This window comes from Xenopus laevis, chromosome 6S (assembly GCF_017654675.1).
Source record: "Xenopus laevis strain J_2021 chromosome 6S, Xenopus_laevis_v10.1, whole genome shotgun sequence".
In the NCBI taxonomy this organism is placed as follows: domain Eukaryota; kingdom Metazoa; phylum Chordata; class Amphibia; order Anura; family Pipidae; genus Xenopus; species Xenopus laevis.
The window spans coordinates 126,248,376-126,376,894 of record NC_054382.1 but is presented as its reverse complement, the minus strand read 5'-3'; the positions used below and the strand labels follow the sequence as shown (position 1 = coordinate 126,376,894).

Below are 128,519 nucleotides of genomic sequence, written 5' to 3'. Positions count from 1 at the left end.
AAATTAAGGATGGAAAAGGAATTTTTTTTTTTACTTCCGTGTTTTATGACAAAAAGTCATGCGATTTCCCTCCCAGTCCTTAATTTGCATATGCAAATTATGATTTGGATTCGGTTCAGCCGGACAGAAGGCTTAGCCCTGATCTGAATCCTGGCCAAATCCCGAACCGAATCTTGGATTCGTTGCATCCCTACTTTAAAGGGTCTCTACGATGCAAACAATTGGACACCATTGTTGCGCTTACTGTCACCATTGATCAAAGGGGTTGTTCACCTTTAAATTAAGTTTTCAAATGATGTAGAGAGTGATATTCTGAGACAATTTGCAATTGGCTTTCATTCTTTATTATAAGTAGTTTTTGAGTTATTTAGCTTTTTATTCAGCAGCAAATTTTGCAATATGGTTGCTAAGGGCCCAATGACCCTAGCAATCAAGCACTGATGTGAATAAGAGACTGGCACATGAATAGGACAGACCTGCATAGAGAGGTGAGTAATAAAATGTAGCAATAACAATACATTTTGTAGCCTTATAGAGTATTTGTTTTTTTTTAGATGGGGTCAGTTTCAAAGCTGGAACGAGCCAGATAAAAAAGGCAAACTAAATTTATTTTGAATAAGAGACTGGTATAGGAGAGGGCCTAAATAGGAAGACAAATATTAAAAAGTAATAACAATACATTTGTAGTCTTACAGACAATTTATTTGTAGATGGGGTCTGGAAAGCTGGAAAGAGTTATAAAAAGAAGTCAAATAATTAAAATACTATAAAGAAAAAATGCAAAAATGAAGACAAATTGGAAAGCTGCTTAGAATTTGCCTTTCTATTACATACTAAAAGTTGAGTTAAAGGTGAACCATCCCTGTAAAGATACTTGTACGTGAAAACGCCCCCTGCTCTTGGGGAAAGCCAAGTCATTTTGGATGAATCACACAGAAGTGCACCTACTGACACAAGGGAACCCTAGATCAACAGCCCCTCCGGCAGTAAAATTTGGTTCCAAGCAAGCAAAGAGAAGGTAGTTAGAGAATGCCAATTTTGACCACTAGGGGTGCTACTAATGTCGCTCTGTGGAAGTAGAGGAAACAGATTTCTCCTTTCCCAGGATGCCTGCCCAAATAGCAGAGGTGACCATGTTCTCTTTCATATAAAAGGGCTGTTTGGTGCCCAAAAAAGTGGAAGCAAACAGCCGCTGCCATGGTCTCAGACTCTGAGCGGGGATAATTGTTTGGTCAACATAAGCCTCATTTGTGCCATATGATTGAAAGCGCAAGTCCATGTTGAAATACGATTAATCCTTCTCTTTCACAAGCTTTTTATATCTATGGGCGACATTCATAAGGTCCATGTTCACAGTATCCGTCATATTTATATACTGCCCCAATACACTGACAGTGGATGCCAATGGGAGTGGGGAAACCAACTATAATTTCTGATTATTTAGGGCTAAAATAACATATAACAGGGATTTTACTTATTCAGCTGTTTTCATTGTTTAATCGCATTTTAGATAGTATGAAAAATAAATGGTCAATGAACTGGACAGCGATCTACGGAAAATGTTATGATTTTATCATTAGCAGTAATTATTTATACATTTTTTCTACTGAAAAGTTTAGGGACAGAGACTATTTTCTGCTCTGTGTGGTTCTTAAAGGAACAGTAACACCAGAAAATCAAAGTGTATTAATATATATGAAAATATAATGTACTTTTGTGCTGCACTAGTAATACTGATGTGTTTGCTTCAGAAACACTACTATAGTTTATGTGTATCCTGTGCTTGAATGGCTGCCCCCATGGCTACACAGCATCTTGTTTATATAAATTATAGTAGTAAATATCTGTTATCTACTGTCATTCACTCCTCATATCCAGTCACTTATTAAATCATGTCACTTCCACCTAAGGAACATATTCAAAAAACGATCATTTATCACCCAAGATGCTGCCAAAATTCTTATTCACTCTTTCATCATATCACGTCTAGACTACTGTAACTCACTTTTAATTGGCCTTTCCCTCCAGAGACTCTCCAGTCCATAATGAACACTGCTGCGAGGCTCATACACCTCAGCAACCGCTCCTCCTCTGCCTCGCCATTCTGTCAATCCCTGCACTGGCAACTTCCGTTACCTTTCAGAATCAAATTCAAATTAATGACCCTGACTTTCAAAGCACTTCATAACTCTGCCCCACCCTACATCTCTGAACTCATCTCTATATACTCACCCAACCGCTTACTACGCTCCTCTACTGACCTGCTCCTCAACTCTTCTCTCATTACCTCCTCACATGCTCGCATTCAAGACTTTGCAAGGGCTGCACCCCTCCTCTGGAAATCTCTCCCATGGTCTCTCCCACCCTTTCTGCTTTCAAGAAATCTCTTAAAACGCACTTCTTTCGAGAAGCCTACCCTCACTCTGCTTAACTACCAAACGCAACACCACATACAGTACCACATCACTCACCCACTTAATTCGATCTTGCCCACTCCCACACCTTGTGTATTACTCCCTTCCCTTTAGAGTTTATGCCTATGCTAGGGCCTTCCTCACCTTTTTGTACCGGTATTGATTGTGATGTTTGTTACTCCATGTGTTCTATGTACATAATTCATGTGATTAGTTGTATAATCACATTTACTTTACAGTGCTACGCAATATGTTGGCGCTATATAAATAAATGTCAATAATAATAATACTGTGTATCCTGTGCTTGAATGGCTGCCCCCATGGCTACACAGCAGCTTGTTTATATAAACTATAGTAGTACTTATCTGTTATCTACTGTGTATCCTGTGCTTGAATGGCTGCCCCCATGGCTACACAGCAGCTTGTTTATATAAACTATAGTAGTACTTATCTGTTATCTACTGTGTATGCTGTGCTTGAATGGCTGCCCCCATGGCTACACAGCATCTTGTTTATATAAACTATAGTAGTAAATATCTGTTATCTACTGTCATTCACTCCTCATATCCAGTCACTTATTAAATCATGTCACTTCCACCTAAGGAACATATTCAAAAAACGATCATTTATCACCCAAGATGCTGCCAAAATTCTTATTCACTCTTTCATCATATCACGTCTAGACTACTGTAACTCACTTTTAATTGGCCTTTCCCTCCAGAGACTCTCCAGTCCATAATGAACACTGCTGCGAGGCTCATACACCTCAGCAACCGCTCCTCCTCTGCCTCGCCATTCTGTCAATCCCTGCACTGGCAACTTCCGTTACCTTTCAGAATCAAATTCAAACTAATGACCCTGACTTTCAAAGCACTTCATAACTCTGCCCCACCCTACATCTCTGAACTCATCTCTATATACTCACCCAACCGCTTACTACGCTCCTCTACTGACCTGCTCCTCAACTCTTCTCTCATTACCTCCTCACATGCTCGCATTCAAGACTTTGCAAGGGCTGCACCCCTCCTCTGGAAATCTCTCCCATGGTCTCTCCCACCCTTTCTGCTTTCAAGAAATCTCTTAAAACACACTTCTTTCGAGAAGCCTACCCTCACTCTGCTTAACTACCAAACGCAACACCACATACAGTACCACATCACTCACCCACTTAATTCGATCTTGCCCACTCCCACACCTTGTGTATTACTCCCTTCCCTTTAGAGTTTATGCCTATGCTAGGGCCTTCCTCACCTTTTTGTACCGGTATTGATTGTGATGTTTGTTACTCCATGTGTTCTATGTACATAATTCATGTGATTAGTTGTATAATCACATTTACTTTACAGTGCTACGCAATATGTTGGCGCTATATAAATAAATGTCAATAATAATAATACTGTGTATCCTGTGCTTGAATGGCTGCCCCCATGGCTACACAGCAGCTTGTTTATATAAACTATAGTAGTACTTATCTGTTATCTACTGTGTATCCTGTGCTTGAATGGCTGCCCCCATGGCTACACAGCAGCTTGTTTATATAAACTATAGTAGTACTTATCTGTTATCTACTGTGTATCCTGTGCTTGAATGGCTGCCCCCATGGCTACACAGCAGCTTGTTCATATAAACTATAGTAGTACTTATCTGTTATCTACTGTGTATCCTGTACTTGAAGGCTGCCCCCATGGCTACACAGCAGCTTCTTTATATAAACTATAGTAGTACTTATGTGTTATCTACTGTGTATCCTGTGCTTGAATGGCTGCCCCCATGGCTACACAGCAGCTTGTTTATATAAACTATAGTAGTACTTATCTGTTATCTACTGTGTATCCTGTGCTTGAATGGCTGCCCCCATGGCTACACAGCAGCTTGTTTATATAAACTATAGTTGAGAAACAGTGGGTTCAACCAGGGCCAGTTTTAGTGTATGGCATTTTGGGCATTTTTCCTGGTCCCCAGCTTTACAGGAGCCTCCTATCGGGCAGAATAAGGAACAAATGGGGATTTTAGTATATCAGGGATATATTTCTCATGACCCTCCAGCTGTTGTTGAACTGAAATCCACTTCAGCTATCAGCATGAAGGAATTGAGCAGATCTCATTAAGTTAAAATCAAGGATGTCAAGCCTGTATCACTCAAGTTGTCCCCTGACAGTCTTCAAGAGGGCCACGGCTTGGATACGCTAACAAAAATGAAAATATATGAATATGAACATAATATGTACACTTTAATTTTTGCCCTTTTCTGTCTGTAGAGGCCCTTCTCAGGCTGGGAGCCAGGACAAATGCCCTTTATACCAACCATGCAGGCAGACACAGAGCAGGGGAGCTCAATGCTGATAGCAGCCAATCACTTAGCCTTATGCCAACACAACAACCAATAACAAATCATTTTGACATTCGCTTGATACCTGTACAATTTCCCACAAGCTTAATAAAGCCATTGTTTTTATAATGAGGCTTATAATAAGAAAGCCTGCTGGCCCCAAGGATTCACTTTCTCAGCCAGGTTTTCATGTAAAGAGAGATTCAGCCAAAACTAAAGCAATAAAAGTTGTTTTTAGTACTGTGCCCTGAATATTCCAAAGGGGCTTCAATTGGGCGCTCTATTCCGATGGGAGACACAAAACAATGATCTATTCATTCAGTAAAATACTCCCATTTTTCCTGCACTAATTGTTCTTCCTAGGAAGGCTTAGTAATTGCAATAGGTTGAAATCAAAAGTTGGGTAATGCTCTCTGAACTGCCAGTTAAGTAATGGCCCCCTGTCCTCTGACAATACCAGGACTGTTACTTTCTGGCCTGTGTTACTCAATTATTTTATAGAAAAGGAAAGCACTTTAAAGTGCATTTAAAATTATTTCTCGCAGCGCAGGGCCCTCTTAAGATGAGGTGGGTGCCACAGCTAAAAAAAATATATGTTTGATGGTAAAATATCATAAAGGAGAAATTAAAATAAGAAAATAAGGAAACAGAGAATTCTGTCCCAGTGGCTGCACAGTTCCTATCTGATCCCCATTGTAAGCAGCAGTCCTGCCCTGCTTTATGGCAGCTGAGATTCTAGCTCTCTGTATAACAGAACATTCTGTCCCAGTGGCTGCACAGATCCTATCTGATCCCCATTGTAAGCAACAGTCCTGTCCTGCTTTATGGCAGCTCAGATTCTAGCTATCTGTATAACAGAGCATTCTGTCCCAGTGGCTGCACAGATCCTATCTGATCCCCATTGTAAGCAGCAGTCCTGTCCTGCTTTATGGCAGCTGAGATTCTAGCTATCTGAATAACAGAACATTCTGTCGAAGTGGCTGCACAGATCCTATCTGATCCCCATTGGAAGCAGCAGTCCTGCCCTGATTTATGGCAGCTGAGAGTCTAGCTATTTGTATAACAGAGCATTCTGTCCCAGTGGCTGCACAGATCCTATCTGATCCCCATTGGAAGCAGCAGTCCTGTCCTGCTTTATGGCAGCTGAGAGTCTAGCTATCTGTATAACAGAGCATTCTATCACAGCAGCAAAACTCCTATCTTTGGATCTAACTTGATGCTTAGCCTGACAGCAGCCACATAGAATCAGATGGTGCCAAGGAGGGAAAGTAATATTTTGGTATCATTAGAATTCAATATTTTGATTTCTCTTCCGAATTCCTATTTCAAGAATATGTGTTACTGGCTAAATCTAAAGGCAATACTAGGAGAAGCTTCCAGGAATGTACTGAATACTAAACCCACACAACAGTTGTCAAGATGTAAATAACTGGCAATCAAGCAAGCAGAATAAGATACTAATAATACAAGTCTTCACAATTGTTTCTATCCAGACTGTGCTGATGAGACTGTGTCAGAAAATTCCAGGGTTCCCTGAATAAGTTTGTCTAAAGGAAGGATAAGTAAACCTTTAAAATAAGTGAGTGTAAAATTGATGAGGGGGCTATTCTAAGCACTTTTGCTTAGTACTTTCATTATTTATTTTGTGTTTACTCCATGTGTTGTTAATATGAATAAATTTAGTTGCAACAGCGCCACCTGCTGGTCAGTTTCCCACCAGTCTGACCACCAAGTAGTCAAGGAAGTTGTCAGCAGGCCTGGATTTGTGGAAAGGCCACCTAGGCCCGGGCCTAGGGCGGCAGGATTTTAGGGGGGCGGCATGCTGCCCAACCACACCCACATTAGTTCAAAAACACTGGGGATGTGCAGAAGATACAGTAATTTTGTAAATTTCCTGTGCCCAGTCCACATTGCTCAGGTCCCGTTCATGAAAATTTGCATAAATAAAGGGGGGAGACGGGTGACGAATGGCAGTGGGCCTAGGGGCACCCGCTATGTAAATCCGGCCCTGGTTGTCAGGAGAAAGAAAGAGGCTGCTCTGATGTTCTTCTGCTTAGGAAAGGTTTGGGAAAGGTTTTTAATTGTTATAGAATGGCCAATTCTAAGCAACTTTTCAATTGGTCTTCATTATTATTGTTTTTTTTATACATCCTGATTCTTTCTAGCTTTCAAAAGGGGGTCACCGACCCCCCGTCTTAAAACAATGTTCTTTAAAGCTAAAAATTTATTGCTGTTGCTGCTTTTTATTACTCGTCTTTCTGTTCCGACCCTCCCCTATTCATATTCCATATTCTCATTCAAATCAGTGCGCGGTTGCTAGGGTAATACGGACCCTGGCAACCAGATGGCTGATGCTGCAAACTGGAGAGCTGCTGAATAAAAAGCTAAATAACTCAAAAACTACAAATAATAAAAAAGGAAAACCAATTGCAAATTGTCTCAGAATATCTCTCTCTACATCATCCTAACAGTTAATTTAAAGGTGAACAACCCCTTTAAAACCTCCCCGTCTAGGAAATGCAATTATTGAGTGTAGATGGGGCTCACTTATGGCTACTGTACATTATGGCTGGGGCTTGTGTCTGGGGGCGTATTTTGTGGGGATCTGAGCGCGCGCTGTTGCTGCTGCAGAGTCGGACAGAATAAAGCCGCATTCAGTAGCCGGGCACAAGCGAGACATTGATAAAGAGCGACGATTCCCCAGAGCTCCAGTAGGGGGCGCGCTGTATGTACATTGTGTATAATGCGGACGGAAGGGGCAGAGCCGGGGTATTACACAGTGACAGAGCACAGGATTGCGGTGCGGACAGCAGTTCAGTTCTTTCTCTCCGGGATCTCACCCGTTGATCTCCTTCGGCAATCTCCGGATCCTCACAATGACCTTCAATGAGCAGCCATGGATTTTCCTTCCTTGCGGACGGAGGGGCAATTAAAGCTGCAATTAAAGCCGCGATCCTTTGCCTGAGTCAGGTGATCAGCTGGGCTAGGGGGGTCGCTGCCTCTGCACAAGCTTCTCATTGGGGGTCGCCGCCCGTCGTTCACCTACACAGGGGGATCCCCTCGTCTTGTGTTTATTAAAGGGACTTCTCCCATTCGGATCCTATAGGTTCTGCTGCTTGTGGATTGTGTCCCTATTCATTGTGGATTTTGTCCCAATTTATTGTGGATATTTTTCCAATTTATTGTGGATTTTATCCCAATTTATTGTGGATTGTGACCCTATTCATTGTGGATTTTATCCCAATTGATTGTGGATTTTATTCCAATTGATTGTGGGTTTTATCCCAATTGATTGTGGATTTTGTCCCAATTTATTGGGGATTGAGACCCTATTCATTGTGGATTTTATCCCAATTGATTGTGGATTGATCTGAAACATGGAGACTGTTATAGAGAAGGAATGCAGTGCTCTGGGGGGGCTCTTCCAGACCATCATCAGTGACATGAAGGTAAGACACATCTCTATTTCTATTATACTGATGCTCAGGGACATTTAAATAGCTCGCATTAAAGGGACAGTGTAGCAATTTAACCTTCACCCCCCTCCAATGATCTGGACTCTCATTATTATATTTAATTTTTTGCAAAAATAAGAATATTATAGTGTGTGGCTGAAAATAAAGATGGATTTTATATACACCCCCCCCCCATTGCCATAATGAGATCCAGTCGCTGCAAAGCAAACCCTTTTATCTGTGAAGCTGCCATGTGAATAATAAACTCCCCAGTGTATGGCTATAGGAATGCCGGGGCTCTGCTGCAGTATGGTAGCGCATGCAGTGACAGATAATGACCCAGACAAGCTGCTAATAATAACCTGCCTTATTCTAGGTGCTGGGAGAAGGTGAATGTCTGATGCATTGTGTCTGTGTTACATATATACAGCTGAGCAGGGTGGGCTTGGTGTGGGGGGGACTGCGGGGGCAGCTTACAAGGTGTCTATACAAGAGATGATTGGCTGTTTCTGTCTCTGTACAAAACTACAGTGCCTGTCTGTTGTTTAGCTTGTATGCTGTTTTGTAGATCAACAATAACTGATTTAAAGGACAAGTGTGTATATATATATATATATATATATATATATATATATATATATATATATATATATATATATAATAGCGAGAAGATTGCGGCACTCACAGCGTTTATAATGCAAAAAACAAAAATATTTTATTAACCTCAACGTTTCACAGGGATCTTCGTCAGGAACATCGAACAAACAGTCCGTTCGCTTCTCCTGACGAAAGATCCCTATGGGGGATCGAAACGTTTGTTTTTTGCATTATAAACCCTGTGAGTGCCGCAATCTTCTTGCTATTGTATAGACCTTGTGCTGGCACCAGGTAGTACCTTTGTTAACGGAGTGAAGTTTTATACTCCTGATGTGAGGGTTCTAAACGTTTTTTTTTTTAAAAGTGTAAAAAGATCCAGTGAGTGCAGTAATTTCCTGCAGGTGTTAGCATGGTTAACGGTGTGCACCATCAAGTCTTGAATATATATATATATATATAGTGAATTAAGTACCCCCTCTTGTAAATTATAAGGATATTATAAGTTACCAAGGAGTTATGTATAAAAACACGAGGACGAAGGTCATGGAACTCCAAGGTAACTTCTAATATCCTCATATTTTGCAACTGGGGGTATTTTAAGTATGGGATCCGTTATCTGTAAACCCATTATCCAGAAAGATATAACTTACAGAAAGCCCGTCTCCCATAGACTCCATTTTATCCAGAAAATCCAGATTATTCAAAAATTATTACTTTTTTCTCTGTAATAATAAAACAGTAGCATGTACTTGATCCCAACTAATATACATTGAATCCTTATTGGAAGCGGAATCAGCCTATTGGGTTTATTTAATGTTTAATGATTTTCTAGTAGAATTTAGGTACAGAGATCTAAATTGCAGAAGGATCTGTTATCCAGAAAGCCCCAGGTCCCGAGCATTCTGGATAATAGGTCCAATACCTGTAAGTTGTACATTGCAGCACCTACAAATATTCTGTTTCTTTCTCTAGTTCTGCCGACAGCCATGAAGTGCATTTGGTCACTGATGGTGATAGGTGGCTTTTGGGCCAATAATTCTCATTTGAGCTTTTTCAGGCACTGGTGACAGTCGGTTACCATCAAAGTCAGTGGCTAGCACTACAAGAGGTGGCAAGCATTTTTCTGCCAGCTGATCAGATATAAAGTGTGCCATTAAGGTGGCCATAGACAAAACACTTACGATTAGATTTTTCCAGGAAAGATCGTTCGTTTCTATACACACGAGTAGAGCTGAATCATCAGATCACCAATTAAAGATCTGCTGGTAGATCCCAATCTACTAGCCCTATTTCACCTTAAATGGCTACCCCCCTATGGATTCACAGCAATTTATCTATACATACTGTAGTAGAGCTACGGAAGCAAATACATAGTTCTACCAGTTTAGTGTAACAGTACATTATATTTCAGTGCCTGAACGTTTTAATTTTTTTGGTGTTATTAGCCCTTTAAGTACAGTATGTTGGGGTAAGTGCAAGCTTTGCACACTGTGTGTCCCATTTTTCCAGGTGGATTTTCTCCAGGTTGTTTGGATGACACTTGTGTGTCAGATAATTCAAAATTGCCTTGAGATTAGGGGATTTGAGCTGTTCTGGCACATTCACCCTTTTGTTCTTGAGACACTCCATTGTTGTTGCCTGTTGTGTTTGGGATGCCTTTACATTTATAGTTTTGTTGGTGTAGCAGCTTTAAGCAGCAGATGTCACCCTCTAGCATTTCCTTTGCCTACACTCTATAGGGCAGTTTTTCAGTTGGAATTATTTTTATAAATACAAGAACAGAAAAGGGGTTCCAGATGTGCGGCCCTCCGGCTGTTGAACTAAATTCCCCTTGAGAGGACTGCAGTGTGAGAACGGATGGAGGAATATTGTCTGTACCGTGTTTGTGTTGTGTAAAAAATATATTGTTTTGCTCCTGTCCATCCCTAGCTATTGTTAAGATGAGAGTTAACCCGAGGAGTGCTTGTTTATAGGAAGCTTCATTCAGCCCAGGGGTGACAGTAGTCTGTAGTTGTCAATCAAATATTGTTCCTAAAGCCTGTACATAAGGACGTGTAGTAGAAAAAGCAGCTTGTCCTGTCCTGTCTGTAACTGGTTTGTCTGACATCCCCCCCCAAAATTCTATTATCCTCCTTCATGTGCCTGAAGCACTGGGTAAATAAACAATGACACACACATACACACTCTTGTTTTCTTTGTGTGTTTGTTTTCTTAACAGGGCTGTTGAAACTACCTACTACACAGTAGGTAGAATGATACCATCAATTATACTGTGGCTAGTAAGGCAAGATGGGTGTCAAGAGAAAATTGTTGAAACTGCGGAATAGTGTTTAGTAAAGCAAGATGGTGTCAAGGGAAGCAGGTAAAGTAGGGAGAGATGGTACTTATAGTAACAGTGGGATAATAGTCTCTGGAAAGGGAGTGTAACTGTGGGATAGCAGGTAAAGTAGGGAGAGATGGTGCCTATAGTAACAGTGGATAATAGTCTCTGGGAAGGGAGTGTGACTGTGGGATAGCAGGTATAGTAGGGTGAGATGGTGCCTATAGTAACAGTGGGGATAATAGTCTCTGGGAAGGGAGTGTGACTGTGGGATAGCAGGTATAGTAGGGAGAGATGGTGCCTATAGTAACAGTGGGGATAATAGTCTCTGGCAAGGGAGTGTGATTGTGGGATAGCAGATATAGTAGGGAGAGATGGTGCCTATAGTAACAGTGGATAATAGTCTCTGGGAAGGGAGTATGACTGTGGGATAGCAGGTATAGTAGGGAGAGATGGTGCCTATAGTAACAGTGGATAATAGTCTCTGGGAAGGAAGTGTGACTGTGGGATAGCAGGTATAGTAGGGAGAGATGGTGCCTATAGTAACAGTGGATAATAGTCTCTGGGAAGGGAGTGTGACTGTGGGATAGCAGGTATAGTAGGGAGAGATGGTGTCTATAGTAACAGTGGGATAATAGTCTCTGGGAAGGGAGTGTGACTGTGGGATAGCAGGTATAGTAGGGAGAGATGGTGTCTATAGCAACAGTGGGATAATAGTCTCTGGGAAGGGAGTGTGACTGTGGGATAGCAGGTATAATAGGGAGAGATGGTGCCTATAGTAAAAACTGTTGCGTTTATTCATATTTGAAAGTGGAATTGTCTTAAAAGTTGTAACTATTAAAAATTTTGGTTTTAACATTTTTTTTTACCATTTGAAGGGCATGCCATATTTGTTTTAGGGTGGGCTCATGTCTAGGACGTTCGAGGATCTCTTTTGTCTTTATTTTGCTTCCTTGGACATGTGTAATAATAAGTGGCCACTTCAATCGTTTGCACCAACATCTCTAATAAAGACATATAAATGACCTCTATGTACCTGATCTATTCAAATTGTCCTAAGTGTAAGTTTATAAACAAAGTTTCGCTAGGCAGAAACGAACGTTAGCTATAAAATGTTTGCGCTGACGAATTTACGCTAGCAAAACTTCGCAGTATACTGAGACACAACTTTGCATTTTAGTTAATTTAGTGGTAGCAAATTTGCCCCTGACGAAGTGGCGCGAAGCATGGCAAATAGTGATGTGCGGGTCGACCCGATACCTGTGGGTTTGGGTCGACCTCGTACTGCTCCTTGCGGGTGGCGGTCGGGTGCGGGTTGAGCTCTTCTCCTGCTCTCCCCGCCCTTCAAATGCCGGCATCCGACTTCCGGGTTCTGATTTTATAGTCTCGCGTCTGCTCGCCCTGTCCCTTTTGTGACGTCATTGTGACGTCATCGGCGGGGCGGCTCGGGTCTATAAAAGGACCCCAGCAGCGCAGTTGCGGACGGCAGCAGGGCAGTTTAGGGTCGGGTGTGGGTCAGGGAAACCCTGACCCGCACATCACTAATGGCAAAGCCTTCACAGACGAAAATTCGCCCTCTAGTGAATTTGCCCCATAGTCTCTGGGAACTGACTAGAAGTGATGATGACTTTTCCTTTTCCTCACTTAAAAACAGTTTTTATAACTGCCATGCTATTAGAGGTAATTTTAGTATGTAGTGAAGAGGAGGCTTTCTTTGTTAATTTTGGACTGGATTACATTTTTGTGAATTCAAGTGCAGTTGTGAGGAAAGTTTTGTAAATGTTACCTTGCACCCACTGCAAGTTGCATACAGTGCAAATCAGTGTTCTGTTCTTGTAAACAAGCATGCAAATTGTTTCAAATGTATTTTCTCCTGCATTTGTGTTTGAATGGCCCAAATCAATTGACAGTTGCAGGGCTCTGAACCATTATTGCTTAGTGGCTGGGGTTTACAGCAAAGTATCCGACAGCCCTTTCAGTGTCAGCAACCTGTCTGCTTTAATGGTTTTGCAATGTAGTCCCCCTTTGCAGTTCAGTATCTAATCTGTTCCAAGTTTGGAATACTATTTTGTTCATACGCCCAGTTTTTGAAGTAGGGAGAGCTCTGTTCTCTGGGTGGCACATTTATTGGCTTCAGGCCTGCTCCGATATCCCTAAGCACCCATATACATAACATACGTGATGTTTGCACGCAATGCATTTTATCACTTGACTGGCTGCTTGGAATGTGCATGTTCTTGCAACTTGACCTCTCATCAGCCCCTCCACCTTGGAATCATGTGGGTGATGTTGTAACCGGCACGTGTGTATCTATAACATAGTAAGTTAGGTTGGAAAAAGAAACATATCCATCAAGTTCAACCTTTTAACGCTATTTTAACAGCTAGTTGATCCAGAGAAAGGGAAAAAAACCCATCTGAAGCCTCTCCAATTTGCCTCAGAGGGGAAACAATTCCTTCCTGACTTCAAAATGGCAATGGGACCAGTCCCTGGATCAATTGTACTATGAACTATCTTCCATAACCCTGTATTCCCTCACTTGCTAAACACCATCCAACCCCTTCTTATACCTATCTAATGTATCAGCCTGTACCACTGATTCAGGGAGACAATTCCACATCTTCACAGCTCTCACTGTAACAAACCCCTTCCCAATATTTAGCTGGAACCTCTTTTCTTCTAATTGGAATGGATGACCTAGTGTCAGTTGGAAAGACCTACTGGTAAATAAAGCATTAGAGAGATTATTATATGATCCCCTTATATATTTATACATAGTTATCATATCTCCCCTTAAGCGACTCTTCTCCAGCGTAAAGAACCCCAATTTGGCCAGTCTTTCCTCATTGCTAAGATTTTCCATACCTTTTACCAGCCCAAATTCCCCTAGCAACCATACATTGAATTGAATATGAGACTGAAATATGAATAGGAGAGGGCCTGAATAGAAAGATGAGTAATAAAAAGTAGCAATAACAATAAATGTGTAGCCTTACAGAACATTTGTTTTTAAGACGGGGTCTGTGACCCCCATTTGAAGGCTGGAAAGAGCCAGAAGAAAGAGGCAAATAATTTAAAAACTCTAAAAGAGAAGAAATGAAGATCATGAAAAGTTGCTTAGAATTAGCCATTCTATAAAATACAAAACTTTATCTTAAAGGTGAACCACCCCTTTAAAAGAGAATTACACCCTAAAAATGAATATGATTTATATGTTATGGGCTTGTCTCCTGGGCTGGTCCACGTTCTGCCTCCAATCTCAAACTAAATTAGGATTATAAACCATCCTCTGAGTTTGGTGCATGAAAAAGGGAGAGAAATAAGTGTTGGTAAAGTGTTCAGTTTCCCAGTGCTTAAATATAGTTATATAGTCCAGATGAAGGACTACAATTCTCTGTTTTACCCAACCTGAAAAGATGTCAGAACGGTCTGGTACGGGTTATCATCATCATGAAAAGTTGAAAAAACATATTGTCATATTTCTGGGGTTTTCCAGGTGCTAGACATTGTTATATTGTGGTTTTACATTCTGTATTTTTAGTCTGGAATGGTCCTTCCAGGCATCCATAATCCTTCCCTGCAGCCTGAAACCTGTTCTGAGCAGCCATTTTAGCTCTCTGACTCTGAGGTACTAATTTACTCTTTAAAAATTGATGATGGTCATTATCAACGTCAAGCCACTTGGCCGTTACATGTTTTTACTGTAATCCTTCATCCAATTACCATCCTTTCCAGAAGAAATTATTTGTGCAGTAACCCCATTCGTTCCTACAGCAGGATAGTGGCATGGCAGCATTACCATGGAAACCTATAAGGCCCTCTCCTCCTTGAGAGTGAATGTCAAACAGTATAAAGCATGTTCTCTTCCATGTGTTTGTTAATCAGGGTAGGGGTCAGTTACATTATTTCATATATATATTAAAAGGGTAGTTCACCTTCAAGTACACTTTTAACATTTTAATGTTATAGTATGGCCAGTTCTAAACAACGTTTCCTCAGGTTTTTAAATTATTTGCCTTCTTCCTCTGACTCTTTCCAGCTTTCAAATGGGGGTCACTGACCCCATCTAAAAACAAATGCTCTGTAAGGCTACACTTTTATTGCTATTGCTGCTTTTTATTCCTCAGCTTCCTATTCAGGCCTCTCCTATTCTCTTATTCATATCAATGCATGGTTGCTAGGGGAATTTGGACCCTAACATGGGTTGACAGATGGCTGACATTGCAAACTGGAGAGCTGCTGAATAAAATGCTAAATAACACAAAAAAACAGAAATAATAAAACATGAAAATCAATTGCAAATATCCCTCTCTACATCATACTAAAAGTTAATTAATTTAATGGTTAACAACCTTTTAGAAAGAAAAGTGTAAGTCAAAGGCCTTAAATACCAGTCTGCTGGTGGGAGGGTGAGAAGGAAAGGCATTTTTACTTGGGGTGCCAAAACTTAGGCACCCCCAAGTCATTGTATCTACTTACCTTACACCCCGGGCCCGTGCTCCTATCATCAGAAAACTGCAACGACCCGGGGTTCCTCCAGCGAGCACCACAGAGAAAACCTCTTCCTGCTTCTTCCTTCTTCAAATTTCCCAGGGCAGACGCATGCGCAGTAGAACAAATAGTCAACTTTTTCATTAAAGTTTGGCTTTTCACTCTATTGTTCATGTGCCTAACCAGTGTCGGACTGGCCCACAGGGATACCAGGAAAATTATCGTGGGCCCAGGTGTCAGTGGGCCCTCCTGCTTCTAACCCTTTAGTCTATTTCAAGGTCATTCCCTATTTCTTTATGGGAAAAATACTAATATACTGCATAATAATGGAAGAATATAGTTAGTAGATATAAAAGCCTAGGAGAAAAAAGAGGTTGAGTAAGGAGAGGAGGAATAATAGTTTGTAAAGTGGGCCCATGGTCTTCGGTTTTCTGGTGGGCCCCTGGCATCCCAGTCCGACACTGTGCCTAACACCCCCAAGTATAACATGCCTTTCCTTCTTTTTTGTTTGTTTTTTTTTATTCGTTATTTTTGCTACTGGCTAACACGGTACCACCGTTTTTGATTTGTGCTTAACCATAATGTACTGTATACAAATGAGACTTAAATGGCACATAAAGGCAAAAAAATAAAATCCCATTTTTACTTTCTTTAATGAAAAAGAAACCTATCTCCAATATACTTTAATTAAAAAATGTGTACAGTTTTTATAAGAAACCTGACTGTATGCAGTGAAATTCTCCCTTCATTTACTGCTGTGGATAGGAATTGTCAGATGGTCCCTAACTGCTGAGCAGGGAAACAATCATACTTATGTACAGCAGGGGGAGCCCCCACCTTACTTCCCAGCCATGCAGAACTCAAGCCGCTTTTTTTATGATGATCCCTAAGCAGCCCAGACCACACTGAGCATGTGCACAGTCTTAGTCTTACAAAGATGTTTAATAAAGTTACAAGATGGTGACCCCTTGTAGCCAACTTTGAAAGCATTAATTATTTGTTTGATAAGGCTTGTGGTGCGGTAAGTTCATGTTTATATTTAGTATACAAAATAAAGCAGTTCTAGCCTTATTCTATTTTACACTTTACATGCCCTTTAAAACTGAAGAAACTGGCACAACTAGACGGCGACATTTTCTTTTTAACAAAGTGCAAAAAATAAAACCTGATTATTGCCCATGGATACCTTTCACTGATCTAACAGTATATATGCTGTGCCTTTTCAGCTTTCATTTGCATTTTGCCTGACGAAGGGGCCTTGTGCTCCGAAAGCTTGCAATGTATTTTTATTGTTAGCCAATATAGGTATCACTTCTACAATACTTTTACTTTGTTTACTTTGTTTGTTTTTTTATTTGTTATTTTTGCTACTGGCTTGTTGTTTTGTGCTTCTTCTTTAAGGAAATTCTTTGTGTCCCTGACCTGTCATTTATCCTCTCGGTACCTCCTTTAGGCTTGGACATAGCATTGGCTTGTCCTTGGTTGCCAGCATTAGAAGGGCCCCTTGTTTAGAAGGCCCCCTTGGTGAAACAGAAAGGTCATATTACATTGTATAACAGTAGATATTTTCATTATATGCTTCAGGGATCTCTAACCTGGGTTCATCAGGGTTTATATAATGCATATTCATAATATGGGCCTGAAAAAAAAAAGAAATGGAAATACCTATATAATGAGTAACTTTAAATAATACATTGTAAGCTAGGGACACAGAGGTCTCTTTAATAATCCTTTAATGTGTGTTTTAACCAGCGAGGGTAATCACAGACCACTGGACATGCACAGCACGTTGTGCCAACACAAATCTGCACGGCTGATACCAGGATAATTATCTTTGGGTCATGTCAGGCCTTTCAATGCAACTGCTGTGTTTTCTTTCAGATTAATTATAGCCGCATTAATTATGGCTCCACAAAGGGAAGGCATAGGGCTGGTTAATCCTTACTTCTTTACAAACACTGTTGTCTGGGTGGCAGGGAAAATTACCCAGTTTGCCAGGAGATTTGATTGTGGCATCTTTTTCCTATTTATTGAGATCTCGGCTGATATTGATATTGCCTAGTTAAATTTACTTGGGAAGGTTTTGGTTTATTTGAACACTTCAGACTGCACAGAATCAACATTCTGCAGACATTGCTGAGATTTTTTTCAGGTCCTGAACAAAATCCTTGATTTGGTGTTGCACCAAATCAAGGATTTTGTTCAGGACTTGTAGTACAGGTATGTGATCCGTTATCCAGAAAGCTCCGAATTACGGAAAGACTTTATTTTATCCAGATAATCCAAATTTTTAAAACAGTACCTTGTACTTGATCCCAACTACGGTAATATATAATTAATCCTCACTGGAAACAAACCCAGCCTATTGGGTTTATTTAATGTTTAAAGATTTTGTAGTAGAATTTAGGTATGGAGATCCAAATTACAGAAAGATGCATTATCCGGAAAACCCCAGGTCCCGAGCATTCCGGCTAACAAGTCCCATACCTGTAGTAGATTATCCTCTAAACTATCTCATCTAAACATGACATATTGTGGCAAATTCACTAACCTGCGGAGTTGCGCTAGCGCAGGCTTCGCCACACTTCGTCAGGCAAAGTTTCGCAAGGGCGCCACTAATTCAATAAAATCCGAAGTTGCGCTAGTTGCGCTAATGTTAATTCGTCAAGGAAAGCGCAGTTACGCTAGCGATGCCTAATTTGCATACGGCACCAAGTTAAAGTACAATGGACGTATATGTAGCAGCAAATACATGACACCACACAAGCCTGCGAAAGCTTCATAAAATAAAATAGAGGTGTTATATTGCCCTACAAATGGCCACTGTATAGTTTAGGTGCCATATGTTACGAAATGTAGGGGGGAAGGAGGGTACCCCCAAAAAAATGTACAATCTTTTTCAGCCTATCACCCTTAAAAAAGGAAAAGACGCGAGCGTTTTTTGGGACTTGGAAACATTTTTAACTTTTTTTGAAGCAATCCCTATCTACTCTATTGCACTTCGCCTGGTCTGAGGTGGCGAAGGCAAGTCTGGCGCAAGAGGTAATGTTCAGTAAAATGCGCAAATTAGTGAATTAACGTATTTACGTCCCTTCATCATAGTGCAAATGTATGGCGTAAGGGTGCGAAGTAGCGCTAGAGTAGGTCCACTTCGCTATCGAATTTACGCCAGCACACGTTAGTAAATCGGCGAAGTAACGAAATGACGTCACGCGGGCAAATTTGCGCTAGCGTTAGGCGCTTCGCACTTTAGTGAATTTGCCCCATAGTTTTTACATGTAAACTCTTTTTTGATATCACTTTAGTATAGTAACTGTTGAGGCAGAGTTTTAGTTGTACTCTGATGATCACAACAACTGGCTGTCAGTATGTTTTGGTCTGCTACTATCGCTAATCCTCCAAATGTACGGGTATGGGATCCGTTATCCGCAAACCTGTTATCCAGAAAGCTCTGAATTATGCCCATAGACTCCATTTTATCCAAATAATCTGCATTTTTAATTAATAAATTAATTAACCAGTACCTTGTACTTGATCCCAACTAAGATAAAACTAATCCTTATTGGAAGCAAAACCAGCCTATTGGGTTTATAATGTTTACATGATTTTCTAATAGACTTAATGATGATCCAAATTACAGAAAGATCCGTTAACCCGGAAAATCCCAGGTCCCAAGCATTCTGGATAACAGGTCCCATACCTGTAAAAGGAAAAAAATAAAGAAGGATATTCTTGATCCCCATAAACTTCAATTTTCTTAAATGTACCAGATATTTATTATAGAATTCAATAAAAGAATGCCTTTGGGTAATAGTCTTTTTAAGAATTCTCCTGCAAATGTTCTCTGTTTAGATCCAGTGCTGAGCAATATTTAACTCCAGTAGTTCATTGTCCCATGACGGCAGTGTTTGCAGAGCTGTATGGCAGCAGAGATATGCAAAGCTACAGAGACCTGATGCAAAGTGAGCAAATGTTTAGGGACTGCGAGTCAGCATGATGGCACGCCAACTCAGCCAAAGGATGTCATTTAAAAAAGGAATATTTATGTATATTAACGGATTATTTAAAGGGCAATTACACATAGAATAGCTTCACTGCTACACTTGTTATTATAATTATTTATTATATCACAGTCAGGGCTGACTTTACTGGGCTGGGCCCAAAACAAAACATACCTTGCAGGGCTTTATTCTTTTATCATTCTTCTATCTTGTCATACTGTCACTATCTGTCCTTTGATAGTCAGTCGGGAAATATCAAGTGCTTTAGTAGCCATTATACTTTCCTCCATTCTACCTACTGTACCTGCACCTGCTACTGTGTGGCCCTTCAATGTGTAGGGCCCTAAATAGCCCTAAATATTACAAACAATAAATCCATTTTTTTAATATTCAAATTCAATTCTGTGACCCTCTAGCTGTTGCTACACTTGAGCTGGCAGCAAAATCCACTTGGATCTTAATAGTTTAGAAAGATAATTTTAAAGCACTTCTATCCAATATGTCCAAGATTGACAGACCAATCTGCTCTGTGGTCTGATAACAGATAAGTACTACTATAGTTTATGTAAACAAGCTGCTATGTAGCCACGGTGGGGCAGCCATTCAAGCACAGGATACACAGTAGATAAAAGATAAGTTCTGAAGAATCCCATTGTATACTACAGAGTTTCTGTTATCTGCTGTGTATTCTGTGCCTTTTCTCCTTTTTTAGCTTTGAATCACTGCCCCCATGGCTACCCTTGTTTATATAAACTATAGTAGTACTTATCTGTTATCTACTGTGTATCCTGTGCTTGAATGGCTGCCCTCATGGCTACACAGCAGCTTGTTTATATAAACTATAGTAGTACTTATCTGTTATCTACTGTGTATCCTGTGCTTGAATGGCTGCCCCCATGGCTACACAGCAGCTTGTTTATATAAACTATAGTAGTCTTTCTAAAGCAAACACACCAGTTTTACCAGTGCAGGGCAACTGTACATTACAGGCCTGTCACGCATAGATCCAGTACCCAATATATTTTTTACAAGCATATAAATTGCAGCAGCACATGAACTACCTGGGACATTTACAACTGAAAATCACATGTAACAAATATAATATTAAATGCACACTTTTCTTTTTTATGTATTTATGGGATTATTGTTATATATTATTATATAAATTATATGTTTTTTTCCTAGCTTCTGTAATGGGTTGACTAGTTTTTGAAGTGGGCCAAAAACAGGTGGAGAGGTGGTATATTTTTTAGGTATGTCCATCATTTTTAGTTACACCTACTGTAAAACCACCTACTGTAAAGTCATTTGCATTTTTTAGCAAATAAAAATAGCATCTTGCATTACCTCTGCTATGAGTACTCTTGAAAGCCACATAGTTGTCAATCATAACACATTGGTATTTTGTGACATAGTGATCCCAACTAGTGATGGGCGAATAAATTCACCATTCCGTGTTTCGATGTAAGCGAATAAATTCGTGAAACTCCCACGAAAATTAGCCAGGAAAAAAAAAGCATCAAAAAATTTTGGACCCACTTGTGTCAAAACCGTAGCGCGTCAACACTATTTGGACACCCATTGACTTTAACGCCAGCGTAAAAATTGCAGCGAATTGACACGGGCGGCAAAATTTGAGAAATTCGCCCATCACTAATCCAAACATTTAGTGACCCATGGGCCCCAGCATTGCATGACACCAGCGTACATTTACATGTCAGATCTCCTGCTGCCAGTTCTATTTTGTGCATCCTCTCATTTGACAAAACTGAGTTTGTGATCACAAATGACATTTTTGTGCTCACCTTTGTCTTATAGCAAAAAGGGTACACATAATAGGATGCCGGCATTGCAGTCTTAGAGATCAATGATGGATTTTCCACTCATCCAATCTGGTGGAATGCTACTGATCATGAAAAAGGAAGTGGTGAGACAGCATCAATTCTGGTTGTTATAGTATTATTATGTTATTCCTCTTTTTAGCTGATAAGAATAGAAGCTACCCTGCTGTAGTTTTTTTTCAGAAGAATATCCAGAAATAAAAATAAGAATTTTTACCCATATTTCTCACCCAATTGTCCCATTAATATGGGCTCACCTATGGATGAATTAATCCATAGTTATTCATTTTATCTGTCTGCAGATTGATTGGCTCACTGTGCCTGATATTATTGCAGTCAGTAATGATGAATCTAGTCAAGACATCAGCATTCTCATAACTGCAACTGGGTACAGTATTGGTGACAATGTAGCTCTATAACTTGTCCACATACCACCACCACCTTGTACATGGTACAGGCATGGGACCTGTTATCTAAAATGCTCGGGACCTGACGTTTTTCGGATAACGGATCTTTCCCTAATTTGTATCTTCATACCTTAAATCAGGGGTGCCCAAACTTTTTGCAACAAGGGCCAGATTTGGTGATGTGAAAATGTGTGGGGGCCGACCATTCAGCACGACATTCTTTGAACCATTAACATTAAATTACAGGAATCGAGTAATCGTAGCAGTAATATTTGGGCACATTAGTAAAATGATCTGTTGCCTGTGTGCTGAAGGTGTCGGCAATAGACACGTACTGGCACGTAGTGACGCCATACTTCTTTAGTTCACTGTACTGGCACGTCAGGACATCTATTTGCACCTTCAGCTCTAAAGATGTATGCGAAAACAGTGCGTCTCTACGTGCCAGATCATTTCATTAATGTGCCCAAATATTACTGCAATGGGATTCCTGATTGCACTGTGCTGGGGGGCCTCATTATTACTAATTTCATGATGGAGGCTGAGGGCCGATGTAAATTTGAAAACGGGCCGCACTTTGGACATTCCTGCTTTAAGATTCAGAAAATCATGTACACATTAAATAAACCCAATAGGCTGGTTTTACTTCCAATGAGGATTAATTATATCTTATTTGGGATCAAGTACAAGCTACTGTTTTATTATTACACAGAAAAAGGAAATCATTTTTAAAAATTTGGATAAAATGGAGTCTATGGGAGATGGCCTTTACGTAATTCAGATACTGATACTGGATAACTGGTTTCTGTATAATGGATCTCATATCTGTACACGCTACTAGTTGACCAGTGAAAGGTGCAAATACCCATGTGAAGTATAATTTGCCTCAGAGGAAGAATTAAATTCCTTTCCTGACTCAGTTGGAAGAGTCCCTGGATTAACTTTGTACTAAGAATTTATTTCAGTAACTTGGTTTTTCTAACTTTCTAAAAAGGCATCCAACCCTTTCTTGAAACTGTCTAATTTAACCCTCTTCCCCCTTCTGTGCCCTCCGTCCTTTGCTGGCCTTTGTATATTTGACTAGCATTTCTTGCTAGATCTTAGTTTACTATCCACAAGTATCCCCAGGTCTTTCTCCATCAAGGATTAGTCATTAAGAATATACAAGCCACTTGCACCCTTAAAGGGATTCTGTTATGATTTTTATGATGTCGTTTTTATTTCTAAATTACACCGTTTACACTGCAAATAATTCACTTTACAATATAAAATGTCATTCCTGAACCAACAAGTGTATTTAGTTGTAATATTGGTGTGTAGGTGCATCTCAGGTCATTTTGCCTGGTCATGTGATTTCAGAAAGAGCCAGCACTTTAGGATGGAACTGCTTTCTGACAGGCTGTTATTTCTCCTACTCAATGTAACTGAATGTGTCTCAGTGGGACCTGGATTTTATTATTGAGTGCTGATCTTAGATCTACCAGGCAGCTGTTATCTTGTGTTAGGGAGCTGCTATCTGGTTACCTTCCCATTGTTCTGTTGTTAGGCTGCTGGGGAGGGTGATATCACTCCAACTTGCAGTACAGCAGTAAAAAGTGACTGAAGTTTATCAGAGCACAAGTCACATGACTGGAAAACTGACAAGATTTCAAAATTTCAAAATTAAATATAAAAAAATCTGTTTGCTCTTTTGATAAATGGATTTCAGTGCAGAATTCTGATGGAGCAGCACTATTAACTGATGTTTTTTTTGTTTTGTTTTTTTAAAAAAACATGTTTTCCCCATGACAGTATCCCTTTAAATTTTTAAAGGTGTATAGTATTATAAATGTACATGTACTTCATTTTTCTAAATTTCTTTATTACAGGGAAGTTATCCAGTCTGGGAAGACTTTGTAAACAAAGCAGGAAAGCTTCAGTCGCAGCTCCGGTGAGTATTTGCTTTTAACATACCGGTACATTCTTACCTTTGTATATAGCATCTGTCTGTACCAGACAAGCTTCTTTCAACTGAACTGCTTGAACAAACAGGCTTCATTGTGTCTTAAGGAGCAAAGGTATGTGAATGACAGGTATATGTATAGATCACTCTATAGTCAATAAGGCAAATATATTGACTGCAACAAGAATTCCAAGTACAGGTATGGGACCTGTTATCCAGAATGCTTGGGACCTGGGGTTTTCCAGATAACGGATCATTCTGTAATTTGGATCTTCATACCTTAAGTCTACTAGAAAACATTAAATAAACCCAATAGGCTGGTTTTGCTTCCGCACTTTTATTGTGTGGCTCTGCTTCCTAATGCAGCTAACAGTCGAAGGACTGGAATGTTTCCAGACTGTAAACACTTTCTTATTTGTACAGTAGACTAAAGGGTGGTCAGTAATATGCTTCTATGTATATATAGTGTGAATAAACTTTAGGAAGTTAACTGCTATTGTACTAGTTGTAACCTAACATATTAAATGTTCATTTTATACTGGCCCTATCATTGACATAGAATTCAGCCTAAGCTGCAGAAGTACTCCTGAACAGAATTCCTCTTTAAAGATAAAATAATTTCTCTGATACCCATAGTTAAAACAGAATGACAGATTTGTATATTTTCCCTGACTAAAATGTAAAATGGGGTTTATCTCGAAAGGAACAGTTCAATGTGAAAATAAAAACTGGGCAAATAGGCTGTGCAAAACAAAAATGTTTTCTAATATAGTTAGTTAGCCAAAAATGTAATGTATAAAGGCTGGAGTGACTGGATGTGTAACATAATAGCCAGAACACTACTTCCTGCTTTTCAGCTCTCTAACTCTGAGTTAGTCAGTGACTATAAGGGGGGCCACATGGGACATAACTGTTCAGTGAGTTTGCAATTGATCCTCAGCATTCAGCTCAGATTCAAAAGCAACAGTTATGATCCATATGCTACCCCCCAAGTCTCTCATCCGTGGAAACCAAGAGAGCTGAAAAGCAGGAAGTAGTGTTCTGGCTATTACACATCCAGTCACTCCAGCCTTTATACATTACATTTTTGGCTTTTTTATTTTACACAACCTATCTATTTACCCAGTTTTTATTTTTATACTGGACTGTTCCTTTAAGAGGAACTAAATGCTGAAACACTGTATGTTGTATTTGATACATATACAAACAATAAACAAAGTGGTCTCTAACTACAGAGTTAATTATTCATTTACAATGCTGCTTCCTATAAGGGGATGGTAATAATTGCATTTGTCTTTTTGTCTTTTACTTAATTTTTCTTAATTTTGAATGCACAAATTGTGCTGTATTGATTTCGGTAAGCGACTTGTGTGAGACTCTAGTACAGTGATCCCCAACCAGTGGCTTGTGAGAAACACGTTGCTATCTACTTGTTGTTGCTCCCAGTGGCATCACAGTGTTCATTTGCAAAATTTCTGGCTTGAAAAGCAAGTTTTGGAAGTTTACTCTGCATTGATGAGAAACTTTGGTCTCCCCTTTTTAAAATTCAGAAAGATAGAAGATAGAATTTACATAGAAAAATGTATGTGTAATTCGGATGAAAATTCTTCTTTCTCTGCTCATTGAAGTTCCAAGATTGACTGAGGATGTGATAATTTTTGTTTTTATTTGGGTAAATATTTTGTTATGTTTTGTTGATAGAGAGGAAGATCTTATCCTATTCTATTTTATTTTATATTATTTTGTTTTTCTTTGATGAATTTTGTTATTATTGTCCTATTTGATGTTTTGTTAACAATTTATTATTTCCTTTCTTATTTTGCTCTTTGTTCTTTTTGTTCAAAAAATGTCAATAAAAACACTGTCAATAAAAACAATTGAAAGCAGTTCTATATTCATTCCCCTGTGCTGGAGGGACAGGGTTATCCAGGGGGTGCAATGTGTTTAAATTTTATTTTGTCTTTATTTTTCAACTGTCAACCTCAATACTTTCAGGTAAATAGCATGAAACTATCTGTGTGTATACAACATGTGTTCCACTGTTGTACTACATAAAGTGTGGTTGCACTTTTTTTATAATGGCTTTCGTTTCATTTAGCATCTTCTGCTTCTCCTAATTACAATTCCAGAGGCTAAATTATATTTTCTATGTTCCTTGATATAATAAATAATACTGTTGCTTGAGTAGGGGTTTGCTTCGTCCTGGAATTGCATGGAAACTTTAATGTTGTAAAACAGCTGCTCTTTTGCATTAGCCATCACTTGTGTGGAAGGGTTACTCTATCACAGAGCCCAAGTGCAGTTAATCAGTAACCATATTATTTGAACTGAATTGTAATTAGGAGCTTGGCATGTACACTTGAGAGCAGCGCCGGTCTCTTCTTTCTAATAGGCTGCTGTTATTGGCTCCTTGGATATCTGGGAATGAGAACACCTGTGTCTTGGTTATACCTTGAATTTAAAGGGGTAGTGCACTATATCGAAAATGAGCTGTTTGAGTCATTAGTGTGCTTATATTGGGGGAAGGGTGTTTTTTTTTTGGTTTTTTTAGTTTAAAATTTTGGTGGCATTTTGAGGAGCAAACTTGGTGAGGCACATTTTATTGGTATTCAAGCTTTTTGAAAACCAAAATTATACTCTATTTCTCTGAACTCATAAATGGTGTGAAAGTTATTAAAAGATCCAGGTATAAAAAGTACAAATTAAACTAAAACAAGTGTTTTTGGACAATCGCTCGCAAAAAAAATGTCCTAAAACTAAACCTTCTTTCTTCTAATTGGAATGGGCTACTTGTAAGTGTCTACTTTAGGGCTCTTACTCATGAGCGTTTTTACCTGCGCTCCCCTGCGTTCCGTTTTTCGGCGTTCAGCCGCAGGGGAGCGCAGGAATAGACGCATTTCATTTTTTCAAATGGGCCTGTGTGAGTACAGCCCCATTTGAAATAATCAAATGCGTCTATTCCTGCGCTCCCCTGCGGCTGAACGCCGAAAAACGGAACGCAGGGGAGCGCAGGTAAAAACGCTCGTGAGTAAGAGCCCTAAATCCCACTGCAGGCATGAGCAGGGCCACACATTGAAAGCCAATTTCTAATCCCCACAGAACAAAGAAGAACCTGGGAACTTAGAATAGGTCTGCAGTCTGCAGGTTTAATCTTATTTCCGTGTAAATTTAGGAAGTGCTGGTGTGCCTATCGTTTATGTAGGGCTTGAATAAATATGAACGATCTTTGCTGTGCCTGTGGCTTTAAAAAATACTGACCACCTTCTCTACAAGGCAGATGCATGCAAACGGTTAATAACACAGCACCAGTTGCAAAATGCCTTCGAACACTATTATTTACTCCCTATGAAAACTAACACAAGGTTAACTTCCCCTTTAAAAAAACATTGCTTTATTTTTTGTTTTTTTTAGCCTGTCTTTCTTTGTTCAAAATGATTGACTGAACAATGCCCTGTGATTATATAAGTGAGACGTGACCTGTGGGCACTGTTTTTGCCTCTGGGCACCACAAAGCGCTGGCCTTTGGCAACCTTCTCAGCGTGCCAGCGAAAGTGATAAAAATATATTGCTTCTTCCCGAATCTGGGACACGGAGGGGGTCGAGCGGAGATGGAGAACTGACGTCTGGGATACGCAGCCCTCTCTGCACAGCAATTCGTCGGCCCCTCGTTCCACAGCGAAGGAGAGCTCTTCTACAAAAGAGGACAAAATCTGTTGCCATGGGAACATAAGTGCTGGGTTGCACAAGCCGATTTGGGTTAAGGAAGAGAGCAGATAAAAAAAAAATCAACTTAGACATTAACAAGAAATTCCCTCTGCTCAGGCTGCTGCTAAATGCCTATATATACTTAAATACCAGGGCAGGGATCATAACCGAGCTTTGAACCTGTGGGATTTTTATCAATGAAGTATCAGTGGCTGTGTATTGCGCTAGAAACAGGGCTGTAACTGAACCTCTATGTGCCACGAAATAACACCGTGTTATTAAAGGGGTTGTTCGCCGTTAAATTAACTTTGCGTTAACTTTTAGAGTGATATTCTGAGACAATTTGCAATTGGTTTTTCATTTTGTATTATTTGTGGTTTTTGAGTTATTTAACTTTTTATCCAGCAGCTCTCCGGTTTGCAATTACAGCAATCTGGTTGCTAGGATCCAAATGACTCTAGCAACCGTGCAATGATTTGAACAAGAGGCAGGAATATGAATAGGAGAGGGACTGAATTGAACGATGAGGAATGAAAAGTAGCAATAACAGTAAATCTGTAGCATTACAGAGGTTTTGTTCTTTAGATGGGGTCACTGACCCCCCCTTTGAAAACTGGAAATAGTCCGAAGAAGATGGGAAATAATACAAGAACTATGGATGCACCGAATCCACTATTTTGGATTCGGCCGAACCCCCGAATCCTTCACGAAAGATTCAGCCGAATACCGAATCCTAATTTGCATAAGCAAATTAGGGGTGTGAAGGGGAAAACATTTTTTACTTCCCTGTTTTGTGACAAAAAGTCACGCAATTTCCCTCCCTGAGCCTAATTTGCATATGCAAATTAGGATTCGGATTTAGTTTGGCCTGGCAGAAGGATTCGGCCGAATCTGAATCCTGCTGAAAAAGGCCGAATCCTGGATTCGATGCATCCCTAACAAGAACTATGAAAAATGAATAATGAAGACCAATTGAAAAGTAGTTTAGAATTGGCCAGTATACAACATATTAAAACATTATAACATAATAAAAATGTTTTGAAAAAGAAAAATAATCCAGGAAATTTCCAGTGACTAAGGCATTGCCATTTTCTGTTTGCAATATAGATTTGAGTGTTCTGTTGTTGTGATGTGCGGGTCGGGAATAACGTGACCCGACCCTAACCTGCCCTCCACCCACACCAGCGCACGACTTTAAAGACCCAGCACCGCCATGCTGATGATGTCACAAAAGGGGCGGGGCAATCAGACGCGTGTCTATAAAAAAGGAAGCCGGCAGTGCAAGGTGGTGTATGGGGAGAGCATGAAGAAGAGCGCTACCAGGACCTGCTCGGCATCCACAAAAGGGGGTGCGAGGTCAACCCGAGGGTCCCGCGGGTATCAGGCCGGCCCGCTTATCACTATTTTGTTGAAATGCACTGTTGTTTTAATAAAGAACTACTGCCCATTGTGTTCTAATATTTAAGTGTTGCAGAGCATAGTCTATTATACTATATTTAACTGGAAGCTGAATAAGTGTAATATGTGTTCTGATCATAACCATTGGAGAAATTTGATTCTCCTGGTAGCAGTAGCGTGAGGTTCTGTAACGAGATAAATTTCCATTAGATGCTATTTGGGGTTAAATTTGACAAAGTAAGGCAGCTAGGTTTTCATCAGGCCTTAACATGCAGTGTCATGCCTCATTTCACCATTGCACCTCATGCCCACCTTTAATGTATTAGAGCTGTCTGCTGAAGTCTATTAGAGGTAGTATAGATGTGCCATTCCCAACAATGAATTGCTAGTTTTTGTGGCTGGCTCGTATAATACGCCTGATGTTAGTTTTGATTCACCAGGGCTAATCATGAGCCTATGATTAAGTGCCCTTAGGGTACGAAATGCATAGGGCCTATGGAGATGTCATTTTTAGCTTCAAATAATAAATACAGTTTACTAGTATTTTTTGTAGTCTGTGGATTCCTTTGAGTGCCGGATAGTCCTGTTTTTCTTTTTGCATATACAGGGCTAACACAGAAGCTCATCTGAACTACCTCTGGACCAAGCTGTAATATTTAAGTGTTTGCTGGTAGAGAAGCTAATAAAGATAAGAGGAGAAGTGGGCTTTTGGATTCTGAGCTACTGTATAATATGCTGCATCAAAGTTCTGCATCTAGGACATACAGCAAGGGAATTGTGTATCTAGGATGTGATGAATTTTGGTTCTGCTGCAGCTGGGTTCTCTCTATACAAATGGAGCGCTGAGTATCGTGATTGATTTTTTGGGAGATCCCTGTTAAATGTTCGAAGTTCATTTGATTCAGATTTTTAAACATAAGGTGAACTCTTTTATGATACTTATTGCAAAGGGATCGAACAAACGTTGGCCTATTTAATCGAACTGAATTATACCTCCTAATAAATAGAACTCTCTCTCTTGTTTTTCTCCTATTGTAATTGTTTGTAGTTTGGAAAATTGAAAAATAAAAAAAATAGAACTCTCTGGGATATACTGAAAAATCATTTGGGATAACCAACAATCCATAAGAAGACTGTGCAGCATTTGGGTTCTTTATGTGCTGTAAGTAATATAGGATTTAATGCACCTACAGTAGGTTCTGCATCTACATTAGGTTCCATAGTGAGGATATGCTGGTTTGGGGTTCCTGTTTATGGTGAGCCTGGGTTCTGTATATTGAATAGATTGCATCTAGGATCTGTAATCAGCGCTGTTAGGCTTTACGTCTACTATATGTTCATTACATAGAACTTGTTGTAACAAGCTTCTACATTTTGGAACTCAGAACTGCATTTTGGTTCAGAAAATAGGTTATTTCTCTTGTATTTGCTGCATCTAGAATGATTTATCTTACTTTAGGTCTTATCATCGAGAATATGTTGCTACAAGGTTCTCCATCTTGTACCTCTAGGATAAGAGGGATCTTTAACATATTTGATGTTCTGTTACAGGACCACAGTGGTTGCGGCTGCAGCATTCTTGGATGCATTTCAGAAGGTAGCTGACATGGCCACCAATACTCGTGGTAAGCCTCTTTGTAACCTTAATGTACATAATGTCTGTTTCAGTGGTTGCATGCATTCTGTAAATATGAGAACATTCAAATCTGGGGTTAAAGGACAAGGAAAGGTTAAAACTAAGTAAGCTTTATCAGAAAGGTCTATATAAATACACTAGTAAACCCTCAAAGTAATGCTGCTCAGAGTCCTCTGTCAAAAGAAACACATTTCTTTCCTTCTGTATTAGACTTCCTGTTTTTAGCTTAAACCTCCAGGGCTTGGGCTTGAGCATGCTCAGTTTGCTCCTCTCCCCCTCCCTCCTCCCCTCCCTGCTATAATCTGAGCCCAGAGCTATGAGTGAGCAGGGAGAGACTCAGGGAGGAAGTGATGTCACAGAAAGTTAATACGGCAGCTGCTATCCTATACAAACAGAGAGAATTTCTAGGCTGTTTACTTAGATATGGTAAAGCATTCTGCAGAATAAATATAGTGTTATAGCTTGCACTATTATGGCTAATCTATTGGCAATAAACTGCCTTGGTAGCTTTCCTTCTCATTTAAACATCCCATCGTCCTTATACATGTTTAAACTGATATGCAACATGAGACAATAAAGACATGAGCTAGGTGTGTATGTACTGATTTCCTAGTTATGTATCCAGGTAATATTTAATAAGTGCATGTTTTATGGGATTAACTTGTTTATGGATCATCTAAAGATTTTAAACTTGTGACTCTTAAGCTCTTAATGGTCAATTGTCTATATCTCTGTGATGAGAAGATGGAAATTGTAGTTTAGCAGCAGTTGATGGAGCTACAGATCATGGTGTGTAGCTTTGCATATCTGTTCTTGTAGACTAAAGTGAAGACTAAAGTGAGCATGTGGGCAGCCTGTTGCCCTGTGTATGGGTCCAAAGTAATTGCCTTCCAAAATGAATTCATTAAGATATTGATGGGGCCCACCAAAAAATCCTTTGAAAGCAATCTCTGGTCAACATACACTATTTATTGAGTGAACCTTGAATGCTTCTCAACACAATTCTCTTTTAATCTATTGAGAGAAGATAATAGAACAGGAGCATATGAGAGTGAGAGAGATAGATTTGATGAAATGTGACCAAGTGTTAAATAAAACAAATGATCTTCCTTTTTGCATTGAATGTGCAATAAAACATTCAGAATAGGTTCAGCCAGGTTTATAAGCCCTCTGTAGCCTTTCTAATAATTGGCATTTATATATCACTGTATATTTTATCTTTACATACTATATAGTGATGTGCGGGTTGGGAAAACCTGACCCAAAAACGACCTCCCTCCACCCGCGCCCACCCGCGCACGACTTCCGGGTTCTTTTTATAGTCCCATCGATGACGTCACAAAAGAGGCGGGCAAGACGAGCAGGCGTGTGTCTACAAAAGTGGAAGCCGGAAGTCGGCAGTGTAAGGTAGTGGGCGGGGAGAAGAGCTCAACCCGGACCCGCCCGCCACCCGCAAATGGGGGTGCAAAATCTGCCTGAACCCGACTGACCCGCGAGTCCCTTGGGTATCGGGTCGGCCCGCACATCACTAATGCTATACTCTTCTTCTATTATTAAGCCTCTTTGTTCCCATAAAGAAAAAGGAAATGGCCATGAAATAGGCCAAATGGGTAGAAGCAAGAGGGTCCACTGACACCTGGGACCACCGGGAGTTTTCCTGGTATCCCGGTGGGCTAGTCCAACACTGCAAATTAGATGTTACATACTGTAAAGTAACCCTTTGATTGTCTATGCTTAGCAACATAACATTCTCCTAATGTGGTTTTACTGAAAGTCCCAGCATGCCTGGATGGATGAAGGTTACTGTAAAGTGTGGAAGACTGAGATCTTGTTTTTTTCCTCCTATTTTCTGTGTGCAGCTCCCATATCCACCCTCTGAAGCATTGTCATCTCTCATTAGGTTGTTTAATCCTCCTTGTTTTATCCCTTAGTCATCTTCTCTCTTCATGGCCTCATTTAACATGAAGTTGAATATTCTAAGCAATGTCTGACCAAGTCATTGCTCTATGCTTTATATTTCTTTGCTCACTTAATGCGCCAAGACAATATGAAGGGTTACTCATGTCTGTTTTAAATAGGCCAACTCAGTATTAAAGCCCCCTGTAGACTTTCATTATGCTTACCTAACCAAGGATGCACATATACCATTTATCTTGAGCTGCTGTATTTTTAATGTACTTTACGCCAAGAGAAGAAGAAAAGGAGGTGGGTTACATCAGTGGAACCCAGAACGAAGTCTTGAAGAACAAGGGGCACAAAATTAAGATGCAAATGTTTCAATAGAATGAAATCCTAGGGCTGCTCTACGACTTCCCATGACACATAGATACAGGCCTTGGGTCTAGTTGCGGTTTACTGAATTACATTAAACACAAAATAAAATTTCCCCATGGTTTTTCAGCTCAACCGGATCAGGTTTTCATGTTGCATAGTCGATGCTGTAGGTGCATTTTAGTGGTATCCTGTGCCAGTTCTATTTGCTGCCTCCTGTAACGTTATATTGTAAGGGAAACTAAGCCACGCTAGGTTTTCATTCCAGCTATGTCTTGCAATATGCACATCCAGGAAACCAATATTTTACTTACACCGGAATAGCGAGTCTTCTAAGATTAATAGCTGGGTGTGTCGCATCATGCTGGGCTTCAGCAGTTACCTAGAGGCTGCCGGCTGTTCCCAGGGCCTGCATTCTGGTTACACATGGAATGAAGGATATGCTTAAACCAGCAACACGAGTAGGGCATCCCGAGACAGTGGTAATGAGTCAATATGGGCACATTTCAGAGCTTGCACATACATGTAGGGTTATCTTAGGCTTATAGCGAGATGTTATGTACTCAAGTGCTTGTAATTGACACCATATGTATCATTGTCCCCACCTCTTTTCATATGGTGCATTGTCTGCCTGTTCCCACCTTTGCTTGTGACTCTCGATGTATCCGTGTTATCTGGAATACATTTGTTGACCTCGCACTGGTTGAATAGAAAGGGTAAACTGTTCCACATTATTTAACAACCAGAACAAGACAGAACAGAGAGATCTCTATTTAAAACAATAAATCAGTCTAACATGACATTGAAACCACTTTCCGTTTGCAAGAAAAATTTCCTAGCAGCCCGATAGAGGTATAAAATTACATGCCAGGGGTGCAAATATAAAGACAAGAGTATAATTTAGTATTCTGCTCCCTTTAAGGGCAGAGACACGCGTTGCTATTTCGGGAGATTAGTCGCCCAGCGACAAATAGTTTCTTCTTTGGGCGACTAATCTCCCTGAACTGCCTTCATGCCAACTAGAATGTAAATCGCCAGCGGGATGGCACTGGGAACGCTTCGTTTTCTGAAGTTGCCTCACGAGGAAAATTCCGGCGACTTCGGAAAGCCAAATCGATCCGAGTGCCATCCCGCTGGTGATTTACATTTTAGGAAGGCAGTTCGGGGGGATTAATCGCCCGAAGAAGAAGCGATTTGTTGCTGGGCGACTAATCTCCCGAAATAGCAACGTGTGTCTCTGCCTTAACATTCTAGGCCTTATTTAACTAATCGAGCAAGTCTCAAAGTTCCGATTTTTGCATCTTGCCAAATGTGTTGTGACCTCAGGTACAGATCTTTGCATTCTAGGATTAAAGCACAAAAGTAGCAGCATTGCAAGAGTGTCCCCTTGAAGGCCCCAGCTTCACCATTCAGAACATAATTTAGTTCATAAGGTGCTGAAATGCCCTGTGCAAGCAATGCTTAAAATACAGGGTTGTGCACCTTGTTTTGCACCTTGTGCCAGATTTTAACTCCACACAAGAAGGAGAATGTCTAGACACATAAGCTTACTACATTAAGGGTTGTGATTTTGTGTCCCATAATTCTCTTTAAATATGCCCTTCTGAATGTTGATCTTTAAGAATATTTTACCTTTAATTCCAGAAATCAGTATGGGTTACTTCTATTGGTCGAATTCCTGTACTGGGTATGTTTAGGCATATCCTTTAATTTGAGGAGCTGTGGCCACTTGTGGATTATTTGAATTCTAAAATGTCAACCTACAGTTTAAAATCTCAGCGATTAGGCAGGCTTGTACCGCAAGTGATGGAGTAGTGGGCTGTTGTGACTGATTGAATTCCTTGTGTATATGAACTTGGTGTAATTTAGGCAATAACGAGTGGGCTGGACAGCTGGAATTCCTTCAGTTGTGTGTGTAAGAATGCAATGCCAGTGACGAGCAGTGGGCAAGTGAAGGCTTTAGAATTCTTAAAGTCTGTATAAACATACTGCAGTTAGGAGCAGATGGGAACATTATGCAGTTATGGGATTAACTACAGTTAAGGGACTGACTGACAGCTAAGAACATACTGCAGTTAGATGGGCAGTATACCCCCTTGTTCAATATGAGTTTAATTAATAAATCTTCTGCTGAACATGCTTTACCTAGATCAACCTCATTTTCTTCTTAAAGGAGAACTAAAGCTTAACTAAAGAAGTAGCTAGAAATGTTGTTCATAATGTTTTGTGCTTCTGTACCAGCCCAAGGCAACCAAAGCGCTTTAGCAGTAAAGATCTGTTTCTCCAAAGATGCCCCAGTAGATCCCCATCTTCTTTTCTGCTGATTCACTGCACATGCTCTGTGCTGCTGTCACTTACTGAGCTTAGGGACCCACTCACAATATACAGTACACATAGAATAGAAATGTCACAATATAAGGCTGATTAGTAATTAATACACATAATTACTACATGGCAGCACAGAAACCAGTGCAATTAGCATCAGAATTTAATAATCAGCAAACCTGTAGCATCAGCTTATATTACAGCCAGGGAAGCTCATTTTCTGCTGGATAATTAGTGACAAGCCCTAAGCTTAGCTTCTCAACAGCCAATCAGAGCCCACTGAGCATGTGAGTGTCACAGACACTTTCCAAGATGGTGACCCCCTGTGACAAGTTTGAAGTCCTGGATCATTGCTGCTATTGACAAGCTGAAACTTTAGCCTCGTGCAATAAGTTCACTATATAAAACATGGCATTTTAGCCATATTTTATTTTTAGGGTTCAGTTCTACTTTAAATGTCACCAAAAAATATATAGTTAGAAACGTGGGGCCAAGTTTTTTATGGTAAGAGTTCTTTTCTATTCAAGCCTATGACTGTACTTTTGCTACGCCAATTGACACTGGTGTTTAGGAACTTTTTCTACGGTTTTCTTCTGCTCTTGTTAATGACTCTAATTTGCTTCTTCTATTTTCGGCTGCTCATTTGTCGCCATGGACATTAAAATTAAAAGCCATTCGATGTGTTCCAGGAGGGTGTTCCTGTTTTTCCAGTGTTCTGAAGGTCATTTTGGAGTTCGCGTCAAACCTAAATTAGTGCCGCTTTGTTGCAACTCACCAAGGGGGGTTTTTCACTTAGCAGGATAAAATAATTACCATGGCAACCCCCCCAAAAAAAGGTTGCAATCCATAGAAATGGCTGTAAGGCTATAGCATGTGAGAGAGTGAGCTCCGGCTTCTCCATGATGGTAAGGTTTTATGACAGGCCTGACATTGAGTTGTACGGAGCCATCGATGGAGATTAGTAGAGCAAAAGCCAATTTATATGGAGAGGCAGAACAGTCACATGTGATATTGAGGGGGAGAATATAGGTCAGCGTGACTGTGACCTGAAATTGCCTAGCGCTCGTAAATCTGGCGGGCAGTTAACCAGATTATGTTGCATTCAGGCCTATAAAGCAATGGAGAGTTTATTTATTATTAGGATCATTATTATTATGGTCCCTGATGCACCTACTGTATTAACCCTGTTTTCATCCATTCTGACAAACTCTTAATTTTGAGGCCCATTTTTCAAAGTCTGAATTTGTATCAATACTTTCTGAAAACAACATTTTTATTAGTACACTTTCCCTAAAATGTTGTTTGCAGGGAAAAAACGAATCGTACCCATTTTTCGGATTTTCCACCCAAAAACCAAGAAATCATTCGGATTATTGCACGAAACCCAGCGCAGATCAAAATATCTTTGGGACTTCTCCCATTGACTTATATGCAACCTCGGCAGGTCTGAGATGCCAAAATTTTCGAGTGCTGACATTTTCCATCCTTGGGGTATAATAAATCCAGAAAAAAAACGTGTTTTTTTTTCCCATTAAAAATTTCGGATTTTATAGTAAAAAAACAAGATTTTTTCCTGGTTTTGGAATTCGGAGTTTAGTAAATAACCCCCTACATGTCACAGTACCTTGTGTCTCGTGTCCCAGCTGGTCTCCAACAAATGTGGGTAAGGCGACAAAAGGTGCAGCGTTTGCTCAGTCTAGTAACCTATAGTAACCAATCAGATTTTTGCTTTTAAACAGTTGATTATTAATTTCTGTTTGCAGCTATAGTTGACTAGACCTGTAGCTAACTGGGGCTAGACTTGTTGGTAAATTTGTAATTTCAAATATTTTTTTTTCGTGGCCCACCAGGGCAGGGGTAAGCCAATCAGGGTGACCACCCAAGTCATCCTTTCTAGCTTACCCCTATCTGCCAGACCCAAACCCTGTCTGCCACTCCTTTACATTATCATCCTGCCCCCTTTCTGTCCTTTATATTTACTTCAATCCTGCATTACGTTTGACCCTGATTTTTTCTTTTTTAAAAAGGAAATCTACCAAAGCAGATTATTGCCAATAGATAAGCCACAAAAGAGCAAGCTATAACACTATATTTATTCTGCAGAATGCTTTTACCACACCTGAGTAACAGCTCTAGAAGCTCTCTCTGTTTGTTTAGGATAGCAGCTGCCATATTAGCTTGGTGTGACCACTTCCTGCCTGAGTCTCTCCCTGCTCACTCATAGCTCTGGGCTCAGATAACAGCAGACATGGGACTAGGGAGAGGAGCAAACTGAGCATGCTCAAGCCCTAGCCCTGGAGGTTAAGCTGAAAACAGGAAGTCTGATACAGAAGCCCATGAGTACACAATAGAAGGAAAGAAATGTGATGTTTCTTTTGACAGAGGACTCAGAGCAGCATTACTTTAAGGGTTTACTGGTGTATTACTGTATTACTTGTGTATTTATATAGACCTCTCTGATAGAGCTTACTTCATTTTAGTCGTTCCTTCTCCTTTAAGGTGGCAACCCTGCCTGCAGCAAACGTTGCTCCTTTTATTTCATTTATCCTCAAGATGCCTAGTAAAATAAAAGCCATTCTATGCTTTCAAGTGCCTTTAACCAGTCATTGGAGATAACAAACATGGTGATGTTTCTTTTAATTAAAAAAAATATACACATTATTTGACTGCATTTTCATTTCACATCAGATAAACATAATGGGAGTCATTTATCAACACTGGGCAAATCTGCCCATGGACAGTTACCCATGGCAACCAATCAAATTGCTGCATTCATTGTTCTGCTTGCAGCTGGCTTCAAAAAGCTAACCACTGATTGGTTGCTATAGGTAACTGCCCATGGGCAAATTTGCCCAGTGTTGATAAATGAGCCCCACTGTATTTCTGTATATAGCTGTGAGTGTGTAGCAAGCAAACATTTCACTCAGTACAATGTTGTGTCTGCCTTATAAAAGCTTTCTTTTGCATCTTTCCATTGGTTTATTTCCCTATGCTTGTTATATGCTATGCATAGCTTTCCCTTTAATAGTATTCTGAGAAAAATAACCCTCAGGCCCCCTTATTGTTGCCCTCTCCACCTCCACTATCTTCTGTCTGCTAGTAGCCTTACCTGCAGCAAAATAGGTTTTTGGGGTACAATAAATGTTAGACAGGCAGACTTCTGATACTTCAGCTACAGATCTTTTGGGTTTTAGTGAGTTGCACATGCGTTTATATAAAGTGCTATTGCTGCCATATTGCCCTACTATGTCTACCATCATCCTGCTCCTTTTTTTAGTCGTTTTTGGGTTCCCTAATGACAGATTTGTTACCCTAGTTCCAGCTGTTTATCTATATACACTCACATATACCAACATTCTGAAAATAGAAAGAGGCACAAAAACGGTGTGGTGGTAACATTTTATGGCCACACCCCCTAATTACCATGTCCATTTCACAAAATGTGGCAGGTTATGGAAAGTTTGAACACATTTCTGTGTTTCTTATGTGTTATTACAGTTTTTGCTAATGAAGGTGAATCGCCCTTTAAGCTGCAAGTCAGTTTCCCCAAGAGACCTGCTTATCTTAAATTGTTACAATTGTTTCTTTCCTTATCAACGTTTTAGAAACGTATCTTTTTCTGGCTGTTCAGTGCAGGAGGTCAAAGAGAAAGTCGGGACATTTCAGTAACAAATCAGGGACTGCGGGTTGAGCTGTCACAATGGGATTGTCCCGTGAAAAATGGGACAGTTGGGAGTTATGCACACATAGACCTTGGAAGAGTTCCATGAAAGTTGTCTGCTGTTTGCAGTGACTTTGGGTCTGCTTTGCATTGAAATGTATTTACAAATTGGGGAAAACAGGAGGTTTTCTTTCTCTGAATAGCCTCTGCAAAGCTGTGCATGATGGATGCCACTCGGATAAGCTCAGCCGGCACTTTCACTAATGGAGAGGCCACAGCTGTTGCATTGTGTTGGGAGATAACTTGTCTCTCTGCTAAATGGTTTGGAGTTGACTTTGCTGAAAGCTTCAATCATTCTCAACTTCAAATGTGTCCACTTCAGCAGTCTGCAGTCTTATTGTTGTACAGTGTATCACAATAGCCCGGCCCCCATAGGTGCCCTCAGAATATCAGCATATAACACTCTGTCATCCTGAAAAACTACACCATAAAAATGATGACAGAATCCCTTTAAGGGCTTTAGCACACGGGCAGATTTAGTCGCCTGGTGACTAATCGCCTCTTCTTTGGGGGAACAATCTCCCCCAAATGCCTTCCGCCTGCTAAAATAAAAAATCGCCTGCGGCAATGCACTCGCGGAGTTCGATTTCCGAAGTTGCCTCACAAGGAAACTTCGGGGGACTTGGGAGATCGAAGCGCTGTGAGTGCATTGCCGCAGGCGATTTTACATTTTAGCAGGTGGAAGGCAGTATGGGGAGATTGTTGCCCCGAAGAAGAGGCGATTAGTCGCCTGGTGACTAAATCTCCCCGAATCTGCCTGTGTGCTAAAGCCCTAATTCAATGGGCAGTTTAAGCTGCAGGTGAATTCTGAAGCTCCAGGCCTAGGATTCTCACCATGATGTAACATGACTGGTCTGCAAACACAGCTGCACCCATCTCTTTCTACCCCCATTACATTTGGCTTATCCACAAGGCTACGTTAATTGCTTGTTCTGCTTTTACAAACATGCTTTTTTGGCTTTGGCACAGGTAAAGGGCAACAAATAAACATTCTATTTAGCACTGGCATACATTTAGGGCTTTTTTTCATACCCTTTATAAATAAACAAAACAGCAGGCCCCTTTCTATTGACAAGTTGCCTCAAATTCCTGGTTTTGGGACGTTAATAATGAATTTTGGGTTTCCACTGCCAGTAACAGAAACAAGCAATGGACCAGAATGTTCCAAATTGTGTATACAATTTACTCAAAGGATCTAAAAGCAAGCAAGACTCTTAATGCCCCGGCACACTTGAGATACAAAGAGCTGGAGCTGCACTTCTGTGGCTTTTCCTGAAAGATTATACCTTCTTTTCAAAGGTCTCAGCGTACCATCTCCAAAGTGCTGCTCTTTGTTGTTGCCTTTCCTCTGACCAACAGCGTAAACATGAAACCTTAATACAGAGGTTTTAGGTTGCAGGAAAATGAAACCCGGATGGGTCGGGTCAGCTTACCTGTGATTCACTGAGTTTCAGACATAAAGGCCACAGTTATATGGGCTGTAGGATTGGGGGTAGGTGTCAGGAAATAGAGTGTCAGCTCTCCAGCTGTCCTGCTGAACCTTGGATAAAGGGATGAAAGAATTCCAGTTGTTTCCCCTTTAAAAAAAATTTGCACCAGTTGTCTTACATAATATGTCTCCCAAAAAGTAAATACAAGAAATTCACTGGCAAACAAGGCAATTTCAGCAGGGTGCCCCCTCGAGTATTTTATCAGAAAACAAAATATGCAAGGGAGCAAACTTCTGAAATTGCCTTGTGTCCGTGAATTTCTTGTACAGGTATGGGACCTGGAGTTTTCCGGATAGCGGATATTTCCATAGTTTGGATCTTCATACATTAAGAGGCACATTTACCAAAGGTCAAATTCGAATTCCTGTGAGTTTTTAAAAACTACCCTAAACTCCCATAAATTCTAAATTTATTTTAAAAAAAAAAATGAATTTTTATCAACTCGGATGAATGGAATCGACCTGAAAACTCGATACGAATTCGATTCAGATTTTAAAAATTCAGTTGTTTGATCGAATGTCAGGAAGGCTGCAAACAACTCAAAATTGATCCCTGGACTTCTCCCATTGATTTAAACAGCAATTCGGCAGGTTTTAGGTGGCGAATTAGAGTTCCTAAAGGGCCAAAGTATGATAAATCTCTAAAATCAAATTACATTTTTAAAAAAACTTGAATCGAATTTGAATAACTCCTTAGTGAATTTACAGTTTTGACCATTAAAAAATTGAGAATTCGAAATCGAATGTTCAATTTGACCCTTGATAAATCTGCCCCTAAATCTACTATAAAATCATGTAAGCATGAAATAAACCCAATAGGCTGGTTTTGCTGCCAATAAGGATTAATTATATCTTAGTTTGGAACAAGTACAAGCTACTGTTTTATTATTACACAGAAAAAGGAAATAATTTTTATAAATGCGTCTTTTTTTTTATAAAATTGGGAATGTTAGGAAAGATAATGGTGTGCAAGCGCCTCTCTAAAGGTGGCCATAAACAGGCCAATAAAAGCTGCCGACAGAACGAGTCGGCAGCTTATTGGCCCGTCTATGGGGCCCCCCCGACGGGCTTCCCCGATCGAGTTCTGGCCGACTTCGGATGGGACTAAAAATCCCGTTGGATCTGACCACCCGTAAAGCCCGATATTGCCCACCTCAAGATGGGCATATCGAGGAGAGATCCGCTCGTTTAGCGAATGAGCGGATCTCTCAGTGTATGGCCACCTTTAGTTCCCAAAAAAAGTCCATATTTTAAATCTTTTACTTTGCCTTGTTAAGCTTTTTTAGCTCTGCCTCTCTTCTAAGGATTCAAAGGCCTACAGTTATGTAAACAATGGGTTGCAGATAGATCTCAGACTGCTGTGGTCAGAATGTTTTGTTATAATGATAGCTACAAACTCAACTATAAGGCACGCCTGAACTGCTGCTTTCTGAGAGAAAGGACATTTATGGACATTTCTAAAAAGTATCAATATAGGATCTCATCCGTCATCTTCTTTGAAAAACTGTATAGATTTCTTATTGCCTTGACATCTCCTGACATCATAGAATTCAAGCTAGTTGTTAGATGGAAGGGGCCAGTATTGGGGACCACTATCAGCTTGACTCTCTGTTCTCTTCTCTCTGGCAGCAAGAAACACTAAAGGAAGGCAAAAATGAGCCACTGATGCTCCCTAACCTGCACATCTGAAATACACACAACATAGAGATCCATCCTCATGGTTTCTTTGATGCAACCCGGGAGATGGGAAAGTATAGGGGACTTTAGTTCCCATTTAATGACCATTGTGTACTATATGGAGTTCCATAACATTATGGTATGATTGAAACAGAAGTCTTGAGGAGAAACGTAGCAAATGATATATAGAAGATTATTCTTATAAGCCCAGAATCCTTATTTTTTCTGACCAGGCAAAATAAAAAAAATAACTTTAAAGGAGAACTAAAGCCTAACTAAAGAAGTAGCTAGAAATGTTGTACATTATGTTTTGTGCTTCTGTACCAGCCCAAGGCAACCACAGCCCTTTAGCAGTAAAGATCTGTGTCTCCAAAGATGCCCCAGTAGCTCCCCATCTTCTTTTCTGCTGATTCACTGCACATGCTCTGTGCTGCTGTCACTTACTGAGCTTAGGGACCCACTCACAATATACAGTACACATAGAATAGAAATGTCACAATATAAGGCTGATTAGTAATTAATACAGATAATTACTACATGGCAGCACAGAAACCAGTGCAATTAGCATCAGAATTTAATAATCAGCAAACCTGTAACATCAGTTTATATTACAGGGGAAGCTCATTTTCTGCTGGATAATTAGTGACGAGCCCTAAGCTTAGCTTCTCAACAGCCAATCAGAGCCCACTGAGCATGTGAGTGTCACAGACACTTTCCAAGATGGTGACCCCCTGTGACAAGTTTGAAGTCCTGGATCATTGCTGCTATTGACAAGCTGAAACTTTAGCCTCGTGCAATAAGTTCACTATATAAAATTTGGCATTTTTAGCCACATTAATTGTTAGGGTTTAGTTCTCCTTTAACTGGGCCTGAGTTAAGTAATTGCCCCCTTTGCAAGAACTGTGCAGATGCTGAGAACTGTACAGATGTTTTGTTCCCAAAGAAAATGTCTGAGTTGTTAGCTCATTGCATTCCCAAACAAATGACCAAGTAGGACAATAACCCCACTTCTCTGAAAGGGAGGCCCAGGGCCATCTCACTGGGGAAATTCAATGGCTTCTGCTGCAAGTTTGCATTTCATTGACATCAGTAAACTTTGGCTGTATTTGTCTGATTGAAGAATGGGTCAGTTGGTCTATTGCCCTAGAGGATTTTGGTATTTGCGGGATGGATTGCTGTATACTCTGTATATCCTCTGCTGGGCTGCCTTTAGACATGCAATGCAGATTTGTTTGTTCCCTCTGAATTGTCATGTTTGCATATACAGGTATAGGTTCCATCATCCGGAAACCCGATATCCAGAAAGCTCTGAATTACGGAATGGCTGTCTCCCATAGACTCCATTTTATCCAAATAATCCAAATTTTTAAAAATGATTTCCTTTTTCTCTTTAATAATAAAATAGTAGCTTGTACTTGATCCCAACTAAGATATAATTAATCCTTATTGGAAGCAAAACCAGCCTATTGGGTTTATTTAATGTTTAAATGACTTTCTAGTAGACTTGAGGCATGAAGACCCAAATTACGGAAAGATCCATTATCCGGAAAACCCCAGGTCCCGAGCATTCTGGATAACAGGTCCCATACTTGTACTATAGCAATAAAGGGGAACTGCAAGAAAGATGTTATTCTAATATCTTTCCTGTATACATTTGTTACACATTTCCACTGGTTTTAAGATAATTTGTCAATGGAAATACATCTGAAATCTGGCTGTCTTTAATCTCTGCACTCCTGGGTCTGACTCCTAAAACAATGTTGCTGAAACCAGCTCATTCACAGACCTGGGGGAGAACAGAGTCCATTGTCTTAGAACTGCAGCACAGAAGGGGATAAACAATTTTGGGGTGCCCCCCTGCTAACTTTGTTTAGGTCCGTGTGGGTTTTTTCAGTGAGAGTCGCATGACAGGTGTTTTAACACTATTCTCATAGGGAGCACCAGTGCCGACAGTTGCAGGGACGGCCAGGACTGGTGCAGCCATCCCAATTTTAGGCCAAAATGGCCTGGACAACAGCTTTAAAGGAACAGTAACACCAAAAACATCAAATTGTTTTAATGGAATGATGATATAAAATATACTGTTGACCTGCTGTGTAGCCATGGGGGCAGCCATTCAAGCACAGGATACACAGTAGATAACAGATAAGTACTACTATAGTTTATATAAACAAGCTGCTGTGTAGCCATGGGGGCAGCCATTCAAGCACAGGATACACAGTAGATAACAGATAAGTACTACTATAGTTTATATAAACAAGCTGCTGTGTAGCCATGGGGGCAGCCATTCAAGCACAGGATACACAGTAGATAACAGATAAGTACTACTATAGTTTATATAAACAAGCTGCTGTGTAGCCATGGGGGCAGCCATTCAAGCACAGGATACACAGTAGATAACAGATAAGTTCTAAAGAATCCTGTTGTACCCTACAGAGTTTGTGTGTCCTGTGCCTTTTCTCCTTTTTTAGCCTTGAATGGCTAAAACTTGAGTTTTTAGGTGTTACTGTTCCTTTAGACTAGGGCCATGTGATTTTGAGCTGTGTAAAAATACAACATTTTGCAACGAAATCTGCCCTGTCTACATAAAGATTTTGGGAGCAGCCAGGCAGCAGATTCTCCACCTGAGGAGAATCTGTATCAACTCGCCCTATGGTTGCCAACTTTTGGCCCGGTTGAATATGGGCATTGGGTGGGGCCATGATGCAATGGTGGTGAGCCTGTGATGCTGCAGTGGGCAAATCATTACATCAGGGGTGGGGCTATGATGTGGCAATCGGTGGTTGGCAGATCACCGCGTCAATCATAGGGATTGGCAGGAATAATAGGGAATCCTAATTTGGAAAACCATGCAGACAGTTTTGACCCAGGCAGCTCTTCAAATAAATGGCTGTCTGGGTCAAAACCGGACATGTGGCAACCCTATCTGGCCCTAGAATAAGTTGTAATGGTATAGATTTCTGATGGAGACCCTGGGAAGTAATATAAGCCTATTTTGGTTGTTTTAATGGCGCAGTTTGTGGTATAGGTAAGACTATCTTGTGTTTTGTCTGCCGCTTTTGTTTCATCCGACAAGAAAAAACGCATCTGACTGGCTGTCATTGCACCTGCTAGCTCTGAATGAAAATATCTTATTTAATGCACATGGAGACTTTGCACAAGGTCCGTCTGTCACTGCTCCATGCTGAGTTGCTCCATGTGTGTTTAACACTTGCCATTAGATGTAAAGAAAATCCAGCTATTCACACTCCTCTGTAGATTCCTGTAGGTGAATAACTGAAAACTGTGTGTAGGATAATTGTGCCTATTAAATACAAATGATTCCCAATGCCAGTCTCGTAGATTCCAAGTCACAGGAGCAGCAGCCTTTGTGTGAAGTCTGATGGGAGAGGAACAGATTGCAGAGGAATTCATGTGCAACTGCCACACAGACCAGACTGGCACTCGCTTCTGTCTCTCCCCACTTCCATACTGATACCCGCCTCTTCTGTTGCTATGGTAACAGCTTTGGGGGCAACAATGCTGTTATTTGCACATGTGCAGAGCTGAGAGCACTGGCTGCGTTCCATATGGGGAAAGGAAGGGGATTCTGGTCTGACTGCTTTTATCACATAATATGCTCCAGACATTGCTATCATAGTACAGTGATCCTGCAGAAAGGGAAGCTGCCCCTTTAATTCTGTTTTTTGCACTGCAAGATAACAAGGTTTAATAAGCACAAGAAAAACAACAGTAAATTCACCATTCCTATATATATTTAAAAGGTTAATTCACCATAAAATGAACTCTTAGCATGATATAGACAGTGGCATTCCGAGATAATTGCAGTTGGTCTTCATTTCCTATTGGATTTTAATTGTTTTTCTTGTGCACCTGTCAGGCTTGGAATTGCAACTTCAGTGTGGTTGCTAGGGCTTTATCACCCTAGCAACCAGGCAGCCATTGGGAAGTCAGAATGGGAGATGCATTGTAGGGGGCCTAAATACAAATAAAAGTAAAGCCCTGCAGTCTGTCTGGTTTTTGGGTGTTTGGGTCAGTGACCCAGACAACTAAATAGAAGCATTCGAAGTTGCAGGTAAGAAAGTGGCAGGATGGTAATGCTGATAATAGACAGTGTGGTTGCTAGGGCTTTATTACCCTAGCAACCGGGCAGCCATTGGGAAGTCTGAAGGAGAGATGCATTGTAGGGGGCCTGAATACCAATAAAAGTAAGGCCATGCAGTCTATCTGTCGGGGGGTCAGTGAATCCGACAACTAAATAGAAGCATTCTAAGTTGCAGGTAAGAAAGCGGCAGGATGGTAATGCTGATAAGATAAAAAGTGAATTGTTTTGTACATTATTAAAAATTAATAAGAAGAAAAATACTCTTAAAAACAGATCAATTAAAACATCAGTTAATTTTTTTGGGAAGATTTCGTGCCAGAAGGGTAGGCAGTGCAATTGGGACAAGGATTATGTGCCTGAGACCCACCACACGCTTGGGAATATTAGTTCAGCTACCTCCCATGAACTCACCTGCTTTTCAGTTTATTTCAGCAGCTGAGGCTTTTCCTAGAACAAATATTTTTGGGGCTTCTGCAAGGCATTCGGTATAAAGGTGAGCAGGGCAACCTCTACTCTCTTCTGTGCACTTTTGTTTATCCCGGATCATAAAATCGTCCCTTTGTGGCCACGGCTTTCAATTGTTCTACAGACGTGGCCACAAAGAGGTTTAATGGAAAATGCATTGAGGGATGTATAACGTATGAACAGGATTCACTGCCTTTCTGTTCCTGGGGCCCAAGAATAAAGAGATCAGGGGCCCCTGGCAAATTTGGGGAAAGGGAGTTTTATGAATGAGGGGTGCCTTAACTTCCACCCTTTGGCTGATGTTGAATTTTAAATGCTGGGAGCTGCAAAAACACTTCTCTCCAACTTCCTAAACATTTTGCATGGACCAGGTTAACATTAGGGGGCAGATTTATCAAGGGTCGAACTGGAAATTAGAATTTCCATTTTTTTTTTAATGGTCCAAACTGTCAAATTCGACTAGGGAGTTATTAAAATTCAATTTGCGTTTTTAAAAAAAAATTCAAATTAAATTTTTGAGATTTATCGTACTCTGGCCCTTTAAGAACTCGAATTTGACTATTCGCCACCTAAAACCTGCTGAATTGCTGTTTAAGTCAATGGAAGACGTCCAGGGATCAATTTTTAGTTGTTTGCAGCCTTCCTGACATTTGATTTTTCTTCAGAGAAAAAACTCGAATCGAGTTTTTGAAAATCTAATTTGGTTCGAGTTTCCAGGTCGATTACATTCATCCGAGTTTTAAAATTAGATTTTTTTTCAAAACTACTATAGTTTATATAAACAAACTGTGTAGCAATGGTGGAAATTGAAAAAAAGGCTATATGGCACAGGTTAAATAGTGGATAACATATAACACCATAATGTTCTATAGAGCTTATCTGCTATCTACACAGCAGCAGCTTGTTTATATAAACTATAGTAGTACTTATCTGTTATCTACTGTGTATCCTGTGCTTGAATGACTGCCCCCATGGCTACACAGCAGCTAGTTTATATAAACTATAGTAGTACTTATCTGTTATTTACTGTGTATCCTGTGCTTGAATGGCTGCCCCCATGGCTACACAGCAGCTTGTTTATATAAACTATAGTAGTACTTATCTCTTATCTACTGTGTATCCTGTGCTTGACTGGCTGTCCTCATGGCTACACAGCAGCTTGTTTATATAAACTATAGTAGTACTTATCTGTTATCTACTGTGTATCCTGTGCTTGAATTGCTGCCCCCATGGCTACACAGCAGCTTGTTTATATAAACTATAGTAGTACTTATCTGTTATCTACTGTGTATCCTGTGCTTGAATGGCTGCTCCCATGGCTACACAGCAGCTTGTTTATATAAACTATAGTAGTACTTATCTGTTATCTACTGTGTATCCTGTGCTTGAATGGCTGTCCTCATGGCTACACAGCCGCTTGTTTATATAAACTATAGTAGTACTTATCTGTTATCTACTGTGTATCCTGTGCTTGAATGGCTGCCCCCATGGCTACACAGCAGCTTATTTATATAAACTATAGTAGTACTTATCTGCTGTGTATCCTTGTGTTTCTTAAGCAAACACACCAGTTTTACCAGTGAAGGGCAACACTATATTACATTTGTATTACTTTAAAACACTTATTTTTTGATGTTACTGTTCTTTTAATTCAAGGACTGTCATCTCTGTCAGCACACAGCAAAGATCTTGGTGTCCTAAGCCCCCTTGGTTGTTCCAGTGAACTTGTATAAGGATAATTTACCTTGTTGTGCGACCGTTGTTTATACCGTAGCTGCATATAGTACCCTATAAGGATGGTCCTTTGTGTATACATTGTACAGTGTGTTTATGTTGAGTTGGCAGGTAGATTCCTTATGATGCCCAGAGAAGGCAAGTGTGTATAGAGAGCTAACTGTTTATACTGGGCACATTAAGCATTTTGCACCTCCACGTGCACAAAAGAGAATGCCGAGTTCAGGTTTATCATATTCATATAGTGCAGCTCATTGTGTGCTGGTAACATAAACCTACAATATAGATCTTTTTTCTCTTAGTCTGCTTATGGCACATTTACGTCAGCACATGGGGAATTTACAAGTGGATTCACATGTATAAACCTGCCAATGAAAAATGGCACAAATGGAACCCAGTCCAGGCCAGTAGAAGAAGAATAAAGCTTAATGTGAACCCCCCCGCTCAGAAATTGTACAGGTATGGGTTCTGTTACTCGGAAACCCGTTATCCAGATAGCTCTGAATTACGGAATGGCCATCTCCCATAGACTCCATTTTTACATTTTAAATAATTTCCTTTTTCTCTGTAATAATAAAACAGTAATTTGTACTTGATCCCAACTAAGTTATAATTAATCCTTATTGGAAGCAAAACCAGCCTATTGGGGTTATTTAAAAGGGTTGTTCACCTTTGAGAAAACTTTTAGTATAATGTAGAGATATTCTGAGACAATTTGCAATTGGTTTTCATTTTTTATTATTTAAGGTTTTTGGGTTATTTAGCTTTTTATTCAGCAGCTCTTCAATTTGCATCTTACGCAATCTGGTAACTAGGGTCCAAATTACCCTAGCAACCATGCATTTATTGGAATAAGAGACTGAAATATGAACAGGAAAGGGCCTGAATAGAAGGATCAGTAATAAAAAGTGACATGTAGCCTTACAGAGCTTTTGTTTTTTAGAAGGGAGTCCTCAACGCCCATTTGAAAGCTGCAAAGAGTCAGAAGAAAAATACATATAACTATAAAACTATAAAAAATAAATAATGAAAACCAATTGAAAAGTTGCTTAGAATAAATAAAAAAAATAATAAAAGTTACCTTAAAGGTGAACCAACTCTTTAATGTTACGTGATTTTCTAGTGGACTTAAAGGGATTGTTCACCTTTTAAATAAATGTTTAGTATGACATAGAGAGGGATATTCTGAGACAATTTGCAATTGGTTTTCATTTTTTAGTATTTGTGGTTTTTGAGTTATTTCATTTTTTATTCAGCAGCTCTCCAGTTTGCAGTTTCAGCAGTCTGGTTGCTAGGGTCCAAATTACCATAGAAACCATGCATTGATATGAATAAGAGACTGGAATAGGAAAGGCCTGAATAGAAAGATGAGTAATAAAAAGTAGCAATAACAACACATTTGTAGCCTTACATGGCATGTGTTTTTTAGATGGGGTCAGTGACCCCCATTTGAAAGCTGGAAATAAGACAATTCAAAAAAACGTAAAAAATAAATAATGAATTCCTTACATATTCAAAGTTAACTTAAAGGTAGGGATGCACTGAATCCAGAATTCGGATCGGGATTCTGGCACCATTCAGCCTTTTTCAGCAGGATTCGGATTCTGCCGAATTCTTCTGCCCGGCCGAACCGAATTATGATCCTGGGTAGGGAAATCAAGTGACTTTTTGAAACAAAAAGATCCATTATCCGGAAAACCCCAGGTCCCAAGGATAACAGGTCCCATACCTGTACATAATGCATTTGTTATATGCAGAAGAATACTGTTAGTCTCCATACATTCTAAAGCCTGGGAAATTGACAAAATGTCTAGCCCCATGTCAGATTTAAAAATTGAAAATAAAAAAATCTGTTTGCTCTTTTGAGAAATTGATTTCAGTGCAAAATTCTGCTGGAGCAGCACTATTAACTGATTCATTTTGAAAAGAAATCCATGACAGTATCCCTTTAATGTTGAATGTTGGTGTCTCTGGTGTTTGAGTCTGGCAGCTCAGTAATTCAGGTGCAGACTAGTGATGTGCGGGTCAGGCTTTTCCCGCACCTGCCCGCCACCTGCCCTCCCACCGCCTGCGCCCACCCGAGCCCGACTTCCTGGTCTCTTTTATAGACCCGCAATGACATCACAAAAGGGGCGGGGAGAGCAGTAAGAAGAGTTCAACCCGCACCCTCCTGCGACTCGGAAATTAGCGTGTTAGGACGGCCCCAACCCGCGGATCCCACGGGTATGTGGTTGGCCCGCACATCACTAGTGCAGACTATGCAATGTTACAATTTTGCAACATTTAGTTGATCCATTTCTCAGCAGCATCTCTGGATTATTAGCGACTATTGTATCAATTCTAACAGCTGCCTGTAATGAAACCCAGAGATTCTGCTCAGCAGGGACAAAGATAAGAAATGTATCAACTAAATGTATCCATTTAAAACAGTTTACAGGGTCAGCGACCCCCCCCCCGCCAGAGCTTCTTTAGAACTTGAAAAATTACACTTCACACTTCAATATTAGAAAAACGGTGACACATAGAAAATAGAAAGTAATTGGAAAAAGTCGTTATTTTTGGTGATCTATCTGAAAACAGCAAGTTGTTTGAAGGTGAACAACCACTGGTGACATGTCTCCATTCTGTGAGAGCAGATTTGTGGTGTAGCTGAAATTTCTGCTCAGGGTCTTTTGCCATTTGAATGCCGATGCCCAGTTCTGTTAGCCACCCACCATATAATTATTCTGCATATACAACTATTCAAAATGAAGGCAGAACGCTGAAATTTAAATGAAAAGCTTCGATTCGTGCAGACGTTGGTTTCTGTCTTTTCCAGCTGTGCCCGGAATTATTCTTTTGAAAGCACAGAATGAAAGTTAAGAAAGAAATCCGCTCCACTTGAAAACGGTTCTATGCCGAGCGGGAAATTTCCTGCTGAATCCTTGAGCGTGCCCTTATTGTGTCTGCTCTAACTGGCCTAACATGACAAAAACAGACTGACAAGTGGATTGTTGCCGGAGCAAAAAAAAAAAGTGCGTCAATAGCAAGGCCAGCAGGAATGCTCACTTGTGTTCTGGGCTGTGTATTGAGCAGGAGAACAGTTCCACTGCAGAATTACAGCTGTAGATTTGCCCAAAGATGTTACTTTTTTTTCAAATAAAACAGTCAATCCTGAAATTTCCTATGGTACAGGTATGAGACCTGTTATACAGAATGCTCAGGACCTGGGCCTTTCTTCTAATGGATCTTTCATTAATTTCGCACTTCATACCTTAAAGGGATACTGTCATGGGAAAACATGTTTTTTTTGAAAACACATCAGTTAATAGTGCTGCTCCAGCAGAATTCTGCACTGAAATCCATTTCTCAAAAGAGTAAACTCATTTTTTTATATATAATTTTGAAATCTGACAAGGGGCTAGACATATTGTCACTATACCCAGCAGAGTGACTTGTGCTCTGATAAATTCAATCACTCTTTACTGCTGTACTGCAAGTTGGAGTGATATCACCCCCTCCCTTCCCCCCCCAGCAGCCCAACACCAGAACAATGGGAAGGTAACCAGATAACAGCTCCCTAACACAAGATAACAGCTGCCTGGTAGATCAAAGAACAGCACTCAATAGTAAAATCCAGATCCCACTGTGACACATTCAGTTACATTGAGACGGAAAAACAGCAGCCTGCCAGAAAGCACATGACCAGGGGCAGCTGGGAAAATGACAAAATGTCTAGCCCCATGTCAGATTTCAAAATTGAATATAAAAAAATCTGTTTGCTCTTTTGAGAAATCGATTTCAGTGCAGAATTCTGCTGGAGTAGCACTATTAATTGATGCATTTTGAAAAAAACATGTTTTCCGATGACAGGATCCCTTTAATTTAATAAATGTGCTGGTTTTCATGGCGGTTAATGAGTTTTAATTGATTGTACGTTTCATAGATTTGTAGGAGAGTATTAAGGCATTTGAATACTTGCATTTCTTTTCAATGTCACTTCTCATGGCCTGTCCCTTCGAGATAACAGTGTTCAAATGGGGCTTAATTAAGTACAAGCTCAATATGCTGAGAACCCATTCATCGTCTGGCTGTGACAGCTGGTCATTTTGTCATGGGGCACAGTGCTGCCACTCTGGTTTGTGTTCTGTTCATTATGGACTGTTTATTTAAAGGGGAACTATCGGGAAAATTAAAATTTAATATAAGCTTCCTTATACTGAAGTAAGAAACTTTCTAAATACAATCAATTAAAATTCCCTGCATTGTTTCTGAAATAATCAAGTTTATATTCACTATTCCTGTCTGTTTCTCTTCATTCTGTCTTCATGCAGCAGTTGGGTGTCACATATTCACTGACAATATATCTTATAGGGGGGGCTCCTTTCCTAGCAGATGTATTAGAGCTCACTCAAATAACTGATACCAGTAAAAACAAAATCTAACAAAATAAATGCCTTTTGCACAAATCCTGCATGTAGAGAGACATGATGTCTGGTGATTTTAATTAGGGATGCACCGAATCCACTATTTTGGATTTGGCCAAACCCACGGCGAAGGATTTGGCCGAATAGCGAACCGAATCCGAACCCTAATTTGCATATGTAAATTAGGGGTGGGAAGGGGAAAACATTTTTGACATCCTTGTTTTGTGTCAAAAAGTCACGCAATCTCCCTCCCCTAATTTGCATATGTAAATTAGGGTTTGGATTGGGTTCGGCCTGGGAAGAAGGATTCGGTTGAATCCGAATCCTGCTGAAAAAGGCCGAATCCTGGATTCGGTGCAACCCTAATTTTAATAGTCATCTCTAGTCAAAAGGAGCCCCCCTATAAGATATATTAGAAGATCATTCAACTGACTTCTAACTGCTGCATGAAGACAGAATGAGTAGAAACAGATGCTGAGAGAGGAATAGTGAAGATAAACTTGATTATTGTAACTAATTCAGCTCCGTTCACAAAACTGGGCAGACAATACCAGTTGCTTGTGTGAAACTTGACAGAATGCTGCCACAGAGATAGCCAAATTTAATTTGAGTAGCCTGCGGGCTAATTTCAGAAAGATCTGGTAGCCATAAATCTCCTTCGCATGAGGGAAAGGTAGAGTAGGGGGGTGGAGATGTGAACCAATCAGAAAAAAGTCTGTGGTGTAAATGGGCAAAAGGCTGGCACAATGTGATAGAAGGTAGTACATTTTCTCCAGTTCTGGTATAAGATGGAAGCATTGCTAAACTATTGGTTTTGTGGCCATAGACACCCCGATAATATCACGCAAAACTAGTTCTCGTAATATATTCGGTGCGTGCATGATGGGAGACAAGCCAACCGATATCGGCAGAAGACTCGTCCATCGGCTGACTGGAAAATTTTGATTGGGCACCTTTGAAGGCACCTGAACATCGCTCATACAGTATACAATAAGAATACTTTTCATTTTTTGGAATTACCATTCACTTGGGGAGTGAGATTGTAACATGTCTAGGTTATCAAGAAACCTCAGTAAATACGTTTCATGTTCCACATTCTCAAACTCATTACAGAGCAAGAATGTTTGGTAATATTTGTTACCAAACAAGTTTTCCGCAGACAAGGAAGTATTTGAGCAGCCCAGTGAATGCCTTGTGAATGGCCCCCTTTGTATTCTGGCCTGGAGAAAGAGGGTGTTTATGGGGAAGGCTTTCTAACTGACACATCACCTCTCAGTAAAATAATCCATTCACTGAGCAAGTGACATATCATAGAGTGCAGCTAGACAGCATGACCAAGACCTGGCCAGGGCCACAAAAAGCTTCTTATTAAGATTTGCACATTACCGAAAAATTTGCTTGCAAAATATATAATCAGCTTTGACTTTAGTTGTGGTGGTACACTGGCATAAACAGACTCTCTTAATTATATTATATAAGATAGGACTGTATAACCTTTGGCCTTTTAGAGTTGAAAAAAGGAGCATTCTGGAAGGATTCATACAGCATGGGCCAATATGCTGCTGACTTTTATCAGCTGTGTCATACCTCCCAACTGTCCCGTTTTTCGCGAGACAGTCCCGATTTTGACAGTTCAACCTGCAATTGTTACTGAAATGTCCTGACTTTCTCTTTGATCCCCTGCACTGAACAGCCCAAAAAAGATACAAAGTTTCTAAAACTTAATTGGCTTTTGCCAGAGATGCCAGAATACATAGTTACATAGTTAGTTAAATTGGGTTGAAAAAAGACAAAGTCCATCAAGTTCAACCCCTCCAAATGAAAACCCAGCATCCATACACACACCCCTCCCTACTTTTAATTAAATTCTATATACCCATATCTATACTAACTATAGAGCTTAGCATCACAATAGCCATGGCAGGTAGTGATGTGCAGGCCGACCCGATACCCACGGCTTCGGGCCAACCTTGCACGCTTCTTTCCGGGTCGGGGACAGGAGCACTTCTTACTGCTCTCCTCGCTCTTCCAAATGCCGGCTTCCGACTTCTTGGTTGAGTTTATATATGTGACCTCATTGGCGGGGAGGCGCAGGCCTATAAAGGAGACCCGGAAGTCAGGCTCGGGTGGGTGGCAGCCGGGTGCGGGTCGGGAAAAACCCCACCCGCACATCACTAATGGCAGGTGCACTTGGATACTTTTGTAGCAATTTAAGATAAGCAAAGAAACAATTGTAACAGTTTAAGATAAGCCGGTCTCTTGGAGACAATTGTGACTTGCAGCTTAAAGGGCAATTCACCTTCATTAGCAAAACTGCATTTACACATAAAAATTACAGAAATGTGTTCAAAATTTTACAACCTGCCAAATTTTGTAAAATGAACATGGTAATTAGGGGGTGTGGCAACAACAAATGGGTGTAGTCAAACATTTTCTCCACGCAACAAATCTTTTTGTCCCTCTTTCTATTTCTAAAATGTTGGGCGGTATGGTGTATGGCTAACATTACTATCACCATTTAGCTCTACTGTAGTTGCTATTCTCCTCTGTTCTTACGAATAACTAAAACTTTGTTGGGTCACACTGTTTGCCCCCACCCAACAGGGAAGCCATTTTATTTACACATACAAAACAGATTCTTTGCTAAGTAAATCCAGGCCCTGGCTCCGGCCTTGGATCGCGGCCATGTTTACTGTCGTACAGTAGCTTTTCTGAGAAAGACAAAGTGTGCATGGGTTCTATATTTAGCAGCGTGACTGCCTTCATCTGATAGAGACAGACAACTTTTACGTGCGGTTACATCAAATATCTGCTGTCGTTTTGCAGTGACGCAGCTGTTCTGCATGGGAGGATGGATCACTGATTTACTTGCACTTGGCAGGACCCACCTGTTTGTTTTAGGGATCCGCCAGCTGCTTGTCTTGCCATTAACGCTTGCCCTCGCCTGTTGCTCTCTAGGACCGAAATATAGATAAGGGGCTTTCACTTATCAGTCTTTTGTCATGATAGTACTTGTTAATATACGGATTAACTGATCCCCTACTGTAAGTTCTAAGCACATTAGCCGTCCCTGAGAAGTTCTGTGGCCATATAAAAGTGCAAGGTTACAGTATCACTCATGTAGGGATAATGTACAAGGGATACTGTACCCCCTACTGTAAATGATAAGGATATAGAAGTCACTGAGGGGTTGTTCTGTGACCATATAAAGGCACAAGGCTGCAGGCTGAGTTATACAGGGAACTCCGAGTATCACTCATGTATTATAAGGGATAATGTACCCCCTACTGTAAATGATAAGGATATTAGAAGTCACTGAGGGGTTCTGTGACCATATAAAGGCACAAGGCTGCAGGCTGAGTTATACAGGGAACTCCGAGTATCACTCATGTATTATAAGGGATAATGTACCCCCTACTGTAAATGATAAGGATATTAGAAGTCACTGAGGGGTTCTGTGACCATATAAATGCACAAGGCTGCAGGCTGAGTTATACAGGGAACTCTGAGTATCACTCATGTATTATAAGGGATAATGTACCCCCTACTGTAAATGATAAGGATATTAGAAGTCACTGAGGGGTTGTTCTGTGACCATATAAAGGCACAAGGCTGCAGGCTGAGTTATACAGGGAACTCTTGAGTATCACTCATGTATTATAAGGCATAATGCCATATCTGGGCCTTGTGGAGGGTCAGTCTATGACCAATATTGCACATAAGTCACACAGAGCATTTGTAGTCCAAAAAAAGCTGGACAGCTGCCCATCCCTGGTGTATACACTGTGTATATATATATATATATATATATATATATATATATATATATATATATATATATATATATATATATATATATATATATATATATATATATATATATATATATATATATATATATATATATTGTTCCATAATAGCTCCCTTGTACACTTATCTGTATTTTACTTTTGCAATGAGCCTCGTTCAAGCTCAGAGCCCAGTCCAAGTGCCTTTCTTCCCCAGCCTAAACAAATAGATGCAATGTGTGTTGTGCATTTTAAGGGCCATGATAACACCCAGGGTAGAGTCAACAGTGGAGCAGTTTACGGGCAAATGAGAAGTGATTCTGGGATATGAGGAAGCACCAGTGCTGTTTGCAGTACAAATAAGCGCCGTCAAGTAGTGCACACAACTGACAAAGTAGTCTAGAAATGTTGTACGTTATGTTTTGTGCTTCTGTACCAGCCCAAGGCAACCACAGCCCTTTAGCAGTAAAGATCTGTGTCTCCAAAGATGCCCCAGTAGCTCCCCATCTTCTTTTCTGCTGATTCACTGCACATGCTCTGTGCTGCTGTCACTTACTAAGCTTAGGGACCACTCACAATATACAGTACACATAGAATAGAAATGTCACAATATAAGGCTGATTAGTAATTAATACATATAATTACTACATGGCAGCACAGAAACCAGTGTAATTAGCATCAGAATTTCATACCTCCCAACTGTCCCTTTTTCAGAGGGACAGTCCCTCTTTTGACAGCTCAACCTGAGGTCCCTCATTTGTACTGGAAAGTCCCTCTTTTCTCTGCACTGAAGAGCCTGAAAAAGAAACAAAGTTTCTAACTTAATTGGCTTTTGGCAGAGAGGCCAGTACAGCTAACAGGTGCAACTAAGATACTTTGTAACAATTTTGAGATAAGAAAATAAGTAATTTTAACAGTTTAGATAAGGAGAAATATTTTCAAACTTTTATAACCTGCCAAACTTTGTAAAATGAACATGGTAATTACGGGGTGTGGCCACAAAAATGGGTGTAGTCAAAAAGATTTGCCGCGCTACATGATAAAAAAAAAAGTGTCCCTCTTTTTACTTCCAAAATGTTGGGAGGTATGGAATTTAATAATCAGCAAACCTGTAGCATCAGCTTATATTACAGCCAGGGAAGCTCATTTTCTGCTGGATAATTAGTGACGAGCCCTAAGCTTAGCTTCTCAACAGCCAATCAGAGCCCACTGAGCATGTGAGTGTCACAGACACTTTCCAAGATGGTGACCCCCTGTGACAAGTTTGAAGTCCTGGATCATTGCTGCTATTGACAAGCTCAAACTTTAGCCTCGTGCAATAAGTTCACTATATCAAATATTGCATTTTTAGCTATGGTCAATATTAGGATCAGTTCTCCTTTTTAAACGCTGCTGGCATCTGGTGGAGGATAGTAAAACAAGCACATGATACAGGACTGTACTTAGGGATAACCACCCTGTCCCATGTACTAACCATCTATACTTCCCACAGACCCCAGTCATTTGCAGCTACAATTCATAAGATCTTTGATGCCTGTGGGTGTTTAGGGTTATTATATCTGCTTCCCATTGGGATCCAGTTATAAATGTGCCAGAGCTGAATTTACATTTTCATTTAATCTGAGCCTAATCTAATTGAACAACAACGAGCTTTTTCCTTTCAGCACCAGCTGTGTGGCCCTTAGTAACTCATCCCAGCCTTGGAGGAAATGAAACGGAACCTGCTGTCACACATAAGGATTCATTTTTAAAGACGTTCATTTAAAGGAACAGTAACACAAAAAATGAGTTTTTAAGAGTTATTAATAAATAATGTACTGTTGTCCTGCGCTGGTAAAAGGTCTGTGCTTGCTTTAGTTTATATAAAAAAAGCTGCTGGGCAGCCATTCAAAGCTGAAAAAGGAGAAAAGGCACAGGATACATAACAGATAAGCTCTGTAGTATACAATGGGGCTATTCAGAATTTATATGCTATCTACTATGTGTCCTGTGCTTGAATAGCTGCCCCCATGGCTGCTCAGCAGCTTGTTTATATAAACTATAGTAGTACTTATCTGTTATCTACTGTGTATCCTGTGCTTGAATGGCTGCCCCCATGGCTACACAGCAGCTTGTTTATATAAACTATAGTAGTACTTATCTGTTATCTACTGTGTATCCTGTGCTTGAATAGCTGCCCCCCATGGCTACACAGCAGCTTGTTTATATAAACTATAGTAGTACTTATCTGTTATCTACTGTGTATCCTGTGCTTGAATAGCTGCCCCCCATGGCTACACAGCAGCTTGTTTATATAAACTATAATAGTACTTATCTGTTATCTACTGTGTATCCTGTGCTTGAATAGCTGCCCCCCATGGCTACACAGCAGCTTGTTTATATAAACTATAGTAGTACTTATCTGTTATCTACTGTGTATCCTGTGCTTGAATGGCTGCCCCCATGGCTACACAGCAGCTTGTTTATATAAACTATAGTAGTACTTATCTGTTATCTACTGTGTATCCTGTGCTTGAATGGCTGCCCCCATGGCTACACAGCAGCTTGTTTATATAAACTATAGTAGTACTTATCTGATATCTACTGTGTATCCTGTGCTTGAATGGCTGCCCCCATGGCTACACAGCAGCTTGTTTATATAAACTATAGTAGTACTTATGTTATCTACTGTGTATCCTGTGCTTGAATGACTGCCCCCATGGCTACACAGCAGCTCGTTTATATAAACTATAGTAGTACTTATCTGTTATCTACTGTTTATCCTGTGCTTGAATGGCTGCCCCCTTGGCTACACAGCAGCTTGTTTATATAAACTATAGTAGCACTTATCTGTTATCTACTGTGTATCCTGTGCTTGAATGGCTGCCCCCATGGCTACACAGCAGCTTGTTTATATAAACTATAGTAGTACTTATCTGTTCTCTACTGTGTATCCTGTGCTTGAATGGCTGCCCCCATGGATACACAGCAGATTGTTTACATAAACTATAGTATCGTTTCTGCAGCAAACATCCCAGTTGTACTAGTTCAGGGCAACACTACATTATTTATTCATTAATTAAAAACTCTTGTTTTGTTTTACTGTTCCTTTAAAGGGAAACTTCCCCCTTAAGCAAGGGCTACTGATTTGATATGGTACAGCCTGACCAAGGATGATGACAATTGAAGTATATTCCTATGCACAAGGCTTGTAAACTGCAATAACATCCCCATGTTAATTGGCAGAATGATGACAGAAGGGCAAGAAGGTTGACAGAGGCCTTTTATATTAGTGTTGCCCAAACTGTGGCCCTTCGTCTGTTATCAAAATAATAAATTTGTAAACTTCTAGCTGGGAACTGTAGTTCAGCAACAGTTAAAGTGCCATTGGATGGTTAGACATACTCTATATAAAGTCGGTATCAGATTTAATCTGATTTATGAGCGTTCAAGCTGTCAGACATTCTCATTTATACATCATGTCAGCCACAATAGAAAGATTCAGGAAGATGGATAATATGGCAGGCAGCCCCTATTGTGTAACCACCCACCCCCCTACAAATATGGACTTACCCATCATTCGCTCAGGGAGAGTCCAACCACAGTTCTTTACATGTGATCACTTAATGAGAGAAATTCAATTAGTTTAAAGGCACCATACTCAAGTTAAATTAAATTCCTGCCCAATAAGAATTAAAACATTGATTATGTGAATAGGCTGGAATGATTGTGAGTTGGCAGTTTGTCCCATGACAGCTGGTGGCGGTGTTTGTTGGGTGATCTTTCAAGGTCAGGCACAACTGCCTTCATCTTTGTGAATTAGATGGCACAACTGTGGCAGTTGCTACACTCATTAGGCCAGTTCTATGTAGCCTTTTCTGGGCATGCAAGCTGAAATTAACAAAATATAAGTAATAGTATTTGCAAAAGGGAAGGCAAATGTAGCATGCTACTCCCAGCCATTGTTAATCTATAGTCTGTCCCGGCTATTTGAGCTCTAGGCAGTACAGGTATGGGACCTGTTATCCAGAATGCTTGAGACCTGGGCTTTTCCAGATATCTGATTTTTACGTAATTTGGATCTTCATACCTTAAGTCTACTAGAGAATCATGTAAACCCAATAGGCTGGTTTTGCTTCCAATAAGGATTAATTATATCTTAGTTGGGATCAAGTACAAGCTACTGTTTTATTATTACAGAAAAAAGTGAAATCGTTTTTAAAAACGGGGATTATTTGGATAAAATGGAGTCTATGGGAGATAACCGTTCCGTAATTCAGAGCTTTCAGTTCTGTCTTTAATTGGGGGTAGGGGCAAGGGCAAAACCAGTGTTGTGAGTCCTGTTGAGCCCTATTGGTTGTATAAAATAGACCAGACCACGGGGCACAATTTGGGCAACACTATACATAGTGCAGCCGCCTTGCTATTCCCACACAAATATATCTGCTCAGCCATACTCCCTTATGTACGGCACATATAGAGGCACATTTATCAAAGGTCGAATTTCGGATTCATGTGAGTTTTTAAAAACTCCCACCAACTTAAAATTCGACTAATCACAATTTATTAAAAAAAAAAATCTAATTTCCTAAACTCGTGTGAATAGGATCGTCCCGAAAACTCGAATCAAATTCGATTTGAGTAGATTGAAGTAGATTATAAAATTTTTTTCTCCGAAAAAAACTTGAATGTCTGGAAGACTGCAAACAACTGCAAATTGATCCCAGAACGTCCCCCATTGACTAAAACAGCAATTCAGCAGGTTTTAGGTGGCGAATAGTCGAATTTGAGTTTCAATTGGTCCCTTAATAAATCTGCCCCCTGATGTATGTTCTGAATGGCAGGATGAGTGATGGCATGGCCTTGCTACAAGGCTAAATAATTATTGTAGTCATTTTCTTATGCCTCACTCTTAAGGGGACACATTCAAGGCGGTAACATTTGCCTGGGGGCATGACAGTTGCACCTACTGTCATATTGACACAAATTGCAGGTTGGATTGATGTGACAATTACACAATTGGGCCAAGCCCTTCTTCATCTCTCTGTATCACTTTGGAAAGAGGACACATTGTGTCAGTGTGTGTGTGTGTACACTCTAGCCTCAATGGGAAATGAAAGAAAGTTATTTCCTCTAATTATCATGCACTGTATGTGTATTTAGCTCCAGCGCCCATATGTCTGAGCTGTTTTTCTGCTGAATCTTTTAGGAACGCCTTCTGTTTCCTTATATCTGTATCAGCTAACACAGATGAGACTCAGCATTGTGTCCATTTATATATACACACACACACACACACACACACACACACACACACACACACACACACACACACACACACACACACACACACACACACACACACACACACACACACACACACACACACACACACACACACACACACACACACACACACACACACACACACACACACACACACACACACACACACACACACACACACACACTAAAAAAGGTAGCCCCAGCACTCAATATATAACCCCTGCAAGAATATATTTTTTCAGGGGGTATATATGTATTTGTGTATATATATATATATATATATATATATATATACACACAAATATCAAAGAATGCAGCTCATCCCCATGTAACAATTAAAAACAGTTGGGTGCATGGGTGTGTGGCTTTCTATCATATATTGAACTAAACAAAATAAATTAACCCAGCACTCCTATTATATAGCCTTTTGGAAAAAACAGATTGAAAGGAAAATGTCTGTATTTAGCAAAAAGAGACCCTTTTAGTTACATGGTTTGTACAAAGTATGCATAAGCTGATGCGCCCCACCAAGGCAGTGTCCATGCATCAGTCCTAACTAAGTGAAAAGAGTATTTTCTTTTGGAGGATATAAATATATAAGCAACAAAAAGGTCCGCACTCATAGATCTTGGACGTTGGACACACATGCTAATAAAGGTGATTTAATTCACTAAAAACTTTTGGAGTGCGGTATATGTGTGTGTGTGTGTGTGTGTGTGTGTATACACACACGTATGGGATCCGTTATCCAGAAACCCATTATCCAGAAAGCTCAGAATTACAGAAAGAAGGCTGTATCCCATAGACTCAATTTTATCCAAAGAATCCACATTTTTAAAAATGATTTCCTTTTTCGATATAACAATAAAACAGTAACTTTTACTTGATATAAAATAAGATATAATTAATCCTTATTGGAGGCAAAACCAGCCTATTGGGCTTATATCATTTTTACATGATTTTCTATTCGAGTAACGGTATGAAGATCCAAATTATAGAAAGATCCAATATCTGGAAAACCCCAGGTCCCGAGCATTCTGGATAACAGGTCCCATACTTGTATAGGTTATTTTGTCTGATATTGATGAAAGGAAATTGAAATCCTCAAAACAAGTTAATGTGAAATTGATCAGAACGTTTATCTGTGAACTATTGCAGTTCGCAATTCTTTTTTTTTTTTTTTTTGTAGTTAAAATATTAGCAGTTTTTACACTGCTTATATAGTGAATTTGAAACAACAGTGTCATCTGCTGTTCATTTTTTCTGGCTGGTCAGAGGCAACAGAAGACAACAACTGAGAAAGTCTTGTGAATTTGTTCTGAAGTTATTGAGCAGGGAAGAGTCAACTGATATTTCGCTGGGCCGCTCTAAGCAAAGCAACATGACAAGCCCTGTGCGAGTCGAAGGCATATTTTTTATTCCCCTTCATTCGTGTTCAAATATAAGGGTTCAGTTCGGATAAGTGACATCACAAATGTGAGATAAGAATCCTGACGGCAGTGATGTCACGATTTCAAGATTTGAGCAGCAATATCATGAAGCAATAGTGAGAGAGTAGGCTGTCATGAAAAAGAAATGACAAACTTTCAGGCATTGATTCATATAATGCAATATATAATAAAGACAATATAGAGTGTGTAAGCCATAGTACAATGTCAGTTCCAGATGAATGGCTTCTAGGGTGGTTGGAACATGGGCCATTTAATGGGACAAATCAAGAAAGTTAATAAGTTGTAGGCAGATGAGAAAATGATCTCCGATAAATTGCTGTTATCCACACTGAATGCCTAATTCCCCAGGAGGGTTCAAACCAATCAGCATTTTGCATATATTATCAACTGCTATTTGTTTCAGTCTGTGGGTGGTCCATTCCTTTGTTTCATCCAGTGTGTGTTTAATATGGTAGTGCTACCATAATACAGATGGACCGTCTGAGCCTGATTTGCATTTTAGAAACACTGTCCCTTTAAAATGAATAGTTAAAGGAGAACTATCGCAAAAATAAAAAAATTTAATACATTCTGAAATAAGAAACTCTCTAAATACAATCCATTAAATATTCTGCATTGTTTCTGAAATAATCAAGTTTATCTTCACTTTCCTCTCTCAGCATTTGGGTGTCAGATATTTAATGACAGTTACATCCAATATATCTTATAGGGGGGCTCCTTTTGCCTAGAAGATGTATTAGAGCTCACTCTATTAAAATCACCAGACGTCATGTCTCTCTACATGCAGAATTTGTGCAAAAGGCAGTTATTTTGTTACATTTTGTTTGTACTGGAATCAGTTATTTGAGTGAGCTCTAATTCATCTGTTAGAAAAGAAGCCCCCCCCTATAAGATATATTGGATCTAACTGTCAGTGAATATCTGACACCCAACTGCTGCATGAAGAGAGAATGAAGAGAAACAGATGCTGAGAGAGAAATAGTGAATATAAACTTGATTATTTCAGAAACTATGTCGAATTTTTAATTGATTATATTTAGAAAGTTTCTTATTTCATTAACTTTATATAAAATTTTCTTTTTCGCAATAGATCCCCTTTAATTGGCACTTGTTTTGGATTAGAACAGCTTGGAACAAATGTGTTTATCCGTGATTGCACATCATAGGTATTAACATTTACAGAGTAACGGGGTCCTTAAGGATGTGTTGTCATGGTTACAAAGGGGTGTACGGTTAATGAGAGGCATCACATAAAGATGGCTTAATCACCTGCTTAAATCATTTTTGTTTTTGTTCTGTGTGTTTATTTTTAATTACACTGAGCAGGTATGAGTATAGAAATCTACTGTATGTAGATCTGTAAAACAAGTCTGTTCCGATTCATGAGAGTTTCCATGCAATTATGCAAAGGCCAAGTAAACCCACTCTCATAGCTGCTTAGCAACCAGGGGTCAATGAAGCAAGATACGTCACCAGCATATTCAGGATGGCCATTTTTGCTCAAATCTTATGGACACAGATTTGCTGAAATAAATCCGTGTTCCTACTTATGGATACAGTGTCGGGATACAGTATGTATGGAAAGCACATGTGACTATAGGTCCGACGCAAGCAAACAGAACCTCTTTAGAAACTCTGAAGTCTGATCCTCGTTGGCTCCCCAATTTCCATATAATCTGCCCGCGTGATGGAGCCAGTCCTGTATGGTAACTCCTTGCTTTTCCTCTTTTGATCCGATCGTCGGATTAGTAGAATCCCTGCCAGCTGTGATCGCCCGTGACCTGAAATGGATTTTGAACCCTGTTTAGTTGAATGTTTAATCGGCCAGCGATTCAGAGCTACATAAAGGGCCAGTCCCTGGAAATAAAATTCAATAGGGCCTGTGGCTGTCCCATCAACTGAGCAGAGTAGCAGCCAATCAGAAATGAGCAGGTTTTTGAGTATTATGGGCAGATTTATCAAAGGTCGAATATTGAATTTATGTGAATTTTTTTTACTCTAATAAATTCGAATATACTTACGTCTAGAATGGGAGGTTCTTTAAAGGAGAAGGAAAGGCTAAAATTAAGTAAGCTTTATCAGAAAGGTCTATATAAATACACCAGTAACCCCTCAAAGTAATGCTGCTCTGAGACCTCTGTCAAAAGAAACACCACATTTCTTTCCTTCTATTGTGTACTCATGGGCTTCTGTATCAGACTTCCTGTTTTCAGCATAAACCTCCAGGGCTAGGGCTTGAGCATGCTCAGTTTGCTCCTCTCTCCCTCCCTTTTTCCCAGTCTCCTCCAGCAAGACAGGTCTGTTTATCTGTTGGTTTATGTTACATTGTTTCAAAAGCCAGAACCATCAGGGCAGAGACTAGAAATGGACACACTGCTTTCATTAACAAAACAAATACAATAACGTTAAAAAATTAATAATGTGCAATAAATGTATATTGCAAAGTTGCTTAGAATTGTGTTTTCTTTAATTATGCAAAAAAAATTTTTTTGGGTTGACATCTCCTTTAATAAATCTGCCCCCTAAAAATATTTATTATATTTATTATAATAAATAATAAACCTTTCAATTTCTATCTAGAATTCACCAAAGTTAGGCAGTTTTGGCCCTATAAACATATACATCATGCATGATTCCCACTTACCCTAGAACAGCCTTTAAAGGACTGACCAGACTTAAAGTACAGTGCCATCTGCTGCTAGAAGGTTGTATTGCAGTTGATGAGTTTATTTTTGGTTTGTGGTAGAGTCCTGCAGCGGGTCAGGTACCCATGGCTTAAAAAAGGGGGCACCCTGGGGAATCGCGGGTTGGGTTGTGGGTATCCTCTAAATTTCTTATCTTATATAATATTGTCTACATTTTACTCCTTTTAAAGTTTTACAAAACTTGTTTCTGTCCTGCCCAATTTTGACGATGTCACTTCCCGTTTGCAGCACCATCACTTCCTGTTTGATGGTGGTCGGCGGTTTGCGGGTCGGGTTGTGGAGAAGGCATTTGCGGTTCCAGGTCAGGTTGAGGATAAAGTGGGGGTAAATATGCGATTCGGGTCGCGGGCTGCGGGTTCAGGTCTGGTCCGGGTCTTAGAAATTGGTTCTGCAAGCTGCGGGTTCAAGTCTTGGAAATTGGTTCCGCGCAGGACTCTAGTTTGCGGCTTTGACTCCTGCTGTCCCAAATTTATTAGGACACTGGTCTGCTCTCTATCAAGTACAAATCTGCAAAATGGGTGCAAAATTGAGTGCATGCTGACATTATTAGGAAAGTCTCCTTTGCAACTTGAGGCAAGTTCAGGTATGCCCCTTGCAGCTTGCTCTAATGCATTATGCACAACTACAAGCATTGGCACAAGAGAACTGTGGAATCACTGGCTGGTGGGAACTGATGTTAATCCCAGTGTTCCCAGAAACAACGTCAGCAAACATAAATGCAGGCAAAAAAACACATGCTGTAACTTGCACAGCTAAGAAGGATGCTAATTTGCATTCCTTTTGGTGCATCATGTGCAAGTTGCATTGGCCGCAATATAGTGTGCATGCACATTTATATGGGAATCCTTGGAATAAACAGTGTATTGTAGGTAAGAAACATGGCAATTTACATCCACATTTTGGGCATCATATATAAAACCCTTAAAGGGGTGGTTCACCTTTAAGGTAATTTTTAGTATGTTATAGAATGGCTAATTCTAAACAACTTTTTTCAATTGTTTTTCTTTATGTATTATAGTTTTTTAGTGATTCTTCTTCTGACTCTTTCCATCATTCAAATGGGGGTCACTGGCCCCATCTAAAACAAATGCTCTGTAAGGCTACACATTTATTGTTATTGCTACTTTTTATTACTCATCTTTCTGTTCAGTCCCTCTCCTATTCATATTCCAGTCTCTTATTCAAATTAGTGCAAGGTTACTGGGGTAATTCGGACCCTAGCAACCAGATTGCTGAAATTGCAAACTAGAGAGCTGCTGAATAAAAAGCTAAATAACTCAAAAACCACAAATAATAATTTGTCTCAGAATACCACTCTCTCTGCATCCTACTAAAAGTTAACTCGGAGGTGAACAACCCCTATAATGGTGCCTGTGAGTAATGGGTGGTTGGTGTGTGGGTACAGGGTGCTTGGAGCCATCATGCTACGCTAAGCCTGGGAAATGCTGTGTTTGTAGAGAAAAATGTTATTTTGTGTAATCCCACCAGAAGCGACTCAGCAATCTGTCACACACTTCTGCAATTTTGTCTCTTAGTAAATCCTTATCCCCTGCCGCAGCGATGCAATCATGACTAACTGCAGGAGAATCTCCAAATCCGGAGCCACGTCCATCAATTGCCACCCTATATGATTGTTCTCATGGGTGTTCTGCTGTCTCTAGTGAAAGGGAATTAACCCTACCAATTATAGCTTTAGCAAACAATATGCACTTAGTATGGCCTTTCCCCTGATTAAACAGTTATTCCAATGGCTGAGTGATGCTTTGTTCAATGGCTACCCCCAAATCTTGCACCAGTTTCCTTTTACTCATTGCATTGGGCCCCTAGTTTGGGCAACTCCGCTTTATAAGGATATTGTGAACACCTGCTCTGATTCATTGTATAGCAGAGCCAGCAGTGAATATGGGTAGGACTCCACGGGCTATTTGCGGCTATCGCAAAAACGCAGGCGTCACGTCGAATGCGACAGAAATAAGGTAAATAATCGCATTGTCAGTGTTGCAGCGTTGATCCGACGCAACACTACTGTCTGATGCAGACGTTGCATGCTGCGTCTGCATCAGACAGTAATGCTTGCCTTATTTATGTTGCATCGGGCGTGACGCCTGCGTTTTTGCGCAGCGCGTTGGATCGAACGCAAATCGTCCGTGGAGTCCTACCCTATAGGACTGCATTGCTGCCTTGTAGTGTGACCCATACAATGGATATGCAGGACACCTGCAACTGTCAGATTCCTCCCTCCACAGCAACAAGAGAATCTCTCTGGGGGTACAGGTATTGGGACCTGTTATCCAGAATGCTTGGGACCTGGGGATTTACAGATACTTTAAAGGGGTTGTTCACCTTTGTATTAAATTTTAGTATGATGTAGAGAGTGATATTCTGAGACAATTTGTAGTAGGTTTTCATTTTTTATTATTTGTTGTTTTTGAATTTGATTATTTAGCTTTTTATTCAGCAGCTCCCCAATTTGCAATTTCAGCAATTTGGTTGCTAGGGTCCAAATTACCCTAGCAACCATGCATTGATTTGAATATGGGACAGGAATATGAATAAGAGAGGCCTGAATGGAAAGAGGAGTAATAGAAAGTAGCAATAGCAATACATTTGTCACCTTACCGAACATTTTTCTAGATGGGGTCAGTGACCCCAATTTGAAAGCTGGAAAGAGTCAGAAGAAAAAGGCGAATCATTAAAAAAAAACTATAAGATTGTAAATACTGAAGGCCAACTGAAAATTGGCTATAACATACTAAAAGTTAACTCAAAGGTGAAAATCAAGTAAACATTAAATAAACCCAATAGGCCGGTTCTGCTTCCAATAAAGATTAATTATATCTTCGTTGGGATCAAGTACAAGCTACTGTTTTATCATTACACAGAAAAGGGAATCATTTTTAAAACATTTGGATAAAATGGAATCTGTGGGAGACAGGCTTTCTGTAATTTGGATCTTCCTGGATAATGGGTTTCCAGAAAACGGATCCTATACCTGTACCATAAATGCACCTCTCAGTGTTAAATGGGAACACAATATGTAATTGAGGAACAAGGCAAATATCAGGCAGTCATGTGCCAGTGTAAGATCCAAGCAGTGGCAGATTAGCTGTACAGTGTGTACTCACCCATAGCAATTAAAGATCCCTATTTTCATTTTACATTGATATCAGCTAAGCACCCTGGGCAGCAGATCAGCAAAGCTTCTGAGCACCCATGGGTTCACAAAAAAATCAATTCAGCTGCTGCATCTCTGATCTGCGCTACAGCACAATTGCTTCTGGGTGGCTGAGGATGCTGGGAATTGAGCTTGGGAACCACATTAGACTAAATCCTGTGGTTTACTTTAAGAACAAGTCATACCCTGCAGAAAAAAGCCTCCCTATCAGTGCATCTCTCTATATGACTCTGTCAATGCTCCATTAATAATATGGTATTTGTACCTGAGCTTTAGTAAGGCTTCAACTCCCGGCAGGTATTCCTCACCTCTTGTCTGCTATCCTTGTCTCGTCCAGCTCTGTTTCAACGTGTCAACGTAATGCAGATCTGAGCTTGTCCCCTCCGAGCACTTGGATCCAGCCTGAGATTGGGGACTTGGTGAATCAGGGTAAAAGGAATTTCTAATTTGCTCATTTTATAATCAGGGTTCCTGGGAGTTTTTGTTCCCTGATGGCCTTGTAGGCTGGATCTAAGCTAAGGACAAAGTTATACAGGGAAATAGTTGTGGGTCTATGGAAACACAGGGGCCGGTGTGAACATATAGAACTGGTTGTAGGGTACAGTGCGCTTTTTCCCTAGGTTCTGAGTATCTTAAGGGCCAATTAGTGGAAAAAATATACAGTAGAACCCCCATTTTACATTTTTCAGGGGACCAGGAAAAAATTATGTAAAATCCGGGAAAATGTAAAATCAGGGAAATGTGTAACTTTTTCTTCCAAGTACTGAAATGATATAAGCACAGGAGTCTGTTTTACTTTGAGATACAATATTTAGTGGGTTAATAACAAGGGTTAAACATTGCAGTGTTAGTGTTACACTATGGGGGGCATGTGCAAGACTCTCTGTCAGTCACATACACAAACTAAAGCAATAAGTGATTGTGCAGGACTGTTTAAGGGGCAGACTCATTGCAATTGGTCATTTACAGGCAGAACCATCTGGTTAGTGTTTCAAACCTCTTTATTCCACAAATAATAGCATTCGTATAGGAAAAAAAGCAGTTTTTGGGCACATCAGGACAAAATTTTGATGTAAAATCCAGGAAAACATTACTTAAAATCAGGGAAATGCACCCATTGAAATGCAATATAAATTGGTGGGACCACAAATAAAAAAGGTAAAATGCTGAAAAACTTAAAATCAGGATACTAAGGTAAAGTCTAAAATAGAATCAGGCTAGAAATGCTGTATTTTGTATACTAAACATAAACATGAACTTACTGCACCACAAGCCTAATCAAACAAATAATTTATGCTTTCAAAGTTGGCCACAGGGGGTCACCATCTTGTAACTTTGTTATACATCTTTGCAAGACTAAGACTGTGCACATGCTCAGTGTGGTCTGGGCTGCTTAGGGATCGTCATAAATTGTGAAAACAGCACAATTCAAATAATATCTGCCAGAAGCCGATACAGCAAGACTGATTAATAATCAGAATGTGCAGACTGCACTGGGTCCTGTGTTGTCATGTCGCATTCATAAGGAAAGCATGTGGGATGCATTCCCACTTAAGCTGGAAGACAGCTGTGTTTGGCATCTGAGACTCTACTGATGTTATTGACTACAACTCAGGAATCTGTAGATCAGTAACACCCTCAAGTGAAGTTTTTTTCAGAACAAACCCCCTTATAATCCATATACTCCCACCAGTTTCCAGCAACATAATGACTTTATGGCACCTTTTTTAAGGAACAGTTTAAAACTAAAAACTGGGTAAACAGGCTGAGCAAAATAAAACATGTATCTAATATAGTTAGTTAGCCAAAAATGTAATGTATAAAGGCTGGAGTGACTGGATGTCAAACAAAAAAGAACACTACTTCCTACTTTTCAGCTCTCTTACTCTTTAGTTAGTTAGTTAGTTAGTTAGTCAGTGACTTAAGGGGGGCCACATGGGACATAATTGTTCAGTGAATTGTCAATTGATCCTCCGCATTCAGCTCAGGTTCAAAAGCAACAGTTATGACCCATGTGGGTCTGATTGGTTACTGCCTGGTAGCCAATCAGTGAGAGCTGAAAAGCAGGAAGTAGTGTTCTGGCTATTATGTTAGACATCCAGTCACTCCAGCCTTTATACATTACATTTTTGCCTAACTAACTATATTAGAAACATGTTTTATTTTGCTCAGCCTATCTATTTACCCAATTTTTATTTTTAGACTGAACAATTCCTTTAATGCCCTGCACTCCTGTTTGTCTCTCTCTGTCTCTGTTTATAGGGCTTTATAAAGGTCCCATTGTACAAATTATCAGAGACTCGCATTGCTGGCACTTTCTCTCGGCAGCTGCCCATGTGATAGGCCGATAAAAATGCTCACTTTGGGGTAATTATTGACTGAGTTCCTCGGGATGTCTAAGCTTCTTGCTTCTGCAGGGGTAATAGGATATGGCAGGAAAGATGGTGCCAGTAGGAATTGGGCCCCTGTCCCCCTGCAGTTGCAGGATCTGCTTACAGGTACTTACACTATTGGGTCTTATTATAATTGGAAAGCTTCATCCTCTGTCTGTATAGATGGCAGCCACATGCAACAGAAAAAACAGGCTATCCGGCACTCAGACGAATCCACAGGGCCAAAAGAATGTTAAAAAAAAAAGTATTTATTAATCAAAGTTAAAAGTGTACCTGCATCTCCTTAGGCCCTACGCGTTTCGTACCCCAAGGTACTTTATCATGGCCTAAGATCTCACCCACAGGAAATTAGCTATTATACAACAATCAATCCAAAAAAAAAAAGTCAGCAGCTTATTGGCACGTGTGTGGTGCCATCCGACGGGCGTCCCCAATCGATATCTGACCGAAAGTCCCTCAATCCAACCGCCCTTATTGGATGCATTGTGATCCAATCGCTGGGCCCTAGGGACCATGGTCGATCAGACCGATATTGCCCACTTCAAAGTGGGCATATCGGGGAGTGATTCGTTCATTTGGTGACATCGCCAAACAAGCAGATCTCTACGTCTATGTAGTAAGTATTTTAGACAAATCACCTCCGCGATTATCCAATCTAACTCTCTCGATCCCTTGTATACTAAAAAAAAATGTACATCGCCAGAGTTACATGAATGAAAGTGTTTTGAAATATTGGTGTCTTTTTGTATATTAGAGGCAGATTTATTAATGGTCGAATTTGGAGTTCATGGGAGTTTTTTAAAACTGAAATTGACATGTATTATTAAATTCGAATTGTTTTTAAATTCAGGTGAATAGGATCAGTCGGAAAACTCGAATCAAATTTGATTCGAGTTTCAAAAAGAAAAAAAAATTTGAATGTCACGAAGGCTTCAAACAACTCCAAATTGATCCCAGGACGTCTTCCATAGGCTAAAACAGCAATTCGGCAGGTTTTAGGTGGCGAATAGTCGAATTTGAGTTCCTTAAGGGCCAGTGTATGATAAATCTCGAAAATCAATTCCATAGTTGAAATTGACAGTTTTGGCTATAAAAAACTCAAAAATTCAAATTAGAATTTTCACTTCAACCCTTGATAAATCTGACCTTTAGGGGCATATTTATCAATAGTCGAATTTCGAATTGAAAAAACTTCAAAATTCAAAAAGCCCACCCGAAATTAAGTCAAAGTTTTTTTTTTTTTGGTCGAATAGGTCTGTTTTCGATTGAATCTGTATTCAGTCGAATTCGAATCATTCAATCATTAAAACTTGGATTTTTCAAAGTCCACCAATTGACTCCAATTAGGTTCTAGGAGGTCCCCCATAGGCTAAAACAGCAATTCAGCAGGTTTTAGATGGTGAATGGTCGAATTTGAATTTTTAAAGAGACAGTACATGATAAATTATGATATTCGAATTTTTTAATTTTTTTCAAATTCGAATCAAATTTGGACTATTCCCTATCTGAAGTCCACAAAAAATATCTCGAAATTGGAATCTTTTTCATTTGAAAATTCACCTTGACTTTGATAAATCTGCCCCTTAACGTCTCTGATTCTTTCCTTCAGTTTATGTGTAGTTTGTCCTACATATTGGATCTTACATATCAAGCATGTGATTAAATAGACTAGGTTTTTGGTGTTGCAATTAATTTATTGTCCAATCTTTTAAGATCTACCGTCTTATCTCTAGGCGGCAGGGGCGTAACTATAAAGGAAGCAGAACCTGCGGCTGCAGGGGGCCATGAGATATAGGGGCCCCATGAGGCCCTAATTCATATACAATTTCAATAAATATCGGAAAAACAAGTCAACCTCTAGACATTTTGGGGGCCTTAAAAATAATTTGCTGTGGGCCCAGTGATATCTAATTACATCACTGCTAGGCGATATTGCACCTTGATTTAGCTTAGGCACTTCTGCCAAAAAAGTTGATCTGGGAAGCTACATAGTATAAAGTGGGAGAGACTGGGAAACCTGGTACAACTGTATATAAATGCACATTCCCTCAATTAAATGGGTGGCAAAGGGAACGGGCATGCACCCCTGTAATAGGGACACACTGGGCCTGAGGGACTGTTAGCCCAATCTACCCGACACCATTTTTAAGGTAACAGTTCCCAGTAATGACTTACAGATGGTTGAATTTAAACCGGTGCTTGGCCTATGGACACAAAAGCTTATATTTCTACTAAGATCAGAAAATACCAGGGGATTTGAATAGAGTGATGCAGGTTAGAGTCCTGCGTGGAACCAAATTTCTTAAACCCAAACCCGACCTGGACCTGCAACCCGCATACTTACCTGATGTGACCCGACCCACAAATACCTTATCCGCAACTCGCTGTCCATCATGAAACAAGAAGTGCTGTCATTGTAAACCGGAAGTGGCCTCATTAGAAGTAGGCGTGATCAGGAAAAAAAGGAGTAAAACAGGAAGCGCTGTCATTGTAAACCGGAAGTGACATCATTAGAAGTAGGCGTGATCAGAAAAAAGGAGAACCCACGACCTGCTTCCGGAGAACCCACAACCTGCTTCTATTCCCGCTCCCGAAACTTCTACCTTCCACCCCGCAGGGTAGCGCAGGTTTTTGTGGGTAACCCGCTGGTACCCGACCCACTGCAGGACTCTAACGCAGGTCACAGCGAAATGCAGATTCCAGCAATAGTACCACCCAATACCTGCAATACAGGGATCTGAGTTGCAGGTCTAGGAAATCTAAGCTACAGGCCATAAAAAGGCAGGTTCCCCTTTAAAAGCACAAATATGAAAAAGTCTGTTGTTCCTGCAATTTGGCCCTAGGGCTGCAAATAATGTATCAAACTCCTCTTCTTTAGCCTGTACTTTATGACATTGATATCTCTGGGAATTTAAGCTTATCTGCATTTTCTCTGCAAAGACAATGGCAGCATTGTGAATCCAAACAGACTTCGCTCCTGATTATTCCTTTGTACATTTGTTTTACTCTATTCTATGTCGCTGAAAGGTACAGTGCAATTATAATGCTTTCAGCTGAGGGTTTGAACCTGATGGAGCTGTGTCTTCTTTTAACTTCAGCTACAGTTTATTGTTACTTTACTGTTACCATTGTAAACCCTTTTCCCCCAGAAGTCTGTGCTTATAATTAATAACTATGCATTGCTGAAATATTTATGGGTTTTCCTGGGCTGGTGCAGAGCAATACTGGTGCTTAGTACAGGTATGGGACCTGTTATCCAGAATGCTCGGGACCTGGGGTTTTCCTGATAACGGATATTTCCATAATTTGGATCTCATTTCCTTAAGTCTACTAGAAAATCACTTGAACAATAAATAAAGCGAAAAGGCTGGTTTTGCTTCCAATAAGAATTCATTATTTCTTAGTTGGGATCAAGTACAAGTTTCTGTTTTGTTATTACATAGAAAAAGGAAATCATTTTTGAAAAAATTTTTGCGTATCCGAATAAGGGGTCCCAGACATGTAGTAGTGACCCTCATTTGTTCCTCAGATGCTAAGAAAAGCCGGGAATCTGTCAAAGGAGACAACTTATTAATAATATGAAGAAGGGATGTCAGATCTTCATGGTTGCCAAATAAGTGGATCTTTGCCCAATATACCCACCTTGAGCTGGGCAATTGCCCTAACAAAAAAATCAAACTTGCCCTATGTATATCTGCACAATTTTTGGGCAGATATTAGTCAGATAGGCCCATTGACTGGTGCCAATAAGCTGCCAACTTGGCAGAAATTTTTATCTGCCTGTGTATGGCCACCTAAACCGACAGTGAGAACATACAACTGACATTAAAAACACACAAGTGACAGTGAAAACACACAAGTGACAGTGAGAACACACAAGTGACAGTGAGAACACTTCGTAACGTAACTAGGTGGGAGCGTGCAGCTGCCCTCCCCTCTCCGTGCTGATTTTTTTCGTGGGCTGCAGCTGGCTACAGCAGGGCGCGATCTGCAGGGGGGGGGCCCTGTGGGGGTGCAGGCCCTGTTCCAATCGCACCCCCCTGCTCCCCTGGTAGTAATGCCACTGAGAACACTCAACTGACAGTGAGAACACTCAACTGACAGTGAGAACACTCAACTGACAGTGAGAACACTCAACTGACAGTGAGAACACTCAACTGACAGTGAGAACACTCAACTGACAGTTGATACTCTTTGATACTTTGCATCAGTTTCACAACAGTTGATGCTAAATTCCTTCCAGGAAAAATTCCTGTGATGTTTTGATCAGGAATTGAAAGAGGGAGAATTTGCTGTTTCCTAGAACACATTACAGGGCTGGAGGGTCATGCTGATAGAGCAGCTGTCAGTATTGGGGCCCTCATGAAGGGCAGATCTGGGTGCAGAGGCAGAGAATATTTTCCTGTTTAACCCCCAGAACTACAGAAGATCTTCATTATTCCTTATACCATTTGACAGTTAATAGGAGCTTGTCTGCATGTTGGCTTCAAGGCCAGGAGGCTTGTGGGTGTTACAACTTCTTAGGGCAGACATTAGGCACCCCTGGACCCCAATACTGCAAAGCAGACAGTAGTACTAAGCATTGACCCCCCTGCTGTACATGGGAATGTATATTATAAGGGCATAGAACCAGAGCATGTTACATAGAGTATGAAACCTCATCTGATGCTGCAAAACCCAGTTCATTGGGCAGGGGAAGCATCGTACAGAAACAGGACTTTTCCAGTGTTGGATTTTGGAAGGAATGAACGAGGAGCTCTTGCCTGTGTAGGAGGGGGATTAGAGGCAGCAGTTTTTATATGGTCATGAAACTCCTCGGTAACTTATAATATCCTTATATTTTACAAGAGGGGTACTTTATTCACTATATATATATATATATATATATATATATATATATATATATATATATATATATATATATATATATATATATATATATATATACATATATATACAAAACCTCGTAGGGATTCCGCACACCATTACTGGAAACAACTGACCCGAGTGCTACTCAAAAATGTAGTCAAATGCAGTTCTTGGGTGCGTGAGTGCTCATCAGGAGCCTTTAGACAAAAACATATTTTGTTAAAAATAAAAACTTTTATTTGAACATTTTAAAAATTGGCCAACGTTTCGGTCTCTATCTAAGACCTTTGTCAAGAACATAGAAGTTATTAAAATGAACATATTAAATAGAAAAAGTATGGAAGCACTCACCCAATCACGAATAGCAAGGAAGGTCACGCGAGCAGAAAATAGATACCACCCCCAAAGACCCAGGTGATCTTAAATGCCATAAAAAACAAGAAAAGAAAAATCCCCTGTGGCAAAAAAAGGAAACAAAAAAACAATAAATAAGATAAGTTGAGAAAGATGTGACCCAAGACAATACAATGTATAAAAACATATGATGCAGATAACAAGGGCAACATAAGAAAATAGCTTGTTACTTATTAGAATATGTATCAATGTGACTGAAACTCTGAAAATGTAGCATATACAGAGGGGAGATCATCGTCGGTTTAAAAAGCAAGTTAAAAGGCAATTTTCATTCAGTCCGTGAGGGGCCAGAGTGTTCAGTTTTTTTATCCAAAAAACTTCCCTCCGGAGCAGCAATTTGGAACGATCACCCCCTCGCCTAAGCGGTGGGATGTGATCGATTGCAATATATTTAAAGGTTGGGTGCTATCAAGATAATGTTTTGCCACCGGCTTGTTGGTCATACCATCCCTGAAAGCCGTACTTATGGCTGACCGATGCCCATCCATCCGTGGTCTAAGGGTCTGGTCAGTTTTGCCCACAAAAGAAAGACCACAGGGGCACATGATCAGATATATCACATAGCTAGTGTTGCAATTAATGTGCTGTTTGATCAAGAACCTCTTACCCATTTGGGGATGTAAAAAAGATTGTCCTGGTGTCATATGTTGACAGGAAATGCAATTTGAACATCTGAAACACCCAGGTTTAGGGCCAGGACTGTTTAGCACTAGTGTAACAATTCACCGGGTCAATTTTCACTAGTAAATCATATAGATTGGTGCCCATCGATAACAGATCATTGGGGGATCCTGAATAACCCTAGCCAGATCCTTATCCTTATATATATATATATATATATATATATATATATATATATATATATATATATATATATATATATATATATATATATATATATATCCAAACAGTGAACGCACTCTTTCCGGGTTTCGAATATATAAATGGGTACGTACAGTAGGTCAAATCTTTCAATATAAAATAGCAAATGGACCCGCACTCCTAGATGTAGAAATAGGATGTGCTTTAGTCGCAATGCATTTCCAACGTTTCGGCCCATACTGGGGCCTTTTTCAAGGATAAATCCGAGGTGACTGGCTGGTACAGAAGCACACAAAATAATGTACAACATTTCTCCCTACTTCTTTAGTAAAGCTTTAGTTCCCCTTTAAAGGTAATGCTGAGATAGGGGCTTTATAGATTATTTGACACATTTCAGTGGAGAGCGCTAATGATTTTTGAGTTGTGAACTGGAGGTGAAAACGGGGGCAAACCTTTATCCCTTTGTTCATTTCTCATGATAGAAGCTTGTGCTGTTTTATCTGTACCAGAAGCAGCTAATAAGGGAAAGAGCATTAATAAGCCGGAGGACTAATGCTTTGATGTGTGTATTTTTATGAACCCCTAATGCTGCTCCATGCGTCACATCCTAATTAAGTTTCATAGCAGCAGCAGCTTCTGTCTGATTAACTGGGTTACTTCTTTCTAATCACCCCAGCACTGATACAAGGGTAAAGCTTATAGCTGCAGTATAGGGAAGGTGTCATATATTATCCTTATGTTTCACTTTCTGCCCCTCTACAGGACCGCATTTGTGGATGTGGGCCTAGGGCAGCACAATTTAAGGGACAGCATGCCGAATAGCTGCTTCTACTAAAACCTTTAGAATTTGGCACACAGGAGAGATTTCACTGCTTCACCTTCAAACACTTTTTTCAATTCCGTTGATTTCATATTGTTCACCAGAAATAAAGACTTTTTTCAATTCATTTCTATTCTCTATTTGCAACTGTTTTTCTAATAATGGATCTAAAAGGTTAATATTTCACCTTCTGAAGCAGCTCTGTGAAGGGTGGGGGGGTCGTCGACCCTGTAAACTGTTCTAAACTGAACTTGATAAATTTCTTATGTCTGTCCCTGCTGAGCAGAATCCCTGAGTTTCATTAAAGAGGTGGTTCACCTTTAAGCTTACCTTTCGTATGTTGTAGAATGGGCAGTTCTAAGCAATTCGTTGTCATTGTTTATTTTTTATAGTTTTTAAATGATTTGCCTTCTTTTTCTAACTCTCTCCAGCTTTCAAATAGGGGGTCACTGACCCCCATCTAAAAACATATGCTTTGTAAGGCTACAAATATATTGTTATTGCTACTTTTTATTACTCATCTTTGTATTCAGACCTCTCCTATTCATATTCCAGTTTCTAATCAATGCCTGGTTGGTAGGGTAATTTGGATCTAAATATGCTTTTTTCTGCACCTGCTAACAAACCATCACTGCCAGGTAACAAGAAGTATCAACTGATAATGGATGGGCAGACAACTCCATTAAAGGGCATGTAAAGTCTAAAATAGAATAAGGCTAGAAATGCTGTATTTTGTATACTAAATATAAACATGAACTTACTGCACCACAAGCCTAATCAAACAATTAATTTATGCTTTCAAAGTTGGCTACAGGGGGTCAGTCACCATCTTGTAACTTTGTTAAACATCTTTGCAAGACTAAGACTGTGCACATGCTCAGTGTGGTCTGGGCTGCTTAGGGATCGTCATAAACAAAGCTGCTTGAGTTCTGCATGGCTGGGAAGTAAGGCGGGGGCTCCCCCTGCTGTTCATAAGTATGATTGTTTCCCTGCTCAGCAGTTAGGGACCGTCTGACAATTCCTATCCACAGCCGTAAATGAAGGGAGAATTTCACTGCATACAGTCAGGTTTCTTATAAAAACTGTACACATTTTTTAAATAAAGTATATTGGAGATAGGGTTCTTTTTCATTAAAGAAAGTAAAAATGCCTTTACATACCCTTTAATAAATGTAACCAGAAAGAGAACTTACAGAAGAGTTATAATGCGTTGCACCATCCATATATCAGGATAGTAGTGTGATAAGTGAAAGATAAATTGATGTGTTATATACGTACAAAATCAATTTGTGATCATCAAAAAATTCATTAAATGTCAAATGCAAGAATTAACTTCAATTCATCGTGTGTGTGTCTCATTATTGTAATTATAAATACTTATAAATTCATTGGTTAGTTAAATATAAAGTGTCTTGTATAATTCATCTCAATAGCTCCCTAGAGAATTCATGTTCAGCAGCGGTCATATACTGAAAAGCGACTAAAACATAACATTTAATTCATCAATTAAAAAAAGGGATAGTGCACCTAGTTGATGGGTTAAAAACAATTAAAAAATGAATGATGTATTGATTCTAGTTTTAAATTTGAATTTGAGATTTATCATACTCTAAACTCTAATTTGACTATTCGCCTGCCTCTCTGCATATCCTCCTTAAAGCAATACACGGGGATAATCTCCCTATATAATCTGACACCTGCTGCTGACAGCACCGGAAAACATAATCCGAGAGCTGGAAAAACCTTTCGGCTTGCTTTGTGATCTCATCATTCTCTCTCTGTCATCTCTCGCATACAGGAATAGAGAAGCTCTTTGTGTCTCTGCATGCTCAGTGATGTCATATTTCTTTCTTAATGAAAAGATAAAGCACTGGCATCTGAGAGCCTGCTGAAGTATTCATGAATATGCCTTTTAATAATGAGCCGTTTAATGGTAAACTGTGTCACTGGCATAAAGTGTAACTGCCTGACCCTGCACCCACAGTTAAGCCTTTCGGTTATCTTCATTCCCTCATTCTCATGTTTCTTTTTTTTGTCGGCCAAATGCCATGACTAACTCTTTGCTCTAGGATCTCAAGGATCAGTAATATTTGCCCTCTGCTTCCATAATTCCATTATTGTTCAGGTATGGGACCTGATATCCAGAATGCTCAGGACCTGGTGCATTCTGGATGGTGGATCTTACCTTTATTTGGATCTTTATACCTTAAGTCTACTAGAAAATCATGTAAACATAAAAGGGATACTGTCATGGGAAAAAAACATTTTTTCAAAATGAATCAGTTAATAGTGCTGCTCCAGCAGAATTCTGCACTGAAATCCATTTCTCAAAAGAGCAAACAGATTTTTTTATATTCAATTTTGAAATCTGACATGGGGCTAGACATATTGTCAATTTCCCAGCTGCCCCAAGTCATGTGACTTGTGCTATGATAAACTTCAATCACTCTTTACTGCTGTACTGCAAGTTAGAGTGATATCACCCCCTTTTCCCCCCCAGCAGCCAAACAAAAGAACAATGGGAAGGTAACCAGATAGCAGCTCCCTAACACAAGATAACAGCTGCCTGGTAGATCTAAGAACAACACTCAATAGTAAAAACACATGTCCCACTGAGACACATTCAGTTACATTGAGAAGGAAAAACAGCGCCTGCCAGAAAGCATTTCTCTCCTAAAGAGCAGCCATAAATCACATGACCAGGGGCAGCTGGGAAATTGACAAAATGTCTAGCCCCATGTCCGATTTCAAAATTGAATATAAAAAAATCTGTTTGCTCTTTTGAGAAATGAATTTTAGTGCAGATTTCTGGAGTAGCACTATTAACTGATGTGTTTTGAAAAAAACATGCTTTAAATAAAACCAATAGGCTGGTTTTGCTTCCAATAAGGATTAATTATATCTTAGTTGGGATCAAGTACAAGTTACTGTTTTATTATTACACAGAAAAAGGAAATAATTTTTAAAAATTTAAATTATTTGATTATAATGGAGTCTATGGGAGACAGCTTTTCCATAATTCAGAACTCTCTGGATAATGGGTTTCCGGATAATGGATCCCATACCTGTACCTTGTGCTCTCTATCGTACAACACAAGTTAAATACTGTACTTACTCGACATATTAATGGTATAAGTTGGTATACATTTCATTACTATACTTACTGTACATTCCTGCCCCTATGTATGATTCAACCTGTTATCCAGAATGCTCAGGACCTGGGGTTTTCCGCATAAAGGATCTGTCCATAATTTGGATCTTGATATCTTAAGTCTACTACAAAGTCATAGAAATATTAAATAACCCCAATAGGCTGGTTTTGCTTCCAATAAGGATTAATTATATCTTAGTTGGGATCAAGTACAAGTTACTGTTTTATTATTACAGAGAAAAAGGAAATTATTTTTAAAAATGTATTTGGATAAAATGGAGTCTAGGGGAAATTGCCTTTCCTTAAAGGGATTCTGTCATGATTTTTATGATGTATTTTTTATTTTTAAATGACACTGTTTACACTGCAAATAATTCACTCTACAATATAAAATGTCATTCCTGAACCAGCAAGTGTATTTAGTTGTAATATTGATGTGTAGGTGCATCTCAGGTCATTTTGCCTGGTCATGTGATTTCAGAAAGAGCCAGCACTTTAGGATGGAACTGCTTTCTGGCAGGTTGTTGTTTCTCCTACTCAATGTAAATGAATGTGTTGCAGTATAATAATAAATCCAGCAGCACTGGATAGGTGAATCAAATATATATTCGCAGGGGCGATTCTGCCCATTTTGCCGCCCAAGCGGCCTTCGTTCTGCCACCCCCCTCCATGTCGATATGAGCAATTTCTTTGCACTAGAAGAGCCGAATTTCTGGGTTGAAAAATGGAAATTCGGCTCTTAAAGTTACCAGGAGCGGCATTTTTGCTGCCACTGGCAACCATAAATATTTGATTCACCTATCGGAGTGCTGCTGATTTACTAATATATTGTGATATTCACCTTTACAGAGAGGAACAAAGCTGTGTACCTGACGCTGATAAGCGGATCAGTGTGAGGGTGGCACTGTTACTGACTTTATTGAATGTGTCCCAGTGGGACCTAGATTTTACTATTGAGTGTTGTTCTTAGATCTACCAGGCAGCTGTTATCTTGTGTTAGGGAGCTGCTATCTGGTTACCTTCCCATTGTTCTTTTGTTTGGCTGCTGGGGGGGAAAGGGAGGGGGGTGATATCACTCCAACTTGCAGTACAGCAGTAAAGAGTGACTGAAGTTTATCAGAGCACAAGTCACATGACTCGGGGCAGCTGGGAAACTGACAATATGTCTAGCCCCATGTCCGATTTCAAAATTAAATATAAAATAGCTTTCTGGATAATGGGTTTCTGGATAACGGATCCCATACCTTTATTATAAAGACTATACTTACTGTACCACATTATTTGTATACAGATTATTCCCTGACAGCGATAATGCCATTGTTCTACTTACTCTATCAAACACTATATGTAAATAATGTATTTACTGTACTATATCACTTCCAAATAGAAAATTCCGTATGTGGATCAGCAGGAAAGAGTCTACTTCTGCTTTTGAATATACATTATAATAGGGGACTGTAGCTAATCCTTTTATTATTAAACACGCTGGAAAGTTCATTGAGTTTACCAAAGCTGTTCTTTGTTAGAGATGCATTAACATTCATTTCTCTGACTTGCAGACCTTTATAAAGTGGTTAAAGAAATCCCTGAAGGGCCCTTACATACTCTTGATTTTGTATGAATGGGAACAAATAGAAGGGGACATATAAGAGGTTCATTGTAGCTAGGGGCACAGTGTTGTATAAAAGCAGCAGCAGCAGCAGTCGGCCAATGGAGCTGAATCTAAGATCTGGCTGCAAGCATGGCAATAAATACCAAATAAGTACCAAACATATTAGTAATTTAATATAAAAAACAGGGCTGGAAATAGGGGTCGGCAGAAGAGGCATGGTGGTGGTGGTGGAAGGTAGTCGGCCAGGTTGCCTAGGGCGTCTCAGTGATTGAGTGTCATGTGCTAATAAACACAGTAGGAAGAAGGTCCCTGCTCTGAAGAGCTTACAGTCTAAGCAGGTGAATAACATACAGACAGATCAAAGGGAAAAAAGTGCACAGAGATTTAGGCATTGGCCCTTAAGTACCAGAACTGGACCAGACAAAATAACATCTAGTGCTCCAAAAGGTAGGATCTGGCTTTCTAAGTGTTCCCTATAGAGGAATTTAGGGATAGAGTTCCAGAGTTAAGGAGCCACAAGGTTTAAGACAAGAGATGGCAGAGGGTATGGATGGTATAAAGAGACGGCCACACTGAGAGGAGCCAAAGAGACAGCCAGGAACATACAGTGAGACAAGTAAGGACATTTAGTGAGGAGAAGAGGAGTAAAGGGCTTTGGCTTTTAGCAGCTGTCAGGTAGCCATGATTGGGATTATACAGGGATGTGCAGGTAATCTGTTGGTTTAAGGTAACCCCCAGGCAGTGCGCTGCATTACCAGGATTCATGATTATGCCGTCAATAAAAATGGTAAAAGAAGATTAAGGGGCAGGTATGGGTGGAAAGACCATGAGCTTCATTTTATGTAGGTTGAGTTTTAAGGTGGCGTTGGTTCATCCTCAAGGAAATCTCTAACAGGCAGTTAGAGATCAGGGTCTGAGTGTCACATGTTAATGCACTGCAGACTGTCAGCTGTGGCTGTTGGAAAAGGATGGTTTTGTAAAACTGTTTCTATAGTTGCAGTGTAGTAATAGTCTCAGGGAAGGGAGTGTGACTGTGAGATAGCAGGTATAGTAGGGAGAGATGGTGCCTATAGTAACAGTGGGATAATAGTCTCTGGGAAGGGAGTGTGACTGTGGGATAGCAGGTATAGTAGGGAGAGATGGTGTCTATAGTAACAGTGGGATAATAGTCTCTGGGAAGGGAGTGTGACTGTGGGATAGCAGGTATAGTAGGGAGAGATGGTGCCTATAGTAACAGTGGATAATAGTCTCTGGGAAGGGAGTGTGACTGTGGGATAGCAGGTATAGTAGGGAGAGATGGTGTCTATAGTAACAGTGGGATAATAGTCTCTGGGAAGGGAGTGTGACTGTGGGATAGCAGGTATAGTAGGGAGAGATGGTGCCTATAGTAACAGTGGATAATAGTCTCTGGGAAGGGAGTGTGACTGTGGGATAGCAGGTATAGTAGGGAGAGATGGTGTCTATAGTAACAGTGGATAATAGTCCCTGGGAAGGGAGTGTGACTGTGGGATAGCAGGTATAGTAGGGAGAGATGGTGTCTATAGTAACAGTGGATAATAGTCTCTGGGAAGGGAGTGTGACTGTGGGATAGCAGGTATAGTAGGGAGAGATGGTGCCTATAGTAACAGTGGATAATAGTCTCTGGGAAGGGAGTGTGACTGTGGGATAGCAGGTATAGTAGGGAGAGATGGTGCCTATAGTAACAGTGGATAATAGTCTCTGGGAAGGGAGTGTGACTGTGGGATAGCAGGTATAGTAGGGAGAGATGGTGCCTATAGTAACAGTGGGATAATAGTCTCTGGGAAGGGAGTGTGAATGTGAGATAGTAGGGAGAGATGGTGTCTATAGAAGCGGTGTAGTTCAGCTAAGTCATTTGTGCCGAAGGCAATTTTCACAACAGTGCCAGAAATTATTGCTTTTGTGTAATGTGAGCAGGGGCTGCAGGAGGTTGGCCTGTGTATATGGGATAGCAGTGAATAGACACATCTCTGAATATTCAGAACAGCAGTGTATGAGGCCTAATCATTCTGTCCTTGCTGAATGCCCCCTTGGCACAGACTACATTCTGTTTCTCTCTATGTAAATTTGTTCTGCTAAATGCGAGGCACAAATTGTTTCGCTGCAGCTGCAAGTTCGGGCCGTTCATGTGTTATTTACAAAATGAAAACGATGTTCCCTTTAATCTCGTACAGAAAGAAATGTGCAGATCTTTGTGCTGTGCCCGTCGTGTTCCCAATATTAATATCTCTCCTATAGAATGCCTATCGGCGCACTTTCACCAATTTAAATTTTAACCCCATGTGGGTTCACCAGCCATACTCAGGGTAGGCAGTGTATTTTTGTCTATCACACATAAGTATATCCATAAGTGTAACAGCCCCGGCAAACTATTCTCTGTGCCACTTCCTTCTCCCCAGTCTGCTAAACATTAACGTCTCGTTAATTTAATTTCATCATCTCTGAAAATTCGTTAGACTTCCCCACCGTGTAGCCTAAAAATGTTGTCAGCTCCCGGAGCTTTTATCCTGTTACTACTGAGTCGCAATGTGGCCTGTAATTATAACAGGCTCGCCATGTCCCAGGCGTATATAGAAATATTCTTTCGACCTGTCAATTATGGAAACCAGAGGAATTTCTTATTTTTAAGCTATGGCGCCCTCATGGAGAACTGAGGTGGTTAACCCCTTATCGCCTGTCACTGCTTCTTATAGAAAGCATAGGACATAAAGGACACAGTTCTCCTGAAAGCACCTGATTATGGCTTATTAGGGACTTATGGCCCTACTGAACACATATGTCTGTGGTATCTCTCTGTACAGGCTAAGGGAAAACATAAGGGCTGTTCCTGCTGAATGATGCATAGTAGAGGACTACTTATGTTAATATGGTATTAGCACAGACATTTAGGCAGCATGGTCCATAAGTTACTCCCCTTGCGATCATACCTCCGTACCTGGTCAGCGGCTAGACATTCTGCCAGCTCACATACAAAATATGAGAATAAACCTTTCAAATAAGTGAATGTAAAATTGATGAGGTTGCTATTCTAACTAAGTTTGCAATGTACATTCATTATTTATTTATCTTTAATTCTAAGATATTAAGGGATACATGTGCTGTGAATATGAATGAATTTTGTTACAACAGCACCACCTGCTGGTCAGTTTCCCACCAGTCTGACCACCAAGTAGTCAAGGAAGTTGTCAGGAGAAAGAAAGAGGCTGCTCTGATGTTCTTCTGCTTAGGAATAAAATTAGAAACCTTTCCCAAACCTTTCCTAAGCAGAAGAACATCAGAGCAGACCGCATCAACGAACAGATGCGGCCGCGATCCGACGGGATTTTTTGTCCAGTCGGCCAGATCTCGATCAGGGAAGCCCGTCGGGGGGCCCCATACACTGGCTCCCTGCACCCTCCCAACTCCCTTTGCTCCCTGCACCCTCCCAACAAGCCCTGGTCTCCTATTCTGCCGCATAGAGAAAAGGTCAATAGAGAACGTCTGTAGAACCCGAATGGGTCGGGTGAATTTAGCAGTTTTCAGGCTGCAGGAGGGAGATAAAGTGGAGGTGCTTTAATGGTGCCCGTTGAAGTTACACAAATGTAAAAAAAACAGATGCATTTTGCTTCCCTGCAGATTGTGTCAAGGGGCTGAATCCCGCAGTGCAAATCAGTTTCCATCAAAGCTAAGTTGCCCAATGATGATGATAATCAGTTGTGTGACCCCTAAAGAATAAATTAGTGAGTCACAATTACCTTGGGCACAGAGTTTTTTCCAGATGTAGCCCATAACAGTATGTGACAGATGTGCGCTGGCAGTTTGCTGCCCTACGGACACAACGTTTCTACTAAAAAATAGTATTTAATCCAAAAACATCAGTCTTACAGTGCAGGGAAATGATAAAAGGGCAAGTGATGTTAGAAATAGACATCCATTCTCTGCATATTTGCATTTATACATGAAGGTTGGAGCTGCTCTATTGCCTGCATGTAGACTGTAGGGGCAATAATGGGGCTGTTGCTGTTGAATCAATATGGCAGCTCCTATTCATACAGTATGTATAACTGCAGGCGTTTACTAAGCTAAAATCAACTCAGATGCTGGAAACAATCCCCTCTCATTGGCCAGGTGTATTAAAGCAAAGGCAATTAAAGTTCTCTTTATGGGTTACAGTGTTTTGGGGTATTAATTACATGAATTGAAGTTCATTCTTTAATTTTGGAACCTTTGAAACATCAGAAGGCTTTTGGCTAAAGTTCGCCAGTTGTGCAACACTGCCCCCGTGTGCCTGTACATTAAATTGCAATACATACATTTTAGGGTGTTATTACTAATTACCTATGAGTTTGATACTCTGTCAAGTTCCATTATTAGGTATATAAATGAAAAGAAACAAAGCTGTACCATATATATATATATTGTATATATTTCTGTTTATTGTTGTGTAGATTGGCAGCCTCATTAAACCACATGGTGCTCATTGTGTTTCAGGTGCCACCAGGGAAGTGGGTTCTGCCCTTACCAGGATGTGTATGCGGCACCGCAGCATCGAGTCCAAGCTCAGACAGTTCTCCAGGTACTTCTATTTCTTTATTTCTTATTTGCAAGAAGATGTGACCCTACAGGACTCAAAAAAGACACACACAAAAAATGCAGATTAACTTTGAATGACACTAAAAGTTCAATACAAGGTGGATGTAAACCCTGAAAGCAAAGTTGCTCAGAGCATTTGTGCACGTTTGCACTTTCTTTCTTTTTCTTATTCTCGAGATGTTATCAGTTTTTTAACTGTTAAAGGAACAGTAACATCAAAAAATTAAGGTGTTTTAAAGTAGTGATCCCCAACCAGTAGCTCGTGAACAACATATTGCTCTCCAACCCCTTGGATGTTGCTCTCAGTGGCCTCAAGCCAGGTGTACACAGCAGCTTGTTTATATAAACTATAGTAGTACTTATCTGTTATCTACTGTGTATCCTGTGCTTGAATGGCTGCCCCCGTGGCTACACAGCAGCTTGTTTATATAAACTATAGTAGTACTTATCTGTTATCTACTGTGTATCCTGTGCTTGAATGGCTGCCCCCGTGGCTACACAGCAGCTTGTTTATATAAACTATAGTAGTACTTTTCTGTTATCTACTGTGTATCCTGTGCTTGAATGGCTGCCCCCATGGCTACACAGCAGCTTGTTTATATAAACTATAGTAGTACTTATCTGTTATCTACTGTGTATCCTGTGCTTGAATGGCTGCCCCCATGGCTACACAGCAGCTTGTTTATATAAATTATAGTAGTACTTATCTGTTATCTACTGTGTATCCTGTGCTTGAATGGCTTCCCCCATGGCTACACAGTAGCTTGTTTATATAAACTATAGTAGTACTTATCTGTTATCTACTGTGTATCCTGTGCTTGAATGGCTGCCCCCATGGCTACACAGAAGCTTGTTTATATAAACTATAGTAGTACTTAACACTACTAGTGATGGACGGATCTGTTCTGTTTTGCTTCGCCAAAAATTTCGTGAATCGGCAAAAAAATTAGCGAAACGCATTGAAGTCAGTGTTTATCAAAACAATTGTGACGCAAGCGTCCGTTTCTATATACGCGACTATTGTCCAAATGTGTCAGTCAGTTGGTGTCCGAATAATTTTGACGCATGACGGGTTTTTTTTGTTTTTTTTTTTTGCAACGAATCCTTCGTCGGCGAATAATCGCCGCAGTTTTGAATTTATTCGCAGGCGGCGAAACGTGGAAATTTGCCGCAAATCCATGCCTGGGGAATTTATTCGCCCATTACTAAACACTACATGATATTTTCATTACTTGAAAACACTTTAATTTTTTGGTGTTACTGTTCCTTTAATGTAATACATTTAGAACAACAGCACCACCTGCTGCTCATTTTGCTCAACTGGTGGATAAAAAAGAATTTCATGAGAGAGGAAAGTCATGTGATGTTGCTGTTTCTCCGAAAATGAAGTTAATGAGCAGTGAGAAGTCATGTGTTGTTTCACTGGCAACATCACACACGTTTAATTTCTACCAAAATTAATTTTCTGAGCAATTTTGGACTCATTTGTTTTCAGGATTTACATGTCCTTTGCGAGGACAGGCTGAATTGTTTAGGTGAGAGGTGGTGGCTTCCAGTAAAGTGGGTAGGGCTATTGGGGACTTGACTTGTTGGAGACGCATTATGGGATCTGTCAGTTCTCATGACTGTGACCTTTATTTATTTGGTTGTCTTCCCTCTGTACATTAGTGCTCTGATTGACTGTCTGATCAACCCACTGCAAGAGCAGATGGAGGAGTGGAAGAAGGTTGCTAACCAGCTGGATAAAGACCATGCAAAGGGTAAGTTAACTAATATGGGACTAGGCCCTGTCATTCTCAACTCCCTGTCTCTAGTAGAGAGTTCAGGGTTTTCCTAAGAAGATCTTAAAGGAGAAACAAACCCCTTATTAAAAAAAAACCCAAAGTCCCTCCTCTCCCCAGCAACTGCTACCCAGGCAAATGCCACTGACTTCTTTCTTACCCACGGTGCAGATTCAGGGATAGGAGTTCACGGCAGCCATCTTCCCGGGTCTTCGGTAATCTGAGAATGAGACTGGTGGAGCGGCGCATCCGCAGTTGGAGCAATTTCCCGGTTTGCGACAACTGCGCTTGCGCCAAAATCGATGGAAATTGCCATAACGCTGGAAGAAGACACCAAGACCCGGAAGATGGCTGCCCTGAATCTGCACCGAGGGGTAAGTAAAAAGTTAGGGGCATTTGCCCCGGGGTAGCAGCTAGGCTGGGGGGAGGAGGGACCGGGGTCTATGTGGGGTAGGGTTTTTTTTTAATAAGGGGTTTGTTTCTCCTTTAAAGTCATGTCATGTGCCTTTTAGGGTTTGCATTCCTATTGGCTGGACACTTTGGCTTTGGTAAATGCACACGCTAAACGGAATCCTGGGTTCTGTTTCACCCTTGTAATGGCTGCCGGTGACAATCTTCCATGTGTATCGTTCATCGCAAATAACACAACTGTTCTCATTCCAGAATACAAAAAGGCACGACAGGAAATCAAAAAGAAGTCATCGGACACACTGAAACTGCAGAAGAAAGCCAAGAAAGGTGAAGGTCAAGTACTCTTTATGTAACATTGACTTTGTGTGAGTTGGTGGCATCACATTCTCCTGCCTCTTGTTCACAAATCAGCAAAAATAAAGATGTTTTGCATTATGGCCGACACCTCTAATACATAGTAAGGACACATAGAACACTTTAATGGGGTTGTTCACCTTAAAATAAACTATAAGTATGATGTAGAGAGGGATATTCTGGGACAACTTGCAATTGGTTTTCATTTTTTTTTATTTGTTGATTTTGAGATATTTAGCTTTTTATTCAGCAGCTCCCCAGTTTGCAATTTCAGCCATCTGGTTGGTAGGATCCAAATTCCCCTAGCAACCATGCACTGATTTAAATGAGAGACTGAAATATGAATAGGAGAGACCTGAATAGAAAGAGGAGTAAAAAAAAAAATTGCAGTAAAAATATATTTGTAGCCTTTCAGAGCATTTGTTGTTTAAACGGGGTCAGTGACCCCCATTTGAAAGCTGGAGAGAGTCAGAAGAAGAAGGCAATTCATTCAAGAACTATATAAAAAAAAATAATGAAGACCAATTGAAAAGTTGAAAGAATTGGTCATTCTATAACGTACTAAAAGTTAACAATACATTGTTTCTGAATGATAATCGTCTGACCTGTGAGTGCTGTCAGATCCAGACAATAACCACAAAGGACCAATTCCCAGTGTTTTTGCACCCATTTTCCACACTGGAACCCATATGGGCAGCACAAAGCTCCCGTGTGCCATTGTTGTTACAGGATTAATAAAACATTGAAATAAGAAAGCTCAGCAAGGCAAAGCAAATTACTCTGGTACTTTTTTTATAGGAACTGAATGGATTCAGTACATGTAATTCAGTACATGTAGATATTTAACAGCCACACTCACGGGTCTTATATGATTATTATATTATATAAGTGTTTCTGAAAGTACCCGCACTCTTACTCCTCAATCCACTCATGGGTTCTCGGTCAAATCTTGTGTATATTTTTCAAGATATTTTCAAATATATCCAAACAAATAGTGTATTATAACATCACTATCCAACTTTCGTCCATAGTTGGGGCCTTTATCAAAGCTTGGAACGTTGGATACACGAGTGATGTTATAATAAACTTTTTGTTTGGATATATTTGGAGTGCTGGTCCATCTTGGGAAAAAATAAATAAATTAAAAAAAAAAAATATATATATATATATATATATATATATATACGGTATATATTAGGGATTTTTTTTTTTTTAAATCGCGTGACTTTTTGTCACAAAACAAGGAAGTAAAAAATGTTTTCCCCTTCCCACCCCTTTGATTCGGTTCGGTATTTGGGCCGAATCTTTCGCAAAGGATTCGGGGCTTCGGCTGAATCCAAAATAGTGGATAGTGGAGGTGCATCCCTAATATATATATATATAATATATCAGGACAAATGGACCCGCACTCCAAGAGATTTTGTGAAAATAGTGTTTTTATTCACAGATGCATAAAAACAAAACACTATTTTCTTGGCGTGCGGGTCCATTTGTCCTGATATATTAATCTTTTGACCTACGCACCCACTTTCATCAAATCCGGTAAGAGTGCGTTCACCTATATGAACATTATATATATATATATATATCTCTAGATATATATATATATATATGTGGGATCTGTTATCTGAAAATCCATTATCCAGAAAGATCCAAATTACGGAAAGTTTGTCTCCCATAGACTCCGTGTTATCTAAATAATCCAGATTGATTTCCTTTTTCTCTGTAATAATAAAACAGTCGCTTGTACTTGATCCCAATTAAGACATAATTAATCCTTATTGGAAGCAAATTCAGCCTATTGGGTTTATTTCATGTTTAAATGATTTTCTACTAGACGTAAGGTATGAAGATCCAAATTAAAGAAAGATCCATTATCCAAAATGCCCCAGGTCCAGAGAATTCTGGATAATAAAACCCATACCTGTTTGTATGTGTGTGTATATATATATATATATATATATATATATATATATATATATATATATATATATACTGGTATATACCAAAAGGACCTGTCAGGTGATAATATAATTTCAGTTCCAGAACAATAAGAGATAAAAAAACCTCTTTCTCTGCCCCCTGTTTATAATCTGCATGTCCTTCCCAGAGTTTGATTAGTGCTGCGGTGTCGGTGGGAAGTTCTTTCTGTCTGGCAGATTTCGTAAATGACAACGTGTATTTTTGTCTTTTCTCTAAACACCAGCTCCAGTCTGTGGGGGGTGAAGATTAAACATGGAGCTGCTGGATGTTTATATCTAGGGAACTAAAGGTTCTAATTAGCCTTTGGACTGAGAAGAAAGCCTATGCCAGGGACATCTGTATAATTACTTCTTTTCTGCATAGCAACAGCCGTCAGGAGATGCTGGGAGTTGCAGTTTCGTCACTTGTAAAATAGCCATCTCTTTGTTGTTTGGCTTTGTATATCATTATTGAACTGCAAGTGGCAGCTTCAGGCTAAGAACTGTATGTCATTATTGAAACAAAAGTCCCTCAAGCTCCAGCTGTTGTTAGACTACAACTCCCAGAATCCCTTTATGTCAGTTGCAGTTTAGATATCCCAGATGTAATATTTTGTACTTTTATCTACTACCCAATGAGCAAATGCCCTTTGCTGTACCCTAAAACCAGTGTGCACCAATCACATGCTCGTGTGTGTGTGTCCCCTCCCGCCGGCACTAAATTGGTATGAGCCATAAGTAACGCTACAGGAGATGACTTCCCTCTGGTTGGCACATTCCCCAGTCCAGTATCACTGGGGCAGATAGCAGCACATAGACAAATGTGGAGCACACTGAGAGTGAGAGGGTTAAACTCCCAAACTCCCAGCTGGTGACTCCCCGTGAAAGCCAATTAGACTCGTTATGTTCTCTGGCGACTTTTAAGGATTCTTAGCGTTGCCATAGCAACCCATTTGTACAGCTTGGCCCCTGCAATACCAATGTCCCCTGGCACTGTATGAGCGGGCTGCTCAAATCTGGAAAGGGGGGCTCCTTGCTAGAATTACCCTCTGGACATACCAGGCTAATAAGCTGATATATATACATTTTAGTGGCCTTGCCTTGAACCACCATTTCGTGATGGTCTGTGTGCTGCCTCAGAGATCATCTGACCAGAAATACTGCAACTCTAACTGTAACAGGAAGAGATCACCTGACCAGAAATACTGCAGCTCTAACTGTAACAGGAAGAAGTCTGGAAGCAAAAGACACAACTCTTTCTGTTAATTGGCTCATGTGACCATGTGACATGTTTGGTTTGTTTGTGTGCACCGTGAATTATAAGATCCCAGGGGGCGGACATTATCTTTTAAAATAACAGTTTTCTATTTAGGATTACCCTATGGCACCTACTACTAAAAAAGTATATTTTTATGAAAATGGTTTATTTACATGAAGCAGGGTATGAGCTTTATGCAATATATTTTTATAGAGACCTACATTATTCGAGGGTATAGTTTTCCTTTAAGAATATGCATTAGAGATAAGAGTGTTATTATATGTGCATGTTGCTTGCTTTGTAGGTAGAGGGGATATACAGCCACAACTAGACAGTGCCCTGCAAGATGTCAATGATAAGTACCTGCTCCTGGAAGAGACGGAGAAGCAGGCGGTGAGGAAGGCGCTGATTGAGGAACGCAGCCGATTCTGCTCCTTTATATCCATGCTGAGGCCCGTCATTGTAAGTCATGTGCACTGGCTTCCTATTTAGCACTTATTGGTTGGGGTTGTATTGATTTAATCAATGCGTGTCTAAAATAAATGCTATAAATGTGCTCAGCCAATCAGAGTTGTCCGCTCATTTGGCACGTACCATTAGTTGATGCTATGTTGCCCTGTTTATGTATATAATAATAATAATACTGGGGGTACTTGCAGGAGGAGGAAATCTCCATGCTGGGTGAGATAACTCATCTACAGACCATATCAGAAGACCTGAAAATGCTCACTATGGATCCTCACAAACTGCCTTCTGCAAGCGAACAGGTGGGTGACCCAATGGCCTTTTGGGCCAGAATATTTAATTAGCAGTTTCCTTATGTTTATAGACCAGTGTTGGACTTAGACACATAATTAATTAATGATGTGATATTTTTGTGGCTGATAGGTGATCCATGATTTGAAAGGCTCTGACTACACTTGGTCTTACCAGACTCCACCATCTTCCCCAAGTACGACCATGTCTCGGAAATCCAGCGTATGCAGGTAGGTGGCAGAAAGAAACCTCTAGAAGAGTCTTTAGGGCAGGATCAGTAGCTTATGGGCTACTCTAGCTTTTAGCAGACTACTAGCTTGGCCTTATTTTGTTTGAGGCCACCAATGAATACATAGGTGGGATATTGGTAGGTGTGGGTGGTCTGTTGATAGGAGTGGGTGAGGCTATTGATAGGGGTAGGTGGGGCTATTGGTAGGAGTGTATGTGACTGCATATTACTGTATGTGACTGTATATTACTGTATATGACTGTATGAGACTGTATATGACTGTGTGTGACTGTATATGACTATATATGACTGTATGGGACTGTATATGACTGTATGTGACTGTATATTACTGTATGTGACTGTATATTACTGTATATGACTGTATGAGACTGTATATGACTGTGTGTGACTGTATATGACTATATATGACTGTATGGCACTGTATATGACTGTATGTGACTGTATATTACTGTATAAAGTGTATGTTACTGTACGTCTTTCTTTTGACCTGTGTCAGATGTTGCCTGTTTGTTGGACATTTGTGGAGTTTTAATTTGGTGCCTGGTTTTCCCTCCCCTTTTTCCCTACTTTTATTTTTAACCCCTCACTTCTCCCTGACTTGTGTTATTCCCACCCTCTCCCCTATTTGTCTTCTCCTCGCCCCCCTACCTTTGTCTCACACAGCAGTCTGAACAGCGTTAACAGTAGTGACTCCAGATCCAGTGGTTCTCATTCCCACTCACCCACTTCACACTATCGCTATCGCAGCTCCAATCTGCCCCAGCAGCCTCCCATGCGGCTGTCCAGCGTCTCCTCCCATGATTCCGGATTCATTTCTCAGGACGCCTTTCAGTCAAAGTCTCCGTCCCCCATGCCTCCCGAAGCTGTCAATCAGGTAAGGGTCTCGGCAAATCCTCCGCAGTTTATCAACTAAGGTCAAAGTGGAGGGGTAGGGGACAGTTTAAATTGAAGCCTCTGGCACAGACGTTGTGGTTCCTGAGCTCTTTTTGTCTCTTTAGGACCAAATAAAACACAATTATAAATACTGAGTAAATCTGACCATACATAGTAGGAATTGCTTGTTTGTTGAGGGTGTCAAATGAGTGGATCTTTGCCAGTGGGCTGAATTGGACAAATCCTTTTTACTCCTAGGAGGTAGAGGACCAACCAGTAGTTGACGTCAGCCATGTTTGGCCACCTGGTTTGGTTTAAAATGCTTAAAAGGGAAAATTAAAATGTATTTTAAGCTTCCTCATACTAAAATAAGAAACTTTCTAAATGCAATCAATTAAATATTTTGCATCGTTTCTGAAATAATCAAGTTAATATCTTCACTATTCCTCTCTCAGCATCTGTTTCTCTTCATTCTCTCTTCATGCAGCAGTTGGGTGTCAGATATTCATTGACAGTTAGATCCAATATATCTTAAAGGGGGGGCTCCTTTTGCCTAGATTGTATTTAGAAAGCTTCTTATTTCAGTATGAGGAAGCTTATATTAAATTAAATTTAAATTACATTTTCGCGATAGTTCCCCCTTAATTAGGGTTGTTGTATTGTCTATGTTTGGCACATATGTACCTGTTCACACCATCTTCTCTCTCCATTTGCACATGTTGCAGAATTCCTCCAGCTCTGCTTCCTCAGAAGCCTCCGAAACCTGCCAGTCTGTGAGTGAGTGCAGCTCCCCCACTTCTGTGAGTTCCGGGTCTACCATGGGAGCGTGGGCTTCTACTGACAAGGTGAGTCTCGGGCACTGACTGCAAAGGCCCATACCAGTGGGGGAAACTGTCATGGGAAAAAGTTTTTTTTTCAAAAAGCATCAGTTAATAGAGCTGCTCCAGCAGAATTCTGCACTGAAATCCGTTTCTCAAGAGCAAACTGATTTTTTTTTGTATTTAATTTTGAAATCTGACATGGGGCTTGACATATTGTCAGTTTCCCAGCTGCCCCCAGTCATATGACTTGTGCTCTGATAAACTTTTTACTTTGTCACTCTTTACTGCTGTACTGCAAGTTGAAGTGATATCACCCCCCAGCAGCCAAACAGCAGAACAATGGGAAGGTAACCAGATAACAGCTCCCTAACACAAGATAACAGCTGCCTGGTCGATGTAAGAACAACACTCAATAGTAAAATCCAGGTCCCACTGAGACACATTCAGTTACATTGAGTAGGAGAAACAACAGCCTGCCAGAAAGCATTTCTCTCCTAAAGTGTTGGCTCTTTCTGAAATCACATGACCAGGCAAAATGACCTGAGATGCACCTACACACCAATATTACAACTAAATACACTTGTTGGTTCAGGAATGAAATTTTATATTGTAGAGTGAATTATTTGCAGTGTAAACAGTGTCATTTAGAAATAAAAACTACATCATAAAAATCATGACAGAATCCCTTTAATGCTGATGGAATATCCCCAGTACTGGCAGGAATCTCCCATTTCAGAGAAAGGGATTGGCTGATTTTGGACCTTTCTTTACTGGTAGAGAAGACGCCCCGTGGTTAGTACAGGCGTAAGTGCGAGACTCCATATTTGTGGAGGCAAATTGTAGTCTAAGAATCCTCCCATAGTCCCTCACTGGCACCTTCTATACCAGTTGTATTTCTGCCATCGACTCATGTTCCCTCATTTTCACTTTTTACCAATCATACATTTATATTTATATATTTATATTTTTTCCCTGCAATGTTTCCTTTGCATTTGCCATAATATTTATTTGGTTTTCTCCCTTTCTATTTCCTTTGTGTTGTTTGTCTCCAGTTATCTAATGGGTTTTGTCACTATAGTGTGCCCATTGATATGGCGCCTGTCAGTGCAAGTCCCTCCTCTCATTTCCCACTTCCCGCCTCCCGCCCCTGGACCCGCTCTAGCTCCACCCTCCCAGAATGCCATCACTATTACACCATTGGGCCAGGCATGTTACCTTCATCTAAGATCCCCAGCTGGAAGGTTTGTGTTTATTGTGTACAGAACTGTTCTGTCTTCCTACGTCTCCTCTGCCTTCTGCTTATCACTGAGGGACAGATTTATCAAGGGTCGAACTTGAATTTTCGATTTTTTTTTATGGCCAAAACTTTCAAATTTGACTAAGGAATTGTTAAAATTTAATTTGAGTTTTTTTAAAAATTCGATTTTCAAAATGTATCATTCTCTGGCCCTTTATGAACTCAAATTCAACTATTCGCCACCTAAAACCTGCCGAATTGCTGTTTTAGTCAATGGGAGCGATCCTGACATTTGAGTTTTTTTTCAGAGAAAAAAACTCAAATTGAATTTGATTGAAGTTTTCGAGTTGATCCTTTTCACCCGAGTTTTATAAATTCGATTTTTGTAATAAATTTTGATTGGTCAAATTTGGAGTTTATCGGAGGTTTTAAAAACTCACATGAATTTAAACCTGAATTAGTAAATTCATCAAGATTCAAATTTATCAAGATTCGAAGTTATGTGAGTTCTTTTTTTAACTCACATGAATTCGATTTTACTTGAAATTCGATTAGGGGGAAATTTATTTAAGAAATCTAATATTTCAAACTCGGATGAATTTTACTGACCCAAAACTTAAATCAAATTAGATTTGTATTCGACCAAACTCGATTTCAGTTTTCGGGTCGATCCTATTCACCCGAGCTTTACAAATTACTTTCGATTGGTTAAATTTCGAGTTCACGAGAGTTTATGGGAGTTTTTAAATGCTCACATGAATTCGAAATTCGACCTTTAATAAATGTGCCTCAAAAACTTGGATCGAGTTAGATTGGAATTCAAACAAACTCGATTTGAGTTTTCGGGTCTATCAGAGTTTTACAAGTCAGATTCTTTTAATAACTTTCGATTGGTCAAATTTCGAGTTCATGGGAGTTTATGGAAATTTGACCATTGATAAAAGTGCCTCCATGAAAAAAACTCAAAATGTCAGGAAGGCTACAAACATCTACAAATTGGTCACTGGACCTCTCCCATTGACTTATACAGTAATTCTGCAGATTTTAGGTGGCGAATAGTCAAATTCAAATTCTTAAAGGGTATGATAAAAAACTCGAATCAAGTTTGGATAAATCTCTAGTTGAATTTGACAGTTTTCACCATAAAAAATTTTTCATTTTGACCCTTAATAAATTTGCCCCTAACTGTGGGTGTAGGTGGCTGAAATACAGTCGCCTTCTAACAGCCTGGAATTGGTTGCCGTTTAACTGACACATATTAACACCTTTCACTACCTCTTTGAATTAGAGCCTTCATTTTTTTCAATTTTCTACTTTTGTACCTTGAATCTTCTACTGATGTTGCACCAGTCTTTTTATTTCCAGATCCCAGTGATCTATTTACCAAACAAACACAACACATTCTGCCTGTTTTGGCCTTTATTACTAAAAATAATGGATAAGGGATAAAACAGCCTGAGAAGTGATGCTTTAAAACTGAAAATATATACAATTCAGGAGCCACAGCACATACTATTATTTCCCTCATTCCACATGCAGACATGATTCTCCATGCAGAATCCTGAATGATTTGTGTGATTTACCCTGTTTTTCTTGTGGGTCTGACACTGTGGTTACCAAGGGCCAGTTTGTAGCTGTCTGCAATTATTCTTACAAGTTATTTTGATTTTTGCAGTTTAAAGGGGAACTATCGTGAAAATGTAATATAAGCTTCATCATACTGAAATAAGAAACTTTCTAAATACAATCAATTAAATATTCTGTACTGTTTCTGAAATAATCAAGTTTATCTTCACTATTCCTCTCTCAGCATCTGTTTCTCTTCATTCTGTCTTCATTCAGGACTTGGGTGTCAGATGAATGATCCAATATATCTTATAGGGGGGCTCCTTTTGCCTAGAAGATGTATTAGAGCTCACTCTATTAAACTCACCAGACATCATGTCTCTCTACATGCAGAATTTGTGCAAAAGGCAGTTATTTTGTTACATTTTGTTTGTACTGGAATCAGTTATTTGAGTGAACTCTAATACATCTGCTAGGAAAGGAGCCCCCCTATAAGATATATTGGATCTAACTGTCAATGAATATCTGACACCCAACTGCTGCATGAAGACAGAATGAAGAGAGACAGATGCTGAGAGAGGGGGAATGAACATAAACTTGATTATTTTTGGAAACAGTACAGAATATACTAATATTATAATATAATATTTTCATGATAGTTCCCCTTTAATAAAGGTATTTTCTTCTCTTATTGACTAGGGATGAAGCCTGTCTAATATTAGTCCCTCTGGTATTGGTCCCTCTGCCCTTAGTCTGGCCAATTTCCAGGATGGTTGGTCTATGTCTACTGATATTGACCAGTCTTGCTATGTCATAAGCAATGTTGCCCCATGTTTTTACCTGGATCTATAGAATCAGTCATTGATATTCATGAGTGGGACCTGCCATGTAAACATTAATCTAATCTTTGAAAAGGGTTTATTTTCCCTTTAAAGTGCACCCTCAGACTGTTGGATTACAGTTGACATAGAGCCATGTGTTTGCTTGGTAAATTACATATATGTTGCCAATTTTGGTTCTTGGAGCTGTAGTCGGTGACTCCATTAGCCATGGTTGTATGAAGGATTCTAATCCTAGTTAAAGGGGAACTATCATGAGAATAAAATTTTAATATAAGCTTCAGCATATTAAAATAAGAAACATTCTAAATACAATCAATTAAATATTCTACATTGCTTCTGAAATAATAAAGGTTATCTTCACTTTTCCTCCTGTTTCTCCTCATTCTGTCTTCATGCAGCAGTTGGGTGTCAGATATTCATTGACAGTTAGATCCAATGTATCTTATAGGGGGCTCCTTTTGCCTAGAAGATGTATTAGAGGTCACTCTATTAAACTCACCAGACATCATGTCTCTCTACGTGCAAAATTTGTGCAAAAGGCAGTTATTTTGTTAGATTTTGTTTGAACTGGAATCCGTTATTTGAGTGAGCTCTAATTCATCTGCTAGGAAAAGAGCCCCCCTATAAGATATATTGGATCTAACTGTCACTGAATATCTGACACCCAACTGCTGAATGAAGACAGAATGAAGAGAAACAGATGCTGAGAGAGGAATAGTGAAGATAAACTTGATTATTTCAGAAACAGCACAGAATATTTCATTGATTGTATTTAGAAAGTTTCTTATTTCAGAACGAGGAAGCTTATATTACATTTTAATTTTAACGAGTTTCCCTTTAACAACTACAACCAGACTGCTGAGACATCAGAGAAGACTTCACACTTCTTGACAAGAATACAATATATATATATACTGTATATATAACCCTTTTGTTCAGGACTGGGCTAAGCCAGGTCCATATGACCAGCCAATGGTGAACACCCTTCAGCGACGCAAACGTGAGGCTGAGCCATCAGGAGGAGCCTTAATTACTACTCCAGGACACCTCGATGAGCCTTCCGTTCCCAGGAACTCTCAGAACACCCCAGTATCTGCAGCATTCAGGGTAAAGAGCAATTCCATGGATAGGCTCTCCGCTAACCCTTTCTCTGCCACTACTTAGGAAGGTTTAACCCCACTTGTAGTCTAGTGCCCATGATTGACCACTATAAACCCAATGCTCTCTCTGGTAATGGGACACAGTTAATGCAATGGGTCCTTTTTTTATTTAGCAGAGGAACGAGACTTGAGAGAATGGAATCAGCTGTAGATCCAAGTTCTACACCAGAATGTGTTGGGAATGTTATAACAGGTTCAAGGTCTGATTCAGGTCTAGTAACCAATAGCAGTCAAATATAAAGGATAGGGAAAGGTTTCTGATGATTGGCTGCTGTACGTTACTAGACCTGAATTAGTCCATGCACCGTTTATTACATCTCCCATATAATGTTTTTGGAAGATATTGCGGGTAATAGTGTATTTTTTTTTCTGTTTGATTCTCTCAGCAAGGAGAAGAAACAGAGGCGACCAATGAAGAGCTTGCGCTTGCCCTGAGCAGAGGTTTGCAACTGGACACTCAGAGGAGTAGCAGGGACTCTCTACAGTGTTCTAGTGGATATAGCACCCAGACTACTACACCCTGCTGCTCGGAGGACACTATCCCTTCCCAAGGTATGTCCGCTCCTCCTGTGCTCTTCCTTTTTGTTACTGGTGACAACTATACTGGGAGCATGCCAAGGCCAATGGAAAAGGGATTTGATACTCTGGGGTATATATTGAACAAAGTACCCCCTATTGTAAAACTATAAGGATATTATAAGTCACCGAGGAGTTTCACGACCATATAAAACATAAGGCTGAGTTCTTTTATATAGGTCGTGTAACTCCGAGGTTACTTCTACTATCCTCATATTTTGCAACAGGGGTACTTTATTTATTGTAGTGCACAAGTTTCAGTGAGTCATGTGACTACAATGACATCACTACTCACCGTTTATAACTGATGACATCACTACTCGCCGTTTATAAGGATATAATTTACAAGATATTCATGACTGTATTATATATTTATTTATTTAGATCTATCTATCTGTATGGTATCATTGTTAGGGATGAACTGAATACAGGATTCGGTTCGGGATTCGGCCGAATCCTTCTGTCCGGCCGAACGGAATCCGAATCCTAATTTGCATATGCAAATTAGGGGAGGAGAGGGAAATCGTGTGACTTTTTGTCACAAAACAAGGAAGTAAAAAATGTTTTCCCCTTCCCATCCCTAATTTGCATATGCAAATTCAGATTCGGTTCCGTATTCGGCCAAATCCTTCGTGAAGGATTCGGGGGTTCGGCCGAATCCAAAATAGTGAATTCGGTGCATCCTTAATCATTGTCTTTTAAAAGAGAACTAAAGCCTAAAAATTAATATGGCTAAAAATGTCATGTTTTATATAGTGAACTTATTGCAGGAGGCTAAAGTTTCAGCTTGTCAATAGCAGCAATGATCCAGGACTTCAAACTTGTCACAGGGGGTCACCATCTTGGAAAGTGTCTGTGACACTCACATGCTCAGTGGGCTCTGATTGGCTGTTGAGAAGCTAAACTTAGGGCTCGTCACTAATTATCCAGCAGAAAATGAGCTTCCCCTGTAATATAAGCTGATGCTACAGGTTTGCTGATTATTAAATTCTGATGCTAATTGCACTGGTTTCTGTGCTGCCATGTAGTAATTATGTGTATTAATTACTAATCAGCCTTATATTGTGACATTTCTATTCTATGTGTACTGTATATTGTGAGTGGGTCCCTAAGCTCAGTAAGTGACAGCAGCACAGAGCATGTGCAGTGAATCTGCAGAAAAGAAGATGGGGAGCTACTGGGGCATCTTTGGAGACACAGATCTTTACTGCTAAAGGGCTGTGGTTGCCTTGGGCTGGTACAGAAGCACAAAACATAATGTACAACAATTCTAGCTACTTCTTTAGTTAAGTTTTACTTCTCCTTTAAACTGCTTATTCCTTTCGTTTCCATTCATTAACCTGAAGCATTTTGACTGCCATACGTTCATTATTGTCCTTCATACTTTATTTCTTTCATCAGTTTCAGATTATGATTACTTTTCTGTGAGTGGCGACCAGGAGGGGGAGCAGCAAGATTTTGACAAGTCGTCCACCATCCCAAGGAACAGTGACATCAGCCAGTCCTACAGGAGGATGTTCCAAGCCAAGAGGCCAGCCTCAACAGCAGGTCTTCCAGCCAACTTCGGCCCAGTTATAGTCACTCCTGGCGTGGCTACCATCAGAAGGACCCCATCCACAAAGCCATCTGTTAGGCGTGGAACCATAGGAGGGGGTCCTATTCCAATAAAAACACCGGTTATTCCAGTTAAAACACCTACAGTGCCCGATCTCCCGGGTGGGCTACCTAGCAGCCCAAGTGAAGATTACGGAGAGCAAAGTCCTGATTCTCCGCGTGCTACAGAAAGTTCGACACTGACCAGTGACATGCCTTCTTCTCTGTGGAGTGGCCAAGCCTCGGTGAACCCTCCTGTTCCAGCAACACAAGGCCTTGTCCTTGAAGAGCAAAGGCAAACAAGGTCAGAAAATGATGAAGAGGAAGGTGAGCAGGCCAACTCGCCTACAGCTGATCCTACAGCTCAAGCAGAACCAGAACCTGGGGAGGCAGTTCAAGGAGAGAATATGCTGCACTCAATACGCCGCGGAGTCAAACTGAAGAAAACCCTCACAAATGATCGCTCGGCTCCTCGGCTGTCCTAGATCTGGGACTATTCCCAGGAAGGGAGCGTTGGCCAAGAAATAAACTTCACCCTGACACTTATTTGTCTTTTATCCATTCCAGTTTGTGATTGAAATACTGTGGCGATACCCAGCGGTGGGTCCGAGGGGAAATAGAGAACTGTAGCATTACCACAAACAGGACTGCGTAGAGAAGCAGCGTTAATATTCGTCGTTGTACCTGTTCTGTAAATAGTGATCTTCTTTCTGCACATCCCTAATCCCTCCGAGATAATTTCTTCCTTATTAAACGTTTCCATAAGGTGCCAAATTCCCATTTGAATTTTATATATAAGTCTTTGTAAATTTGAAACGCTTCGAGATGGAAAAGGCGACGTTCCTTCGGCGAAAAAAAAGGACTGGTATGTTATTGGCATTTATTTGCACCCTTGGGAAGAGCACATTCGTTATCACAGGACAATGACATGTGAAATTGTGTTATTTCTCTTATTCAGTAATTACATTCACCAGGAATAAGCCACCTTTGTCTCTCCAGCCATTGCCCATTATCTCCCTGCCAGTACCATTCCAATGAGGAACACTCTGGAACATATTTTACCATGCACCCTCACATCTTACCTGTGAAAACCTTTCAGAAAACCCCAAAACAACTGAGAAGACAAGAGAAAACAATAGGAATTCCCCAAAAAACTTTAAATGGTATGATCCAGACAAGGAGTCTGTTGTTTTACATGGTATGATCCAGACAAGTAGCCCATTGTCCTACATTTTTTAATGGTATGACCCAGACAAGTAGCCCATTCTCCTACAGTTTTACATGGGATGATCCAGACAAGTAGCCCATTCTCCTACAGTTTTACTTGGTATGATCCAGACTAGTAGCTCATTCTCCCACAGTTTTACATGGGATGATCCAGACAAGTAGCCCATTCTCCTACAGTTTTACTTGGTATGATCCAGACAAGTAGCCCATTCTCCCACAGTTTTACTTGGGATGATTCAGACAAGTAGCCCTTTCTCCTACAGTTTTACATGGGATGATCCAGACAAGTTGCACATTCTCCTACAGTTTTACATGGTATGATCCAGACAACTAGCCCATAGTTTTACATGGTATGATCCAGACAAGTAGCCCATAGTTTTACGTGGTATGATCCAGACAAGTAGCCCATTCTCCTACAGTTTTACATGGGATGATCCAGACAAGTAGCCCATTCTCCTACAGTTTTACATGGTATGATCCAGACAAATAGCCTATTCTACAGTTTTACATGGTAAGAGCAAGCAGCCTGTTCTCCTACAGCTTGAAATGGTATGATCCAGACAAGTAGCCCATTCGCCTACAATTTTACATGGGATGATCCAGACAAGCAGCATGTTCTCCTACAGTTTGAAATGGTATAATCCAGACAAGCAACCTAAACATAGGTTTAAATCTGTATCATACCAAAAGGCTGGCTCTGCTGGGGGAGGTTGATTGAAGCTATAAACAAGCAATGGCTATGAGGAACCATGGTGGCCTAACCTGTCCATCTATAAGTCATTTTTTATTGTTTTTTTTTTTTTCCTCTTATTAAAGCAGTTGTTCTTAATGATTACTGATTACAAGCAATATAATCGTTTGACTCTGTAGAGCATGTAACAAGGGGTTTTGGGGGATCAAGAATGCCACCGTGACCCATGCTGTTATCTGTACATGACCTAGATATCGTTGATAGTCCGCCATCTTTAGACCCGCGTCACAATAAGCCATAGTGGGTTGTAGTGTTTTTGTTTTAGATTTTTCCGAAGATACTTTCTCCCCCTATGAATTTAATGTCAGTAGCCCTTGTTTTTAAAATGTTCTCCCCTTCGTTTTAGACATAAGACTTTTGTTTTTTTAGTTTTGTACAGCGGGAGCCAAGGAATATTGCAGAGCAACTTCCATTTGACTCTTTAATTCTTTTATTGGTTCCAAACACTTGCGTTTATTTCTACTCACCATTTACTGACTCCAGGAACACATAGAGAGATGGGCAATTCTACGGCTAAACAGCAGCAGGGAGAACTGAGGTGTTGCTTCTCTTCTATATGTGCCCAGCTGGCTGGGCGGCTTTACTTCATACTCAACAAAAATCTTTTTAATAAAGAGTTTAAAAAAAAGGGGGGATATTGTGTTCCCCAATTTGGCCAAGACTGGTAAATAGAAGAAAGGGAAAGACTGTTTAGTGTTAATCGATGTGACTTCTCCCCAATCCTGTATTCATTGTCATGTGTTATTGGAATGTTTATTTGATGGAAATAGTATTATAGGCATTTGTTTCCTTGGGAAGAAAAAAAAATATATATGAAACTTTACTGTTGTACCAATAAAGGTTGTTCTTTTTGGTCAATGTCGAAGTCAGAAGAAAAATTCAGAACTGAAAAAACTTTTTTTTTTAATTTTGTTATGTAGGCAGAGATGGGAGTTGCGGAATCAACGTACCTAGTTCTCTCTTTAGTAGCCAAGGGCCCTTTGTGGCACTCAGAGGCATCTCTCTCTATTATCCACTGTTACTATAGGCACCATCTCTCCCTACTATACCTGCTATCCCACAGTCACACTCCCTTCCCAGAGACTATTATCCACTGTTACTATAGACACCATCTCTCCCTACTATACCTGCTATCCCACAGTCACACTCCCTTCCCAGATACTATTATCCACTGTTACTATAGACACCATCTCTCCCTACTATACCTGCTATCCCACAGTCACTCTCCCTTCCCAGATACTATTATCCCACTGTTACTATAGACACCATCTCTCCTACTATACCTGCTATCCCACAGTCACTCTCCCTTCCCAGATACTATTATCCCACTGTTACTATAGACACCATCTCTCCCTACTATACCTGCTATCCCACAGTCACTCTCCCTTCCCAGATACTATTATCCCACTGTTACTATAGACACCATCTCTCCTACTATACCTGCTATCCCACAGTCACTCTCCCTTCCCAGATACTATTATCCCACTGTTACTATAGACACCATCTCTCCTACTATACCTGCTATCCCACAGTCACACTCCCTTCCCAGAGACTATTATCCACTGTTACTATAGACACCATCTCTCCCTACTATACCTGATATCCCACAGTCACACTCCCTTCCCAGAGACTATTATCCCATTGTTACTATAGACACCATCTCTCCCTACTATACCTGCTATCCCACAGTCACACTCCCTTCCCAGATACTATTATCCCACTGTTACTATAGACACCATCTCTCCCTACTATACCTGCTATCCCACAGTCACTCTCCCTTCCCAGATACTATTATCCCACTGTTACTATAGACACCATCTCTCCTACTATACCTGCTATCCCACAGTCACACTCCCTTCCCAGAGACTATTATCCACTGTTACTATAGGCACCATCTCTCCCTACTATACCTGCTATCCCACAGTCACACTCCCTTCCCAGAGACTATTATCCACTGTTACTATAGACACCATCTCTCCCTACTATACCTGCTATCCCACAGTCACACTCCCTTCCCAGAGACTATTATCCACTGTTACTATAGGCACCATCTCTCCCTACTATACCTGCTATCCCACAGTCACACTCCCTTCCCAGAGACTATTATCCACTGTTACTATAGGCACCACCTCTCCCTACTATACTTGCTATCCCACAGTCACACTCCCTTCCCAGAGACTATTATCCCACTGTTACTATAGACACCATCTCTCCCCTACTATACCTGCTATCCCACAGTCACACTCCCTTCCCAGAGACTATTATCCCACTGTTACTATAGACACCATCTCTCCCTACTATACCTGCTATCCCACAGTCACACTCCCTTCCCAGAGACTATTATCCACTGTTACTATAGACACCATCTCTCCCTACTATACCTGCTATCCCACAGTCACACTCCCTTCCCAGAGACTATTATCCACTGTTACTATAGGCACCACCTCTCCCTACTATACCTGCTATCCCACAGTCACACTCCCTTCCCAGAGACTATTATCCACTGTTACTATAGGCACCATCTCTCCATACTATACCTGCTATCCCACAGTCACACTCCCTTCCCAGAGACTATTATCCACTGTTACTATAGGCACCACCTCTCCCTACTATACCTGCTATCCCACAGTCACACTCCCTTCCCAGAGACTATTATCCCACTGTTACTATAGACACCATCTCTCCCTACTATACCTGCTATCCCACAGTCACACTCCCTTCCCAGAGACTATTATCCACTGTTACTATAGGCACCACCTCTCCCTACTATACCTGCTATCCCACAGTCACACTCCCTTCCCAGAGACTATTATCCCACTGTTACTATAGACACCATCTCTACCTACTATACCTGCTATCCCACAGTCACACTCCCTTCCCAGAGACTATTATCCACTGTTACTATAGACACCATCTCTCCCTACTATACCTGCTATCCCACAGTCACACTCCCTTCCCAGAGACTATTATCCACTGTTACTATAGGCACCACCTCTCCCTACTATACCTGCTATCCCACAGTCACACTCCCTTCCCAGAGACTATTATCCCACTGTTACTATAGGCACCATCTCTCCCTACTATACCTGCTATCCCACAGTCACACTCCCTTCCCAGAGACTATTATCCACTGTTACTATAGACACCATCTCTCCCTACTATACCTGCTATCCCACAGTCACACTCCCTTCCCAGAGACTATTATCCACTGTTACTATAGACACCATCTCTCCCTACTATACCTGCTATCCCACAGTCACACTCCCTTCCCAGAGACTATTATCCACTGTTACTATAGGCACCACCTCTCCCTACTATACCTGCTATCCCACAGTCACACTCCCTTCCCAGAGACTATTATCCACTGTTACTATAGGCACCATCTCTCCATACTATACCTGCTATCCCACAGTCACACTCCCTTCCCAGAGACTATTATCCACTGTTACTATAGGCACCACCTCTCCCTACTATACCTGCTATCCCACAGTCACACTCCCTTCCCAGAGACTATTATCCCACTGTTACTATAGACACCATCTCTCCCTACTATACCTGCTATCCCACAGTCACACTCCCTTCCCAGAGACTATTATCCACTGTTACTATAGGCACCACCTCTCCCTACTATACCTGCTATCCCACAGTCACACTCCCTTCCCAGAGACTATTATCCCACTGTTACTATAGACACCATCTCTACCTACTATACCTGCTATCCCACAGTCACACTCCCTTCCCAGAGACTATTATCCACTGTTACTATAGACACCATCTCTCCCTACTATACCTGCTATCCCACAGTCACACTCCCTTCCCAGAGACTATTATCCACTGTTACTATAGGCACCACCTCTCCCTACTATACCTGCTATCCCACAGTCACACTCCCTTCCCAGAGACTATTATCCCACTGTTACTATAGGCACCATCTCTCCCTACTATACCTGCTATCCCACAGTCACACTCCCTTCCCAGAGACTATTATCCACTGTTACTATAGGCACCACCTCTCCCTACTATACCTGCTATCCCACAGTCACACTCCCTTCCCAGAGACTATTATCCCGCTGTTACTATAGGCACCATCTCTCCCTACTATACCTGCTATCCCACAGTCACACTCCCTTCCCAGAGACTATTATCCACTGTTACTATAGGCACCATCTCTCCCTACTATACCTGCTATCCCACAGTCACACTCCCTTCCCAGAGACTATTATCCACTGTTACTATAGGCGCCATCTCTCCCTACTATACCTGCTATCCCACAGTCACACTCCCTTCCCAGAGACTATTATCCACTGTTACTATAGGCACCACCTCTCCCTACTATACCTGCTATCCCACAGTCACACTCCCTTCCCAGAGACTATTATCCCGCTGTTACTATAGGCACCATCTCTCCCTACTATACCTGCTATCCCACAGTCACACTCCCTTCCCAGAGACTATTATCCACTGTTACTATAGGAGCCATCTCTCCCTACTATACCTGCTATCCCACAGTCACACTCCCTTCCCAGAGACTATTATCCACTGTTACTATAGGCGCCATCTCTCCCTACTATACCTGCTATCCCACAGTCACACTCCCTTCCCAGAGACTATTATCCACTGTTACCATAGGCGCCATCTCTCCCTACTATACGTGCTATCCCACAGTCACTCTCCCTTCCCAGAGACTATTATCCCACTGTTACTATAGACGCCATCTCTCCCTACTATACCTGCTATCCCACAGTCACACTCCCTTCCCAGAGACTATTATCCACTGTTACTATAGACACCATCTCTCCCTACTATACCTGCTATCCCACAGTCACACTCCCTTCCCAGAGACTATTATCCACTGTTACTATAGGCACCACCTCTCCCTACTATACCTGCTATCCCACAGTCACACTCCCTTCCCAGAGACTATTATCCACTGTTACTATAGGCACCATCTCTCCCTACTATACCTGCTATCCCACAGTCACACTCCCTTCCCAGAGACTATTATCCACTGTTACTATAGGCACCACCTCTCCCTACTATACCTGCTATCCACAGTCACACTCCCTTCCAGAGACTATTATCCCGCTGTTACTATAGGCACCATCTCTCCCTACTATACCTGCTATCCCACAGTCACACTCCCTTCCCAGAGACTATTATCCACTGTTACTATAGGCACCATCTCTCCCTACTATACCTGCTATCCCACAGTCACACTCCCTTCCCAGAGACTATTATCCACTGTTACTATAGGCGCCATCTCTCCCTACTATACCTGCTATCCCACAGTCCACACTCCCTTCCCAGAGACTATTATCCACTGTTACTATGGCACCACCTCTCCTACTATACCTGCTATCCCACAGTCACACTCCCTTCCCAGAGACTATTATCCCGCTGTACTATAGGCACCATCTCTCCCTACTATACCGGCTATCCCACAGTCACACTCCCTTCCCAGAGACTATTATCCACTGTTACTATAGGAGCCATCTCTCCCTACTATACCTGCTATCCCACAGTCACCACTCCCTTCCCAGAGACTATTATCCACTGTTACTATAGGCGCCATCTCTCCCTACTATACCTGCTATCCCCACAGTTCACACTCCCTTCCCAGAGACTATTATCCACTGTTACCATAGGCGCCATCTCTCCCTACTATACGTGCTATCCCACAGTCACTCTCCCTTCCCAGAGACTATTATCCCACTGTTACTATAGACGCCATCTCTCCCTACTATACCTGCTATCCCACAGTCACACTCCCTTCCCAGAGACTATTATCCACTGTTACTATAGGCACCACCTTCTCCCTACTATACCTGCTATCCCACAGTCACACTCCCTTCCCAGAGGACTATTATCCCACTGTTACTATAGAACACCATCTCTCCCTACTATACCTGCTATCCCACAGTCACACTCCCTTCCCAGAGACTATTATCCACTGTTATTATAGACACCATCACTCCCTACTTATACCTGCTATCCACAGTCACACTCCTTCCCAGAGACTATTATCCACTGTTACTATAGGCACCACCTCTCCCTACTATACCTGCTATCCCACAGTCACACTCCCTTCCCAGAGACTATTATCCCACTGTTACTATAGACACCATCTCTACCTACTATACCTGCTATCCCACAGTCACACTCCCTTCCCAGAGACTATTATCCACTGTTACTATAGACACCATCTCTCCCTACTATACCTGCTATCCCACAGTCACACTCCCTTCCCAGAGACTATTATCCACTGTTACTATAGGCACCACCTCTCCCTACTATACCTGCTATCCCACAGTCACACTCCCTTCCCAGAGACTATTATCCCACTGTTACTATAGGCACCATCTCTCCCTACTATACCTGCTATCCCACAGTCACACTCCCTTCCCAGAGACTATTATCCACTGTTACTATAGGCACCATCTCTCCCTACTATACCTGCTATCCCACAGTCACACTCCCTTCCCAGAGACTATTATCCACTGTTACTATAGGCACCATCTCTCCCTACTATACCTGCTATCCCACAGTCACACTCCCTTCCCAGAGACTATTATCCACTGTTACTATAGGCACCACCTCTCCCTACTATACCTGCTATCCCACAGTCACACTCCCTTCCCAGAGACTATTATCCCGCTGTTACTATAGGCACCATCTCTCCCTACTATACCTGCTATCCCACAGTCACACTCCCTTCCCAGAGACTATTATCCACTGTTACTATAGGCACCATCTCTCCCTACTATACCTGCTATCCCACAGTCACACTCCCTTCCCAGAGACTATTATCCACTGTTACTATAGGCGCCATCTCTCCCTACTATACCTGCTATCCCACAGTCACACTCCCTTCCCAGAGACTATTATCCACTGTTACTATAGGCACCACCTCTCCCTACTATACCTGCTATCCCACAGTCACACTCCCTTCCCAGAGACTATTATCCCGCTGTTACTATAGGCACCATCTCTCCCTACTATACCTGCTATCCCACAGTCACACTCCCTTCCCAGAGACTATTATCCACTGTTACTATAGGAGCCATCTCTCCCTACTATACCTGCTATCCCACAGTCACACTCCCTTCCCAGAGACTATTATCCACTGTTACTATAGGCGCCATCTCTCCCTACTATACCTGCTATCCCACAGTCACACTCCCTTCCCGGAGACTATTATCCACTGTTACCATAGGCGCCATCTCTCCCTACTATACGTGCTATCCCACAGTCACTCTCCCTTCCCAGAGACTATTATCCCACTGTTACTATAGACACCATCTCTCCCTACTATACCTGCTATCCCACAGTCACACTCCCTTCCCAGAGACTATTATCCACTGTTACTATAGACACCATCTCTCCCTACTATACCTGCTATCCCACAGTCACACTCCCTTCCCAGAGACTATTATCCACTGTTACTATAGGCACCACCTCTCCCTACTATACCTGCTATCCCACAGTCACACTCCCTTCCCAGAGACTATTATCCCACTGTTACTATAGGCACCATCTCTCCCTACTATACCTGCTATCCCACAGTCACACTCCCTTCCCAGAGACTATTATCCACTGTTATTATAGACACCATCACTCCCTACTATACCTGCTATCCCACAGTCACACTCCCTTCCCAGAGACTATTATCCACTGTTACTATAGGCGCCATCTCTCCCTACTATACCTGCTATCCCACAGTCACACTCCCTTCCCAGAGACTATTATCCCACTGTTACTATAGACACCATCTCTCCCTACTATACGTGCTATCCCACAGTCACACTCCCTTCCCAGAGACTATTATCCACTGTTACTATAGGCACCATCTCTCCCTACTATACCTGCTATCCCACAGTCACACTCCCTTCCCAGAGACTATTATCCACTGTTACTATAGGCACCACTTCTCCCTACTATACCTGCTATCCCACAGTCACACTCCCTTCCCAGAGACAATTATCCCACTGTTACTATAGACACCATCTCTCCCTACTATACCTGCTATCCCACAGTCACACTCCCTTCCCAGAGACTATTATCCACTGTTACTATAGACACCATCTCTCCCTACTATACCTGCTATCCCACAGTCACACTCCCTTCCCAGAGACTATTATCCACTGTTACTATAGGCACCATCACTCCCTACTATACCTGCTATCCCACAGTCACACTCCCTTCCCAGAGACTATTATCCCACTGTTACTATAGACACCATCTCTCCCTACTATACCTGCTATCCCACAGTCACACTCCCTTCCCAGAGACTATTATCCACTGTTACTATAGACACCATCTCTCCCTACTATACCTGCTATCCCACAGTCACACTCCCTTCCCAGAGACTATTATCCACTGTTACTATAGGCACCACCTCTCCCTACTATACCTGCTATCCCACAGTCACACTCCCTTCCCAGAGACTATTATCCCACTGTTACTATAGGCACCATCTCTCCCTACTATACTGCTATCCCACAGTCACACTCCCTTCCCAGAGACTATTATCCACTGTTACTATAGGCACCACCTCTCCCTACTATACCTGCTATCCCACAGTCACACTCCCTTCCCAGAGACTATTATCCCACTGTTACTATAGGACACCATCTCTCCCTACTATACCTGCTATCCCACAGTCACACTCCCTTCCCAGAGACTATTATCCACTGTTACTATAGACACCAACCTCTCCATACTATACCTGCTATCCCACAGTCACACTCCCTTCCCAGAGACTATTATCCACTGTTACTATAGGCGCCATCTCTCCCTACTATACCTGCTATCCCACAGTCACACTCCCTTCCCAGAGACTATTATCCACTGTTACTATAGGGCGCCATCTCTCCCTACTATACCTGCTATCCCACAGTCACACTCCCTTCCCAGAGACTATTATCCGCTGTTACTATAGGCACCATCTCTCCCTACTATACCTGCTATCCCACAGTCACACTCCCTTCCCAGAGACTATTATCCACTGTTACTATAGACACCATCTCTCCTACTATAACCTGCTATCCCACAGTCACACTCCCTTCCCAGAGACTATTATCCACTGTTACTATAGGCACCACCTCTCCCTACTATACCTGCTATCCCACAGTCACACTCCCTTCCCAGAGACTATTTATCCCACTGTTACTATAGACACCATCTCTCCCTACTATACCTGCTATCCCACAGTCACACTCCCTTCCCAGAGACTATTATCCCACTGTTACTATAGGACACCATCTCTCCCTACTATACCTGCTATCCCACAGTCACACTCCCTTCCCAGAGACTATTATCCACTGTTACTATAGGCACCACCTCTCCCTACTATACCTGCTATCCCACAGTCACACTCCCTTCCCAGAGACTATTATCCACTGTTACTATAGGCGCCATCTCTCCCTACTATACCTGCTATCCCACAGTCACACTCCCTTCCCAGAGACTATTATCCACTGTTACTATAGGCGCCATCTCTCCCTACTATACCTGCTATCCCACAGTCACACTCCCTTCCCAGAGACTATTATCCCGCTGTTACTATAGGCACCATCTCTCCCTACTATACCTGCTATCCCACAGTCACACTCCCTTCCCAGAGACTATTATCCACTGTTACTATAGACACCATCTCTCCCTACTATACCTGCTATCCCACAGTCACACTCCCTTCCCAGAGACTATTATCCACTGTTACTATAGGCCACCATCTCTCCCTACTATACCTGCTATCCCACAGTCACACTCCCTTCCCAGAGACTATTATCCACTGTTACTATAGGCACCACCTCTCCCTACTATACCTGCTATCCCACAGTCACACTCCCTTCCCAGAGACAATTATCCCACTGTTACTATAGACACCATCTCTCCCTACTATACCTGCTATCCCACAGTCACACTCCCTTCCCAGAGACTATTATCCACTGTTACTATAGACACCATCTCTCCCTACTATACCTGCTATCCCACAGTCACACTCCCTTCCCAGAGACTATTATCCACTGTTACTGTAGGCACCATCACTCCCTACTATACCTGCTATCCCACAGTCACACTCCCTTCCCAGAGACTATTATCCCACTGTTACTATAGACACCATCTCTCCCTACTATACCTGCTATCCCACAGTCACACTCCCTTCCCAGAGACTATTATCCCACTGTTACTATAGACGCCATCTCTCCCTACTATACCTGCTATCCCACAGTCACACTCCCTTCCCAGAGACTATTATCCACTGTTACTATAGACACCATCTCTCCCTACTATACCTGCTATCCCACAGTCACACTCCCTTCCCAGAGACTATTATCCCACTGTTACTATAGGCACCATCTCTCCCTACTATACCTGCTATCCCACAGTCACACTCCCTTCCCAGAGACTATTATCCCGCTGTTACTATAGGCACCATCTCTCCCTACTATACCTGCTATCCCACAGTCACACTCCCTTCCCAGAGACTATTATCCACTGTTACTATAGACACCATCTCTCCCTACTATACCTGCTATCCCACAGTCACACTCCCTTCCCAGAGACTATTATCCACTGTTACTATAGGCACCATCTCTCCCTACTATACCTGCTATCCCACAGTCACACTCCCTTCCCAGAGACTATTATCCACTGTTACTATAGACACCATCTCTCCCTGCTATACCTGCTATCCCACAGTCACACTCCCTTCCCAGAGACTATTATCCCACTGTTACTATAGACACCATCTCTCCCTACTATACCTGCTATCCCACAGTCACACTCCCTTCCCAGAGACTATTATCCACTGTTACTATAGGCACCATCTCTCCCTACTATACCTGCTATCCCACAGTCACACTCCCTTCCCAGAGACTATTATCCACTGTTACTATAGACACCATCTCTCCCTGCTATACCTGCTATCCCACAGTCACACTCCCTTCCCAGAGACTATTATCCCACTGTTACTATAGACACCATCTCTCCCTACTATACCTGCTATCCCACAGTCACACTCCCTTCCCAGAGACTATTACTCCCACAGTTACTATACACACCATCTCTCCCTGCTATCCCACAGTCACACTCCCTTCCCAGAGACTATTATCCACTGTTACTATAGGCACCATCTCTCCCTACTATACCTGCTATCCCACAGTCACACTCCCTTCCCAGAGACTATTATCCACTGTTACTATAGACACCATCTCTCCCTACTATACCTGCTATCCCACAGTCACACTCCCTTCCCAGAGACTATTATCCACTGTTACTATAGACACCATCTCTCCCTACTATACCTGCTATCCCACAGTCACACTCCCTTCCCAGAGACTATTATCCACTGTTATTATAGACACCATCTCTCCCTACTATACCTGCTATCCTACAGCCATGCTCCGATGCTAATGGTAGTTGTAACTGTAGCTGATATACTGTAGTTGTTGCTGTTGCTCCTGTGGGTCTAAGGGCAGCTATTCCTACATAACAATAAAGACCACATTAGCCATGTTGGCTTGCTAAGCTATAAAGATCACTAGAGATGCCATACTGCAGCTCATTGATTTAAATTGTTTTCCTACAGGTGTATTTTATTACAGTAAATGTGACTTTTGCCTAATGTCATTGGTGGGAGAGGAACAACTCAGGGTGAATGTCAGTGATAAGGAATAATGGCGACTGCAGACTCACAGCAAGTCAAATCATTGTGTCTCTTCTGCACAGGTCCCCATGGGATCCCACTGATAGTGAGGGCAAGTGTGTAGATGCGCCAGGACTGTTTGGGGGCCTTCAAAGGTACCCAATCAAAATTTTCCATCCAGCTCAATCAACGAGTCGACCGATATCCAAGTCTTCTGCCGGTATCAGTTGGCTTGTTTCCCACCATACAGGCACTGAATATCGTACGACAATTCGTTTTGTACGCTATTATATGAGCGTCTGTGGCCACCTTAAGTGCTGTGCCGAAGATAAAATAGTTTTGAGAGGCTGAGCCACAGGACAGTGGTACCCAAACTTTGAGGTTCCTCACCTGGAGGGAGACAGAATACTTCTTAGGGTGAGCTCTACAGAAAAAACGTTTATTTGCTTTTCTAGATACTCCTGAACACCCATCCTGGAGGTCAGTTAGAGAGAGAGAAGGGGTGAAATCATATTTGCTGTGCTAGATACTCGGAGCTCTGACTGAATGACCAACAAACTGATATTTTCCTCTATCAGTAACTTTATCAACTAAGGGGGCCCTGACCAAAAGTTGCACCTCCAAAGGGGCCGGACCAAATGTTGAACCTCTGAAGGGGGGCCCTGACCAAAAGTTTCACCTCGAAGGAGGACCCTGACCAAACGTTGCACCTCCAAAGGGGGGCCAGACCAAACGTTACACCTCCAAGGAGGGCCCTGACCTAACGTTGTAAATTGTAAAGAACTGGTACTTATTCCTCCGTGATTTGATTTAAGTATAGCAGCACCTTGCTTCCATCCAAAGCCAGTAATAGTGGTTCAAAAGTAATAGGTGTCGATACAAAACAGCGCAGAGGTTCTGCTGCAAAAGTGCCTTTATTAACACGACATGTTTCGAGCACCAAGGCTCTTTATCAAGTGTATATAAGCCAAACCAGTGTACATCATTAAATACAATAAACCTGACCTAACGTTGCACCTCCAAGGAGGACCCTGACCAAACGTTGCACTGCCAAGAGGGGCCCAGACCAAACGTAACACCTCCAAGGAGGGCCCAGACCAAACATTGCACCTCCAAGGAGGGCCCGGACCAAACGTTGCACCTCCAAGGAGGGCCCTGACCAAACGTTGCACCTCCAAAGGGGCCGGACCAAATGTTGAACCTCTGAAGGGGGGCCCTGACCAAAAGTTTCACCTCCAAGGAGGACCCTGACCAAACGTTGCACCTCCAAAGGGGGGCCAGACCAAACGTTACACCTCCAAGGAGGGCCCTGACCTAACGTTGTAAATTGTAAAGAACTGGTACTTATTCCTCCGTGATTTGATTTAAGTATCGCAGCACCTTGCTTCCATCCAAAGCCAGTAATAGTGGTTCAAAAGTAATAGGTGTCGATACAAAACAGCGCAGAGGTTCTGCTGCAAAAGTGCCTTTATTAACACGACATGTTTCGAGCACCAAGGCTCTTTATCAAGTGTATATAAGCCAAACCAGTGTACATCATTAAATACAATAAACCTGACCTAACGTTGCACCTCCAAGGAGGACCCTGACCAAACGTTGCACTGCCAAGAGGGGCCCAGACCAAACGTAACACCTCCAAGGAGGGCCCTGACCAAACGTTGCACTTCCAAGGAGGGCCCAGACCAAACATTGCACCTCCAAGGAGGGCCCGGACCAAACGTTGCACCTCCAAGGAGGGCCCGGACCAAACGTTGCACCTCCAAGGAGGGCCCTGACCAAACGTTGCACCTCCAAGGAGGGCCAGGAGCAAAAGTTGAACCTCCAAGGAGAGCTTGAGCTGAAAAAACATCCGACAACCTCTGCCTTACAGTTACATCCTGATAATAACAACAAGGTCAGTTGGGTAAAGTAAAACTTTTCTGCCATTAGAGGCTCCCGACAAGCCCAGTTGTGCCGTTACTTTACCAAAACTTTTCTACTTTTACTGAGTAACACAATGTTCTTCTGGTTATGGTTTATTATCGTCTTCTTGCACAGTGAATAGCACTGGTGTCCCTAAAAACTTAACTTGAGCCTCCTCTCTGTTTCCACTACCAGTATTTGCTCTTATTATTATTGGCAATAAATAGACGCACACAAGATACAGTGAGCACTGATCAGCAGTCACATAGGGGCTGATTCACTAATGGTCGATAAAGTGAGTGTTATTTATAGCATCATATGGCGTAAAAATTTTATCACTTCTTATATTTTTAGAATTATCGATCGATTCACTAAAAGTTCACTTGTCTAACTTAAGAAGCTGAATTGTGTGCAGGTATTTTATAGCCTGTAATATTCTGTGCGTTATTTTGTGCGATATTTTAGGGCATTTGATATAGTCACATGTTATTAGTGCAATTTATAGCAGCTAAGACATTCGGGATGCCACTGGCAGAGTAGAAGTCTCTTTTTACAGTATTCTAGTCATTCCTTTCCCTGGGAAACTTAATATAATTCCATGACACATAACGTAGTACATTCTGGATCTGCCGAAAATATCATGAAAATGTGTTAGTGGCTGTAGGTAAGTCTCCAATTCCTCATAAAGGTCTTTAATTTCTGTCCTACAGCTCCTCACTACATCTTCCTCTATGAATCCATCTGATGTTGTTTAGTAACACCTACTCCTGGGAGATGTTACATTTCACAGTAATTATCACACTATTTTATGCTTTTATCGCTTAAAAAATGTTAGTGAATAAATCGTTAGGATTAATTCTATTCTATAAATATCACAATGCGATTAGAATACCGCTGGGCAGAAATGTAGACTTAACGCTTGCGACATGTCTATTAGCGCATGTGAAAATACTTTGACGAAGCGTTCCTTAAATAACGCGTCTTGCATAACACACAAAACTGTGCGTTAAAGGGCATGTAAAGGCAAAAAAATAAAATCCAATTTTTACATTCTTTAATGAAAAAGAAACCTATCTCCAATATACTTTAATTAAAAAATGTGTACCGTTTTTATAAGAAACCTGACTGTATACAGTGAAATTCTCCCTTCATTTACTGCTGTGGATAGGAATTGTCAGACGGTCCCTAACTGCTGAGCAGGGAAACAATCATACTTATGAACAGCAGGGGGAGCCCCCGCCTTACTTCCCAGCCATGCAGAACTCAAGCAGCTTTGTTTATGATGATCCCTAAGCAGCCCAGACCACACTGAGCATGTGCACAGTCTTAGTCTTGCAAAGATGTATAACAAAGTTACAAGATGGTGACCCCCTGTAGCCAACTTTGAAAGCATAAATTATTTGTTTGATTAGGCTTGTGGTGCAGTAAGTTCATGTTCATATTTAGTATACAAAATACAGCATTTCTAGTCATATTCTATTTTAGACTTTACATGCCCTTTAAGGAATATCGACCTTTAGTGAATTGGCCCCATAGACTTTCTTTTTTAAATACGTGGTAAAAGATCATTCTTACTAGTTCCGACTCGGTAGCTAATGTACTGTGTCACGTGCTTCTATTATAAATATACAGTTTGGATAACGGGATGGATGTTCCAGTGTAGCTTTACATCAAGGACACAGAGAGTGGAGACCTGACATAGGTCCATGTTTCCCTTTGGGGGAGTCTTAGGGGTAAAATATTTTTTAATATTCCAGAGGGAGAGGGAGTTCTATTGTTTTAGTTCAGGGGTCGTGTTAATTCCATTTCCAAAAAAGTGAAGCGGAAATACAGTCTGCAAATGACGCTCATCCTCATGGCTTTCCTACAACAGGGTTGTCTCCATCATGGAGGAGTCCAGAGCATGGTAAGTGATTGTATTTAGTCAGTACTGAGACTTGAGCTCTCCCTGCACCTCTTGTTTCCATTCCCTTTGCTGTACATGCACCTCCCTCTATACTGGAACCATTGCTTCAGCCCACAGAATAAATGAATTAAAAGGAAAAAAACCTTGATAAAGGCAGTTTTCTGCTGATTTTTTCAAATAAACAGGGTGTAATATGGTGCCTTTCCTGCTCTATAAGGAGCCCCTTTACATTGCACTGGTAAAGCCCCATCTAGAATGTGCCCGAAATTCTCTAGTCCTTAAAAAGGATATTAATCTCAAAGTGCAGAGACAAGCAACTAAGCTGATAAAGGGAATGGAGGGTCTTGGTTTCGAAGAAAAAGACTACGTTGGGTTTGTTTCTCTGTAGAAGAGTAAAAAGTCCAACTGACACAAGAACAATCCTATTGGGTTTATTTGATGTTAAAATAATTATTCGGGAAAACCCCAGGTCCTGAGCATTCTGGATAACAGGTCCCATACCTGTACGGACTTACTGGGCTGATTTTTAAATTCACATGCAGAATGCACTGGTTTCCGCGCTGCCATGGAATGAGTGTGAATTATGTAATTATTATATAGTGACTTTTATATTCTGTATACACATTGTATTGTGAGTTTTTACACTGCTAATATAATGACTATGAAACGTAAGCAGCACCTGTGGTTCATTTCAGCTGTCTGATACAGTCGGATGAAAATTCATTTCATGAGAAGTCATGTGCTTAGAAAATGAAGTCAGAGAGCAGAGAAGAGACACCAGATGTTTCCATGGTCAGTTCTAAGCTGTGAAACATCATAAAATCAACCTCATTTTCTTCCGGACACTTTCCAACAACCCCTAAGCTCAGCTTCTCTGCTGCAGCCCAGAACCCACTGAGCATGTGCAGAGTCACTGACACACAACAGATGGTCTAACAAGATCAAAGATGGGGAGATGCTGGGGGCAACTTTGATGGACTGAATCATGACTATTATAGGGCTGCAGAACCTCTGTGCTGGTACAGAAAATGTACTTTTTAGAATATAGAATTTCTAGCCCCATTCTTGTCTGTATAGTTAACGATTCTTAGGTAAAAAGATCTAGATCGACAGGGATGAAGGAAGTCTAACATTGTAGGGAGCTCTAGATCCACAGGGATGATGGGAGTGTAACATTGTATGGAGCTCTAGATCCACAGGGATGATGATGGGAATCTTATCTAACATTGTAAGGAGCTCTAGATCCACAGGGATGATGATGGGAATCTAACATTGTAAGGAGCTCTAGAGCCACAGGGATGATGGGAGTGTAACATTGTAGGGAGCCCTAGATCCACAGGGATGATGGGAGTGTAACATTGTAGGAAGCTCTAGATCCACAGGGATGAGGGGAATTTAACATTGTTGGGAGCTCTAGATCTACAGGGATGCTGGAAGTTAAACATTGTAGGGAGCTCTAGATCCACAGGGATGATTGGAGTGTAACATTGTAGCAAGCTCTAGATCCACAGGGATGATGATGGGAGTGTAACATTGTAGGGAGCTCTAGATCCACAGGCATGATGAGAGTGTAACATTGTAGGAAGCTCTAGATCCAGAGGGATGATGATGGAAGTCTAACATTGTAGGGAGCTCTAGATCCACAGGGATGATGGGAGTGTAACATTGTAGGGAGCTCTAGATCTACAAGGATGATGGGAGTCTAGTTTAGGGAGCTCTAATGGCTGAACACAAAGAAAACCAATATTGTCCTTGTAGTTATTTATTACATGCTTAATTAGTATATCAGATCCAATTAAAACTCAAATCGACTGCAGGGTGAAATATCAGTTTTTAGGCTCCACCCATTTATGTGGGGCGCTCACGTGGCCGAGTCACATACTGCCACCACAATGGAGGGAGATGGCCGGGCTTCCGGGCTGGAGGCAAAGCTTCAGTCTTGGGACCAGCATTGGGCGTCTCCTCCAGCAACTGTTGCACCTGAGACGGAATAAATATAAAGTCACAGTGAGGCTGCTGAACTATATTCTTGAGAGATCTATAGACTGTACGTGTGTGATTCACCCATACATCTTAAAGGAATTTTTCAGTATAAAAATAAAAACTGGGTAAATAGGTAGACTGTGCAAAATAAAAAATGTTTTTAATATAGTTAGTTAGCCAAAAATGTAATGTATAAAGGCTGGAGTGACTGGATGTGTAACATAATAGCCAGAACACTACTTCCTGCTTTTCAGCTCTCTTGCTTTCCACTGATTGGTTACCAGGCAGTAGCCAATCATTGACCCGAGGGGGGCCACATGGGTCATAACTGTTGCTTTTGAATCTGAGCTGAATGCGGAGGATCAATTGCAAACTCACTGAACATTTATGTCCCATGTGGCCCCCGTTATAGTCACTGACTAACTCAGAGTTAGAGAGCTGAAAAGCAGGAAGTAGTGTTCTGGCTATTATGAGGGGTTCTGTCCCATTCACAAGTCTCACCTCCTTTTCCCAACTCTCCTCCCGCAGCTTCTTCCAGTGCTCCCTCTTGGTGAAGTAGTCGGGGTACTCGGCTCTCTCAGACGGATGCCAATGATCCAGACACCACTGCGGCACCTGCAAGAGAACAACACAAAGTACAGCTTCTTCCTTTGCTGAAACAATAGACTTGATGGATTTGTACTGACAGCATATAAAGGAGAGAGAGTAGAATGTAGAATAGTACTGGCCTCATAGAGAGATTAGTGAGGGACTGACCTTGTAGCAGTCGTATCTCTCGTAGGAAGTTCCTCCGGGGGAGTCAGGGAAGATGTAGGGCTGAGTGTGTTGCCGCTTCCAGAATTCCTCCTCTCCAGACTTCAGCAGATTGGTGGCTTTCACCATGTCTCGCTCATCCTTGTGATCCTCAAAGCGAGCTCTCAGCAGACAAGCAAAGTAACGGTACCTGTCCCTGAGGAGTTAACAATGGAGAGTATGAAATATATATATATATGGTGCCCCCTCTAGACTCATATGAATGTGGCTCAGAACTCTGGTTGAAGAAATTAATTTGGCAGCTATAAGGGCAGAGACAAAAGCCGGCGTCTAATCTCCTCTTCTTCTGGGCGACTAAACTCCCCAACTGCCTCCCGTCGGCTAGAATGTAAATCACGGCGGGGTGGCACCCTGAGCGCTTCGTTTTCCAAAGTCAGCCAAAGCAAATCGCCGGCGGGATACCAATCGGGAGGCTTAATTTTCTTAAGTTGCCCGAACTAAGTCATCAGCGGGATGTCACTTGGAGTGCTTCATTTTCCGAAGTCGCCCGAAGTAAATCGCCAGCAGGATGGCACTCGGAGCTCTTAGTTTTCTAAAGTAGCCCGAAGTAAATCGCCGGTGGGATACCACTCGGAGCGCTTCGTTTTCTGAAGTCACTTGAAGTTGCTTAACGAGGAAACTTCAGGCAACTTCGGAAAACAAAGTGCTCCGAGCACCATCCCGCCGACGATTTACATTGTAGCCGACGGGAAGGCAGTTCGGGGAGATTAGTCGCCTGAAGAAGAGGATATTTGTCACCGGCCGACTAATCTCCCCGAATCTGAGCGTGTCTCTGCCCTAAAGTAGAAGCTACAGGGCAGTATTTGTATCCCGTGGGCTCCTCATGGAAGTGGAGACCAAGGGGCGTGTTTATCAACACTGGAGATAAATATCTGGAGATGTTGCCCATAGCAACCAATCAAATCTTTGCTTTTATTTTCTAACTTATAGGTGGCTCCTTAAATCGAACTGCTGCCATGGGCAACATCTCCAGAAATCTCTCCATATATTTATCTTCCACATTAGTAAACATGCCCCCAAGTCCATAAAAAGACCCCTGAGCTGTGCATCGGCCCCTCATAGAGACAAGTAGTATCGGCACCCAATGACTTGTCTGTCCCTTGTCCTTCACTTGCTCAACACCAGCACCTCCCCCCACCCCAATTAGTCCACTGACAACCCCCTGCCACTTCTACTTAGTATACAAGCCACCCAAGCGGCTCCGTTCCCCTCTGTTTGCCCCTAGCCAAGACCCACTGGTAGCCCTTGTTCCAGCCCTATCTCTCCTGCACCCAATCAGCTGAAACATTAAACTGCAGCACCTATTTAGCCACTAGCCCTAGACTCACTTGCACCGGGACAATGAAGCAGCAGCTGAGAGGAAAACTTTTTAACGGAAGTCTAAAACTGCTAATATCTCAGGAACCACTAAAAATAGAAAATTAATCTAAAAATCAAACTACGTAAGGGTTTAGATCCTGCTACACCCAGTAAAAATTGTATTTGGCCATGTAAACTGGCACTGGTTATGCCAACAGGACTCCTAACTGGTCACATGATCGTAGCCCATCCTCTTACCCCAATTGCTTCCTTCCCAGACACAAAGAAAATGACAGGGTTTTTCTATAAAATAAAGTTTTCTGTGGTTTGTATTTATTTATATAATATTTATATAAGAAGCTGCTGTATCAAGAGGTTACACGGCAGATAAGGGACACACTGTGCAGAATACAATGGGTGTTGTTCTTACCCAGCATAGCAACCAGTTTTGGCTTATGGTGGAGCCTCATGGTTTCCAGGCTAGCATTTTTTCTGCCAAATTGGGCTACTGATTTCAAGCCCAGGAGGGGGTTCCAAAGTACAAACTAGTCAAGATATGTATTTGGGCTCGACGCTCGTTTTTGGACCCTTGGCGAGTTTGTACTTTGAAAACAAGCCAAAGTTTTCTCACTTAGTGAACCATCCCAGTGCATGCTGGGTAATATAGTTTTTATTTAGTGAATACCTACAGCCAAGGTTAATGTGAAACTACAATACCCAGAATGCAGTGGGAAATGTCTATTGGCTGCAGTTCTAGCCAATCAGTCGCAACCTGTCACATGTGCCAGTTAATTAGAATTATACTCAGCTGCTTCTAATAGACTGTACAAATAGGGATAGTAATTAAAAGCTAAAAATAGCTATTGGCAGTTTTTTGTGGGAATCGAGCCTCAGGTCAGACTTCCGGTGCCGGCAGGAAGCACTAACCCGAGCCCTGAGGAACACAAGACAAATATATAAATAATAGCGGGGCTGTCATTGAGTGTCCTTCCCGCAGGACGAACACCGCCGTGACGGATAGGGAGGCCACAGAGCAGCAGGGGATGGGAGAGCATTAGGCGAGTGCTGATACCTGAAGATACACCAGGACTCCAAGTGCCGCAGAGACTTCTTATACAGCCGCAGCACCTTCTGTTGGTGGCTCAGGTAGGCGGCCGCCATCTTGCTGCACCAGCAGGGGGGGCGTGCCTCAGAAGATGACGCACGCAGCCAGAATACGTCCACCATTTGTCGTGCGTGGCGCCTACGTTGATCACGCGCTCGTATCGGCGCTTACCAGCTGGGTGTAGCAAAATGGCCACGTGTAAAAATATATACATTGACGAGTTCCACGTGATAGGAGCGCAGGGCACTGTGGGTATTCTGCAGGAGGTTACTCAGAGCTAACCTGTCCCTGTTATTATTCATTGACGAGACTCTGACAGAGACGCGCTGAGGTGTTAGTAGCTCAGGGTTCTGTGAGACCCAAACTATAATCTGCCCAATAAACAACCCCACACCATCCGCTAACAGACCCCAAATGTCATAGACCCACCCCCATAGCATCATCCTGCCCTCTTGTTCTGCCTTTACACAGGTCAAAGGTGGAAACCCTAATTGTTATTATTACTCATCTTTCTATTCAGACCTCTCCTATTCATATTCAAGTCTCTTACTCAAATCAGTGCATGGTTGCTAGGAGAAATTGGACCCTAGCGACCAGATTGCTGAAATTGCCAACTGGAGAGCTGCTGAATAAAACCCTAAATAACCACAAATAATATAAAATGAAAACCAATTGCAAATGGTCTCATAATATCTCTAGTAGATCATAATAACAGCTGGAAGGTGATCAACCCCTTTAGAGGAAAGTGTCTGTCTCATATGCTCAGTGGGCTCTGATTGGCTGTTGAGAAGCTAAGCTTAGGGCTCGTCACTAATTATCCAGCAGAAAATGAGCTTCCCTGGCTGTAATATAAGCTGATGCTACAGGTTTGCTGATTATTAAATTCTGATGCTAATTGCACTGGTTTCTGTGCTGCCATGTAGTAATTATGTGTATTAATGACTAATCAGCCTTATATTGTGGCATTTCTATTCTATGTGTACTGTATATTGTGAGTGGGTCCCTAAGCTCAGTAAGTGACAGCAGCACAGAGCATGTGCAGTGAATCAGCAGAAAAGAAGATGGGGAGCTACTGGGGCATCTTTGGAGACACAGATCTTTACTGCTAAAGGGCTGTGGTTGCCTTGGGCTTGTTCAGAAGCACAAAACATCATGTACATTTCTAGCTACTTCTTCAGTTAGGCTTTAGTCCTCCTTTAAAAATTGGTCACAGACCAGATTGAAGGTAAAATCGTTGTTTTGTCAGGAAAACTTTCAAATAAGGGTCACTGACCCTTGCAGCCAAAAATAGATTGCTCTGCGAGGCTTCAGTATTATTGTTACTTTTTATTCCTTATCTTTCCATTTGGCCCCCCTCCTTTTCTCTCATTCCAACCACTGTATGGTCACTAGGGTAATTAGGAGCCTACCAACCAGACAACGGATGAAATTCCAAACTGAACAAAAAGCTTATTGGGTTTTATTATAAAAATCCCATTTTTACTTTCCTTAAATATGTACCGTTTTTATAAGAAACCTGACTGTATGCAGTGAAATTCTCCCTTCATTTACTGCTGTGGATAGGAATTGTCAGACGGTCCCTAACTGCTGAGCAGGGAAACAATCATACTTATGAACAGCAGGGGGAGCCCCCGCCTTACTCCCCAGCCATGCAGAACTCAAGCAGCTTTGTTTATGATGATCCCTAAGCAGCCCAGACCACACTGAGCATGTGCACAGTCTTAGTCTTGCAAAGATGTATAACAAAGTTACAAGATGGTGACCCCCTGTAGCCAACTTTGAAATTATTTAAATTAATTGTTTGATTAGGCTTGTGGTACAGTAAGTTCATGTTTATATTTAGTATACAAAATACAGCATTTCTAGCCTTATTCTTTTTTAGACTTTACATGCCCTTTAAGCTATGAAGATCCAAATTATGGAAAGAAATGTTATTCAGAAAACCCCAGGTCCTGAGCATTCTGGATAACAGGTTCCCCCTGGTACTGGTGAAGAACACACACTCTGGGTCATAACTTGTAAAAACAAAATTCAGAACAAAAACAAAGTGGGAAGTACATAATTGTGTGAAGAACAGAAATGAGCCTTGTCACATCATATCAATACATTCTCAAGCTCTATTCGGGTTTAGATTAAAGGACAATAAAAGCCTAAAAAAAAAGAAATGCTGCATTTTATATAATGAACTTACTGTACAAGCTCAGAGGTTCAACATCCCTATAAAAGTAATGCTATAAGCTGTCCCCAGCAGCTTCCCATCTTGAATCTGGTTAGGCCATATTTTGTCAGTGGCACTGCACATGCTCAGTGTGCTCTTGGCTGCTGTTGAAAAGCTGAGCCTAGGGGTCATCAGAAACCGAAAATTGAGGTTTGTCGGACTGTGGGATAGCAGGTATAGTAGGGAGAGATGGTGTCTATAGTAACAGTGGGATAATAGTCTCTGGGAAGGGAGTGTGACTGTGGGATAGCAGGTATAGTAGGGAGAGATGGTGTGTATAGTAACAGTGGATAATAGTCTCTGGGAAGGGAGTGTGACTGTGGGATAGCAGGTATAGTAGGGAGAGATGGTGCCTATAGTAACAGTGGGATAATAGTCTCTGGGAAGGGAGTGTGACTGTGGGATAGCAGGTATAGTAGGGAGAGATGGTGCCTATAGTAACAGT

At 41.0% G+C, this 128,519-nt stretch overlaps 2 protein-coding genes across 12 annotated transcripts; one reads left to right on the top strand and one right to left on the bottom strand.

Moving 5' to 3' along the window:
- Positions 1 to 7,477: 7,477 nt before the first annotated feature.
- On the top strand, positions 7,478 to 106,057 carry mtss1.1.S (metastasis suppressor 1, gene 1 S homeolog). Of its 11 annotated transcripts, none has more exons than XM_018223948.2 (15): positions 7,478 to 7,713; positions 23,724 to 23,785; positions 30,452 to 30,525; positions 87,683 to 87,767; positions 89,453 to 89,544; positions 90,229 to 90,309; positions 93,854 to 94,011; positions 94,209 to 94,316; positions 94,438 to 94,535; positions 95,303 to 95,429; positions 96,154 to 96,273; positions 97,302 to 97,490; positions 100,834 to 101,001; positions 101,441 to 101,606; positions 103,032 to 106,057. In XM_018223948.2, the coding sequence occupies exons 1-15, from the start codon at positions 7,630 to 7,632 to the stop codon at positions 103,706 to 103,708; spliced, it is 2,289 nt and encodes a 762-aa protein (XP_018079437.1). In that variant the 5' UTR covers positions 7,478 to 7,629; the 3' UTR covers positions 103,709 to 106,057. The 11 variants fall into 11 exon arrangements, with proteins under 11 accessions (XP_018079437.1, XP_018079438.1, XP_018079433.1 ...); XM_018223949.2 differs by having other exon boundaries at positions 7,480 to 7,713; positions 90,229 to 90,303; XM_018223944.2 differs by having other exon boundaries at positions 7,480 to 7,713; positions 95,219 to 95,429.
- A 16,345-nt stretch (positions 106,058 to 122,402) lies between these two features.
- ndufb9.S (NADH:ubiquinone oxidoreductase subunit B9 S homeolog) lies at positions 122,403 to 125,982 on the bottom strand. The gene is made up of 4 exons (XM_018223943.2): positions 125,824 to 125,982; positions 123,396 to 123,588; positions 123,141 to 123,254; positions 122,403 to 122,636 (listed from the first exon to the last, which is right to left on the bottom strand). The coding sequence occupies exons 1-4, from the start codon at positions 125,976 to 125,978 to the stop codon at positions 122,505 to 122,507; spliced, it is 594 nt and encodes a 197-aa protein (XP_018079432.1). The 5' UTR covers positions 125,979 to 125,982; the 3' UTR covers positions 122,403 to 122,504.
- Positions 125,983 to 128,519: the final 2,537 nt, after the last annotated feature.

Bases quoted from the DNA above. Each gene is read 5' to 3' on its own strand.
- mtss1.1.S (XM_018223944.2), top strand. From the start codon at position 7,630: ATGAGCAGCCATGGATTTTCCTTCCTTGCGGACGGAGGGGCAATTAAA. The intron at 23,786-30,451 runs GTGAGTATTTGC...GTTCTGTTACAG, and splicing joins AAGCTTCAGTCGCAGCTCCG to GACCACAGTGGTTGCGGCTG. The intron at 87,768-89,452 runs GTACTTCTATTT...TCTGTACATTAG, and splicing joins AAGCTCAGACAGTTCTCCAG to TGCTCTGATTGACTGTCTGA.
- ndufb9.S (XM_018223943.2), bottom strand. From the start codon at position 125,978: ATGGTGGACGTATTCTGGCTGCGTGCGTCATCTTCTGAGGCACGCCCC. The intron at 123,589-125,823 runs GTATCAGCACTC...TTAACTCCTCAG, and splicing joins GAGTCCTGGTGTATCTTCAG to GGACAGGTACCGTTACTTTG. The intron at 123,255-123,395 runs GTCAGTCCCTCA...GTTCTCTTGCAG, and splicing joins AGAGATACGACTGCTACAAG to GTGCCGCAGTGGTGTCTGGA.